Source organism: Barbus barbus (assembly GCF_936440315.1).
Source record: "Barbus barbus genome assembly, chromosome: 22".
Lineage (NCBI taxonomy): Eukaryota > Metazoa > Chordata > Actinopteri > Cypriniformes > Cyprinidae > Barbus > Barbus barbus.
In genome coordinates, this window is record NC_136750.1 from 6,851,253 (window position 1) to 6,993,819 (window position 142,567).

At 38.7% G+C, this 142,567-nt stretch overlaps 5 protein-coding genes and 1 pseudogene across 8 annotated transcripts; 4 read left to right on the forward strand and 2 right to left on the reverse strand.

Moving 5' to 3' along the window:
• The first annotated feature begins 4,014 nt into the window (after window positions 1–4,014).
• Window positions 4,015–41,795, forward strand: LOC306888468 (uncharacterized protein). Of its 3 annotated transcripts, none has more exons than XM_079446796.1 (14): window positions 4,015–4,458; window positions 24,596–24,767; window positions 27,446–27,626; window positions 28,149–28,209; window positions 30,082–30,149; window positions 30,554–30,795; window positions 31,280–31,449; window positions 33,466–33,523; window positions 33,893–33,920; window positions 34,010–34,049; window positions 34,248–34,304; window positions 36,296–36,365; window positions 40,164–40,221; window positions 40,309–41,795. In XM_079446796.1, exons 1-14 carry the CDS (start codon window positions 4,454–4,456, stop codon window positions 40,344–40,346), a joined length of 1,248 nt encoding a protein of 415 aa, XP_079302922.1. In that variant the 5' UTR covers window positions 4,015–4,453; the 3' UTR covers window positions 40,347–41,795. The 3 variants fall into 3 exon arrangements, with proteins under 3 accessions (XP_079302922.1, XP_079302924.1, XP_079302923.1); XM_079446797.1 differs by having other exon boundaries at window positions 4,053–4,458; window positions 30,557–30,795; XM_079446798.1 differs by lacking the exon at window positions 34,248–34,304.
• A 7,307-nt stretch (window positions 41,796–49,102) lies between these two features.
• On the forward strand, window positions 49,103–67,195 carry LOC306888072 (RAC-beta serine/threonine-protein kinase). Its single transcript, XM_079446200.1, has 14 exons — window positions 49,103–49,481; window positions 55,547–55,694; window positions 55,857–55,985; window positions 58,237–58,348; window positions 58,726–58,873; window positions 59,652–59,783; window positions 59,882–59,947; window positions 60,037–60,105; window positions 60,208–60,330; window positions 60,524–60,652; window positions 63,154–63,368; window positions 63,448–63,535; window positions 63,826–63,928; window positions 65,819–67,195. The coding sequence occupies exons 2-14, from the start codon at window positions 55,649–55,651 to the stop codon at window positions 65,896–65,898; spliced, it is 1,440 nt and encodes a 479-aa protein (XP_079302326.1). The 5' UTR covers window positions 49,103–49,481; window positions 55,547–55,648; the 3' UTR covers window positions 65,899–67,195.
• A 2,278-nt stretch (window positions 67,196–69,473) lies between these two features.
• LOC306887989 (cyclin-P-like) lies at window positions 69,474–76,721 on the forward strand (the record flags this gene model as incomplete). The annotated part of the gene is made up of 9 exons (XM_079446072.1): window positions 69,474–69,524; window positions 70,293–70,421; window positions 70,572–70,647; window positions 71,260–71,429; window positions 71,504–71,602; window positions 74,906–75,061; window positions 75,146–75,304; window positions 76,094–76,272; window positions 76,544–76,721. 9 exons carry the CDS (start codon window positions 69,474–69,476, stop codon window positions 76,719–76,721), a joined length of 1,197 nt encoding a protein of 398 aa, XP_079302198.1.
• Window positions 76,722–79,023: 2,302 nt separating this feature from the next.
• LOC306888766 (CLOCK-interacting pacemaker) lies at window positions 79,024–93,670 on the forward strand. The gene is made up of 4 exons (XM_079447206.1): window positions 79,024–79,230; window positions 81,647–81,847; window positions 88,153–88,334; window positions 90,336–93,670. Exons 2-4 carry the CDS (start codon window positions 81,655–81,657, stop codon window positions 91,533–91,535), a joined length of 1,575 nt encoding a protein of 524 aa, XP_079303332.1. The 5' UTR covers window positions 79,024–79,230; window positions 81,647–81,654; the 3' UTR covers window positions 91,536–93,670.
• A 611-nt stretch (window positions 93,671–94,281) lies between these two features.
• Window positions 94,282–105,412, reverse strand: LOC306888255 (sodium- and chloride-dependent GABA transporter 2-like; annotated as a pseudogene). The gene is made up of 14 exons: window positions 105,274–105,412; window positions 104,365–104,499; window positions 103,893–104,030; window positions 103,694–103,778; window positions 103,447–103,578; window positions 103,107–103,241; window positions 98,849–98,952; window positions 98,620–98,744; window positions 98,017–98,129; window positions 97,057–97,177; window positions 95,460–95,554; window positions 95,251–95,355; window positions 94,572–94,741; window positions 94,282–94,386 (listed from the first exon to the last, which is right to left on the reverse strand). The product of its transcript is annotated as a sodium- and chloride-dependent GABA transporter 2-like (transcript).
• A 943-nt stretch (window positions 105,413–106,355) lies between these two features.
• LOC306888256 (sodium- and chloride-dependent GABA transporter 2-like) lies at window positions 106,356–118,969 on the reverse strand (the record flags this gene model as incomplete). The annotated part of the gene is made up of 14 exons (XM_079446453.1): window positions 106,356–106,484; window positions 106,637–106,807; window positions 106,990–107,090; window positions 107,634–107,736; window positions 108,076–108,213; window positions 108,299–108,411; window positions 108,504–108,628; window positions 108,863–108,966; window positions 109,492–109,626; window positions 109,877–110,009; window positions 110,158–110,245; window positions 110,364–110,504; window positions 118,563–118,697; window positions 118,831–118,969. The coding sequence occupies 14 exons, from the start codon at window positions 118,967–118,969 to the stop codon at window positions 106,356–106,358; spliced, it is 1,755 nt and encodes a 584-aa protein (XP_079302579.1).
• Window positions 118,970–142,567: the final 23,598 nt, after the last annotated feature.

Sequence of the window (142,567 nt, forward strand, 5' to 3'; positions counted from 1 at the left end):
TGTGATATTAGCCACTAAAAATATTACACACACACAAATGGTGTAGAAACAAATCTCTAGTGATTTTCACAAATAATTATTAAAAATCAGTAACACGTTGAATTAAACATGATTTTCTTTTGTTGTAAAACTTAAATACTCCAATAGGCTGATCTTTGTTTTATTTAGCACTTCGAAAAGCGCCCTCCCCCCATACAGTGTACCAATTATTTTTAGTATTATAATAACTAATATCTGGGCGAACCTACCTTGCTATTTTGTAAAATGCAGACGTCCAATCATTGATGGATCATGTCATATGCGTTTCTCTAAATGTTTCACAGAAAACACGTTGTAAATTCCCATTAATAATCCACCTGACAAAGCACGAAACAAACACCTGATGGAAATTATGGAAACATTTTCATGACATTGTTATAATGAATAAAGAACATATTTCTTAAAATCTGCTATATGGTTTTATAGAAATAATACTTGAAGTTACAACACAAGCATGCTCATTTTAATTTTAAGTTTGAACGGTGCGTGCTTTATGTCAGGATTTATCCTGTTTTCCCATTTCATCTTTCTCAGCTTTTTCTATTTTCCCAGAAAGTGTGGAATGAACTTGAATAAGTTTGCTCGGGGTGACTGCTCTTGGCAGGAAAGCGTATGTTTTATTCAGCAAGTTGAGGCGATAAGAGGGGAAGTGTGATTATGATAGCGATCGGTCACGCGTCGATACCCAGTCTCCCCCGCGCGCGCAACGCGATACTGTCGCCCGGCGCACGGGGCTCTCACATCAGCCATCGATCGCGCCCGTGGTAACTCGAGACGCCGCAGTTTGTTTCCAAGCAGCTCCGCAGCCGCGAGATCAGGTGCGCACTGGGCAGCCAAAGGGTGACAGGACAGTCATGATGCACAAACTGCGCTTGAACTGTGCGCTCACCCTTTGGCTTCTCAATGCAACCTGGTGCGCGCCTGATGTCTCCCAGTCTGTTTGCGCGCACAACAGTTAGTGACCTGACTATTCCTATTACATTTTAAACTCTGAAATGTCAAAATAAACGTATTTGTTTTCAGGGTTATTATAGATAGGCTAACTAAAACCATAAATAAATGCTGAAATAAAATAGACTAATTGAAATAAAATAAAATAAAATGTTCATTTAGTTCATTTTGATGTAGGTTACTAAAATAACTCTAACTAAAACTGACATAAAAAATTATAAAAACTATATAGGCATATTTAAAAAAAAATATATATGACAATTCACTTAATTTTTAAAATTATTATTTACTTGATCATTTTAAGGCAAGGGATTTCCTCAATTTTTTTAAGTTAAGTCAACTTTTTACAATGTAGCAAGAAAGAAAGAAAGAAAGAAAGAAAGAAAGAAAGAAAGAAAGAAAGAAAGAAAGAAAAAGAAAAAAGATAATAAATTCCTTTTTTTTTGAGCAGGGACATGGCTTGTTGCTCAAACTGAAGTATTTATTTAATTATTATAAATGCATTTTAATGTGATAATATTAAGCAAACCAATCCTTAAAATGTTTGATATTTGTTTAACATTTTATCCAGTATATTAAAATATATGGGGACAAATATCATAATAAAGCAAACAGACCTTATAAAATACGTTAATAAGTTAAGTAAAAAAAAAAAAAAAAAAAAAATTTATATATATAAATATTAGAAGCTGAACCACGTTATTTGAATTATGAGTTGAATCTGGGTGAAGAAGCTCTTGTCTTGTTACAATAAATGATAGGACTGTCACTGTCTAATCACAGCACATTTTAATATAACAACTGGTTTAAACTTTTAACTGTGTTTCTTCACATATCTTTCTTTACATCAGTTTCTTCATTTTGTTTTAAATATTTAATGTCTCATATAAGCTACACATTCAACAATACTCAACTTGCAGACAGTGAATAGTGCAGAGACACTAAAGATATGACCAGAACATAACTGGATATAACAGATAAAACAGAGAAATTTACAAAGATATTTTACTTTTCTGGGTCATTTTAGTGGCATTTTTCCACGAGCCCAAGTTAATTTCTTGGCTTCGGTGATGATATCTCTGGGTAAAGACAATACTCCATTTTTGAACCCTAAAAAAAATCTATCATGTGTCTGTATCCTGTTATATATGTACTTACATCCCCATCTAGTGGTAAACATGATAAATAGCTTACTGTTAATGTACAGCCAAAAATTGACCACTAGGTGACGTAATATAACTATCATTTAAATTGGTCATGGATTTGAAAATGACTTAGTAAATTATTTTTGTAAGAAGAATAAAACAGACTGATTTTCTGTTTGATCTACACATGTCAAGAGATTGCAGATTGCTCATATTTGTTAGTGTTAGTGCAGGGCTGTCCAAACTCTGTCCTGGAGGGCCGGTGTCCTGCAGAGTTTAGCTCCAACCCTAATCAAACACACCTGAAGCAGCCAATCAAGCTCTTACTAGGCATACTAGAAGCTTCCATGCAAGTGTGTTGAGGCAAGTTGGAGCTAAACTCTGCAGGACACCGGCCCTCCAGGACCGAGTTTGGACACCCCTGTGTTAGTGTATTTCCAGCTGTCAGCCTGTGACAAACAGACTCACAGTATGCACATGCACAATATTCTCCTGATGGTGTTTTATTCTTTAATGCATCACTCCGTTTGTTCTGGAAGTGTGTAAAGAATGTTATAGGCCACAGAGTCCGAAGCGCTATCCTGTGAAACTGTGCCATGCAAGCAGAGCCAGAATGGGAACTTGTAAAAGTGGCTCAATGGAGGAGGGGTGAGCCTAAAATTACAACTCACTAGTTTCCTTTTAGATAAGACGCTTAATCAAAGCAGTCAGATGCGTATAATTCAAATTACACATGCACAAACACACACTACAAAAGGTCTTTTGATAGGTGCATCAGTGAATGTTTGAACCTTTTTTAATAGTTGTGTTCGAGTCCCTCAATTGTCCTCGGTGTGAAAAGATGGATCTCAAAATCATACAGTCACTGCTCGAAAGCGTTCAAATATGCAAAAGATGCTGGAAAACTGAAGAATCAGCAGGACATAGAGGATTTTTCTTTTTTTTTGTCTTGTGGAAAATGTATATAATATCTTTTATGTAAAATATCTTACTCAGGACAGTACTAAATAAAAAAATAACATGCATTTTGTATGATCTCTTATTTTGTTAAAATTATTCACAGATTCTGCAAGGGGTTCACAAACTTTTGCATGCCATATAGATAAGAGTTCCTCAAATCTTTCCCTGGAGGGCCAATCTGCTGCAGAGTTTAGCTCCAGCCCTGATCAAACTCACCTAGCTGTGATTTTCTGATGATCTTGAAGACTCTGATTAGCAGCTCAGGTGTGTTTGATTAGGGTTAGAGCTAAACTCTGCAGGAATGGGCCAGATTTGAGGATCCCTGGCCTAGATAGCTCACTTACAAAATAGCCAAGAATTTATAAATAGCTATTAAAAGTATTTTGTCTAAATAAAATAAAATACTAAAAACTCCCATGACCTCATAGGATAAGCGGTTTTATATAATAAAGGGATGGAGGCTAAAAATAAAAATAAATAATCGTTTTAAATGCACAATTGAAGATTACATTTATCAGTGTATTAAATTATTAGTTTTTTGAAAGATAAACCTGACCTTTGACATCACCTTCAACTTATTTACAGTAATTATATACACTTAAAAAAGGGGATTTTTTAAAATACATTAAAAAGTATTACTATGGAATAGACTAAAACTGTATGGCATTACCTTTTTGAAAAAGAGCACACAGCATACTCAACACACTCTATACAATAAACATGTCACGTGGGCATAGGCTATACATAACACATACAAAGATGGGAGATTATAGGCTATTAAAAACTTTTCAGTCAGAAGTATAATTCATCGTGTCATCAGCATAGTTTAATTTGTAAGAGGAATTATGGAGCTCGGCCGCTAGAGAGTGGATGAGCACATTTCTCTGCCGGTTTTTCAGCTCGGGAGGGGGAGGCAGACAGGAATGAAAGCTTTTCCTCAGAGTTGAGGAGCAGGTTGGGCTTTCGGTCGCGAATGAACGATAACAGACCGACCGGCGACCGAGAGGAGTTTGTCTTAAACCGCTTCCATACTTCAGCCGCGCAGACGGAGACGAGGGCATGAGGCGGAATATGTGTAGACTTTGCTCGGAGCGAGGCATGAGTCTAGGATACTGATTAGAGTTGACACTAGCCCAGCTCCAGTAGCAACTCTATCCACGCTTCACCTCCAACCCCCTCCTTCACTCCTCAACCAGGAAATCATCGTGCTGTGCTGCTTATCCTTGTTCCCGCAGATTAAACAAAAACACCAAACCCCTCCGTGGGTTCATCCATGAGGATCTCGTCGGTTTCTCTTGTGTTTTCGCCTCAGGAAGTTCGGCTTTACGTCTGAAGAGGATCCGCGCTGTCGGCGAACAATGAGGTAAAGCGCGTCAAAGCGCATTTGTTGCAGTCGCTTAGTTTAGCGCGCTACAATGTAACACAGTATTGATCATGACTGAGGCCGCGTGTATGAGTCCGGTCTGTTACTCGCTCCTGTTGGAGGTGGAGGAGCAAGTGAGTCCTTTCTGAGTGTTTACACACTCCAGCTCGATCGGTTTGTCTGGCTTTGACAGCCAGAGAGTTATCGTGTTACTCTGCTAGCGGTTAAATGAAGATTTTGCACTGATTTTTCATGGAATACTTTGAGTTGAAATGAAACGAACCACCAAAACGAGTGTCTCGAGGTGATTTAAAGCGTCCTGTCAAACGAATGATGTCTAAATTTTGCCATATAAAGCTAAATGATTTTTAAATAAGTACTTGATGATATTGGTATCCTTTTACAAAGTGTTTCTGGTCATTGTTAGCCATTACTAGCCTTGTTCTCTACTTCTATAAGAGAATACCATCCTGAGATTTCTTGAAATATTAAATTTTCAATGATTTATCGTTCACTGTACAAGCAGGGTTGACATTTTAAGAGATCTTATACAATAAAAGTATGTATATTTTATTATTAATTGTACTTTTTTAAATTTGGGAAAAATAATAATAGCCTAGTATTATTATTATTATTTTTTCAATTTTGAAAATACGTTTTTGGGAAATATATCGGGGAACTAATTTTCCCCACAACTTGGAAATGTTTTGTGCAGACGTTATTTTTTGAATAAAATTAAGAACTTTTGTTTTACAAAATACACAATTTAACAAACTAGTGTCGATAACTGTATCCCCAGGCGGTGCACACGAAGTTGGTTATTGTGCATGTTGAAAATGCAGCTGTCACACGGTAAATTGGCTCTTTGTAACACGTAGCCAGTCCGCTTTTGTGAGCCCTCCCGGTTCTTTCTGTTCTGGGAGTCGGCCGCGGCGCACAAATCCTACTGTGGGGAAGGCTTGGCTCATGAATATTAATTAGGTCACTGGACGTTCACCCAGTAGCGAACGTCAGACATTCTTATTAATATGTATAAGCAAAGCCTTTATTATAGTAGGATTGTTAATTTGGCGGTCAGGGCTGTACCCGGAACTAACCTACATTTGCGCCATGCATGGAGCTCTGAAGCCTGATAATATCCTGCTGCGGCCTGTGCACTTTCACAATTAGACAGTTCAAGGCCACTTTTTGTTTACTTTAAATTATATATATATATATATAAAAATATATTTAAATTAAAACAAGTGGACATATTAAATACTGAAAGGATGATCCTTATGATCATGTTCTCCAGCATGATTTGAAATGTTTCAGAGTATCTTGTGCTTGAACGGATGCAAGAAAATCGGACCATCTGTACAAAGGAGTTAATGGTCTTTACATAATGCCACACATTTGTGTTTGAAAAGTGTAGTCGTGTGTAGGTCAGAATCTTAAATGTGTTCTTAGAACATAGGGTGTTATTTGGTTTATGTAAAATTCTACAAAGTGGACATAGACACTGTGTGCAACAATCCAGTTTTGTTTAAAGGAAGGGAAGCACCAACGCATTTTGAGAATTTAAAACATTCATTTTGCTATGTAAATAACAACAGCAACCTGCGTGACGGGTTTTCGTCAATGCATCTCTTAGATCTGTCTCGCACCAAAATAAAAATACGTTTAAAACCTCAGCCATGCATTTCCATGCACATTTTAGTTCAGCGACATTATTAGACAACATGGGTTATATGTTGCTGTTGTGACACACAGGTAATTTGGCTCAGGAAAGCATACTTGGTCCAAGCATAGGGCACCGGGGTTGGTGCCGACCACACGTACAACCATGAGCTTACTGTCTTGGGTCAGCTTGCATAATAGGTGAAGAATTGACTGTTGTCGCATTTACAAGTTTATTGTCCTGTCAGGTTGTGGAACGTCAATATCAGAATGCACTGGAGCTGTTAGCGCCTTGTTTTGAATTTCACCAGGCTATCCAATGCAACAATGGCCCCTCAAACTGATCTTGTCATTTGGGAAGCCCAGTATTGAATTCATGGGAACCCAGGCTAAGTCATTGACCTCCAGTCCCTGGGTTAAAATTACAAAGGCAAACAATCAAAGTTCTAGTGATATTCAATCACTATACACAGTTCTCTCTTTTTTTAAAAAGCAAAGTATGCCATTTACTAGAATGGTTCAAACAGTATGTGGCCCAAGATTTACTTAACTGAATTAAAGACATTTCTCCAGCAAATTTATTGAAATATTTCTGGATTAATAATAAAATTGTGTGATATTCCTTAAAAAAATAATGTTTTAATAAACTTTATTATTATTATATTACTTTGAGAAATACATTCTACAATAGTGTGTTTCATAATTTCCTTGTGGTTTAATATTCACAGACACTGGTTTATAGGGCCCTGACTATTGCTTTACCATTTATGCCGTGGGATATGTATTTGCACGACTATTAGTGGTGCGGACAGCTTTATGATATTTACACATTAAGTGACGCAGAAACATTGAGTAATGGGAAAATATAAAGCAGGACATGTCCCAAACAAATCAAGATGAGGAAGAACCTGTTATTTTAGGGGTTGAGTGTAGTTGTTATGGCGTGAGTTTGGGGCAGGACTGTCTGTTTTGTCTGAGCAATGAAAGACACACTTTTGAAATGGAAAACATCTTTTTTTTTATTTTTATTTTTTATTCTCAGTTGTGTTTGGTGCCCCTAGTGGAACCGAAATGACACCGTTCAACTTTAAATGCAAACACAAGCGCACAGGTGGTTCGCATGCAGCTGGCTTTCCACACTTGCTGTGTAATAAGTCCAGTTTGTTCCTGAGTGTATTTCTGTCACTGAGACACAACCTGTCGTCCTGGAAGTGCATGTCTGATTAATGGCAGCACTGTGATTCACTGCGGTTATCAGACTGATGACTGTGAGGGACTCGCCCAGCATGTCTTTATCTAAATGACTTCCACTCAAGTGCTTCTCCAGGCTAAAAGGCTTTAGGGTGGCACTGGTGGCTTCGCGACCCATGCCAGATGCTGCAGTGCGGTCCTTCTGCTGCTAGTATTTAATTTCTTATGATCCTGGGTGGTTACAGACCATTAGATATCGAAATGATAGAGGAGAACAAAAGCATCAATTAAAATGGGTTTTTGAATGGCTGATAAAGATATTTAGAGAGCAGAGTGACTGATGGGTGATATGATATATATTTGTGAATAACACATTTTTATGTATGAAAGATCTGAAATATAGCGTAGGGCACAGACTGGGCTACTGTGGGAAAAGTGTACAATTCAAGTTCCCCTGCATAAGAATACTGCTTTTTATATCAAGTACTTCAAATAAAAGCATATAGGCCCGGGTTCACAGACTTAAACCAGGACTAGGCATTAGTTAAATTAGGATATTTAAGCAGTTTTTATAAAAATACCTTAGACATAAAAATTACTGATGTGCATCTTGAGGCAAAACAATACGTTAGAGTTTGAATTTGATAAAATGTGCCACTGATATACTGCGTTATAAATGGTACAGCAGAATCTTTACCAGTCGAGACTTGATTAAACTAACATTTTTGACCAGAATATTGGCACATAAATTATTTATCACTAGAGAACCACAATGTAATAAGTCATGTTGTCAGCTGTATGGATATGTCAGCTGTGGGGATGGTGTGCCCTCTGGGTCTTCACATTATTGATTGAACGGTGTTGAATGCATTGATAAACTCTGAGCAGATGTTATGCCCTAAGCTCACTGGATGGACCTGTAGCCTGCTACTTCTTGGCAGGTTACTTCATCACCCAGTGTGACTTACAAGAAGGTGCATTTGTTGTTTGTTATGAATACCTCAGCTCAGGGTACAATTCGATTAATGCAAAACCTTAATGCTTATAAGAACACAGTAATGAACTAGTGTTGGATAAAAGCAGAGCATGAAGATGAAGGGTGAGATAGAAATGTAAAATGGCAATAGAATATTGTATTGCTACATTATATTGATGAGGGAGGGTTGTACGGAAAAATAAATGGATCATGGATTTTTGGATTGTAAGGCTCACGCAATTGGCCCAAGGAAGGTATCCAATGGTGGCTGAAGGTTTCTTGCGTGCTCAAAGATATTATTTCGGCCGTTAGCATATCTTACGGTCACATTCTCATCAGTCTTGGTGATTAGACAGAGGTAATCGGCTAATACTTAAAACGGCCGCTCCTATGCTTGCTCATTCTAAAAGTACTTTTGTTTAGCCCCCTTAGATCTGTACACACTTGAATAAAGCATCAATATCTCTAGTCAGAGGTAACGACCACTACTATAGATATAAGCTGACCACCATTGCTTTCCCTGATATTAGCTTTGGTATGGTTTCTCCATGTATACTTGGCTAGAATAATATTACAATATACAGAGGTTAGGCTCACCCTGTTTAGGATGGTCAAACAACATCTAGTTGACCTAAACAGAAATTCCCATATAAGCCCTTACAATCTAAGTACACTTGAACTAATACCAAGTGTTAGCCGGATCTATGAAGATACAGTTGGTGTGCCCTATGCGCCATCTCAACTGAATTTGAATCCGTTACTAACCTGACACAGGAAATGCGGTAACAAGGATACAACGTAATTTACTAGAGTCAATAATTACAGAGTAAATCAGAATAAAATCAAATGTAACAATTTCTTATCAGTCAGGTGAATATGTATTATAAATATGTACATGGCCAATTCAAAGATATCACATCAATACAAGACATCAAATTCTCAAAGATGAATCTAAGGGTAAGATGCACACCTGACTTTTAAAGAAATACATGGTATGAAGTGTGTGGACACTTTAAACAATGGGCTCATTCTGGCTCCAGAGTCGCACCGAGCCTCTTGCAACATTTCCTTAAGTACCCATAGAAACCCTATAGTTACCAAATGGTATTGTTTGTTCATTGCAGGGGTTTTAGCATATCTTTTTTGGGGGTTTCAAGTGAATAACTGATTTCTGGGAGGCTGTATTTCATTTACATACAGGAGGTAGTTTGTGTGAAAGACCTGGGAGTAGTCTGTTTTCAGTTTTCATGGCTATCTGTTCTATTGTTAAAAGAATGAGACCCTTTTACCAGACACACAGAGACCTTCAAACATGAGTTGTTTCATTGACCAGTGGTTTCGGTGACCTCTGCAGTGTCCTGTGTTTAGATGGAAATAAGGGAAAGGGGGGGGGGGGGGGGGGGGGGGGTGAGTAAAGAGGCGGAGGACCATGCATAAGGTGTGGAGCTTTTGTCTCTCTCAGTTGGGTGTGTTGTCTTGAGTGAAGATTTTAGGCTTGTGAGACAAAGTTCAGGTGTCGGTTCTCGTAAGAGTTCTTTATCTTCTCAGGCTGTAGCCCTCCTCTGGTCCAGAAAAATGTTACATCAATTACTTACAGGATAAACAACAAGAAAGAAACCAGTGATGCCTAACAATGGTATTCATTCCGTTTTTGGCTGGAAAAAATTGGGTTGGGCAAAATGAAAATTTTCTGAAACTTTACAGGCTATCCCATGTGTAGATGAGTGTGGTTCTTCATCAGAACAGATTTGGAGAAGTTAAGCATTGCATTACTTGCTCACCAGTGGATCCTCTGCAGTGAATGGGTGCCGTCAGAATAAATCCAAACATCAGAAAAATAATCCACAAATAATTGACTCCAGTCCATTGATTAATGTCTTGTGAAGTGTAAAGCTTTGTGTTTGCAATAAACAAATTAATCATTTATTTCAAATCTTTGCTTCCGGCTAAATCATCCAGTCCTCCATGTATAATATTGCTGTGGTCAATTAAGAAGTTATCTTGTATCAGGACAGAAATATACACAGATCAAGCACAGTTTAAGAAAAACAGTTCTAAACAAATATGTTGGTAGATTTTGATGTGAGAAGACAACAGGGCATTGACTTTTTCTGTAGAGGAAGCGTTACTAAGGAGTATGGACTGGTATTTCGGCCAGAAGCAATGGTTAATGGCGGATTTGTTTATTATAAACGCACAGCTTTTCACTTCAAAAGACATTTTGTGGCTTATTGTGATGTTTTTGTCAGCTGTTTTGACTCTCATTCTGACGGCACCCATTCACTGCAGAGGATCCATTGGTGAGAAAGCGATGAAGAAACGCATTCATTTTTGGGTGAGCTATTCCTTTAATGGAAAAAAAACAGTTTAATTGGTAAACTCCATCTGATGACGGATAATATGCAGACAAAAATGACCTCCCGTTTAAAGTTGTTCTCTCCTCACAGCTATGGCTTGTGGGAAGGGGTCAGCTTAAGGTCAAATACTGCATATCGCTTGGTCTTCATCAACCCTAAGTGGTCATCACTGAATGTAAATCTTTGCTGAAGTACATTTACAGGAAATAGTCGCTGCCAAGAAAGACCATCAAAGGGAACATGGAACTCAGTATAAGCAAAAAGACGTACACCACGATGATGTTGAATACTAGTTTCTGATTAACTTACAGACTGACTTAAGCTGAATAATGACACACTTGTCTTCTGTAGAGCTGTTTTTATAGCTGAAATTGAAATAGTTTCATAATGATGAACATTAACACTTATTTTCCTCTTTATCACTGGGATGCTGCTAAGACACAATCTGTTTTGTATATAGCGCTGTATAAATAGATGTGCCTTTGCTTGACAGACATTGAGGTGTTGATTACTTCATAGTTGCAGTTGTACATGGTTGAAGAATAGTTGTGAACTGCATTACAAATCTTTCATATCACTTTGCCAAATTAAGATCCTACCACAGAAGAACCTGAAATGACGAAAGCGTGTTTCCGCTACTTGCAGTTCTGACTTTTTTCTTACAGAGAAATTCTCTGCAGTTGCGACAACTTTTTTTCTCAGAATTGCAACTTTATACGTATATCACACAATTCTGATTTAATAACACTTGCAATTCTGAAAAAAGTCTGATTTGTGAGATGTAAACTTATAATTTGCAAAGAAAAAAGTCTGATTTGTGATGTGTATATAAAAAAAAATTACAATTACATTTGTAATTTTTTTTATCCAGTAGCAGAAACAGCCTTCCATAAATGACTATTTTGATATTTATATGAAATTAGTAAAGAAACAAGTTTCTGTTTCTTACTTTCCCAGAAACTCTCACAATTAGTTTCTTCTCTGAAAATCTACATCAGATTTCTCAGTAGTGAGGTAACTTGCTATTTTTGAAATCGTTGGTAACTCAAATAGCCTTGCTATTTGTAGAGACTCTACTGCCTAGTACTGCTGAGAGCGTAATGCACAGTGTGGATTAATTTTCAATAATTCAATGGACTGTCATTAATTATTCTGTACGTAGAGGACATCCCATCCTACACCACTTGTGTATCATCATACAGTCTTGTGTTATGACTGAGACCAAAGATGGCTGTTTGATTTCAAGTGTTGTTCGTCATAAACCAGACTCGGTTGTATAATTACAGCCTTTCTTGCCTCAACATGTCCTGATTCTCTTTGGCCTTTTTTTTGGTGCTGGCCCATCGTAAATCTTTGGAATTGCAGCCCTTATGTTAGCCATGAATCACCCTGAAAGCTCAAATGCGTATTGATCTTAACTGAGCTTTTATGTATTCAGATGGCTTAAAATATATGAAGAATAACTGCCTTAAAACATATCCATTACAGTCTTGCATGCAGCGCTGTACTTTGACATACAAATCTCATTGCTCATAGCAAATCACAGCATGTTTAGAAGGAAATCTGAACAATTAAGACCGCATAATGAGTTTTTCTGTATGGCTACGTTACAGTAAAGCAGCTTGTAACAACTGAGATGGTTATATAGTCCTGAGGGGTAAAAAAATCCCATTCCTTTCCTCAACAGAGGAATTGATTTTAGCAATAACATTAACAAATCTAGATCCCTCTTAAATGGTTTAAACAACATACAGATTTACATCAAGTTGTATATTTTATACTTCTACTACTACCACTAATACTACTACTACTAATAATTTATTTGAAAATAATAATAAAATAGTTTTTTTTACCATTATTTCTGTTTTGATATTGTCATTTAAAGGTGACACATCATGAAAATCTGACTTTTCCAGGTTTTAAGTGCTATAATCAGGTCCTCAGTGCATGTACCAACCAAAGAAACGTGAAAAAGATTAACCTAGTAACTTTTCTGCAAGCTTCTGAAAAAATGAGCGCATCTGATTTCTGCCTTTGGCTGCACAGATGAGCACAGAACACTATTTAGTCCCAGCCTCAGAGGAGACCAGTGAATTTATTGAATTATTTACTGTATGCTGCTGCCACACAGATCTAAACTAAACATGCGATTTATTTCCCAGCTGTTTACCTTCACAGACATAACTGACTGTTTTTGTAATTTGTGTGTTTTTAACGTAAACTTGTGTGTGAATGTCTCAAAGTCTTGTGCTGTTTTGGTTTTGTTGGCTGGTTTTGTTTATGGTTATATATATATATATATATATATATATATATATATATATATATATATATATTTTTTTTTTAATCTCTATGAAAAATATTTCTGTAACTAAGGTTTTTTTGCACTTTTACAGTAACAGTGGAGAACCCGTTTTGGATTTGTGCAATTGTGGAATCCCTTGAAAGACTTCCCCCATTTGCACCACTGATATAATAATAATATTACTTTCTCTTTCTGTATTTAGATGTCTCAGAGATCTCTTTAACATGTTAGATCAGTAGTGGAGGTCGCCGTGCACCCTGTGGCATGTGTATTTGCTCGCGGTCGTTGGCCTCTGTTCTGTTATGAGCCTGGCGCTCGGCCAGAGTCACACCGCTTAGCTTGGCCTCCTTACAAAGCCTCGGTCACGCCCTCGCCACTTGCTGATTGGTTCATTATCCAACTCGATTGCTTTTGAATGGCTGGTGAAACAGCCCTTAGACAACATTAGGTGTTGCTTACAGAATCCTCTAGCGTTAAATGCTGGCAATATCCATCAGTTTTTTGTTAAATGTTTGTGGGTGTTCAAGTCAGAATAACCACATTGCTCGTTTTGTCATGTGAATTGACTCTATTCTACAATAACCATGTTTATCAGGACTGAATTCTCTTTAAACAATAATTTGCTGACTTTGAAAGATATTCTACTAAAATAATTTAAATATGGTAAAATGTGTTAAATAGAACTGGCAGTACGTACTATCAAGTTAGTCAAACATTTTTTGGGGCAGGCGAACTTTGTCATTAACAGTAGTTCCATTTTCAGCAGAAATCGCACACCATCTTTCTAAACTTGTAATGAGAAGTGCTTATAAACTTGCTGTTATCAGCAAAAAGGGAAGCTTTAAGGGCTTCCTTATGGTGGCTTTGAGGATCACAAGAAATATTAGTATTGTTAAATATAATAATAACAATCATAATAAAAATATAAATTATATTAGAGAATTTATATACAGTGGTGGCCAAAATTATTAGAACACTAGTATTTTCACCAGCTAGAAATGGTTTTAAGTCAGTTATTTCTGTCTTTTGCTGTTGTGTGTCTTTAAGAAACTGGAACAAATATCAGGCCTTTAATCAGACAAGTACAATACTAAACAGTCGGTGAAGATAGATATGTTTGAGAAAAGAAATGCAGCTTTTTGTGAAATACAAATGCGTGTAACCCAAACCCCTCATGTTAAGGAAATGTTGCTCTGGGACTAACAAAAAAACGTCTGAGCCAGATTTACATAGAAACATCCAGGAAACCAACCGAATCCTAATCTATTGAACAGCTGAACATGAAAGCTGATGCCTCATGGTGCCAACAAAGCTCCTGATTGAAACAGTGAAATGTATTCACTGGGGACTGGTGTGGCTTGTGTCGATTCGTTCTTTAACAGCAGGAAGTTGTTGTAGGCCTCAAGCGTTTTTTCACGCATAACAGTAACCTTTAAACTGTGACGTATTCTGTTTTACCGATCATAGTACACTTATTTGTTTGAAGACTGTTTCTTTCAGCATATGTGTCCAGATAACACAACACTGAGACCCATGTGCACAGGCGGTGATGTCATAACGACCAGCTGTTCTGCAGAGAACAATGGTTTTTAACACTCTCTGTATATTCCGAGAGCGAGACACTGAGTGTAATGGGGTTTAATGGACCTGGTGGTAAAGGAGTCCATGATTTAGTCTTTATTAGCACAGATCTCATGTCTCTGAGTACGTCTAGACAGATGCAAAGAAATTCAATAGCACTGTATTGGCAAGAAAAAAAAACTTTTGAAGATTTGTCTGGCATCGCTTCCGTAGACAAGGCTTACCTGGATGTGGAAACATAGACATCATATTTTAAATGTTAAAATTGTGATTTCCAGGTCTGGAAAAGTCCATTTGACTCGTTGGTTGATAAAATGGTTTAACAAAAAGCAAATAATAATTATTAGTCCCAAATTTATTTACTACTACTACAAAAAAAAATACAAAAATAATAATAAAAAAGATGAGTGAGACTGATTCAAACTCATGAGTTTTGAATTTAAAGGGATAGGCCACACAAAAATGAACATTCTGTCATGATTTAGTCCCCATGTTGTTCCAAACCGATATGAATTTCTTTTCTCTGCTAAACACAACAGAAGATATTTTGAAAAATGTGGGTAACCAAACCGTTTCTGGTACCGATGGACCTCCATAGTGTTTTTTTTTTTTTTTTTTTTTTTTTTTTTAAAGTATGGATGTCATTGTCAAATTTTCTTTTTTTCTGTTTTTCTGAAATTCAATTTTTTCAAAAATATTATTTTGTTCAATAGAACAAAAAAAAAAAACTCCTACAGCTTTGGACTTGAGGGTGAGAAAATGATGACAGAATTTTCTTTTTTGGGTGAATTATTCCTTAAAAATATTAGAGAACAGTATTCATTTAAATTATTTGCAACATTGAGAATGTTTTTTTCCCCTATAAAACTATTAAAAATATATATTTTTCAAAATATTTCTTAAATTTAATTTTTTTACCACATACTATTCTTGGCTGCGTTTCTCAAAAGCATTGTACGCCTAAGTTGATCATATAGCTTCATTGATGATAATAGTTCTGTGATCTTTTTGGAAACACAGCCCTGACTAGCAGTAGCTAGCAGTAGCAAGGCCATTGGCTTTTCTTATTTTAGCTATTTTAGGTATTGTGTAAAAGCTGTAGTTATTGACTCCTACAGCAGATACTGCTTTATTTTCTTTTCCCTAGTTTGCCTCTTAGTCAAATTAGAATGAATACAATACAGGTGTCCTTGTTTGAGGTTGCTGTTGGTTTCTAAGGTTAAGTGCCGCAGTCATATGGACAGCCTGAGATCAATTGTTCTGGTGTCCTGAGATGTCTGGAGTCTGACCCCAGCGTTGGCCATGACTCTCACTGTTCTGTTGCAGACCAGACGATTCATCCCTAACAGATCTCCAGTAATGAATCGCATTTACTGCATTATTAACTCCAGGAATTTTATATTAAATTTTGTCTTTCTTGTTCTTTAACTCAGTCCACTTGATATTAACTGCAAGCGCCCCTGGAGTTTTACTGATGAGCGTGTTGAGACAACAGGAGCGGAATGATTGGCTACCTCTTCTCGACTTCCTGTTCCCTGTGAAGGGGGGTTCTCCCAGGAAAAATATCTGTCAGGGGGGAGACATGCTCCAACCTGTAAAAGGAATTAAGAGCAAAAACCTACTGCCGTGTTTGATCGGCCAAATATGGCCATGTGGAGTGCCAGCCAGGGACGTGAAGGAGGAGGAATGTGTTTGTTCTGTCGCTGCTTCAAAGAGCTTTCACTGAATGCTGAGGAAGCAGTGTCTTAAAGGGCTAGATCACTCAATAGTGAAAATTCTGCCTCATATCACTCCAAACCTCTTTGATGTTCTTTCTTCTGTGGAACACAAAAGGTACATTTTTCAGGATTGTCCTGGCCTTTGTTTTCCATACAATGGAAGTGAATAATGTCTGATGTTCAAATCAAAGTTGATTAGTGCCACATCTAATGGTTCAAAATTTAATTTGATGACAAAAAGTTAACTTGAAATATGGTTAACAAGTCAAAAATAAGTTTTATGGAGTATGACAGCCCATTCACTTTCATTAGATCAAAATACAGTAGTGATAGAAAGCTTGTGAACCTTTAAAGGTATAGTTCACCTAAAAATGTAAATTGTGCCATCATTTTCTGACCCTCATGTTGTTAAAAAAATGGTATGACTTTTTTTCGTCTGTGATTTATATGAATATATTTGGAAGAACGTGGTTTCCAAGCAATGCTAGACCCCAGTAAGCTTCAATATGTAGACATAAAACACTTTTTTAAAGATGTTTTCCACAGAAGAAAGTAAGTCATACAGGATCGGAATGACATGAAATGTATGTAAATGATGGCAAAATTGTCCTTTTAAAGACTTTTGCATACGTTTGCATACATTTAACAAGCAGTTGAGATCTTAGTCCAAGTCATCATCTTCAACACAGAATCAAATTAAACTGTGTATTTTACTTAAAATTACCCAAGAATGAATGTCTGGAAAAACCTAAACCAACCAAACGTTTATCTGTGGAATAAGTGCTTGTGGGCTTTCTTGGATGAACTGCTCTCTTCAAGTCCGTCCCCTTTCCAAAACATGACATTCTTCTATTTCAACCACCTTCAATACTTTCCCATTATTTCCAACTAAATGCAGTGACTTGCTCCTTGCTTTCCTGCCATGGAATGCTGAACGCTAACCTTAGCCAATGCTGGAGAGACCTATAGATTTTTAAATGTTACTGTGGAGTTCTTTGTGACCACCTTCACTATTATACATCTTGCTCTTGGAGTGTTTTTGTTGGACGACCACTCCTAGATAGAGTAACAGTAGTGTTGAATGTTTTCCATTTGTAGATGGCGGACCTCAAACTCTTTTCCAGCTTGGTAGAGCCTCATCAGAAATGTCTTTTGACCGAGATATGGCAAATCTTGCCCTGTTTCCACCTGATATTAAGATGCATTTCTGTCAATCCAATCACAAATTGATAACACTAAATACAGGCATAAACGGGGCCTAAAATGTTTTGAGCTTGTCCACAGTTGATCACTTCACAAATGGGACATGTTGTGAAAAAGCACACAAAAACAAGTGATCCAAACTTCACAGAACACACAGTTTATGGTTGAAATTGATTTGCACAATTTTCCCTTAAGGGATGAAAAAGCCACTTGAAATTGTGCTTGGGATTTGTTTTTGATTAAATTTTTTTCACAGAGGAGGATGATTCAGTATTTCTTACAGAGACTCTAAAAGCTGTAGCCCAAGCTGAGACTTGAGAGACGAGAGACAAGCAAGTAAGCAAAACAAGGAGCAAAGCAAGTAAGCGCTTTAGCTTGGGTTTGCCACTGTCATTGACAGGCATCACAGGCTTTCCTTCAGCTTTGAATGACCAATTGAACTCTTTAATCTTGATTGAAATTGGTTTTGGATTTATTTGTTTTGGTCCCGACAAAGTAATGAATCATGGTACTTTCAAAAAAAAAAAAAAAAAAAATTTCTTTTAGCAAGCTCCAGATGTTTAGTTCACCCAAAAATGAAAATTCTGTCATTAATAACTTGGGGGGGGTCATGTCGTTCCAAATCATGAGACCTCCATTCATCTTCGGAAAACACAAATTAAGATATTTTTGATTGAATCTGATAGCTCTCAGACTCTCCAAAAACGTAGCAAGGAGATCGGTAAAATAATCCATGTGACATCAGGGGTTCAACCATAATTTTACGAAGCTACGAGAATACTTTTTGTGCGCAAAAGAAAAAAAAAACGACTTTATTCAAATTTGTCTCTTTTTGGAGAATATCCACTGAACGCAAACGGCATATGCTCTTCTGTGTCAGCCGTGCCACACGGATACGTTTTCTACGTTGTTCGTACACTTTGATTTGAGCAAAAACAATGTATCCGGGTGACGCGGAGACTAATTTGAATTAAAGTCATTTTTTTTTCTTTTGCGCACAAAGTATTCTCATATAGCTTCGTAAAATTACAGTTTAACCCCTGATGTCACTTGGATTATTTTTACCGATCTCCTTGCTACGTTTCTGGACCTGGATCGTGTAAGGACCGTTGTTGTCTATGGAGGGTCTGAGAGCTCTCAGATTCCATCAAAAATATCTTAATTTGTGTTCCGAAGATTAACGGAGGTCTTATGAGTTTGGAACAACATGAGGGCGAGTAATTAATGACAGCATTTTATTTTTGGGTGAACTTTCCCTTTAAGATGTTTTAAATGCAACAGTATGTAATGATGCCATCGTGCTTACCAGCTTAGACATTCTGATTCCAGTAACACTTTAGAATAGGGAACACATACTCACTAATAATTAATAGTTTTCCCTGAACAAACTTCGAAATTGCTGCTTATATATATTTAACAAGGTAATTAAGTTTAGGAATGGGGTAGGGTTAATCTAAAATATGTCCATGCAGAGTAAGGCATTAATATGTGCTTTATGTACTAATAAACAGCCAATATGCTAGCAATATTCATGCTAATAAGCAACTATTTAATAAATTGGTCCTTAAAATAAAGTGTAAACCTGATCCTAACATCAAAAAGTTCCATGTTACTACCATGTTTTTTTTAAGCCATAGTAATACTATGTTCATTTGGATGTTTATCATGCAGTTATCATATATACCATGGCTCTTATCTGTGCCATTATAGTTTAGTTGTCTTGCTCAACAAGTGATAGTTCTTCCAGTACTGAGCTTGAACCATTGACCTTTGTATTTTCCAGTCTTAAACCACTAAGCCACCTCACACACATTTAAGAAAAGTTTTATTTCGCTGCTGCATAATGCTGCTCAGTCTTTTAGTTAATATGGAAATGTGGTTAATGAAAAACATAGTGGTTGTAATGTTACACTAAATGTTGGACGTCTGTGTGCCATAACAGTGTAATAATGTAGCAGATTCTCTCAAAATAACTGACCAGTAGAGATGAAAATAAAATATTTGGATTAGAAACAAACAAAAATAATTTTGGCATTCTGGTAGGCACATGTGGTGTAAGATTTGTTTTTATGTCATTTCCAGTAGCCTGTCATTTTTAACATTATAGCTTCTCAGAACACATTAGAAATCACTTACATGAGTGGAAAAGCAGATCTAGAATTTCACCCATGGAAATATGCTCTTTTCTCCAGTTCTAATTATAAATAGCCACAAGTGTCCAAAAATTTGAGTACTTGGAAAGGACAGCAGTGATGGGTCATGAAAAAACGTCAAAATATTTCACACCAGTCGAAATTTAGTTTGTCCTCTTCATCCTTGAGTACTTGACTGAAATGTATTTATGATTAATTTATTTCTTTGGCCATCAATTTCTCTGAAGACTTTGGCAGTAGGTCATTTTCACACCTCCTCTTATAAATCTAATTATAACCAAAAGTTAAAACGGCTGTCAATTCTATTTATACCTTTCAATAATTGCTTAACCAGAGGACCTGTTGAGTGTGAGCATTTATTGAAATTGACTTAAAACCCATACAGAGTTAAAACTGTGTAAGCAAGACTTGACAGCTGATCTAAACGGCTGTAAAGCATGACACATTCTGCTGAGAGAGACCGTTCGTGTCCCACAAGTCCCATGAGTTCACATTCTTTTCTTCTTTTGTTCAAACACTTATCTGCCAGTCTGCGTATCTTATCCTCAGTGAGTCTCTTGTAATTACACTGTGACCATTCAGCCCTTAACTTCCCCCTTTGAGGTGTTGTTCAGGTGAACGAAGGGGAACGGAACATATTTGAGACGATGAAGGAGAGTTTCAGACCGATTAGTGGGCTTGACTCTACTTGTTAGTGTTCAAGGGCAGCTGTCTGCACAGCCTTATACAGACATTTCTTCAGCCACGCTCTGCAGTTTCCTGTTAACTCCTTCATTCCTAGGAAACTGGCGATTTGTGGTTCTGTAGTAGAGTGTCATGTATATTTAAAGTAATTAAATTCTATAATTTCTAGACAGCGTACTTAAACTTTGCACAAAGCGGCTTACTGAAAGCACATCTAAAACTTATATACTGATATTGATATACTGATTTGTCACTACTTTGAGTGTATATAGAGCGTGTGTTTGCCATGGGACTGTTTCCGAGACAAAGTCCAGCTTGTTTTTAAATGATTTAACCAATAAAAACTAAATGCCCGTTTTTGCCTTGGGTCAGAGGGTTTAATGCTGTTCATGTTGTGAATATATTAGATCTGTTTTATATGTATGAATTTAGTTACTGTCATGAACGCTTCATACAGCGTGTATTTGCTTGTTATCTGTCCATGAAGGCAAATGTTTATGTACAGTATGTGTGTGTGTGCGTGCCTTTCTCTTCATTAATAATTCACTGCACACACTCAGTTTCGTCCCTAGTTCCAGCTCAGCCTTCCTATATTAAAAATGTATTAATTTCTCATAACAGTATGGCTGATTCTAAGCCAAGCTCAGCCTGATCTCCCTCCTCCTTCACTTATCCTCTGTTCATTCTGTGATTGCTGTTATCCCGTCTTTCCTTCCATCTGGTTTACCTAAGCTCCCCTCCAATAGCAATCAACATCTGGGCATGAGGAGTGTGTGTGCAAACCACTCGACCGGCCATAGAGTCAGGCCTTATTCGGCATTTCTTGGAGCAGGAAGTGAGCTGTGGCCTCTGTGTGATGTCACAAGAAGAGGAGATTGTATCACAGTTTGCAAAACATAAGGGAGAAAATGATGAAAACTTTTAAATACAAGTGACTTTGTTCACTTATGTCACAGGCCTTTTCATTTCATTTTTATATTTATAATACTGTTTATTTTATGAATTTTTATTTTACTTTTCAGTGCCTTTTATGATTTGAAAATCTATTTGACATATATTTAGTCATTTAAAATGTATGACAATATAAATAAATATATTGTAATATATTTATATTTTATTTGAAGTATTTCATTTAAAAAAATATATATATATTTTATTAATAACTGTCCCTTTGTTGTGGTGTTTTGCCCCTGATAAGCTTTTATCAAATGTTAGTGTAGTTTGCTACCATTTCAACACAACTGTCTAATTTTTTTGTCATTTCCATCCAAGCTGTATTTGTCAAATTATGCAGTGAAACTAACAGATTTTAAGATTTTGTTCCCTAAATCATAAATATTGAATTTCCACCACAAAATGCTATTAAACACAACACATATGAGATAATGAAAATTAAATTGTAGTAGGAGCAAAAAAATATTACAATAACACATTTCTGTTGTGATGCATGCATGTCCGCTGTTGATAGAAGACAAATGAAATAATCTGAGAGTTTAAAGTGTATTAGGTTTATTCTCTGTTCACTGGACCAAAAGTGTCTGTAGTTAATGACATCGCTATAAACGTCTATTCATTGTCTTCTTTCTCTATACAGAAGGCTCCAGAAATCTGCCTTTAGTTGAGTAATTGTGAGTGTAGGTCAAAGGATTTAATTTAATAAACATGGAAGAATGTGATCAAGGAGCCAGCGCAGCAGCAGCATTTGAGTTTGAAGATGATTTGTTTGTGTCCGATCTATTTCTTAGAGACATTATAAACAGTCCAGGCACAAATGAGCCGCCACATGCGCACACCACAAGCAAGATGATGTCAGTATGAAATCACAGCCCTTGCTTGACGGTATCCTTGTCCTTGTTTGCATATGTTTGTGACAGACAAATCCAGCAGTGTTTCCATTCACTATCAGTGGATTTCTGATTCGTTCAGCCAAAAATTCAAACTACATTTTTTTTTATTTTTTTTTTTTTTTTCACTCACCCTTAGTGGTTGACGGATATATCGCCATGGTCATTATTTAACATTTTCAACTAATAAGCTTTTCTGTTTGGCCGGTTTGAATTGGATTTTTTGTATGAAGGATGTTTAATTTGGAGATGATGTATAATCATTTTTAAATTGTTTTCTAATTATTTTAGTAAATATTATGTAAAATAAACATTTAATTTTAGAAATTGCTGCTTGTGTGGTGGTCAAGAATTACCTTTTTATCTTGTAAAATGAATGTGCTAGGCTATATTTTAGTTTCATGTTTTTTGTTATATTTTGTATTTCTAGAGGATTTTTATGATACAAAATTATATTTATAGCAGAGAAATGGTACCCCTCTCAGAAAGCGTCCAAATAAAGATACTTTTAGATGTTTCATTATTATTTGGAGCACTGGGATCGCTAGACGAGGGCTTAATGAACTCATTTTTGTGAATCTCAAATTCGACCAAAATCAATTTTTTACTTTTATTAATTTTTTTTGCCCGTAGCTCAAAATTAGCCTGTGCGCGTTCCGACTCATTTAGCCAGCACGGGTCACAAATTTGAGGTTAATCAAAAAATTCAATAAGAGCTTTCAGTAAGATTTTGTTTGGGCGCAGTACCAAATGTTTCCACTAAATGAGAATTTCAGTGCGGCCATTTTTGACCACGAACTATACTATTGTGGCTCTTTTTTCAGGACCATTTAACCTATTTGAATTAGTTTTGTACCATTTTGATGTACAAATTCTAAAAACAATAACAAACTAAAAAAACGAGATGCTGCATTTTTCAGTAAATTAAAGTGTGATATCACAGTGGTTCCTAAACCTGTCCAGGAGGCCCCCCTGCCCTGCACCTTTTGTATGTCTCCCATATCTAATACACCTGATTCCACTCATCAGCTCATTAGTAGAGACTGCAAGAACTAAGGCCCCGTCCACACGAAGACTGGTTTGTCTGTATACGCATACATTTTTTACCGTCTAGGCGTTTCGTCCACACGAAACCGGCGTTTTTGAAGAGTGAAACCGATCATTTTTTAAACCGGGTCCCAGGGTGGATAAATTTGAAAACGCCGTTTTCATGTTTTCTTGTGGACGGCGAATCCATTGGGTGTGTCTGAAGTCTGATTAGGGAGACATACAACATGTGCAAGGGCAGGGGGTCCTCCAGGACAGGTTTGGGAACCACTGTGATATCATAGGCCTGTACTGGCTTTATATATCGGTCATCGACCATCTTGCTTTCCATGATATCTCCATCAACCATCAAACAATCCAAACCGGCCAACCTCTACTTACCCTCATGTTGTCCGAAATCGTTATTCTGAAAGTGCCATACTTCTACATCAAAACATGTAAATAACAGAATTTCCATTCAAACAGTTCCTTTAAGAACTGGCTCTGTTTGTACATTTATGTGTGGTAATGTGATACATGGCCAATATGTTTCTATAACCTGCTTTCTCTCCCGAGTATCGGAATGTTGAGCACTTCCTGTCTTTGTCTGCCCCCATTGCTGGTACTTGCTGGGCTTGTTTCGATCAGACAGACGACTTCTCCTCCTACCTCACACATTTCTAACCACACTTGTCTCTTTGTTCATTATATCTCAGTCTCTCTTCCCCCTTTGTTTGTCATCCTTTTCCCAGTATCCAATGCCTGTTTCTCTTTCTTCGCTTTTCTCTCCTATCTTGCAGTTTTAAAAAGCAGGTATATTTATACACCGTAAAAGTATTTACTGTATTGACCCGAATATAAGACAACCCCCCTTTTTTTCACATGTACCTTTTGGAAAAAAGGCTTTTTGACGTTTCTTAAATTTTCATATTGCATATTTGATATTTGCCTATTTAAATTTTTGTTTTGAAAGTATGGTAAACACTGGTAAAATGTACCAATCACATTTAAAAATAACGAGTAGCCCATCTGAATTATATAACATTTAGGCTATCCATCTCATAGTAGCCTACCAAAATTTTATTCAGAGTAGAAGTGAAATTTTATTGTAGTCTTCAAATCTGGGTACTGTTTTAAAATCGTTTACAGAGGAAGTTTGGTCCCATCAGGCTAACATCACAGTCACGACAGGCTGCTGTAAGCTTTTCTTTTTCTTCTGTTTTCACTTGTGATCTTTACAACACACATTAAATTACGTATTTCATGACACACTCATTTTACGCGTATTTGGCGCCACCTATTGTTCTGGGTGTATTATTGATGTGTCAAAGTCTAGACCCTGAGTAGAAGACGACAGCGTTTTTTTTCAGATGTATTTCCAAGAAAAAAAACCTCGTCAATACGCGTAATATCATCTCTCTCTTTCTTTCTTATGCACAGCGAGTCAAGTATCTGTCAGGCACGGGCCACTGTGATGATCTACAATGATGCCGATAAGAAGTGGGTTCCGGCAGGCACGGGGCCCCAAGCTTTCAGCAGGGTCCAAATCTACCACAACCCCAGCAGTAACGCCTTCAGAGTGGTGGGACGAAAGATGCAGACCGACCAGCAGGTAAACAAACTACAGTCAGCCAGATGTAGCGTGGGGTTGCAGACAAACAAACCATTTTTCTTTGAAGGTATCACTGCAGAGGGCTGACACATTCAGGGTAACGTGAAAAAGGTCTTTTCAAACTTTGCCTCAAGCTCACACTTTAAATAGTCTTTTAGAAAAAATCTCTTTACTTGGCAAAGGGGTAGTTCACCCCAAAATTAAAATAATTCATTTATTGACCCTCATGTCATTCCAGACCTATATTATTTTTTCCCTCAAGATTACAAAAAGCTATAATGCTTTTCCCATGTTGCAAAAGCGAGTGCATACTGAGATGTCAAGCATCTAAGACAAAAAAAAAAGATAAATGTACAAACAAAGGTGGTCCATAACAGAATTGATATGCATATTCAAGTGACCCCATCAAAACCTTTGAACTGATGTAATTCCACCAGAAGTGCATTTAATTAATTACAATTCATATCCATGATTTTCTGATTTTCTTCCATCCAAGTCACTGAACAGAAATTAAAAAAAAATATATATATTTTTTTAGAAATAAGAAAGTCATATATACCTTTCAATGGCAACACAGTGCAACAAAGTACTTAAAAATTTTTTTTTTAATACTTTTATTCAGAAAGGATACATTAATTTGATAAAGTGTTCTGTTTCAAATAAACATTTCATGAAAAAAGCCGCTCAAATGTTTTCAACATTTATAATAATTTTTTATTTTTATAAGAAATATTGCTTTAACTGCTAGAATATAATTTCTGAGTTTACAGTCCATCCATCTCCTGCATCCCTCTATCTTGAGTTCTCTCTTCCCCTCCCAGCACTGTCGCCCTCTATACGCACAGACACGAATGCTCCCCAGAGATGACTACTAAAATAGATGTTGTTTCCTGTAAGATAGCCAAACCATTTCCTGTGCCAATTAGGCCCTCCTCCCCCATTCCCATGACTCTACCTCTCCACACTCCATCTGTCTGATCCACAAACTCATTTCTCTTTGTCTGAATGACTTTTGTCTCTTTCTGTACGGCTCTTTCTGTGTAGCGTCTGCTGTTCTGTATTTTCTGTGTTTTTGAAGGCAGTGTATCTTTGTTGCTGTCATGTTGGACTTTTTCTTCTTCTCTCTCTTCCCTTTCTCTCCTCCGCTCTACTTTGTGGAATTCATGATTGTAATACAAACAGAGAAACGAGGTGTCAGCACATTCACTAAAGGCGAACGCTCACACACAGTCGATCTCTCACACACTCACTCATGCGTTCTGCAGAGGTGGAGCCACCTCCTGGATGATCTGTTAAACAAACTTTTATTTCTGTTGCAATATGCAAAAAGTTTACAAATCTGTTTGAGCTTTGGGGTTGAAGTTTAAGGATGGGTTGGAGAAAGCCTTTTGGCACATTCAAATATATGTTAATCTAAGTGTGTGCCAAGTTCATAGACGAGTTGTTCTAGGATTGATTTAAAAAAATGTAAATAACTGTAAATCACACATTTGCTGAGAAAATCACCATGATGTAGATCATTTAATACCTTATTTATGATGGCAGAGCAAATTCTTAAATAGAAAAGTGAATTTAAAGATAAATAGTTTATATATTTCATATGGCTGAACATATGTTTGTCACTGACCTGTTTGCACTTACATTAATTTTTTAATGAACCTTGAGAACCCTGCATTTTTGTCTTTCAGTTAAAATTTTGAACACAAGAATGCATCTTGAATTTGACCTTTTTTTCAAATCTTGTATTCTTAAAATATAATTACTACTTTGTAAGTAAATAAATAAATGCGTCCCAGCAGCTAATTATATTTATTGCCATAACAAGCCCCACAAGAGATAAAGTAAATAAATCCATAAACTGAACATATATTCATTTCAAAAGTATTAGTCTCTTATGTATTGCATTTTTAAAAATAAATAAATATTAAAGTGCCCCTATTATGGGTAATGAAAGGTTAATATTTTGGTTTTGGAAGTCCCCAACAACAGGTTGACAAGCATGCAAGGTCAAAAAACACTTTCATTGTCTTAAAACATGCATTTATTTTTTACCGTACTTGCTCAATGACTCCCAAACGATTCATTTTTCCAAACCCCTCTTTGTGTGACGCTATAATCTGCGGTGATTGGTCCGATTGGTCTAATTTCCATTCCATCATGCCTGTAATGCCTGATAAAGCTGCATTTGAGGCAGTACTGCTTTGTGTACAGCATTACCGGGAAAACCTCAATTTTTACCCCTCCAAAAGCAGCACCTAGTGGCAAATAATTAATTTGCATTTTCATTCAGACCAACACTAAAAGACCAACAAATGGGTGGGTAATATGCTAATGTTTCATGTTGACATCAACATAAAACTGCTTGGGATTCGTTTTAAAAACGACTTATTCCAATGATTCAGATTTGACTCATTCTTTTGAGAGACAATAACTTTATACATGCTGCACTTTCAGATTTAAAACGTTGCAGGATGTTTTCATTCACTTACACACTGCATGAAAGGTCATTTTCAAAAATCCATAATAGGGGCTCTTTAATACAACTGGACACCAAAATGAGTGTCAAAGAATAATTAACTTATTATTTTATAATTAACTTCTCGAATTAACTAACAGAAAAGAGAAACTATTTGTGTTTTTTGACTTACATTTTGGCATTTGTGTCTTCTCCTGTACAGGTTGTGATAAACTGTCCAATTGTAAAGGGATTAAAATATAATCAGGCCACACCAAACTTTCACCAGTGGCGGGACGTTCGGCAGGTGTGGGGACTAAATTTTGGCACCAAGGAAGATGCAGTGCTGTTTGCCAATGGCATGATGCATGCGCTCGATGTACTCACCTCCTTGCCTGATGGAGGTAATGCACATGCACATTTTCACACCATTGATACAAAGCATATGTTTTAAAGGGGTAGTTCAGCCAAAAGTGAAAATTCTGTCATTAATTACTCACCCTAATGTCATTCAAACCCCGTTCATTCATCATCTTAACACAAATTAAGTTATTTTTTTATGAAATCCGAGAGCTTTCTGACCCTACATAGACAGCAACACAAATACCACGTTCAAGGTAATCATTCAAATAATTCATGTAACGTCAGCTGTTCTTTTTTTGTACAAAGAGAACAAAAATAAAGACTCGTAGCTTCATAAAATTTAAAGTTAAGGTCCTTATTACCTTTCTGGGCCTTGAACGTGGTAGTTATGTTGCTGTCTATGCAAGGTCAGAAAGCTCTTGGACTTCATCAATAATATCTTAATTTGTGTTCCGAAGATGAATGAAGGTCTTACGGGTTTTGAACAACATGAGGCTGAGTAATTAATGACCGTATAATGAAAAAAAAATCAACGCAACCTTTTACAACTCCATTGTGTTTAGGTTTCCCCACACGACCCTTGTCCAATGGACCATCCCCAGAAGAGCTGGAACAACAGAAAAGGTACAAACCAGAGATTATTTGTAGTGGTGTGTGTAACAAAACGGTTTTATGTGAAGTTTTTGTTCACTTCCTGTGGCATCGTGTGAATTGCCTGAAGTCATGGTTTCCTTGGTCAGTCCTTGACCTCATTTACAGATGCGCACACATGCACACACTCTCAAGGGATTACTGGTATTAACGCTCAATTATTTAGCTTTCCGTGAGCCCCTGAAGTGATGGGGCAGAAGTCTGGGGCAGGCCTTCTGACACTTAAATCCTCTTCTTCCCTGCCTCATTCTCCTCCTCTTTCACTCTTGCTGGCAAAAAAAGAAAGAAAAAGAAACACTGGTGTCTTTTCAAACTTAAAATCTTATTTTATCGTATTTTTGTACTTTTTTGGCAGCTTAATAAAGCAGATATTTATTTAAATAATTGCATTGCATCAATTATGTGATGTATGTAGCAAAGCTCACACAGAAGACTCTTTCAAACCAGTCAGTTTTCTGTTGGCGTGACCAACTTTAACTATTGGTTTAAAACAAGCTATAAAAATTATGGCACTGCCGAAAATTAGTGTGCCACTAATAGCATAAAAATGCCCTTGCAATATTATGAATGCAATTTCATGCTTCTGCACATGAATGCATTCAGTACGAGTAGGAACATAATTACTCACCTTGGGCACCTTATAACCCTGACGATTTTCAAGCGACAGCTGAAAACTCATTTGTTTCGACACTACTTGACTTCATCCAAAAAACAAAAAAAAGTCTTTCTCTTTATGTATTCCTTCCCTTTCTAGCTTGTATTTATTTCAACAATGCCTGAAACTTGGTATTACGTGCACTTCTTGTCTGTTTGCTTCTTTGAGAAGAATCACTTTATGTATTCCCCAATTGTAAGTCGCTCTGTATAAAAGCATCTGCAAAATGAATAAATGTAATTTAATTTACCATCTGTTTATTAGCATTAATAATAATGTTTAAGAATATTAATATAAGAAAAGGCAGCAGTGGAAAACTGAAATTATTTTCCAAATCTCTGGAATGAGACTAATTCCAGAACATTCTGCACTCGTCTCTCACGCTCTCTCGCTCTCTCGCTCTCTCTCTCTCTCGCTCTCTCTCTCTCTCTGCCTGTCTAGTTGTTTTGGTTACCTTGATAAAGACTTTACATGGAGCTGGTTGACTCATGCCTTGACTTGACTGAAATGTTTTGAATGGCTCTCAGAGAGGCTTGACTTAACATGAAACTTGACATTGCAGTCTTGTAAGTGTTGCTATAGAGAGTATTCAATGTTTTTCTATGTTTACATGCATGTTTCAAGTTTGAAGTCATGTTTTATGTGTACTGATCATTTGAGGGGTCTCTGATTGATTAAAAATATGTAAATCCACCAAATAATCGCCATCTCATCCCACATCTACTGGAAACTTAAGTTAAGTGACAAAGACTAGGGTCACTCCTATTGAATTTACTGATTTGGACTTCAACTCAAGAGTCCAGAAGCCTGTGTGAGCTCATTTTATATGACAACAATGAATTATTTTTTTTTTAATGTCCATCTATTTAACTTTTTTTTGACCTTGTAATTTTTAATAAGACTCATAAATGGATCAGACTTTTATAGTCCATTTAACCCCCCTATTATTTTATTAACTTATTTACTTGAAGTAACGCCTTTAAGTTAATTTTTCAGTAATTTATCAACAAATTCCAAGTTTATAATTCTTTGATGTCGGTCACATGACATGCAGATAAACAAAATAATATTTAGTGTTTTACTTTACAATTTATTTAAATTTTACAATTTGTGTGATTTTAATTATTAGCTTATCAACTCACATCTCAAACATCAAAATAATTGCAATGCCTAAATGTGTTTTACTGCAGATTGGAACAACAGAGGATGGAGCAGCTAGAGCGAGAGAGACAAGAGAAAGAGCGACAAGCAGCTCCAGGTGAGTAGAAAGTGTTTAACCTCAACAAACAAGATATTTTGTTGTTGGATTATGAGATCATTGCGGTCCAACCACAATGTATTATTTTTTTTTTTTTATTTTTTTTTTTTATAATACAATTGTTTAAGCATCTGATAACCAAAAAGCAGATTCATTCATGGCTCAGAATTTTTACAGAAGATTTTTTTGAAATCCCTATTAAAGAAGTTAATCTTTTTTTTTTTTTTTTTTTTTACAATCACATCTAATTGCATTCTTAAGTAGAACATTATTAATAGCATAATTAATGTGTATTAACATGATTTGCAAGAATGCAATTGGTTAAACCGATTTCTACCTTTTGTTTCTGAGAACTATTTTAATAATTTACTTTCTGTTTTGAAAATGGTGCTTTTGTTCTACAGTAGTCATTCCTCCTGCACCACCTTTGGCCCCTGGAGGTCCTCCGGCTCCCCCTGGACCTCCACCTCCTCCTGGGCCCCCTCCATCTGGACCTCCCCCACCACCTGGACCTCCTCCCTTAGGAGGAGGAGGAGCTCCACCTCCACCTGCTCCTCCTCTGCCCCCTTCTGGAGGAGGTGGAGGCGAGGGTGGCGGTGGTCTCGCTTCTGCCCTGGCAGGTGCCAAACTCCGTAAAGTGCCCAAGGTGAGACAATGAGTGACAAGAGAATCACAGTGAGAGAATATCCAGATGTCAAAACAATGAGTCACTTCCTGGTAACATTATTCTTTTTAGAGGCAGAGCAAGTTATTACATTTTGATGACACGTTTTTTAATGTGGAATAACGTTTCCTTATGAATCATGCACAATCGAAAAAACAGAAATGTGTTTTAAGTAAGAAATATGATAAAATCAATGGTTCATGTTGGAGAATGCAGCGAATGAAACACTGGAAAATCTAAAACTTGTATACCAAACGTTTACAATTTTTAACATTTATTATTAAATACTTAATACTTTATGTAAAAAAAAAACAGGCTAAGAAATCCATTCACAAAGATGAAATTTCATATAAATGTAACTATTTCGCTTGATCAGTAGTTAAACTGTGTAGCCTGCTCTCCCATGATGTTTTGCGCACACATTCGTTCCTGGCTGCTGTTATTGACTCAGAGCTTCCTCCTGCAGGATGATGTTGGTAGTGGCGGAGGAGGAGGTGGCAATAATGGCGGCAGTGCTGCAGCCAGTGTGGCAGCAGCTCCTAAAGCAGACAGCAGCCGCAGCAGTGTGTCTATGCCCAGCGGAGGAGGAGGAGGAGGAGGCCTGATGGGAGAGATGAGCGCAATTCTAGCACGGCGGTCAGTAGAAAAAAATCCAAAACCATGCAGTAAATGTATACACAGAGCACCGGAACTTCTCAATTTAAAGGAGTCAGTTACCAAAATTAAAAAAAGGCAGGAATGGAGCAGTAAAACTAAAATATTCACTCAGAGAGGAATATATCGACCTCTGCTGCTCTACTGTTGAAGAAACATGAAGGTCAACTTGATCACGTGTGCCTTGATAACCAAACATTATAGCTTTGACATGATTGAGTTGCACTCAGACTTGTGTGTAAAGTGCTTTTTGCAGATACTGCTAAATGAACAAGAAATGAGGTAAACAATCCTACCTGTTGCAAAGTTGTCAGTGATACACTTATAAAACTTTTTTTTCTTTGTGAAGTCAAATTAAAGGTTTAATGGCAAACATGTTGAAGAATAGACGAAAGCCTGTTGATTTCTTCAGATTATTCAGCCTACTGAAGTCTTTCCTCCATTTGACATCCATAAAAAAAGAGAGAGGTTTTCTCTGCAGTTTAATACTTTCCACTGATTTCTTATCATTGTCACCGCAAAATCCCACAAGTAGGTGCGTAAGAATAAACAGCAAGTTAATAAAATATATGGATTCTGGATACTGCAGAATATTGTGTACAATACAAAAAAACAATATACATACAGTTTTTAATTTCTTCAACCAGCTCATAAGAGTTGTTTGAATTGGGCTGAATTCTTCACACTTTGTGTTTGATTGACTAAAAAGAACCGGACTGATTCATTGGAGAATGGTTGCATTTTGTTGCGTCACCACTGAGTAGTAGTTCTGCATTTGCAGAAGAATGGATGTTCAAGAACTGAAATTCATTTGGTTTGGGTAGTTTTTCATTTAAAGGTGGAACCGGTTCTAAATAAGAATGATTCTCAGTTTCTAACCCTAGATCTGAAATAATTTCACATGCATAATATGACCACAAAATGTAATACTGGATTAGATTATAATTTCAGTCTTGTAAATTAGTTTTATAAATGTCCCTGTTTTCTCTGTTGAACCTGAAAGCAGATGTACTTGCATGACTAGAAAATAACAGCCTGAGGGGTTACTGTTGATTGAACAACTTCGGTAATAACCTTGTAATGTCAAGGCTTTAATAGCAGCGATGTATAGCACTTACATGCATTCCTCCTTAAATTAATTCCTCATTACAAAAATTCCTCATTTGTTACTTGAGCTGTGAAGAAGTGTGACTAGGTGGATGAACTTCTGGTTCTGCGTTACTGACATAATTCCTGTAACTGCAGTTATGCAGAACTCTATTCTATAGTGTTTTATAACTTCCTGGTTTATATGTTTGCATATGTTGCATGCTTGTGAATAACTCTAGATTAAATTGCCAAATGTGTGCCACCGTAAAGGGATAGTTAACCCAATGAAAGTTCTTACTGATCTTCATGTTTTTCCAAACCCATAAGACTTTCATTCATCTTTCAGACACATTTAAATATTTTAATGAAATGTTTAGCCTATGATTGAAAGTCCATTCCACTAAAACTTCAGAAAGACATTATACATATGCGTCGTCTTAAGAGACGCGGCCTCTTTATAAAAGGAAAATATTTAATTTAGGCTTTTGTTCACATATAAACATTGATTAATAAATAAGTAGATCACATCAAAAATGTAAACAGAATTTCAAACATGCTTATTCATGACACTTGAACAACGTTCACTAGTTGTTGCAGAAGCTCAAATGTACTTGCGTAATGTGAGAACAAACCTAATTGCCTCTTGCGCAACAAGCAAGCACATATTTGGTGTGCTCTATGTATGTATGTGGACCGTTCTTTTTAATCCATCAATGTTTGGGTGTAATGAACTTTCAGTGGAGGGACAAAATTATTATTTAACTGACGTTATGCTACTGATACTGTTTTAGACTTTGAGTAGTAAATAACCCATAATATTCCATGAACTCTTTGACTTGTGTGTAAAAATGTGCTGTAAATGACTGATGTTTTTAGAACTTGCTGTTGTCATTGTGTCTGTTGATACAGGAGAAAAGCAGCAGATAAAGGGGAGAAGGCACCCCCCAAAGCCGAGGAGCCCAGTAATGTATGAACACCTTCAATCTTTTAAGGCTCATGGAATTTTTTTGAAAGTCTAAAATTTGCTTAAAAACAAAATTGAGCACTGAAATTGGCTGCGGGTGGTATTTGTTTGTGGGGAAAATCCTTCAAGAATTTCCTATAACATTCCTGTATATCCTGTAACTTTCCTGTAAATCGACCATTTAAAGTGCATGCAAAAGTCTTAAGATATTTAAAGGCGTTGTCTATAGACTTGAGATGGAATATAGCCTCTATTACTGTAAATGTAAAATTGAGTTAGACTTGAAAAGCCAGCACTAATACTGGACGCTGAGGAAACACTCTTTCATTCTCCTCTTGGTCTGTTTCTTTTCCTTTGCCTGATGATCTTTAGGATGATTCCGACACTCAAGGCCCAGGCGGTAAGAACAAAATGCATTTGTGATCGAGATTTGTGACTATTAGGTATTTATTGATTGTTTTCTCATTATCTGTGATTTTTCATTAACAGAATTTAGGAGACCATGGGAAAAATCGGCCACCATGCCCAGGTAAACACTCATTTACAGACACTAGATGCTTATTAGTTATACATAGAACTGACAACTTTGTATCAAGTACCAGCACTGTCTCCATTAGTCTGATGTCTGAAGAACTCCAGCTGTTGAGTGTGACAGTCCATAGGGCCCTGTAGTTTAAATTTAAAGTGAAGTGTGTGTATATATATATACAGTACATGTCTCAAACAGGATTAACTCAGCACCCAGAGGTCTGGAGTCACCCTCTTCCTCTAGCATATTTACCAGGTATTTTTACTACAGTATGCTCTCATGTGGTTGTGGGCTAACACTGCTGGCACCCCCCGATTTCCCTGCTTTCATACACACGTTTACCTAAACATGCAATAAGATAGTAAACCACTCAAGTCCATGGATTACACTGATTTCACATAGTTTAAAAGAGTTTTTAACATAGCACTTTGCATCATGGCCAAGAACACCCTTTAATCTTGTGAAAATCATGTAACGCATGACCCCTTGGCTTGTACATTATAGCACACACACTACTGTTCAAAAGTTTCCATTTATCACAAGTACAGTAAAAATATTAATTCTTGTGAAGTATTACTATGGTTTAAAATAACAGTTTTCTATTTCAAAATATTTAAATAATTGAATACTGAACTTTTAGCAGCCGTTATTCCCGTCTTCAGTGCATCATGATCCTTCAGGAAGTACCCTAGTGTGCTGATTTGGTGCTTAAGAAGCATTATTAATCATATTTTTATAATGTTGCTATGCTGCTTAATATTTTTATTTAAACTGTGATACATTTTTTTCAGCATGCTTTAAATAGAATGCTCAAAAGAAACATTTATTTGAAATAGAAATGTTTTGCAACATTGTAAACGTCTTTACTGTCACTTGATCAATTTGCATCCTTGCTTATTAAAAACGTTATATAAACATTATAAAACATCTATATAAACCATGCTCTGTAGGCTACCATGGTGTTTCTGAATACTTGAACACTCTGAATACTTCTGATTGGCTGGAAGGTGTGCATTAAAACCATGAAATTACAGTTCTATACTGAAGCACACACAGAAGCACAGAAACATGTCAAAACTGCCCTGTGACTTTTATTAATAAAATACCATCAATACTGAATTTTTTTTCAGCAATGATGTGGTAGCATCACTGATTTTTAAGTAATAAAACTGTCCGTTTGAGGCCCTGGTAATGGTGCCATGCAGGACAACGATTGTGCTATCAGCCAAAACGGTGGTTTGATTCTGTACAGGATTCAGACAATCTTTTCTACTGGAGGGTGTTTCCATAAGATCAGCTATTGACACAACATCGAATGAACATAATGAAAGGAAAATGTTACTTTATGGGGCACTTTTATCTTTGAGGACATTCTCAGAATTAGTCAGATTTAGCTAACATGTCATTTCTAAGCAGATCGTCAGCAGTTTGTGTGTGTATACTAAATATAGTATACACACAAACACAGAGTTGGTTCGGGCAGACTGTACTTAACTTGACCCATCATGTGACTGGAGTGGATCTAAGTTTCTGAGCTTGTTTGGCTTCAACTTGTGGGCTTTGGAAAACTCTTTGGCTTTCTGTAGTGTTTGTAGATCTGTGCAGCACTGTCACAGTATTACATGCTTTGTTTGAGGGTGCTTGCAGTTGCCTTCAGGCTTGGATTTATTTGATTCTGCTGCTGTGCTCTTATCGTCCACTGGGGGCTCTCTATTACTGACTATATCTTTTGTTCCCATATCTGTGTAGGAACCCATATTAAAGCTGTCTCCACATCCATGACTTTAAACCGCAGTATCACTTTTTGTCCAAATTCATATTAACCCTTCTAAATAGTGTGCAAGATTAGAAGTAGCACCCAAAATTGTTCTTTAAAATATGAAGCTAGAGGTGCACAGACGATGGGCATTTTTCAAAATGCATATCCTTGCAAATTTGTCCACTTGAAATTTGCATGCATGCCCTTGTCAATTGAAAGAGGAATTTCTGCTTTTTCAGATAAAGGAAATGCATAAATATAGAAATGAACTGCGCTCATAGAAGCCTTTTTGCAATGGCATTCCAGTTGAAGCCATGGAAGTGGATGAGACTTTGATGTTGGTCTTTCTTTGGAATTCTTTAGACTGATTTATTGTATTTTGGGATGGTGTACAGACCATTGCATTTGCCTTCCCTTTTTGTTCTTATTTTTCCTATTCTTTTTTCCTATTTCTATTTCATGAATGCTTGTCTTCCTGTATTTTCAGAATGAAACCCAGTAGCCAATTATTAGAGCCTGAGAGTGAAGGAGAGTCAGAGATGGAACGAATTAAACAGGTCAGAACTGAAGTCTATAAACGAATAGCTAACCATATAGGTCAAAAGTATCAGAGTGCCAGTGCTTTGATACAAAGTTGATAGGATAAAGTATTTTTTTTTTTTAGATAGATATGTGTGTGTATAGTCATGGCCAAAAATATCGGCACCCTTGTTAAATGTGATCAAAGAAGGCTGTGAAAATGAATCTGCCTTAATACTTTTGATCTTTTTATTTAAAAAACAAAAATCTAACCTTTCATTGGATAATAAGAATTTAAAATGGGGGAAAATATCATTATGAAATAAATGTTTTTCTCTAATACACATTGGCCACAATTAACGGCACCCTTTTATTCAATACTTTTTGAAACCTCTATTTGCCAGTTTAACAGCTCTAAATCTTCTCCTATAATGCCTGATGAGGTTAGAGAACACCTGACAAGAAATCAGAGACCATTCCTTCATCCAGAATCATTCCAGATCCTTCAGGTTCACAGCTCCATGTTGGTGCTTCTTCTCTTCAGTTCACCTCACTCATTTTCTACAGAGTTCAGGTCAGAGGACTGGAATGGCCATAGCAGAAGCTTGGTTTTGTGCTCAGTGACCCATTTTTGTGTTGTTTTTGAGGTTTGTGTTTGGATTATTGTACGGTTGGAAGATCCAAGCATGGCCCATTATAAGATTTCTAACAGAGTCAGTCACTTATTGATTTTTTTATCTGTTGGTATTTGATAGAATCCATGATGCCATGTGTCTAAACAAGATGTCCAGGACCTCCAGCAGAGATATAGGCCCACAACATCAAATACAGCAGTATATTTCATTGTGCACATGGGGTACTTTTTATCCCTGTGTTCACCAAACCCATCTTGAGTGTTTGCTGCTAAAAAGCTCATTTTTTAGTTTCATCTGACCATAGAATACAGTCCCATTTGAAGTTGCAGTCATGTCTGACAACTGAATATGCTGGAGATTGTTTTTGGATGAGCGAGGATAATTTTTCTTGAAACCCTCCCAAACAACATGTGGTGATGTAGGTGTTGTTTGGCTCTTTTCCTTTTTTTTTTTTTTTTAAAGATTTTCTGACCCCGACACTCAACTATTTTCTGCAATTCTCCAGCTGTGGTCCTTGGAGAGTCTTTAGCTACTCAAACTCTCCTTCTCACCGTCCATTAGGACGATATAGACACACGTTCTCTTCCAGGCAGTTTCGTAACATTTTGTGTTGATTGGAAATTCTTAATTATTGCCCTGATGGTGGAAATGGGAATTTTCACTGCTCTAGCTCTTTTCTTAAAGCCACTTCACTAATTTGTGAAGCTCAATTATCTTTTGCTGCACATCAGAAATATATTCTTTGTTTTTTTTCATTGTGATGGATGATTAAAGGAATTTGGATTTTGTTTTCCCTCCTATTTATATTTCTGTGAAACAGGAAGCCATGGCTGGATCATTTCATGTTTATAATCACCCTGGTGTGCTCACAATTGTGAATATGAATAGGAATATAATTCAGAGATATTTTACTCATAAGAATTTCTAGGGGTGCCAATAATTGTGTCCAACGTGTATTTGAGAAAAACATTTGGTTAGATTTTTGTGAATTTTTTAAATAAAAGATCAAAAGGATTAACAATGCAGATTAATTTTCTTTGATCATACCAAGGGTGCCGATATTTTTGGCCATGACTTTATATATAATATATGGGTGCTACAGGCAATTTTGGCTCTCCAAAATTGGAAAAAAAAAACAACCCCTGTGAATTTTAATTTTAACAATCGGAGTCTGTGTATAAAGACATCAACAAAATTGCATGGAGTTAAGATTTTAATCTGGAACGTTTATTTTTTTTAGGTTTTTCAACTCTTCTTCTTACAAAATGTCCTTATTGCAACGTTACAATAACATTCATTATATACTATTTTCTTTTTTTATTTCTATAAAAATTTCATATTTTAATAGCTTTTTCCAATTTTGTGCAGTTTTGTAAATACTGATATTAAAAAATATACAAAATAGGGGATTTCATGGTTTTCTCTGCCATGTAAAATTTAGATCGTAGTCTTAGATGCCAATTGTTTCCATACACACTAAAGATAGCATATTTAGCTTTTTATGACAGATGTTGCAATTTCAATGTGTAAATCATCTCAACTTAAGTGTAAAAACATTTTTTTGCAAATAAAAATATGAATAAATAAATAAAGCAGAGCTGCGGTAACATCTTGTGTCGTTAAGGACACAATGTTAAAGTGCTATGAAATCAAAAACAGGCTGCTGTAGAGAACAACAGTAAAAGAAACCGAAAACATATAGACTGAATATTTGTCATTTAATATACAGTACACCTTGAACTTGTCTCTACTGCAACACAAGGTCTTTACCGCAACACCCAAATTTGCTGCGGTAAAGACATGTTACGGAAATGAAATTTTTGCTAATATTGCAGCTAACTGGCAGCTAGCAAGGTCTACTACATAAGTTTTGACTCTTAGCATCTTAATATACATGAATTAAACCATAATATACATTTATTTTTAAAATGTAGTTCAGAGTACAGAATTACTAAGCTGTATGGTAAGGACACAATAAATACTGACACAGAAAAGATGATATTTACCTTATAATTTTGGGATCTTGTGAGTCAGGTGGCCCAATTTGTCAGCAATGTGCACATTTGCTAATTTCTGTTTCCATAGAAACTAGACTTGTATGTCTTTGATAATGTCATTATAAAAGCCTTTTTTCATTGTTGCGGTAAGGACTCAAAACTGTGGCACAGGCACATTTAGTTAAAAAAAAAAAAAAAAGTGCAAAAATTATCAGTAAATAATACAAAAATATTAAGATGCTGTAAATTAGTTTGTATATATATTAAACAATTCTATTTGAAATGATGTCAAATTGAAATTCAATTTGTTTATTTTACGTATCTCAACACTGTGACCAGAGTTGTGGGACATTAACAAAAATGGTGTTTGGACCTATAAATGCTTCATAATTTAATATTAAATCACATTAATCATTAATAATTTTTTTGTCAAGGTGTGTAATGACATTGTGAATATATTTATATATATTCACAGTGTCATTATATATTATATCACACTGTGTGTATATTAGTGCTGTCCAAGGATTAATCGCGATTAATCGAATCCAAAATAAAAGTATTTGTTTACATAATGTGTATACTGTGTATATTTATTATGTATATATAAGTAATAAATACACACACATGCGCATATATATTTAAGAAAAATGTTAATATATTAAATATATTTATGATATAATTTATTTGTATATAAATGTATACACATAAATACATGTAAATGTTTTCTAAATATATGCTGCATGTGTGTCTTTATATATACATTATAAATATACACAGTACACACACATTATTTAAACAAAAACTTTTAATTTGGATGCGATTTAATCGCGATCTGACAGCACTAAAATATATATATATATATGTATGTATATATATATATATGTGTATATGTATATGTATATATATGTATGTATGTATATGTATGTATGTATGTATGTGTATATATATATATATATATATATATATATATATATATATATATATATATATATATATATATATATATATATATATATATATATACATATATATACATATATACATACATATATATATACATATACATACATACATATAATATACATGCGTTACTTCTTCAGTAGTTTTTTTTTTTTTTTTTTTTTTAGAAGAAGAAATAAACAACCCAATAGATATTATAAAGCAGTCTACATGAATTTGTTTTTGTGTCCATCTGATTGTTTAGGAACTGCTAGAGGAGGTGAGAAAAGAGCTTCAGAAAGTTAAGAATGAAATCATTGGAGGTGAGAATAAATGTTTCCTCTGCATTTCTCTTCCTTTTTCAAATGATTATTTGCTGTATTCATTTATTCATGTGTGTTCTTTCACAGCCTTTATTCAGGAGTTACAGAAACGAGGATCTACATAGTCCCACAGAAATGGATGGGAAGGGATCACTCAGTCCTGAGAACCCAGGGATACACACACACTCTCTCACACACACACACACACACACACACACACACAAGCAAGCACCCAGGGACTTAACACTTAATCATTACCATTCAGCCCAAGATGAGCTTTCTTCTACCTTTACCTGCCACTGTTTTCTTTCACATTTATCCATTTCCTTTCTCTCCATGTTTAGTTTTACATATTTTATTTTCCACTTAATGTTTTACATACTGTAAACAGTCTCCCTCACGCTTGATTCGTGTAATACAGTGCATAAATCCTCACCCATAAACTCAATACTTGCCTAAAGTTATTGTATTCAGGGAATATAGCATATCAACTATCCCAGTGACTGTAACGGCCATATACAGACCCGCAGAGCTGTGAGGAGGCAAAAACGATGGATCTTGGAGAAAAAGACCCGCAGTGCACACACTATCTACCACACACACACACACACCTCATGACCAGATCGTCATGTCAGGTCCCAGTCTTGTGCTTTTAGTTGGGATATTTTCACATCAGACCTGGTTTAGGCAAAACAAACGCATATTTTTCAATTTAATTTGAAGCTCAGCGCTTTGTGTTTCATGTGTGTGGATGCATGTTTGTGTTTACGGACGTATGGCTGCACTTGCCTCTATTTATCAGTGCCATCTTGTACGCGGTCACCTGACCGCCACTATCCGGTGGTGCGAAACAACTGTTGTCATAGCTTCAGCCCTCATTTGAGATGTTTTTAAACTGTGTTGAGATGAAATAATATGGCCATGATCATTTTTGTCTGTTGGCCATGCCAAACTGCCTTGGAAAATACATATAAATATAAATATATATAAGGTATATATATTTGTTTTGAGGGGGAAAGATAGAAAACTTGAGAATGTTTCTATTTTAATTGAAATGATTGGTGAATGGGGACTTATTGTGATTAGAATGTTTTCTTTTCAGAGATTGTTATTTTTGGATTTCTGTTAAACTTGTTTCTATTTTTTTCGATAGAATATAGGCTTTTTACACTGAAATATATAAAAAAAAATTGCGTAGAGACACTGGATTAGATGCTTTTATAGTCAAATACAGCTGCTTCTTCTACTGCACTTGTGTCTGCCTGTTTTTTTTTTTATTTATTTTTTTATCATCATACACATCACAAGAAAAACATATTTTATGGCCTTTCCACAAACACATTTGACTTATTAGATTTTATTTTGTTGATTTAACTGTTAGATGTGTTTCAGATACAAAAATGGATATGACAGTACAGGTTAACCTAGCATGGTTACATAGGACGAGAAATACTGAAGTGAAACCTGAAATCAACATTTTTTCAATCTCACTCTTGAGCGATGGAAACATGTTTGCAGCACATGTATTGTCATCCACACATACTGGGCATAATAAAAACAGCCTTATGAAATCCAATTTCTTTGACTATATACATGTTTATTTAGCCGTGGCTGAGAGAGCAACAGCAGAAGGATAATGAGCTGTTGTTTCCTGTTATGAATGGACCCAAGCAGCTACTACTATCTCACTCTGCTTTTAGTAGCCAACCCTGATAAACACATTTGATTTCAGAATAGAGGATTAGAATAACCTCAACAACAGACCAAACCGAGTGCAATAACAATACACAAATGTTACAATTCTTCAGATAATATCTGTTCTTTAGAACTAGTTTTCAGTGTTTTCTTTGTCACGCATGTTTTGCACTTTCCGCTGGCCATGTCATATGGAAATAAACAGTCATAAAAAGAACCACAAACATATATCGTGTTACCGTACACAGTCAGACTGCGATAAAGTTGCTTTTGTGGACCAGTTCAATAAATAATATTTTTGACTAAATTTAACCTCACTTCATAATTATAGCTGCTATAGTCAGTGCTGTGTAGGAACTGATTACATGTAATCTGGATTACATAATCAGATTCCAAAAATCAAGTACCTGTAATTAGAGTATTACATTTTATAATCATTACTTTTATGGATTACATATTCATGCAGTGGCAGTAAATCATAATTTATTGATTCTTCCTAATTCTTCTTTTTCTTTCTTTTAAAATTTAAAAACGAATAAAGCACCTCTTAAGCAATTGCCATGTATGAAATAATTACTAAAACACTTTTCAAACATTTTTCAAACCTGACAGACTTTGGGCATGTAATGGAGTTGTTTTCATGTTCATAAATGTTTGTTCATGAAATGCAGGGATTCCCAAACTTAGTAGTGGTGCTTCTTTGTGAATGAATAAATTGCTCTGTTGGCTGTGGAGTCAAGACATTTGCAAATATGATTAAAAGATGAATATGAGACAAAACTACAGAATGTCACATTTTATTATTAGCCATTTCAACACATACATGTTTTACCGAATAAAAAGAACAGCATGTGTTTGTATGTGTTGAATCACCCAATAATAAAATGTGACATTCTGTAGTTTTGCCTCATATTCATCTTTTAATCATATTTGTAAATATCTTGACTCCACAGCCAACAGAGCAATTTTGTCTTTACTGTTCCAATACTTTTGGAGGGCACTGTATATATCAGAATCAGAATGAGCTTTATTGCTAGGTATGTTTGCACATATGAGGAATTTGTTTTAGTGACAGTAGCTCCACAGTGCGACAGAATGACAGTGACAGGACAGGACACAGATAATAATAATAATGAAAAAAAAATAATAATGTACAAATATACAAAATGGGCAATATCACAAACACAATATACAAAATAGACAGTTCAGTATGTACAGGTATGTTAGGTGCAAATTTGAAATGTAATAAATATGTGTGTTAAATAAAAAATAAAAAGTATGATAGTGTTATATGTTTCATGTTTATTGTTAAGAGTTCAAGAGTTCATGAGATGGATTGCCTGAGGGAAGAAACTGTTCCTGTGTCTGGTCGTTCTGGTGCACAGAGCTCTGTAGCGTCGACCAGATGGTAACAGTTCAAAGAGGTTGTGTGCTGGATGTGAGGGGTCCAGAGTGATTTTGCCAGCCCTTTTGCTCACTCTGGATAAGTACAGTTCTTGGAGAGTGGGGAGGGTTGTACCAATGATTCGCTCAGAAGTCCGGACTACTCTCTGTAGTCTTCTGAGGTCAGATTTGGTAACTGAGCTGAACCAGACAGTTAATGAAGTGCAGAGGACGGATTCAATGATGGCAGAGTAGACCTGTTTCCGCAGATGCTGCGGCAGGTTGAACTTCCTCAGCTGGCAAAGGAAGTACAACCTCTGCTGGGCCTTTTTGACAATAGAGTCAATGTGATTGTCCCACTTCAGGTCCTGAGAGATGGTGGTGCCCAGGAATCTGAATGACTCCACTGCAGTCACAGTGCTGTTCATGATGGTGAGTGGGGGGAGTGCAGGGGGGTTTCTCCTGGAGTTCACGATCACCTCCACAGTTTTGAGCGTGTTAAGCTCCAGGGCCCGTATTCATGAAAAATCTTAGTGCTAAGAGTTGCTCCTAGTAACACAATTCTAAGAAAATTCTTAGAAATGTGGGTGTTTCCTCTTAAGGTTAAAGAAAAGATCATAGTAAAGAAAAAAATTATTCAGAAAGCATCTTAACCCTTAAAAGAGGTTTTAAGGTCCAACATTGTTAGGAGTACGGACGAGGACTTTTAAGAGGTTTAAGAGTTTCTTTAGCAGCGGAGAAAATTAACAAAACATGAAGAGGGAGAAGAAATGTGTTGCACACAATGCATGGCAGTAAGTTAATAAGATGCTACACATTAGATGGTGCAGGGATCATGTTTGTGACCGATCTTTTAGAGACAAGCTAACATCTCTGACACTGCGCAGAAATGCCATAGCGCCAGAAATGGAAGTAATCACCACATTAACATATTTGGCAACTGGAAAAATGCAACTATGCAGCAGTGATGATTTGGGTCTGTTACAGCACTTATTAGGCTATGTCTCTGTTAATTTCCTATAAAACACGATAAGTATGACAGCATGGTAAATAAAAAATAAAGAATATATATACATATATAATGTGTGTGTGTGTGAGAAAGAGAGCGAGCGCGAGTATGGTAAAACAGGAACAATTACGCCTGTAATTTCAAAGTGAAGGCTTATAATATACCCTACTCTTAAAAGCGATCTTTTATTTCCTTCTTGACAACCAACCAATCACAGTCTTCAAAAGACTGTCATAGCTAGCAACGGGGTCAGCTCCGCCTCCTCACTAAAATAAAACTTTTTATCTTTTCCTCGCTCTCAGATTGGTCCTGAATCACTTTTAAGCTAAGACTCCTAGTAAGACATTTTTAAGCTAAATTAGGAGCTCTCTAAAAGTATTCTTAGAATCTTTAAGAATACGGGCCCAGGTTGTTAAGACTGCACAAGAGAGCCAGCTCCATAATCTCCTGTCTGTAATCAGACTCGTCACCGTCCTGGATGAGGCCGATCCGTGTGGTGTCATCTGCAAACTTCAGGAGCTTGACAGAGGGGTCTTTAGATGTGCAGTCATTGGTGTACAGAGAGAAGAGCAGTGGGGAGAGAACACAGCCCTGAGGAGCTCCAGTGCTGATCGTACGGGTGCTGGATGTGTATTTTCCCAGCCTCACCAGCTGCTGCCTGACCGTCAGGAAGCTGTTGATCCACTGACAGACAGAGGTGGGGACGGAGAGCTGACTTAGTTTGGGCAGGAAGAGGTTTGGAATGATAGTGTTAAAAGCGGAGCTGAGGTCCACAAACAGGATCCTCACATAAGTCCCTGGTCTGTCCAGGTGTTGCAGTGTGTAATGCAGTCCCATGTTGACTGCATCATCCACAGACCTGTTTGCTCTGTAGACAAACTGCAGGGGGACCAGTAAGGGTCCAGTGATGTCCTTCAGATAAGCCAAAACCAGTCTTTCAGATGACTTCATGACCACAGATGTTAGAGCCACAGGTCTGTAGTCGTCAAGTCCTGTTATCTTGGGTTTCTTTGGGACGGAGATGATGGTGGAGCGTTTGAAGCATGAGGGGACTTCACACAACTCCAGTGATCTGTTGAAGATCTGTGTGAAGATGGGGCCAGCTGGTCAGCACAGATTTTTAGGCAGGCTGGCGACACACCGTCTGGACCTGGTGCTTTCCTTCTTTTGTTCTTTCTGAAGACCTGGCGCACGTCATCTTCACTGATCTGAATTGTAGGTGTGGGGGAGAGGGGGGTTGCTGGAGGTGTTAAGGCAAGGCAAGGCAAGGCAAGTTTATTTATATAGCACATTTCATACACAGTGGTAATTCAAAGTGCTTTACATAAAAGAAAGTGAAATAGACAAAAAAAATACTCATAAAATAGAAATAAATAAAAACATGGAAATAAAAATAATAAAAACAAGGAATTTTAAAATGATATAGAAATTGATTTAAAATAAATTTAAAGAAAATGATTATACTTAAAATTCATTGCAGTCAGTTCGGACATATAGCACAGTGCTCATTCAACAAATGCACAGTTAAACAGATGAGTTTTGAGTCTTGATTTAAATGTGGCTAATGTTTTAGCACATCTGATCTCTTCTGGAAGCTGGTTCCAACTGCGGGCTGCATAATAGCTAAAAGCAGACTCCCCTTGTTTTGTGTGAACCCTTGGTATTTCTAACTGACTCGATCCTAATGATCTGAGTGGTCTGTTCGGTTTATATTCAGTGAGTATATCAGCAATATATTTAGGTCCTAGGCCATTGAGTGACTTATAAACGCGTAAAAAGTACTTTAAAATCAATCCTAAATATAACTGGAAGCCAGTGTAAGGACCTGAGGACTGGTGTGATATGCTCTGATTTTCTGGTTCTAGTCAGAATCCTGGCTGCAGCGTTCTGGATGAGCTGCAGTTGTCTAATGGTCTTCTTGGGAAGGCCGGTGAGGAGACCATTACAGTAATCCACCCTGCTGGTGATAAAGGCATGAACAAGTTTCTCCAAGTCTTGACTGGAAACAAAACATCTAATTCTTGCAATGTTTTTGGGATGATAGTATGCTGATTTAGTTACTGCTTTGACATGACTACTGAAACTAAGGTCTGTCTCCAGAATCACCCTAAGATTTCTGACTTGATTTTTAGTTAATGGTTGTGTGGAGAGGTGTTCCGGGCGGGTGTGGGGTGATTTTTCAAACCTGCAGTAGAACTCATTCAGATCATCTGCCAGTTGTTGATTCTCCATAGTGCTGGGGGATGGTGTCTTGTAATTGGGGATGTCTTTCAGTCCTTTCCACACTGAAGCCGTGTCACTGGAAGAGAATTGGATCCTTAGCTTATCAGAATAATTCCTCTTTGCTACTCTGATCTCCTTTTCCAGTGTGTATTTGGCCTGTTTATACAAGACTCTGTTCCCATTCCTGTAAGAATCTTCTTTGGCCTGGCGGAGCTATCTGAGTTTTGCAGTGAACCATGGTTTGTCATTGTTGTAAGTTAGATGAGTCTTGGTAGGAATGCACATATCCTCATAGAAACTGATATAAGATGTTACAGTCTCTGTGAGCTCATCCAGATTGTTTGCAGCAGCTTCAAAAACACTCCAATCAGTGAGGTCGAAACAGGCTTGTAAAACCTGCTCTGTCTCATTACTGCTCTGTCATCTCTTTACAGTCCTTAATACAGGTTTAGCTGACTTCAGTTTCTGTCTGTAGGACGGAATAAGATGAACCAAACAGTGATCAGAGAGTTCTAAAGCTGCTCGTGGGACAGAGTGATATGCGTCCTTTATCGCTGTGTAACAGTGATCCAATATATTACTGTCTCTGGTGGGACATGTAACATGCTGTCTGTATTTTAGCAGTTCAGGGGAGAGATTTGCTATATTAAAGTCCCCTAGAATGATTAAAACAGAGTCTGGGTGTTGTTGTTCTGTGTCTGTGATCTGATTAGCAAGTTTCTGTAAAGCTGTGCTCACGTGCGCTTGCGGTGGAATGTAGACACTCAGGAGAATGAACGAGCAGAACTCCCGCGACGAATAGAAAGGTTTACAGTTGATGAAAAGCGTTTCTGAACAGCACATCTTTTTTAACACAGTTACATCTGTACACCACCTTTCATTGATGTAGAAGCATGTCCCGCCGCCGCATGATTTCCCCGTTGATTCCGCGTCGCGATCTGCTCTGATCAGCTTTCTGTGAAACACAGAGCAGCAGAGTTTGAAAAGTCCTTGTTTAACCGGGAAAGCAGAAGGAGTTCGTCCATTTTGTTGGATAGAGAGCGGAGATTCGCCAGATGGATACTGGGTAGCGACACTACTATGTTCAGAAAAACATCCGAATAATCGAAAACCGGTTGGAGATTTTGTGGTGTGTTCTGCCGAATGTTCAGCAGCTCTTCCTTGGTGAAACTGATCGTGTTTGACAAACAAAAATCAGGAAAAACTTACAAAAACACTAAAACAACTAGAGAGCCTAGCACTATATATATATATATATATATTGTATATTCTATGTAGTAGCCTATGAATGAAATCAGGATGCACTAGATTCATCATGGAGTCATTATCATGAAGTGACCAACTAGTTGCATGCTTTGCTGCAGTAGTAGGTAATCTGGACATAATTATTAATATATCCCCACTAATTTGTGAATACTATGAATTCTTACATACTATCTTTTCTTGTTTTCCCCCTACTATATTTGGACTCAAGGGGTCACTTTTATTTTGCTTCTCAACTAACCAATTAGTGGAGTGAAAGATTAAATGACTAACTCAAAAGGTCAGTCTTTTGTTGCCACCTAACAATGTAACTTGCAGAAAAAAGGAATTGATATATTCTATTCTATTCTGTTCTGTTCTGTCCTTACACACACGCGCGTACATACAGTCCTTGTGAAGCTCTCCCAAGTGTTTGAATCAGCTTTGCTTGACAGTATTCTCAAGCTTGTGGTCATCCCTGTTGCTTGTGCACCTTTTCCTACCCAAATTCTTCCTTCCAGTCAACTTTGCATTTAATATACTTTGATACAGCACTCTGTAAACAGCCACACCTTTCAGTAATGACCCTCTGTGACATACCCTCTTTATGGAGGGCATCAATGTCTTCTAGATCATTGCCAAGTCAGCAGTCTTCTCCATTATTGTGGTTTCAAAGAACAAGAGATACCTGGAATTTATACTTTAGGGATGGTCATTAATTGAAACTAAAATGTAAATATTCTAATATTTTGAGATACTGATTTTTGACTTTCATCAGCTGTAAGCTCTAATCATCAAAATTAAAATAAAAAAACTTTTGGAAATGTTTTACTTCACATGTTATGAATCTAGAATATATGAAAGTTTCACGTTTTGAAATAAGTAAAACAAAAAGAAAATCCTTAGAAATGTGGGTGTTTCCTCTTAAGATTCTTAAAAGAAACTTTTTTCACGATATTCTATTTTTTTAGATGCACCTGTACACACAGACACGCGCTCGCGCACACATAATTGACACAATGCAATTCAAAAATAGCAGGTAGTACCTTTTTTGATGATTATTCTATTTATAAAAATAACCACAATACATGCTCAAATTGTTGTATAGAAATATTCTCTTTTAACAGCAGGCCTTTAAAATAAACAGCAGAGGAACTGATAACCAGTAGAGGGAGCTTAAATACAGTAAATGTAAGTGTTACAATATTGAAAAAGCAACCGACGAAACATCCGGAAATTTATGATTTTATTATAAAATCATAACCTCGCTATCACACGAACAGCAAAAAACGGACCTTTTTAAATTTCGTGACGTCGCGCCGAGCGTGCGCTGAGGTCATTTCCTGTTTGTGCTCCAGTTGAGAAGCTAGACGGAGGCCTATCCGCGATACCACCGCTCACAGACCTACAGGACGAGCTTTCCAAAACCCTTAAACGCGTCAAATAAGCGTTGTGGGATGAGTTTGGGCGACCGGGTTCGAGTTTCGGGCCACTGAGGGGTGGTTTGTGAGGATATTCGGCCGGTTGGGTGTTGTTATTTTTGGGGCAGCTGAGTGGTCATTGGCAGAGCTCAATACACAGCAGCTCGAGAGAGGAATAAACATATATTTCACGTCTCTAAACACCCTTGTTTCACTCCACTTACATGGGCTTTTGAGGATTTTTACATTTCAGTTAACCAACACCTCGCAGGAGAATAAAAGTGGAGGTAAGGGACTAAAACGTGCATCGATGATTGATGGCTAGCGTGATGTTTAGCCTAGCGCGAGTCTCTATATTTAAATTGCTCTTAAATGTTATGTTTTGTTACGCTTTGGGATACATTCCCAGAAATATCTGTTTATTAATATGCGTTTCTCAGCTTTACCGTACAGATAAACCGCATCTCCCGTCGTAACACATGTTTGTCACTCCGTGTTTCTTTACAAAGCAGTTTATTAAATACAAACACGCTTATAGATTAATTTAAACCCATTTGCCGCTTTCGAGGGGTCCTTGCTGGCTGATCTATTGGAAGTGCATCATTGTTTCTTGACGGAGATCTTAAAAAAGCACAGCAGATTTAGTGAAAATGAGAGTATATTATCGATCAGGCTGTACAGATGCATGATAGATGTGGGATGCTGTATGATCGATCAAACTGATGCCACTTCGCCTTTGGTTTTATTAATAGAGTTGCCATGGTCTTCCACGTGGAGTTCAATGCAGTTCTGTAGGCATGTTTAAAATATGGAAACTTTATTTAAGGTAAAAGTAGTCAGATATTTGACATGTATGAAATAATGCATCTGTCAGGTTTGTGCATAAGGCCTGAAGGTTATTGAGGTTGAGAGGGGTCAGATTCAGGACATCTGTCTGGAATTATTTTGCTCTGTACAGAAAGTGTGTAATCATTAGTTTGTTGAAGTGGTCCACTGCTCTTGTTTGTCTTTCTACTCTGGACTTCAAAGTGCGTGTGTGTGCAAGAGAGTTGTTGAAAAAGAGGAACAGGCAGACCACTGACCGACTGATACATGCACACTAGATGCATGTATATATGCCAGCAATAGAGACGGACGGTCAGTGTGTTTTTAATGTCAGTGCATGTGTTAAGCAGTTGTGTAATGGACTAGCAGGGGCATCACAAGGTGGGGATTTTATTTTGCAGGGATAATCCAGTGTTGTGCCCATGGTGATAGGACAACATGCCAGATCTGTGCCAGAGGCGCTGCTATGCCAGGAAACTCCTCTGGCACAGACTGATCGTATACTCACAACAACCAAAAAAACAAACAGCTTTTTTTGTGCAGTTTGCAAAAGCAAGAATCTCTTTCTATTGTATAGGTTTAGTGATTTAAACAAACACTTAACACTGAATGTGTAACAATGACATGCATTTTGTCCAGCACTGTTTGTACTACATATTTGAAAGATGCTACTTCAAATCGTGTTCCTTGTTAAGGAGAGGTGTGTTAATATTTATTAAGAGATCAGAGATAGAAAATGAGCTGAAAATCCCACAGATTAACATTAAAGAAAAGACCAGAGCCATATCAAGGCGCCAGAAGTTGAAACAGGGCTTTTTGGACTTGGGCCACTCTACAAAAAAATGAACAAACAAAAATCTTAAAACATTTTCTGGTCACAAAAAAAAAAAGTTTCAATATTCTGTGATGAACTGAAATTTTCTTATTAGGCTAAGAAGTTTTTTTTTCCCTTTAGAATATATTTTTTCTTTAGAATATATGTTTATACAATATGCAAAATTTATTTTTCTTGCCACTTGTTTCTTTTTTCTTTTAAGCTTAAATGTAACAATTTTGTAAGATTTATCCTTAAAACAATTTACAAATGTTCAATGCAGTAAGAAAAATAAATTCATTTTGGCACTGACAATAACTCTTTTCATCTTTAATATTTTACACCAGGGGTGAATGAAGAAAGAAATTAAGCTTTGATTTTATTTTTTATTAAATTGACACTCACTACTGTACTGTGTATACACTTGTACATTTATGACAGTTCTATTCTTGTATCATCTCTGCTTTATTTTTTATGAGCACTTTATGACACAGATAAGTTGCATTGGTGTACAAGTCAATTGATGTATAAGAAACATTTGATCATTTCATTCATAAATTATGTAAAAATAAATGTCTGTATTTTAACAAATATTAGAAACATGTATTTATATTCCCTTCACTCCACAAAAAATCCTGTAAATTTAACAGTGTTAAGAACAGAAAAAGCACTGAAGTAAAAAAACAAACAAATTAGTGGCATTCACTATAAACATTTATTATAAACGCCCAGCCTAAATATTTAAAGCAAAACTGAAACTAGCGGTGTGGTTGCTGGAAAATGTGCAATACAAATTCACTTGCCTTTCTCATTCATCGCCAATCCAAATGTGCGTGCTTTGCGCTTGACCTGATTGTTTTAAATAAGTCGCCTTGGAAATTGCAGCACGTTTCAGATGATAAAAAAATGTGATTTTTAATCCTGAAAATAACTATATCGATTTTCATAAAAATATGTGTGGAAAATGTAATCGTTGCAAGATGAAACCAAAAATTATTTCCATGTTTTTCTCACGAAATTACAGTGCTTGTGACAGGAGGATAAACTGGCATTTGTTCTCCTACTGGAAAGTCAACAAAGCATTTTAAGCATTTTTAAAACGGTAGGCTACCAATACAAGGCATTTTTAAAATGACTAGTATTTACAATTGTGCTAGTTTTGCGCAGGGTGTATTTTTAGATTTTTTATTTTGTGTTTGAGATGTGTTGCTTGGCCGCGGCATCCGTCAAAAATAGACTAGGTGCCTACCTTTAATGAAGCGGCGCAGAGAGCCGCATCTTGGATGCTTCTAAAACCTGCCCCAATGTGCGGCTGGTGTAAACACAAGCCTTGACTAGAGCGGCCGCGATCAGCTCCGGTGGCTGCCCACTGCTCCAGGTGTGTGTTCACTGTGTGTGCGCACTTTGGATGGGTTAAATGCAGAGCACGAATTCCGAGTATGGGTCACCATACTTGGCCCTATGTCACGTCACTTTCACTAAACACGGGATGCCTGGACTTTGCTGACAATAATCGCTCATTTGGAACGCCCTGCAATGTCATGAAAGATTACGATATAACATTAATAAATATTGTAATTTATTTTACTTTAAAATTTAAACACATACAATTATGCATCTAATAAATATAGTCAAAATGTTTGGCTGTTACAGATTGTAGTGGTTTCATCTCGTGCGCTTTCTTTCCCACAGGCAGCCTCATTAACTCTCCTGAGGAAAAGAAACATTGACAGAGCCTCAGCTGTTTCTCGCCGGCTTTACTTAGTTTCACCTATTCATACAATACAATATGCAAATATTAGGGATGCATCGATCTGATACTTAGGATCGGTATCGGCTCCGATACAATCATTTTCTGCGGATCAGGTATCGGTCAGAAGAGACTGATCCAAATCCGATATTGTGCGTATACTATTCTGTGTTATTGTTGAGCCCCACGAAAGGCACAAAAAGCACCATAAAGTTTTCGTACACTATATTTCATGTGTTCTGAAGCTGTTCCATAGTTTAATCTGAGGTACAGATGAATATTTAAGTCGTTAAATGCAAGTTCAGGTAAACTCTTCTCTCTGCTGCGGCTGTCTGTCATCCTCCATTCAGCGTTCAAACTGCGTGTCGCGTTTACTACAGTCAAACTCAAACAGTAACTGAGGTTTAAAACTGTTACAAGAAAAGGATCAATAAACTAAGGCACACGCATCAATATCTCTTCCCTTTGTACTTTGAGCATTTCTGTGCGGACTCGGAAGGCTGCGCATAAGCGCTTTGTGCCGCTCTGTATTGGAGCCTTTCGTATTATAATACTTTTGCGCAATGAAAGATTATTAGTATTTCTTGTTCTGTCCTATCTATCATATGTTGCTGCCTTCATTAAACTAAGGCACACTTCATTAAATCAGTCACATTGATCTTTGTATTGTTGTAAAATACATTCATGAAAAAACAAGCAAATACATTTATAAATAAATATATAGATTTAAAAGAAATGTATTTTATACTATATATTTATTTATAAATGTATTTGCTTGTTTTTTCATGAATGTATTTTACAACAATACAAAGATCAATGTGTACCATTTTACCAGATTTAGTCCTGCACTTATTCACTTTTATTTATAAATAAAAATGTTTCACTAGGTTTTATAAAATGATTGTGCACCCATGATTTTTCTAGAGTATCTTTTGCTGCTGAATTATCCACTAACCTAGTTATAATAGTATTTTTGTCATAGATTGATTATACATTTTTAAATTTTTCATTAAAATGAAGTTATCTATATTTAGTAGATTGTTTAACACAAAAGAGTGATGATCAGGTCAACACAGAGAAGTATAGAAATTCTACTTTTTATTTTTTAATTATTTTTTAACTAGTCCTTTAAATAATTTAAGTTATGAATATATCATTTTATATTAATATTATATTTATAATGAATTGCAATGCCTTAAGAAATTCCCATAAATGTCTTGGCAACCACCCACAACATCAGCTGATACATGTGCAAACTATGCTCATATTTTCTTCAGGTGGATGAACAATTCTATCCCCTAGTTATCAAGCATTGTTGTTGTTTTTTTACTGCAAAGCTTGTGCTTTCTAATGTTGCTTTTGAAAACAGCAGGTGTCTTGTCTTGTTCGCCCGACAAAGTGGCACATTCACCTGTGGCTCAGACTGGCTTTACTGCAGTATAATTGGCATCTCCATGGTGAAAGAACAGTGCTCTCTCATTTCCTGTCAAAAATGGTTTAAACACACTTTTCTGTAAAAGAGGCTCACCCTTGTCCCATGTTCATTAAGTGTGTGTTATTCTCTTCACACGTGTTGTGATTTTAAACCCCCCAGCATTTACATTATATGTATATTATCACAGTAAAAGCCATGCAAATAAGGACTGGGAATGCAGGATTCATGGTTATTTTGGTGATTTAACTTTTTGCACACACTTTATTTATCTAAGCACAATGCATTAATTAAACATGTTTGTAAATTCAAAATAAGTTCCACAGGAACATAGAGAAGAAAAGTTGTATTTGTTCCTTTTTGTAACTGATGTCAGTCTAATCACATGCAAATCAATTGAGGTAAATGGATTTAGAACAAATACACCATAAACATATTCATAATCATCATAAAGGTAATACATGTAATTATATTAAACTCGTAATGAGTCTAATTTTATCGAAAAAATTATATTTTGATTTCAGTATGGACACAATAAATTATTAATCAAAGAATGAGGCATCTTTAAAAGATAATGTGATGTATCTGTCTTGTCTTTTTGGACTGGTTGTGCTTTCCGACTCTCACGACAGACATTAGATTAATATTTGCATTGTTCACATAAGCCATTTTATAATAAAAGTTGTGGTCCACTCACAGACTGCACATAGATAACATCATCTCAAAGATGTCCAAGACAAAAAAAATGAACATGGATTATATGCATCAGCATCCACCCGGATCAAGACCCTGATCCTTCATCAGCACTTTTATCCCACATATAAAGATACTTGTTTGTGAATAATGACTCGGCACTTTGGATTCATTCATGCAGTGTATCATACCGCTGCAATTTTCCACAGCACATCTTGCTCTCACCTCTTTGTCATGATCTGTTCATTCATTGCTTTCCTCCTGCCCCCAGTTAGAGCTCAATATTGGATCATGCATGGGACTCTGTTTTATTCAGTAAGATGATAACATGAATTTCAGCTGTCCTTCATCTGTTAAATGTGAAATTGAGGCTTATCTGTTGCAGAGTGCTGAATGCTGAATTTATGTCAAGTTTACATTACAAACATTTCTAAACAGGTGGCATTCCTGCAGCTTTAGTCAGGTGACCATTTGTGCAAAATCTTTCAGTTGTTGTGTTCAGATATTGGATGCAGTAATGATAATAATAAATTCACATGCACAATGTTTCTATTAAAGAACTCATTTACCCGAATATGAATATTTTGTCATTTATTCACCCTCTGTTCCAAACCTTTTTTTTTTTTCCTTTAGTCTGTGGAATACTAAAAAATATTATGAAAAATTCCTCTTTTTGCCATACATTGAATGCCAGTGAGGGTCTAATGTTGGCATTGTTCTTGTTTTGTTCATAAACACTGCTAAAAATGAGCAACAGAAATGTAAAACTCCTTAGTTTGTGGTGCTTCCTGTGTTATACTTTATTGTGGTTAACCTTGGTTTATTTGCATGATCCCAGGTGAGTCTGGCTCTGTGGTACTGAACGTCTGCCTGACCCGAGACTCGACGCTCCCCCTTCCCCAACCTCCCTGCCCTACGCCCCACACACCCCTAACCCAGCATGAACGAGGTCAGCATCGTCAGAGAGGGCTGGCTCCATAAGAGAGGTGAGAATTGCTTACTCGCTCATTCTTTGTAACAGGCCATATCATATTTTTGGATTGTAAACACTGAGTTGTTTTCTTCCTTGTCTCTGCCTTTTTGTTTTTTCCCTGCTTTCTTCCCCCTGCCATCTACTTCCTTGTATCTCTTCCTCCTCCTGTCTGCAGGTGAATACATTAAGACTTGGAGGCCCCGATATTTCATCCTAAAGAGTGACGGCTCTTTCATTGGCTACAAGGAGAAGCCAGAGACATCAGACCACAATCAGCCCCCTCTCAATAACTTCTCTGTTGCAGGTCTTTCACACTTTACGGCCTCTCTCCACACACACCAGATTGTGTTTAGTATTCTAACATATGGGTTCCCTTTAGATAGTATAGTTTAGATAGTTCCCTTTTTGAGCTATGGGTTATTTAATTTCTTACCAATTATCATTTACAGAAACTTAAGGCTGGAATACACTATACGACTTTTAAAATCTGAACAGATTTTTAAAACATTAGGCATCATACACTTACTGACTTTGTAAATAGTGACAAAGGAAAACTGGGCATAATACACTACATGACTGAAGATCATACACTACCAGACTTTAAAGTTGTTCCGATCACAACAAGCTCACGCAGAAACGTGCGCCCTGTTGCTAGGAGATGCATGACAAATGAAAACATATGCGTTCTAAAATCGGCTGAAAATATCAAACGTTTGATATCCTCCAACTGGATAGAATCAAAGTCTGAAGTTAAAAAAGTCTGTGACCATTATACACTACGCGATTTTCTGTGGAATCTATCAGCTGTAATTTGCAGACTAGCTCTGACTTTCCTCAACTAGCGTCAACTTGTTCAGACTGTAAAATCGGTGGGAAATCGGAGCAAAAATCGCGTAGTGTATTCCAGGCTTAAGGTAAGCAATGCATGATCAAGGTAATTGCCCCAAATAGAAAAGTGGACAATATCAACAGGGTTTTTTTTGTTTATTTTTATACATTGATTCATATTTGCCAACATTGAGTTTTTCATTGTTTTTGCTCTTTTTGAGAGTTTAAGGACCACTTTTCCCATCTAAGCACCTAAAGTTGTAGTGGTAAATTATAGCAAAAACTTTTTTCTGACCATTGGAATATTTGTAGTGTTTAAAGCCCTATTCGCATGGGATTAGTATTACCTGGTGACCTCCAGTCATTTGTAATAATTGCGGAGGTTCTCTGTGATCTTAATCCCGTGGGAATCGGCCATGTCTGTAATTTGTAATTCGCAAATGACCTACCATATTTCTGGAACACCGAGGTCCTGTGATAATAGTAGTCCCGTGCGAATCGGCATCTCTGTGATTTGGCCAGCATTTGGCGGGTCGTATATAATTTTTCAAGGTTTTTGTTTCCTGTGCGCCTTTTTATACATCTTTCGCAAAGAATGGAGCTGCGTTGGAGTGTTTGATAGTATTTTGGGTGCTGTCATATCGCTTCACCATACAATTTGCAGAAAGAGAAAGCGGAAAAGGTTTAATGTGTTACAAATAAATCAAGCATAAAGCTTGAGATATTATTTTAACCTGGTGAAATGTAAATGACACGGGGCACAAAACTATATTAGTTTCTTTTCTTTTAAATCCATGTAATTGGACCATAGAATGGGACTCTCAAAGCCTTGACATCCGGGTATCCTGGAGATAAGTCAGTAATTTTGAGTAAAACCACAGGCTTCGCTTATCGAAATTCAGATGTGTGTGTTGGGGGTAATTTCAAAATCGCACATGGTCCCAGATAATACTAATCCAATTAAGAATGGCCAATTTAAGGTTATTGCACACTGAGTCTGAAATTTTTGTATGCGTTTTTTCGTATTCGTGATCCTAAAAATTTGTCACACACAGAAACCTTACACACTGAGTCCGATGCGTTTGAATTAATCCGTTGCGAAAAAATTTGCAAAACAGTAGCCTACTGAAAGAAATCTACAAGCATTGAGGATGATTTTGTTGTCTTCTCGCTTCTTAAAAAAAGGAAAAAGAAATCAAATATTGGGTCCATCCAATCCTGAGATATAGAGAGGACGAGCAGCGGGATTATCACGGGCGATTCAAAGTTTACTTCAGGATGTTAGTGGGTCAGTTTGATGCTTTGCTAGCGATACTAGAGCCACATATTAAAAAGAAGACCACTATTTTCTGTGAACACCGTGTGCAAGGATCTTTACAGTGCCATTCTGGAATTTGGCGTTCGCTTGTACGGTGGCTGTCAAAACACCTCTCAAAATGCTTGCTATGGATGCGAAAAACGCAAAAAATCGAACCCGACCCGAAATTTTTTATGACGGACGAACATTTAGGAGGCAGTGTGTAAACGTGATTGACATAACGTGAGGTCGTATTTATTTTTTAATGTGCGAAAATTTCGGACTCCGTGTGCAATGACCTTAAGAAAGCAAGAAGCCATCTAATGAACATTAAATAGCAGTTGACTTTTAATATATAAGATTAAGAAATGTATATTCAATACATTTAAATCCAAAATACAAATTTTCAGAACTTTACTATCCTTCACAGAGTGTCAGCTGATGAAGACTGAACGACCTCGGCCAAACACGTTTGTCATCCGCTGCTTGCAGTGGACCACTGTTATTGAGCGGACCTTCCATGTGGATAGCACTGCTGAAAGGTGAGGAGATGAAGTTCTACTGGAATCAGTGTCCTCGTTATGAATAAATGAGTGGAAGAGAGAGTTTAAGAAGCAGATGCTGAATGGTATTTACTGGAAAAGCAGATTTAGTTGTATTAGCCAGATTTTTGCCAACCAAAACAGGTTATTACTCATTGCCTGTTTTTTAAATTGAAGCGTAAAGGAGTTGAAAAACATTTCAGTGGAAACGGGACTTGTGTTTAGGTCATTATATGACTAAAAAGCCCAATTCTTCAGAACGTGATCAGCGTAAGATCATAGAAAATAACAAGAGGAACTGTAACTTGCTGTATAATTTAATGTTTTTCTTGGATTTAATTAATTACTAATATGATTTCATCTTGATGTCAATGCAGAGAGGAGTGGATACGTGCAATCCAGGCTGTGGCCAATGGGCTCAAGTCCCGGGAAGAGGAGGAGCCAATGGACATCAACTTTGGCTCCCCTGGAGACAACAGCCTGGAGGGAATGGAAGCTGCCATTGCAAAGTCCCGCACCAAAGTGGTAAGTACCTTAACTTCAAGTATAGCCACGATCTGGATGTTTGGATAACATGCTTCACTTCTCTATAAGAAACTACCCCAGTTGTCTATTGTCCCAAGGAACAGTTTCCTACACAGCTTTTAATTTCATGTCTCTTGTATCACCTTGCACTCTCTGTCTTCATATCTTCTCTGAAAAATTTTATCAGCTGATTAGACTCTCATTCTGATGGCACACATTTACTGCTGAGGATCCATTGGTGAGGAGGAGACGTAATGATACATTTCTCCAAATCTATTCTGATAAAGAAACAAATCCGTCTGCATCTGGGATGCCCTGAGGATGAGAGGATTTTCAGCAGAATTTCATTTTTGGGTGTACTGTTCCTTTAAGTAGGCATGTAATAAACAAGATCATTCAGAATCAGCATGTCAAAATAATACCCTTCAGCATTATATGAGACTCCTCCACTCTGTTTTGGAGTCCCGGTCACCCTGTTGTGGTTTATTTTGAGATACTGACAGGCTGACTGTACATTTATCCATTACTTGTCATAACTGTAGGTGATATTGTACAAAACAGTTAAATTGTGAGTTCGCAGGTATGTGACAGCCAGTTTGTTGTTAATGTTTGTGTGACTAAAATGTGTTTTGTCTCTTTCTATTAATAAAATAAATATGAAATTTTAAGTTGTAGGTTTATTTATAAAAGCCTTTTTTTAAATATTGAGATTTACTGACTAAGCAGATCTGTTTTTTATACGGAAAACTTTGACTCATTATTATTATTTTTTCCTTAGACAATGAGTGACTTTGACTACTTAAAGCTGCTGGGTAAAGGCACTTTTGGAAAGGTGATTCTAGTGAGGGAAAAAGCTACTGGCATGTACTATGCCATGAAGATCCTCCGCAAAGAGGTCATCATTGCTAAGGTGGGCAGCACATGAATCAGAACTTTAAAATGCTCCTGAATTATTTGTTTGAGATTCATGACACGGTTGTGTTTTTTTTATTTTTTTGTCTATTTCAGGACGAGGTTGCACACACAATCACAGAAAGCAGAGTGTTGCAGAACACACGGCACCCCTTCCTTACGGTACATTCATTTCCATCGGGTTTTTTATTATTGCACAATTATCTTGGTTCTAGATTTGTTCATTCACATTGTTTTCAATCTCTCTACAGACACTAAAATACGCCTTCCAGACACGAGATCGATTGTGTTTTGTAATGGAATACGCAAACGGAGGAGAGGTTTGTCACATCCTGTCGCTCCGTACAAAAACAAACTAGAAAAGCCTACACCATTCTGTCTCTTTTAAAATTCTGTTTTGTCTCCTTTTTATGTGTTTCCAGCTGTTCTTCCACTTGTCTCGAGAGCGTGTGTTTACGGAGGATAGAGCTCGCTTCTATGGGGCTGAAATTGTTTCAGCATTGGAATATCTGCACTCTAAAGATGTCGTCTACAGGGACCTAAAGGTTCTCTGTGTTCTCAGTGTTTAATGTTTTATATGTAATTATTGTAAAAATATATATATATTTTTTTATTGTGAGAATTGTTTTTTGAAAATTGTGTCATACACCAGAAAGACATGAAGTCTGTGTTCCTTTTTTACCACAAATGACAAAACGCTATTTCCTAATTCTCTTTCTATTGCGTTTCCCTCCTCAGCTGGAGAATCTAATGCTGGATAAAGATGGTCACATTAAAATCACAGACTTTGGCCTGTGTAAAGAGGGCATTACTAATGAGGCCACCATGAAGACATTCTGTGGGACCCCAGAGTACCTTGCTCCTGAGGTACTGCGAACTCACTCCATGAACTTGTTTTTTCAGTCGATTTTTGGATCATAGTTTGATAGATTAAAAAGTAGAAAAATGCTGTGAATCAGGCCCAGCTCTGATTTGCTCATTTTCTGACCTATTATAATGGAATCCACAGTGTTTTAAAGCAGGAAACCGTCTTGTTGTTTGTTTTGAACCACATTGAAAGGAGAGCAGAAGCTAAAAGCATCTTCGCAATATTACACAATACATGTCAGGAAGTACTAGATGAAGGTTTAAGAAAATATTTTCTTTAAGAGCTGCCACTGCTGAACATGATGCAGATCTGACATGCATAGTATTTTCTCTCAAATCTCTTTAACTTTCTGACACACTTCAGTTCTCAGTGGTGGTGTGTAATCGGGTGTGTTAGATGAGGGAGACAGTGAAGCTCCAGGACAGTTTTGAAAACCATTTCAGAGACATGTTCTTAAATGTGACTCATATATAATATATTACATGCATGCACAGTTTTAAGGCAGCTTTAATTGCCTTTTTGGTAACTTCATGACTTAACTGGCCACGACATTGCATGCACGCAGTTTCATTCGCGCTTTGATATGAAATGATACAGGGTACAGCGCGTGCCGGCGGCTTTGTGCATGCAATTGAAGAGCAGGAGCTACGAGCACAGTAATGTTTCCGCACTCATTTGAGTCGCGCCTGGTGCTGAAGTGAAGTTGGAGTGCCTGTCTGAAACGTCTCCCGTTTGATGTGGTCATAAAGATGTTCAGCAACTGAATAAATGCACTTCTTGTCCAGAAAAAAGGGGCAGAAACAGCAGTTGTGTGTGAGGTGGCCAACCCTAGCTCCCCACTGTGTTAATTGCGTTAAATATTTTTAATTCGTTAAACTGAAAAATATATGGAGGAGAAAAAAATAATCGCCTGCATTAACGTGCTAATTTTGACAGGACTAATAACATTTCTAACAATTTCAAATAAGGTTTTACCATTGGGATACGTGGGGTAGGGGTGGGCGATATACCGGTAGACACAATTAACCAGTAGAAATTTGTCAACTGGTAGAGATTTTCGACTATCATCTCTATCGTGGTTACACGCTCACGTGACATTGCTGTACAACTTGGTCACAAAAATGTGTAGTTTGCATGTGATTTTATGCATTGCAACAAGTAATTTTAAGCTGTTGAAAAGTAATCAGCAGCAAAAGAGAACTCATTTCACTATATGCACACGCCGTCTGAGAGACTGTTTCTGAGTGCCATCAGAGAGGTGTGTGCACGTGAAGACGGTGCTTATAGAGCGTGGGAGGATTGAACAGTTATTTTTGCCATTTTATAGGCCTTAAACAGTTAAATACACATGTATTCGTTAAAATTCCTGTCTTTGTTAGTATAATCGTAAACACAATAATTTAGGTCTTAATGAATGATGAATGATGCATTTATATAGCGCTTTATTGTGTATAGCCGTACACCCAAAGTGGTTTTACAATCATGAGGGGGGGGGTCTCTCCTCAACCACCACCTGTGTGCAGCATCCACTTGGATGATGCGACTGCAGCCGCAGGACAATGATCTGCTTGTGACATGTCACGATTCTTTGTGTGTGGTGCGCTCACCACACACCAGCTACAGGTGGAGAGGAGAGAGGGTCATAGAGCTAATCAAGTGTATGGGGATTATTAGGAGGCCGTGATTGACAAGGGCCAGTGGAGGGAATTACACCCCTACACTTTACGAGAAGTGCCATGGAATTTTTAATGACCACAGAGTCAGGACCTCGGTTTAACTTCTCATCCGAAAGACGGTGCTTTTTGACAGTATAGTGTCCCCGTGACTATACCGGGGCGTTAGGACCCACACAGACCACAGGGTGAGCACCCCCTGCTGGCCTCACTAACACCTCTTCCAACAGCAACCTAGTTTTCCCAGGAGGTCTCCCATCCAGGTACTGACCAATCAACCCTGCTTAGCTTCAGTGGGGAACCAGTCTTGGGCTGCAGGGTGATATGGCTGTGGATATGGCTTAAGTGAAAGCAAACAGCTGAGAAAGAAAACGTGTAATAGTATATTGTATCCGGGTAGCTCTTAAAGTGACAGCAGTCTACAATTTCTGCTGTCTGTCATTCATGTTAACCAAAGAAACCAGAAAAGATACCAGAGAAAATAATCATAAATATATATATATATATATATATATATATATATATATATATATCTCGTTACTGTGAAATAAAATTACTCGTATTGTGATGGTACACAAAAAGGTGAACCTGGTAATTTTTTTTTTCTTCTCACATTTAATGTTGTCACTCAGGATTATGCTACATTATCAAAGTAAAATGGTTTACAAAAGCAGTTTCTTGATGTTTTTAAGCACTGCATGATCCTTGATGTACCTTCCCAGAATTAAAGGATGTCTTATTTAAGCTTCTTGTTTTCTCTTTTTTTTTTTTTGCCATCTCTAAACAGACTACTTCATTTTTCATCATCTCCTCGTTCTTTTCTGTAGGTATTAGAAGACAACGATTATGGCCGTGCAGTGGATTGGTGGGGTCTGGGAGTGGTCATGTATGAAATGATGTGTGGTCGGCTGCCGTTCTATAACCAGGACCATGAACGTCTGTTTGAGCTCATTTTAATGGAGGAGATTCGCTTCCCCAGAAACCTCTCGCCTGAGGCAAAGGCCTTGCTGGCTGGCCTGCTCAAGAAAGACCCCAAACAGAGGTAAGAAGAGTGTCTGTTTCCTCTTTTGTTATGAAAGAGGATCTTGTGTGTTTTAATAATGTGCTTTGGTGTTTTTAAGGCTTGGAGGAGGTCCTGAGGATGCCAAAGAAGTGATGACACACAAGTTCTTCAGTTCCATGAACTGGCAAGATGTCCTTCAAAAGAAGGTAAGAGTTTAAAGCAGTGGGAACTGATTCATTGGCTGTAATCCTCACACAAATTACAGAATGCACACTGTTTACTTTCATGTTCCAATATTGTGTCAGTGTGATTGATTGCAGTGTGATTGGAAGACATATCCCCAAACTCAACATGTTTTTTACTTCATTAGACATTTAACAGTAAACAGTCATTTATGCTGATCTCTGCATGTGGTTAATGAGGGATGTGTGAAAACCAAATGTTCTCTAGAGCTTTTTCTCAGACTGATCTCTCACCCTCCTGTTGTTTTCTGCAGCTTATCCCACCTTTCAAGCCGCAAGTGACCTCAGAGACGGACACACGCTACTTTGACGATGAGTTCACTGCACAGACCATTACTGTCACGCCACCTGACCAATGTGAGTACCTCAGTTCTTCCTCCTTGCCTGTCTGCTTGTGACGTCACGATTCTTTGTGTGTCTGAGAAAACAATTAACAAGTGGAAAATGACAGCAAATATTTTAGCCCTCAAAAATGTTTCAAATAAGTTGCACAAAAACGAGTCAAGTAGGTGGTACTGTGCATGTGTCGAACTCATCCATTTTCTCGGTTGAGTATACTTTGAAAGCTGTGCGGATGCGGCTGTGCACGAGACGGAACAGAACGTTGAAAGTCAAGTATACACAGGCCTTAAGTTGCACTGGATCAAAAATGCATTGTTGAGAAAAGAAATTGCATTGCTGTATATCTCACTTGGTAAATGATATTACTTTCAGAATGTAAAATATCTGTAAATGAAGTACAAACATAAGCAATATGAAGATTATAGTGGCATTCATTATAAACAACATTTAGGCTATTATAAAGGCCAAACCTACTTCCCCTTAGCTGTCACCGTCCCGGGACACCTAACTTTACTTCAATACATTACTATTAAATCCTTATCTAATAATGACAAACTATATATCGTTGGGAAGGTCCAAGACTCCTAAATAGATATTTGACCACTGTTTGTTGTTAAAAATGAGCAGTAATAGTTTAATTTATGACAAGAGCGCACTTCAAAACATTTATACCATAACAGGAGCTCTGACCTTTGACACAAAAATTATATTCGTTTCCTTTTTTTCCTATCACGTTTTAGTAATCATCATATATTATATATCATTTGAAAGCTTAAAATCTCAAAATTCATCCTCTGAAATCGGTTTTGAAATCGGTTATTGCGTCACCATAGAAATGGTACTTTAAAATCTTTTAGCAGGCTCCTCCACCTTAGTGGGAGTCTTATAGAATCAAAACTTTTTATAATCTTGACAAAATACATATCATCGGAAAGGTCTGAGTCTCAAGATTTTGTGATAGGAGTAACAGCGAGAGAGAAATTGATACATTTGTGAAAGAAAAGTGCATAAAAAAAATTCAATGGGGTTTGAATGGCACCCGGTGGCTGTTTGTGGTATAACGCCTCAACAAAATTGCAAACAAAACCTCAATTTTTTTATATCAACTTTAGACATATGGCTTTAATTTTATGCCAAATTTGGATTAAAACATATTTTGTAAAATATTTATTTTATATAATATATAATAATAATAGTACCGTACATGTTATTTACAGTAAATTTAAACTTTTTTTTTACTTTAATTTTTTTAAATTATTTAATTTCTGCAATAATCTGCTGATTGTCTTCTTTAAAAAGAGACCAACCTTAGGTATGTATTCAAAAGCATTCATGAATTATAACAATTTAACTTTAAATAGTGCACATTCAAGTCTGTTTTCAAAAAGGGGGGGTGGCAGTTAACATTTACATTTACACATTTACATTTATTCATTTAGCTGACGCTTTTATCCAAAGCGACTTACAATTGCTATATATGTCAGAGGTCACACGCCTCTGGAGCAACTAGGGGGTTAAGTGTCTTGCTCAGGGACACATTGGTGTCTCACAGTGGATTCGAACCCGGGTCTCTCACACCAAAGGCATGTGTCTTATCCACTGCGCCATCACCACCCACCAGTTAAGGAGTTAAAGGGATAGTTCACCCAAAAATTAATACTCTGTCATTAATTACTCATAAAACCCGTAACGTTCATCTTCGGAACACAAATTAAGATATTTTTGATTAAATCTGAGAGCTTTCTGACCCAAGACAGCAATGCAACTGACATGTTCAAGGCCCAGAAAGGTAGTAAGGACACTGTTACAATACTCCATGTGACAGAATTTTCATTTTTGGGTGAACTCTTCATTTAAGAGGAATAAATAATTAAATGAGATGATTTGGTTTTCCATTGCTTGCAGATGACAGTCTTGATGCAGAGGACCCAGATACACGCACACACTTCTCGCAGTTCTCCTACTCAGCCAGTGTGCGGGAGTGACCACTCCCCTCCCCACCCTCTCACCCTTACCAGCAGACCGGACGCCCCTCACATACACAAACACAAACTCATACAAGGACACGTGCACCAGCAACCCAAGCCTTCTGAGGAGCGGGTTCTAGGCGGGAGTACGGCATCTGCGAACGATCCTGAACAGGTGGTATCCTTTGGTCAGTCGTGGTTTCCGACTGGGCTTGCATCCAGCCGGTCGTAGCCTGACACTACACACTGCAACACAATCCATCAATGAATCACTGAATAAATCTCAACCAATCAGGTACCATCGAAAACACAGCTCAGCACCAGCTGGTTTCAGGACACGTGCTCACACTCAAAACACTGGACTACGGGACTAAAGCCTCTTGTAAACACAAATATCGAACACACTCTAAATCATCTTGTGGGGACAAGAGAAATCAATTTGGACTTATTTCCCACTGATTGTTACAGTTTTAAAGCCATATTTCTGCTATTGTACAAGTGCTCTTTCTGGAACTAGCTGTTACCAATAGTGTTTTTACAGTGGGAGGACCGACGATTGGGTAACACAGAAAGGAATAGTGCTGTTTCTCTGCCTGGGTAGCGAACCGAATGCTGTGCGTGTGCGTGCGTCGACGGATGCGTGTTCTCAGTCTACATCTTCAACTGTGTGTCTTTTTGTGTTTCCATTTTGTACATGGGCATAACGTTAAGGAGTTGAACGGGGGTGGGGGTTAGGGGTTTGGAGACTCACACACTATAGAAAATGTTTGTGCTTTAAAGGGAAGAGAGAGAGAGGAAGACAGCTCTGTTAACAGAGAGGCTGTGGTTTCCTCCACATCCAGGAACCTTGAAACTGGCTTTCTGGAGAGGCATTTTTCCAGTTTTCATCTGCAGCCCCAGAGGCTTGGTGTTCCAAGGTTAGTGTATCATAGAAACTGTCCATCATGTTGCTTTCATTCTCTCGAACATTTTGCAGGCATTGATGTTAAAATTTAGAGACAAACAACCATAATGAAAAAAAGGATTTGAATGTCCTGTTATTTAACTGCAAGAGCTACTGCATCAGCATGACTGACTGGTTCAAGTAGCAAACAGTGGAAATGTGTACCTGTGTGCAACGCCATTGTTGTCGCAGCCTTTTTTTTTATTAGTGTAGTCAGAAAAAAAAATGGTTAGGATGTTTGAGAGAAAATGTTCAAGTTCATCTCCAGATGTGTAACATAGGTGTGCTTCCCCAGACAGAAGCTGTCAGAACGCACCACTTAGATGTGTGAGGTGTTTTCTTCTTTTGCCTTTTTAAAGATGCTTCATGTGCAAGGAACATCAAACTATTTTGTTTTATTCCTTATTTTATTTGGATCATATTTTTTCTTCATTCGCCCACTCTCTGAAATTAAATTGTCTTGATAAAATATATATATATAAATATATATTACAATAGTAAAGTTTTTTTTTGTTTGTTTCTTTTGTCCATTTTTCCATTTGTGTGAATGTGAGGTTCACTTGTGCATGTGTGGGTGCGTAATAAGGTAGTCACAGTATATATTTGCAAGGGAAAATGAAAAGCTTCCTTTGTTGAGATTAAACATGATATATTACCATCCCTCCTCCTTAAACTTGCTCATACACAAAGGTCCTCAGTGGTACCAACAGCAGGGCCGAACTGAAGTGCTTCTACAGGTCTTAAGTGCATCAAGCCCAAAACTTGCTGTCTGATATAGGCAACTTACTAGGTTTGGAAACAACCCTTATTGCCTTGACTGAGAGACCACCAGATGGCGTCATTTGCCCGTGTCATTAAATAATACATTGCTCCAGACATGACTAACACGTGCACACTCTAGTTCACACCATTAATGATGCTCAATTATAGTTTTCAAAAGAAACTTTTGAGTGGAGACATGAGGAGTGAAGATCTAAAATGGCCTGCTGTAGTGCTTTCACCCATTTTCTTGTGTGTATATACCTACTTGTAGGACAAATCAGCTTTGAAGTGAAATTATTTAGCAAATTTAACCATCGACTGTTCTGTTCTGAATGTGATGAACAATCATGAATGTCATCGTTGATACTCGGTTTGCTTTTTTAGTGCGGGGGATGCAAACGTTGGGGGAAACTTGAAATATTTCAGCAAACTTTTTTTTTTTTTTGGCTACAGAGTGCTGTGGGATATGCTTTGCTATTAGGACATACATGCAAGTAAATTCTTTTACCAAAAACAGTATGATGTCTGCCTCCTTTACTAACCCAACGGTATGTCAAATTAACCAAGTGGACAGTAGATTTTGAGACACAAAGTGTTGTTCGGCTAGGGCTCAAGGGCTAAAACGTTCACAATTTTAGTTTTATTGAAGATGTTTATACTTTAAACATTTAATTGTTAAAATTTATTTGAATAATACATATATATTTATATATAATGGAGTCTTTCAGCAGTCGCCTGGATAATAATGTACAACAGTCATTTTAGCTAAGAATGAGGGTTGAGCTTTGTCATATTTACAGCTGAAGTATCAGAAAAACATATCTCAGACAGTGGAGAGCCATGCAAGTAAAAGATTAAGAACCACTGCTGCTTTGGATTTACAACCAAAGATGTATTTTTTCTTTGGCCATGTCAGTCACAGTGCTGATTGCATGTTCAGTGCAGAACATGGGTGCTTTGCAGTCATTGAAGAAGCGATGAATCCTAAAGCGAATCTAGACATTTAACAGGAGAATGTCAGAACCGCAGATCATGTCTTCAAGCTTTAGATTGGGTTGGGTGATGCAACAACACAATGACCCAAAACAAACAGATAACTCTACTCATGAATGGATGATAAAATATGTTTCCCTGTGTCCTGACCTTAATACAGTTGAGATGCTGTGGCATAAATGGGCCGCGCTATCAAGACAATACTGGAGAACTGTAACAGATTTATGGGGAGGAATTCAAAGCTTGTCAAAAGTCTGTTACAGGAAACATTTGCAAGATGTTTAGCTGTTGAAGGAGGATCTAGAAGCATTCACTTACTTTGCACCGTGAATGGTTACTCCGTGTATTCGATAACAATTGTTTGTCTGATATTAGTTTAGTCAGATTGTGTTATGATTGTTTTATGAGTAATAATTGCAGAAATCCAAAGGATTCATAAACATATTCTTGTCGTGGAAATTAACTTGAAATTAAACAGTGATAAGAATACCTTTAATGAAATATTGCACACTTTTAAACATTAACATGATCAAATCTTTGTAATAGTATTATATAACTTAGATAAATTAAGATTTTTATGCTCAATAAAACTGACTCTTATCTTCACAAGTAGCTCTCTTCAATCAAATGTCAGTTTTTTTATGTAAATTACATTTATATTATTTTATGTGTTCATTTGGGAATAAGACATGTTTGGGAAATATATGGTATTTGGGTCTGTCTTGGGTCTGGGTGACTTGCATGACAAAAGCAAACTTGTGGCACAGGGCGGGGCTTAGTGAAGGGTCAATTAGTAAGCTTTATTAGTGCCTCTGGTGTTAATTAGCTGATGGTACGTGCCAGTGTACAGCTGCAGATTCAGTGTGTGCAGGTAGCTGTAGTGTCCAGGTGAATCATGACTCGAACTGGGTTTTGTGATTCCAGGCAACTGTTGGACCTCCATATGGTGAGAGTGCTTTTAAAATCTCCACTTTAATTGCTAGACCTGCTATGTAAATGGAATAATGGCCAAAATGTGACCAGGAAATCTGTCAACAGGAGAAGTTCACCAGTATATGCTACGTTATTATGGATATCTGAACACACACTCGAGTTGACCAGAATATTCAGATTTCATGTGTTTTTAGTCATGAGATCAGTTTGAATACTGACCTTGAAGGCAAGCTCCCACGGTTTTCTTTCAGCAGGTTTTATCTTGCGTAAACGTGGTCTGTGGTTAACATTACTTGAAGAAACTATTTGTTCGAAATTAAACTACAGAGTTATACCTCAGATGTGAACTTCGAAATGGTTGTGGTGTTTAAAAAAATGCAAGAACTTTAGTTGATTTCAACCCAACATCCAACACTACAACACCACAGACATGAATTTGGAGGACAATTTTTTAATATTTTAACCATTTAATACAATTGTACATGTTAAAATCTATATTCACAAGATAACCACTTTATTTGTGATAATGTTATATAGTTGCAATTACATTCCATGATACCTCTCTGAGGTATGGCGGGAACATGTGTATTTTGTTACAAATGCAGTCTCTCAAACTCTATTTTATTTTTTCAACTTGTAAAGTAGAGGGACACCACTTGCCACCACAAATGCAGAATGACCTATTCCTGCAGGTCTTTTGCATGTATTGAAAACTGCTGCTTAAGTGTTAATGCTTTACAAGCTTATTATGAATAAACGAAACCATTTTGTGCTTCGAAAGACTGATGACAGACTAGTGCCCCTGCGGATGTGGGCAAACTCCTGTGTTCTGAGGGAGCGCAGGGTGTTTGCTGAAGGAGAGGAGGTGGGACACGGGCAGCACTACAAACCTACACAGGAGAGTCGATGGGTAACTGCTGCTCTTATGTCATTAAGTACCAAGGTGTGACTTACCATTTGTAAATGGATAGAAAATCAGTCCATTAGACAGGTGGGTCTTCAAATGTTGTGCTATCACCATTCTGCCATCACAGGATTAGCATTTCTGTTTTTCCTTAAGGTTCGAAGAATTCCCATATCTGCAGTGGATGGGATCATAATGGACTACGCTCCACAGGATGAGTCGGGACCTTCAGGTAACCCGAGATGGCTTGGTTAACATTGCTTTTCTGGGTGGTAGCAGAACCCCACCCCAGGAAAATCTCAAGGGAACCAATGGTAAATTATGCTGCAATCACGTACTATTGGAATAAGAGTTTCATAGTTGGGAATTGGCCATATAAGGTCTCTCTAAGGCCATTCATGTCCAATTTCCGACTAGGAAGCTCATTTAAGAATTCCGATAGGATGTGAATGCAGCATTAGTCGTCCAGGTTTGACGTCAATGCTCCAAGCAATCGACATTCTGGAACCTAAATATTACTTTGATCCCTGCAATTTAGGATTCTTCCCTGATTTAAAAAAATATATATAATTTTGGATGCTCAATTCATGTCTGTAGCACAAACTGTGTTCCTTAATGTTTCATTTCTACTCTGTAAGAAGACATTTTTACCTTCTGTCAGGTACATTATCTGTTGAGTTTACGGATGGTTCCTTTTTAACCCTAAAACACATTATGGAAAATTCCATCACATTACCTGCATTGAGTTTCAAGCAAACTGACATTACCCTAGGTTTTCTGAAATCCAGAAAACATTTTATAGTCTCTCAATTGGACATTTATTATTATTTAGCAACGATGCTAGATGTCTATGAAGAGGAGGCTTTGCTGAAGTATCTGAACAGGTTGCCAGGTCCACCTAGTCTGCGAGAACTGATGCCTGAGCTTCTGCGCAGAGAAGTGGAAGTAGCCATCAGTAAGCTGGGGCTCCTCTATGACGAGACCTACGCATGGGACATCTTTTCAGACATGATGGTAAGGATGACATGCAAAGTACTGTTGATGTTTCGCCATTATTGTGGTCATGTGTTTGTTTCATCTGATTGCAGAGAAGTCAGCTACTATGTACTCTCCCAAACGCTGACCTGCCCAAGCATTTCAGTGACACTACGAGAGCTATCTTGGTGGACTGGCTAATTCAAGTCCATGTAAGTGTAATATTCAGATGTGTGACCTGTTTTTGTTCAGCTGCTATTTTTTTTTTTTTTTTTTTTTTTTTTTTTTTTTTTTTTTTTTGACTTTTCAATCAAATAAATGCTGCCTTGGTGAGCATAACTTAAATTCTAACTTTTGACCAATTATGTATGTATGTGTATGTATGCATGTATTATAAAAACACGCATACAGTGCCCTCCAAAAGTATTGGAACAGTAAGGCCAATTCCTTTATTTTTGCTGTAGACTGTAAACATTTTGGTCTGACATCAAAAGATGAATATGAGATGAGATTAACATTTCAGCTTTTATTTACAGGTATTTTCATCTGGATCTGAAACATAACTTAGAAGATGGCACCTTTTGTTTGAACCCACCCATTTTTCATGTTACCAAAAGTATTGGAACAGATAGAATTAACAGATTAAAGTGAAGGACTTAATATTAAGTTGCAAATCCTTTGCTTTCAATAACTGCATCAAGCCTGTGACCCATTGACATCACCAAACTTTTGCATTCTTCTTTTGTGATGATTTCACTGCAGCCTATTTCCGTTTTGGTGGGTTACTCCCTTCAGTCTCCTCTTTAGAAGGTAAAATGCACACTCTACAGGGTTTAAATGTGGAGATTGACTTGGCCAGTCTAAAACCTTCCACTTCTTGCCCCTGATGAACTCCTTTGTTGTTTTGGGTCATTATCTTGCTGCATGAAGGATCTCTCAATCAGTTTGGTTTCATCTTTCTGTAAATTGTCAGACAAAATATTTCTGTAGACTTCTGAGTTAATTTTGCTGCTGCCATCATGTTACAACATTAATGAGCCTGTCCCAGAAGAAGCTATGAAAGCCCAAACCATTACATTACTTGTGTAATGTGTACTATAATGTACACGGTTTCAGATGAGCTTGTATGTTTGGAATCATGAGCAGATCCTTTCTTTCTCCAAACTTTAGCCTTTCCTTCACTTTGGTCCATAAAATCAGTCCATAAAACCTTGTCCCAGAATTTGAGGCTCGTCTCCTATTCTTCTTGCTAATGAATGGTTTGCATCTTCTGGTGTAGCCTCTGTACTTTTGATCATGAAGTCTTCTGCGAACAGTAGATTGTGATACCTTCACTCCTGCCCTCTGGAGGTTGTTGCTGATGTCACTAACAGTTGTTTTAGCGTCTTTCTTTACAGCTGTCACAATGTTTGTCGTCAACTGCTGATGTCTACCCGTTTGATGTGTGTTACTTAGTACACGAGTGGTTTCTTTCTTCCTCAGGAGATTCCAAATGGTTGTACTTGCTATTGCCAGTTTTTGTGCAATGTTTTTTTTTTTTTTTCCCCCCATCTTCTCTCAGCTTCACTAACTATAAATGCAGTCTGCACGGATCTGAAACTGAGCACAGACATTCAGTGCTATTTATTGTTTGAATAATCATTTACTAGGACACACCAGGGCAACAAAACACCTGTCAGTCACATGTTCCAATACTTTTGGTAACAAAACAAAATGGGTGGGTTCAAACAAAAGGTGATATCCAAGTTGTGTATCAGATCCAGATGAAAATACCTGTAAATAAAAGCTGAAATGTTAATCTCTCATCTCAGTCTTTTGATGTCAAACCCAAATGTTTACAGTCTACAGCAAAAATAAAGGAATTGGCCTTACTGTTCCAATATTTTTGGAGATATTACATACACACACCCACCCACACAGGGAAATAAGTATTCAACACTTGAACTAATTTTTTTTTATTAAACACATTTCCAGTGCAGCAATTGACCAGATGTTGGTATTAACTCAAGAAATCTACACAGAGAAAAAATATTGAATATTACAATCCATAAAAAGTTGTTTAATAAAGTGAAATGACAGGAAAAGAGTTTAACACACTGAGATTATACTTAATACTTGGTGGAAACGCCTTTGTTTGCAATAACAGCTTCAAGACCCTTCCTGTATGAACAAACTAATCATTCACAGTGCGCAGGTGGGATTTTGGTCCATTCTTCTAAACGGACTGTCTTCAAATCTTGAATGTTCCACGGGGCCCTCTTGTGAATCTTGATCTGGATTCCTTCCATAAATTCTCTATTGGGTGGAAGTCTGGTGATTGAGGCCATCCCAACAACTTTATTTTCTTCTTCTGGAACCAATTCCGAGTCTCCTTTTGCAGTAGGTTTTAGATCATTGTCCTGCTGGAATGTCTATCCATGTCTCATCCTCATCCTGGTGGATGGTAACCGATTCACCTCAAGAATTTCCCGGTACATGGCTCCATTCATCTTCCCTTCAATAACATGTATTCTACCAGTACCATGAGAAGAGAAACAGGGGAGAAACCCCATACCATGATGCTTCCACCTCCAAATTTCACTGTAGGTATGGTATTTTTAGGGTCATACACCGAGCCATTTCTCCTCCAAAAATGGCGTGTGGTATTATTGCTAAAGTTCAATTTGTCTCGTCTGACCAGACTACATTCTCCCAGTAATTCACAGGGTTGTCCAAATGTTTTGTAGCAAACATCAAACGAGCTTCAACATGCCTTTTTCTTCAAAATTGGAGCCTTCCGAGGTGAGCGTGCATTGCCTATAGTTTTCTCTGTGACAACTGTACCTGCTGCTTCCAAGTCTCTCTGTAGCTCTTTCCGAGTGGTCCTTGGCTCTTGGATTACTCTTGATTAACCTTCTGACTCTGATCAGAAATCTTTCGAGGAGCTCTTTTGCGTGGCAGGTTGGAGTTTTTCTTTCCACTTGAGTATAATGGACCCAATGGTACTTACAGGAACATTTAGGAGTTGTGAAATCCGTCTGTAACACTACCATTTTTATGCAGCACAACAATCTTGTTGCGACGGTCTTGGGAAGCTCTTTGCCTCTACCCATCATGAGATGTTTGTATACTTGCATTCGGAGGTGGGTAAGGCTTTTTCTAACTGATTAACCTGGCTGATTCTAATTTGCATAAATAGGAGGTTGAACTAATTACTGAAATCAGCTGTTGTCTTGCTTTGTCTTGCCTTGGTGTACTGCTTTTTCTCTGTTCTCTCAATACTTTTTTTTTCTTCACTTCATTAACTTTTTATGGATTGTAATTTTACGATTTCTTTATCTGTGTAGATTTGAGTTAATACCAACATCTGGTCAATTTAATGTGAATTGCTGCACTGGACATGTTTAATAAAAACATTTGTTCAAGTTTTGAATACTTATTTCCCCCACTGTTTTATTTTTTATTTCTTGGTTTGTTTGAATAAGATCTTATTGCAATGTCTTTGAATTTGTGATGGATGCTTGTTTTCACCTCAGGAAGTGTTTCAGTTCTCAGAAGAAACGTTGTATCTGGCAGTTCACCTGTTGAATCGAGCACTAAGGCTCATCAAAGTGTCCATCTCTGGCCTGCAGTTACTGGGTGTGGTTTGTCTTTTTCTGGCTGCTAAAAAAGAGGAATGTCTGTTACCAGAGGTACTTAAGTATTTAAATGTTTAAAATAAACATGACACCGTTAACATGGTACACGTGACATGTTAACATGGTAATGTTTGTCAGGTGTCAGAGCTCTGCTATCTGATGGAAAACGCCTACAATAAGAAACAACTGCTGCGGATGGAGAGGAGGGTTTTAACTGGGCTCAAGTTTGATCTCTATCACTGTCCCCCTCTTCATTTTCTTCTTATCTCTGCTTCCGTTGCGCACTGCAGCGACAAGGTCAGTTAAGTCTGTGTAAAGTACACTTTAGTGCATTTAATTACAGATGTTTAAAAATATATGTACTTAAGTGTGAACTGAAAGTTATTTGCAATTAAATGGAAAAATAGTTTAAATGAAGTAAAATGCAACTAATTTAACTTGTGCATATGTAGTTTAATAGTCTTTTAAAATATGGTTAACGACTGGTTAGAATATGGCTTACTGTCAAACATGGTTTATGAAATGACAAACATTTATGGTAAAGGGACTAATTTGTCAAGACTTGTGCATATTAGTAATTTTCCATTTGTGAAACTTAATATAAAAAATTGTTAAAGGTAAAAGCACTACATTTTAAATTATGTACTATTATATGTAGGATGTTAGGAAATTAAAAATAGAAATTACTTTTTGTTTTTTTTCCTTTGAACAAGTTTTCTTTTCGTCTGTCTTTTTAAAGAGTTGGATGTTTACTTTTTATTTTCATACTATGGAAGTCAATGGCTACCAGCAACTGTTCAGTACCAACATTCTTCATAATATCATCTAGTGTGTTCAACAGAAGGAAGTCAGTCAGTCCTACATGTTTGGAGCAACAGGGAGAGTAAAAGAGTGTAAATTTTTAGGTGAACTATCCCTTTAAGCTGTCTCTTATTTCACTATTACATTATCTGCAAGTACTGGTCTTTTTAATACTTTGAAATGCACTTTTTAAATCAAAGGAAAATGGCCTGTGTATGCTTTCCATTTATATTTGCCTCAGTGTAGTCTTATATTAAAATATGGTCTTAAATTGTGTCTGTTCAGGTGGTCTGGATGGCACGATACCTGTTGGAGCTCTTGTTGTTGGAGGGGCAGTGTGTGGTGTTTCTGCCTGCCCAGCTGGCAGGTGCTGCCCTCCGTCTGGCCCGCAGGATCCTGCAGGAAGCACCCTCTCCTGATGGAGAAATGGCCTGGTGCATTGCCTGTAGTATCCGCTTGGGAAGGTCAGGACAAGTTCTTTAGTACTGCTCTCAAGAACTATTACTGATTTTCCCCAATGATCACTATCAGTCAAGAAGTTCAGATTTTTTTTTTAAAATGCTTTTTGATAAGCCATGACTGCACTTCTTTGATCATGCCGTTAAAAAACAAAACTGTAATCCCCAGAATGATCTCACTTTAAGCTTGTTGAAACTCCACAATTTAAAAAATGTTGAAGTTGATTTGAGAAATGGCTCTATTTTATTATCTTTCTTCCCACTATCTCCGATGCAGTGAAGCAACTCTCCTCAGTATAATGCAGATCATGGCCATGGCGGCAGCGAGAGCACATGCTCGTGAGACCCGTGCCACTTTCATCAAGTTCTCATCTATACAAACCCTTCATGTCAGCCTGCACCCTGCCCTGAAAGCCGCCCCTGGCTTACTGGGCCTTTCGTGCCCTCAGACGTGACGCTCTCTCAACACCAGTGAGGAGGCCAAATGGGGCTTGAAATGTTCAGGTCTGCTGCATAGCGCTGCTTTTCTAGTGAGAGAAAGAAATGCTGAATATGGCCAGTCAGGAGGATTGTTACACTGGACATCAATGAACATCAAAATGCCTCTGTTGGAGAGCTGGTCACTCTTTGTACTGAATTGTTTTCTGTAACTTTTTATGGTAGTCTTAAGTCATTGGATGTAAAAGGATAAAGAAAAAGTGTGTATTTATGCGTTTTGTTGCTTTTAAGAGTTTTTCAATGCTATGGCGAAAAATGAATATGGTGTCTTATGAAATTAAAGCATTTTGAAACTTACTGTTTTTAAGTGTTTTTGCAAATTTGGGCTTTCAAAGTATATTTTAAGATTGTGAAAAACAAAAATGATCTGTATTCACAACCGCAATGGAAATTCTATTCATTTCCACAATGTATTAAGTGTTTTTTTTTTTTTTTTTTTTTTTTTTTTTTCCTTCATGCACGTTTTGCGTGCACTCCACTTTTCACATGACACTCTCTCAGCAGGGACATGTGTAAGGTTGCCAGATCTGCATGCTGTCTGATTAAATGTACTTTTTTTTTTTTTTTTTATTTATGCATTTTATTTCCCAGTTGTCGGCCTATTACATAAGGTACATGACAAAAAACAAGGTTACCCCTACCCCCCCCCCCCCCCCCCCCCCGTCCAAAAAAAAAAATAATTAAATAAAATTGATCAGTTGTAAAAATATGGAAAAAAGGACCAGGTAAGATGAACTCCCTATCGCAAAAAGGGCTTAAATGTTAATAGGCATGTAGCATTAAGTTTGTGCTTGACCTCTATCTGCTGTCAGGTCTCAGTTAGTCTGTAAAGGTTAAATCACTTCATGCATTAAAAAAAAATCATTATTCTACATTGTACAAAATCCCTCAAATCACGAAAAAGTTCCTTAATTACCGCGGAAAAATACGGACTTGGCAACTCCTTTGTTTTTTTTTTTTGTATATATGACGTCACTTGAAAGCAGTTTTTCATTGGGCGTAAGTGCACAGTACCGAACATGTGCGCACGGCTCCTCTGCTTTCCTCCTCACATGTCCGCGCACACCCGCGCTGCCGATTGGCTGACAGGAGCGCGCTGCGTCATTCCGCGCTGCGAGAACCACGTGGCACTGTCGTAGAACAGCTGACCTCGCGAGCGCTGGCACATTTTACAGACGCGTGTGGGAGACCATGCCTGCGTCCCAATGTGCAGGCTATCCACCCTATCTGCTCTAAATAGTACTGAAAATGACACGTCACATAGAATTTAGGATGGATAGTATGCTCACTGGGACGCAGCCCATAAGATTTCACGGAGCGCCTTTATTTCTTATGTAAAAAAAAAAAAAAAAAACTGCCAAGTATGTTTCATACATTGCACTCTTATCATTTTCATTCATTGATTCCATGCCCCACTTGCCCATTTTTAATTGCCAGAATGTTAATTAGTAATCTAAATGCACTCATAAATGATAGTCAATAGAAAAAAATGTAATGATAATGTATTGGTTCTTAACAGCAACAACCAGATAACTATTGCCAGTTGATATGGATATTTATCTCTGCATTAATTGAGTTAAAAGAAAATCTTTGTAGAATTATTGCACTATTATTTTAATTACCCTACGTTGTTCGAATCAGATAAATCTAAAATATTATAATTGTTAACACGTGCAATAAAGATAATTAAACAATGGCAAATAAATAAAATAATATATATATATATATATATATATAATTGTTATGCTGCAAGCAGTGATTTATGTGGCCAAAACCAGCACTTCTGCCCCTTATTAAAAGTACAATGTTGATGGCTTTTCATTTTTGGGGTTCAAACCTAAAACCTTTTGGTGTCCACTCTACTTTTGGTCACATTGCATTGAACTAGCAGCATCCAATCGGACAATCCTTTGTGATTGACTTGACACCAGCATAAACATTAAAGCTGTTATATCACACTTTGCCCTGCAATAATAAATACGTGTTAACTGGTCATATGATTCCTGTCAGTGGTCAGGATTACAAAATAGCTAACACATGGACAGCCAAATGTAGTCACACTAATGCGCCACTCCTCCTCTTGTTATGTTTCGTGTCCTGTCAGACAGTCTCGTTCCTCCTCTCCACGTGCCTGCTCACAGGATTGGCCATGCCACTTATTCCCTTGCGTCACTCGTGTTTGGGGCGGGATTACATGGAATCCCTTTACCGCTATTGGTCCGGCGGTGTGCTAATCACCCAAATGGGCGTGGTCCAAGTATGCGGGGCGGGGCTTACTGCAGGTGGAGTTGTGTCAGTCTGCAATTTTGAAGTAGGGCGTAATGTGTCTCGGTCACGCTGGGTGGTCATCCTTATCAGCGAAATGACGGGAGGTGTAGATTGCCCCTGGACAGGTAGTTAGGAGTGTGTGCTCCTCTGCGAAGAGCCGAATACTCAGGACCAGGATCAGTGTTGTACATTACTGAGGTAGGCAATGCTGGTGTGGGGTTCATATTTTACTTACCCTGCGAGAAAATGCTGTCTTTTGCTCTGTTGGTGCTTATTTTTGCCCGTTTGCACTGATATTGTAAGGTCCATCTTTATTTGCACGTAAAGGTGGTAAAGCTCGTTATTTTGACCGTGTATGTGGTGTGAACAGGAGGAAGTACAGACTGAGCTCGGCTGTTGTTGTAGTATTACATAACAGTCAGGGAAGGGAGGGCTCCGAGCTCCGTGTGTTAGTTTGTGTTTAAATAAATAACCTTCCTCCTGGCAGGATAGTTCATGTCACAGACCTACCAGGAGCTTTGAAATATTTGGTGAGAGTTTTCGTGCTTATGATACTGTATTTTTACATGTAGCCTATTATATAAAGGTGCCAAGAACAGCAGTGTAATAGGCCTATATTCTGTGACAGTTACATGAGACTCGGTAATATAATAATTAAAGCTTCTTTTCGACTTTAAACATTGGGGGAAACTGGACTGTTTCTGGAGAAAAAAAAAAAAAACCGCACTAAAGCAAAACTAAAGGCTAAAATAACTAACGTATGAGATCTTGTTGCTTATTGCTTTTATAACATGGATGGAATAGCATTATGACAAACCATAATAAAATTAATATTAATTAATTAATAAATTAATAATGAGAATCAGAATGAACAATTAGCAACTAATAAGTTCCTACTTCTATATGCAGGAAATGTGGTGCTACACTGATGGCAAAAAAAGTAATGCTTCAGAATCCATGAGTGTTATTCAGCAAATGATGGCAGCATTTATCAGCATTTTATAGCGGCAAGCACAATTAAATACAATCAGAATTTAGAGTTGGATGTAGGCTATCCGATCTGTAGTTAAAGTGTCTTTGACCTTTTATAAAATGCCTTTTATGTGCACTAACATGTTGGTAAAAAGCGTTTTAACTATCATCAAGTACTCCACATGTCTGAAATGTTGGTCAAAGAGAATGCATTTTCTTTGCTCAAGTGTTGAAAAGATGAAAGATGGTTCATTCATACGCGTAACACATGGCACAGGCTTGGGATCACCATAAACAATTGTGTGTATATATATATATATATATATATATATATATATATATATATACACACACATACAAAATGTATGTGCGTACTGCATAGTCCCTTTAATAGTCCCTTAATGTTCAGGCATGTTCTGTGTTCTCTTTGTGGTGTAGTCATTTAGAGAGAGGCTGCATTTTGTACAGTAGACCCTGTGAAGACACTGTAATTGTCATGACAGAAAAGACTTGACTCATTCTGAAAAACTGACACAATGTGTGTCTTGTGTTTTGAATTTTCATTTCCTGTAGAATAAGTGCTCTTATAACCTTTAAGCAGATCACAGAACACAATATAATTTTTTTCCCTTTGATTTGTAAGTAATACTTACCTAATTAAAAAAACAACAACAACTCTCCCCTAATTTCCTAAATTCACCCTTTGTTGTCATAAATGTAGCTTTTTGGAATTAATCTCTTCAGTTTATCATTGCTACTGATCAAACATGTTTGTATGTAAGGACCTTGAGAACAAACTCCATGCCCCATGTTCGGTGTTGGGAAGTAACTGGTTTCATGTAACAGAATTACGCAATTTAATTACAAAATAAAAGTAATTGTAATCAGTTACAGTTATTGAGAAAAAAATGTGTAATTAAATTAGTTACTTATGAAAACGTTAAGGATTACAAAGGGGGTTACATCTGATTTGTTCACACACACACACACACTCCCAGATTTAATTGATTTCTTTGAATTGCAGTGACTGCTCTCAAATATGAAACACCAATGTTTCAGGAGTTTAGAACATGCTTATTCGATAACTCTTTTATTTCCTTTATGGGTTTATGTATAGCTGCTTCATTCTTTTAAGATTAACTGTTTTTTCCAAGGCATTGTTAGATTCCAGACAGTGTTTCCTGTCATAGATATGCAAATATTTGATTTAAAAAACAGTATCATTGCTAATAAAATATTTAATGTTATGACTTTAAATATGCATTTAACCTCAGAATGATCTTGAAGCAAGTCTGATTTTGTGGTGGCTATGCTTCAAAGTGGACATTGGATGCCCATCTTCCACAAGTTGGTATGTTTTGTACCTTGCTCTGTTCACAGCGGCTCGTTTCGGGGCATGTCCCTTTAAATGCTAATGAGCTCTGCTCACTCCGCCCCTCTCTTCCGTGGAAGAGCAAAGGCGATTTGCAAATAATAATAAAAAAATATAAAGTGTGAGACTTGTAACTTGTACCAGGGTAACTTGTAATCTGTAACTTAGTACATTTCCAAAGTAACCTTTCCAACACTGCCCATGTTAGAAATGGATAAAAATATTCTGCATGAGGCCACTGTCTACCCAGCTCTATCGCTCTGCTTTCAGGGCCCGGAATGCCCAAGGAACCAAGAGGAGGTGCCCAAGGGTGTGTAGGGGAGAGGGAACGCATCTCCCGTCCAGCAAGTAAAAATGCTAAGGACAAAAGCAACAGTGCCGCCGTTTTGGCTTCTAGAGCAAGAGCATACACTGAACAGGAAACAAATGGACGTGACTTGCACTGCTCTGAGAAAGACTCTGGTTACTCTGGTGAGTACTGATTGACTGTTAGATTCACCCTCTAAGAGACTCAGTTCACACTATTTTTAGTATTATGACGAGCAATACAGTTTGCTCAAAATTGTATTAAGAACAAGTGTCCCAACATACAATATACAAAAACACAAAGCAATCCTCCCTCAGGTTTCTGTGAATGTCTGAATTTCTGATTTGCAGTACCATTCAATTCAGTATACTGTATAAACTACTTTTTTATTGAATCAATCTTACCTGGTAGTTGAAAGGTGAGCAAAAGTTCTGGCAATTGGAATAACTCCTGTAGCAAATTCCCTGCAAAGAAAATCCACCCAAAAGCAACAAGTATAATTCTACACCAGTGGTGAAAGTAATCCAACAGGGCCTGGGTATAATTCTTTTTCCAAGTTCCACTCCATTTTGCACACAGCCGGGTCCTCACAGCTTTCAAAGTATACTGAAGCGTGGATGGACGAGTTCGACACGTATTCAATACCACCTAGTGGACTCGTCCTGTCTCAACATTCACGTCGCACCTGCACTGTTCGCAGACACATAAAGGCCAAAGTATACTTCGGTCCTTGCACTGTCTGTGTGATATAATTTTCCTTTTTGTTAACAACTGTTTATTGAACTTCACTCTGTGGAACAGCAGCACAAAACCAAACAGCACCAAACCATACAAATCCAGAACCCACCCCAACCCATCCCCCGGTAGACCCCCCCCCCCCCCCCCAAAAAAAAATAAAAAAAAAAAAATAAAAAATAATAATAATAATAATGAAAATATATTAATTAATATCAATAGATAAACAAACAACAACAAAAATAACTTCTACAAAGACTTTAGAAAAGAAGACAACATTAAAAACTGAATGCCACGAATGAACAGTTTTCACGTTAGAGCCATGTATACGAGAAGTAGAGAGCTCCATCGAGATGATGTCCAACAAATACACATTCCAGGTTCGTCTGTCCATTGTGTGAGGAGGATTCCAACGGTTGACCAGCAATTTTTTTGCTGCTGTGAGCGCAGCTAACAGTAAAGATCTTTGTTGGACGGACAAGGTGAAGTCCCAAAAGTCATTCATGAAAAAATGGCGCGGAGTCAAACATATCTCAGTACCCAACAAATATGATAGGTCCTGTTAGAGTCCAAAAAGGTGAGAGAGAGGGGCACTCCCAAAAAAAATGCAAAAACGTGCCTAAAACTCCTTGGGAGCAGAGATTACACTTAGGAGAAGACGACAGATTCATATAAAAACGTTTCATTGGAGTCAAGTAAACCCTATGCAGCAATTTCCAATGAATCATTTGGTGATTAGGGTTTTTAGAAGACAATTTAAACATACCCCATACCTGATCGGAAAATAAAACATGCATATCCTCATTAAGATCCTTAGCCTAAACAGTTGTAATAGATAAAGGTTTGTATGAATGCTCAAGAAGAAAGAGATAGATGACTGAAGCAGAGGAGGGAGATTCCTCAGAAGGAAGGATTAGTTTGCGCAAAGGGTGAACACGGAGTTGAGAGTTCCAAGGCACCCCATATTCCCGTAGGGCCGATCTAATGCGCAAATACATAAAAAAGGAGGTGCCTGGCAGATTATTAGCCACAGCCATATCACCCTGCAGCCAAAGACTGGTTGCCCACTGAAGCTAAGTAGGGTTGAGCCTGGTCAGTACCTGGATGGGAGACAGTGAGGCCAGCAAGGGGTGCTCACCCTGTGGTCTGTGTGGGTCCTAACGCCCTGGGTTAGTGACGGGGACACTATACTGTCAAAAAGCACCGTCTTTCGGATGACATGTTAAACCGAGGTCCTGACTCTCTGTGATCATTAAAAATCCCATGGCACTTCTCGTAAAGAGTAGGGGTGTAACCCTGGTGTCCTGGCCAAATTCCCTCTACTAGCCCTTGTCTATCATGACCTCCTAATAATCCCCATACACTTGATTGGCTCTATGACTCTCTCTCCTCTCCACCTGTAGCTGGTGTGTGGTGAGCGCACTGGCGCCGTTGTAGTGTGGCTGCCGTCGCATCATCCAAGTGGATGCTGCACACTGGTGGTGGTTGAGGAGAGACCCCCCCACATGATTGTAAAGCGCTTTGGGTGTACAGCAATACACAATAAAGCGCTATATAAATGCATCATTCATTCATTCATTCATTCATTATATTGAGTTTTAAGATTCTGGAAGGATTTTAAACCACTATCATCATAGATATCTCCCAGAGTGTTTACTTTATTATGAGTCCATTGCGGGCAATGAAATGGAGTACTGCTTGACAAAAGGTTATTATTGTGGAAAATAGGCGACTGCCTTTGCCATTTTGTAGCTAGTTGTGAACGTCTTTCAACATCCCTCCATGTGGAGAGGAGGTGTGTTACAATAGGACCAAACTGATATTTACACTGCCTAAGCAGAACTCCTGAAAAAAACAAGATGCATCAATTTATACGGATAAACAATAGGTTTCTCAATTGCTCTTCAAGACACAGAAGTGCCAGGATCAAACCAAACTGCTAAAGGGCGGAGGGAAAAGGCTTGAGCATACAGTCTAAAATTAGGGAAAGAAAGACTTCCATGTAATCTACATCGTTGTAAGGTAGTCAGTTTAATACGAGGACATTTCCCATCCCATATATACCGCGAAACACATGCATCTAGTTTGTTCCAGTAGCCAACCGGTGGAGCGAGAGGAATCATGGAAGAAAATAAATTAATACGTTTGAGAACATTCATTTTAATCACTGATATACAGGCCTGAAAAGAAGTAGGAAGACGAGACCAATTTTCCAAATCTGAGGATACTTTGGCTATAATACCATTATAGTTTTTTGAGACGATTTCCTACAGGGAAGGAAAAATATCTATACCCAAATACTTAAAGTTTTGAACCAATGGAATAGATATAGAAAAGACATGGAATCAATTTTAGAATTGAGGGGAAGTAAACATGACTTACTCCAATTAATACCCTGAGATCCAAAATGGTCAAATAAATTCAGCACACGAGGAATAGAATGTGACGGCTTCTCCAAAAACAATAAGATATCATCAGCAAACAAAGAAATATGATGATGAGTATTCCGTATATTTATGGGAGAAATTGTTTCAGATTGTCAGACCGCTTGAGCTAAGGGTTCCAAGGATAGGGCAAATAACAAAGGAGAAAGCGGGCAACCCTGATGAGTACCTCGATGTATAAAGAATGGGTTAGAGTGCACAGCACCTGTGAGAAAAGTGGCTGCTGGATTGGCATACAGAACCTTTATCATATTTATGAAACTCGATCCCAGACCCAGATGCTGTAGAACCGCCCATAAATAGTTCCATTCTAGCTGATCGAAAGCTTTCATCGCATCTAGAGATAATGCTGCGCAAGGGGAGGACAAACTATTCTTTGAATTAATAATATGATATGACCTGCATAAGTTATCCGAAGCTGAGCGAGATTTAATGAATCCTGTTTGGTCATGATGAACTATCCTATTCATAAATTTCTCTAGACGACGAGATAGTACCTTAGCATATAATTTAACATCAGTCCTAAAGAAAGTGGCCGGTAACTAGAACAGGAAGTCGGATCTTTATCTTTTTTTAACAAGAGAGAAATAACAGCTATATTAATGGATGGGTGAAATGAGCCTTGAGTAACTGAAAAATGTATCATATCTAACATGAGGGGGCCTAAATCCGACCAAAAAGTAGTATACAATTCGACTGGAATGCCATCTATGCCTGGGGATTTCCCCTTGTTCATAGATCGAATTGCTGACTCCAGCTCCTGAAGAGAGATCGGTTCAGCCAGGTATTCCGAATCCGAATCTGATAGCCTAGGTATATCAAGGTTGGACAGAAAAGATGCAAAAGAGTCAGGGAAGAAGTATAGAGGTTAGAGTAAAAAGAGTGAAAGGCGATATTAATGTCTTTTGTGTCTGTCATAATGAGCCCAGATTGGGATTTCAAAGCTGAAATATTAGCAAACTTTTCACTGTTGTGTAATCTTAGGGCTAAAAGGTGACTCCCTTGAAAATAGTAATTCTGCCTGGATCTTTGGATCAGGAATTCTGCCCTGGATCTCAGTAATGAATTGAGTTCAGACCTAACCGCCATGATTTTACTGAGTGTATTGTCTAAGAAACAACGCTGATTATCTCTAGTCAGATTCTGAAGCTGTGATTACAGTTCAACTATCTTATTGTGTCGGTTTTTCTGAAGGAAAGAGGCATATGAAATTGAGTTATTCCTTATAAATCCTTTAACTGCATTCCAAAGTGTTCGAGGATCATCCACTGAACCAGCAAATTTATTTCTGAATTGACTTCAAAAGTTCCTGTAACAATTTAGGGTTAAATCGCCATCTAGTGGCACGAGATGGCCGAGGGATAAAAGATAATCTGCACAAATTTCCATCGTGATCTGACCGAGATGAGGAACAGATATCTGCATCACGAACAGCTGAAGATAAAGAAGTAGAAATGAAAATATAGTCAATTCGCGAATAGGATTTATGAGTAGCAGAAAAGAAAGTGAAAGACTTAGCAGAAGGATTTAATAAACGCTAGCTGTCCACCAACGAGGATGAAGTTACACATTGCCGACATTTGTCAGAACACAAAGCTTGAGAATGTGATTCCTTTGGTACAGATCTATCTAGGATATGCAACATTACAAAATTCGTATCTGTACCAATACAATTTCAAAATAGAGAAAAAAGTAGGGTCAGGAGTACAAGGGGCATAAACTGAGAGAAATACAATATTCCTATTTTCCACTATTGTTTTTATATGTGTTATTCTACCATTTGTAACACAACCTGTAACACAAGCCCGTAGGGTCGTCCTTTTCGGAACTTTCAGGCAATCCGACCAGACTTGTTGCTCGAGCGTGGCAACGCGCCTATCGTGATCTGCGATAACTTTCTTTTGTTTTCTCATCTCCCCTGTTAGAAGATCCAGTTTAGAGCATAGCGACTGAGCAACTGACATGTGAGAAGCGAACTCGTTCCGCATCGCCGTCAACTCGGTTCTTAGAATGTCCTCAAAGTGTGTAACAGTGTTCGCCATCTTGTCCATCATATCGCTTGAGTTCGGTGACTTGGATTTCTTCTTAATCGGAGAAGCCGATGGAGACAACTCCTGCTGTTTAAGACTGCATGCCATCAGGTAAAGCACCACCAATGAATAAAACTTAAAACAAAACTAAAAAATCAGCAAAAAGAGGCCAAACGTATGGAGCTCTACTCGAGTGCGACTAGGTTCATGAGCACGTCACGTGACTCCCTGTGTGACATAATTTTCATCATCAGGAGTGTCCGCGAATGTCCCCCTCATGTCGTTCCAAAACCGTAAGATCTTCATACGCCTTCGGAACACAAATTAAGATATTTTTGTTGAAATCCGAGAGCCTTCTGACCCTGCATAGACAGCAACGCAAATGACACGTTCAAGACCCAGAAAGGTAGTAAGGACATCATTAAAATAGTCCATGTGACTAGAGCCCGACCGATATAGGGTTTTGGGGCCGATACCAATATTATGGAGTAAAAAAGTCGATATATCGGCCAATATTCTTTGTGTACAGTGTCTCATAGAAGTGAGTACACCCCTCACATTTTTGTAAATATTTTATTATATCTTTTCATGTGACAACACTGAAGAAATTACACTTTGCTACAATGTAAAGCAGTGAGTGTACAGCTTGTATAACAGTGTAAATTTGCTGTCCCCTCAAAATAACTCAACACACAGCCATTAATGTCTAAACCGCTGGCCACAAAAGTGAGTACACTTTTGACTTTTGACACCCATCCCATTCACACTGTATATAGAATACAGTATATACATCAACAGAATATATATACATAAACAATTCATTAATTAAACATTAATAATTAAAAAAAAATCATGAAATTCTATTAAATGTGCCCCCCCCCCAAATTCTGTGTTGGGTTTTATGGTAATCAACTGAACATGCAGCATTCAAGTTAATCCCAAAGGTGTTTATTAGGTCACATCATATTCAGAAAACACTTTTCCTGGTTGCATTTTATGACAGTGCCACTGAGTTATTTGATATGCCTTATTCAACTGTTTGTATAAGGATATTTATTGGCAATATGTTTGATTTTATCCGTGACAAAACTTCAAGGTTCCGGATGAATGGTCCTTCATTTGACTTGTCATTAGTAGACTGAAACTGCAACCCCTCTTGCTTTTGTATTTCTCTTTCTTTGTTTCCCATCTTTCCTCTTGCCTTTTCCTTCTGTTCCGTCCTATGCCCTTTTTCCTCCTACTGCTCTGTTTCTTTCTCAGACACTGGCTCAGACTCTTTGCAGATTGACGCATACGACCAGCAGAGCAGCGTGAATGAGCCTCAGGTCTGCAAGGGTTTGGGTGGGGCGGAGCAGGGCCCCCTGCAGGGAAGCCACATACTGGTGTCTGGGACACCTGAACTCACCCCTATATTCATCATTAAAAATGTGGTGTTGAAGCAGGTGAGTCAATCTTGAGACAATCAAGTTGAAAGAGTATTGGTGCTTTTCCACTGCATGGTACGGCACGGTTCGGCTCACTTTTGGGGGGTTTTCCACTGTGTACACTACCTGGTACCTGGAGGTTCCAAGCGAGCCATACAGTTATCAATATGTGACATGTAAACCCTGCTGATCACTGATTGGCTGGAGAGAATCGTCACTACGTGTGTCATGAATTTGCCACACAAGTCACCAGACCCGCTATTAAATCCAGCCAGTGAAGGATCGAACGCAACTTTTTTTTTTGGAGCGAACGCAACTGTTTTGAACGAGCGCACCTTTTTTAACAACCAAAAAATGGTTTCAAGGTCAGTTGAGGAAGTACAGACGTTCCTCTCGACGTGGAATGGAATCCATGTGTGTAATCCCGCCCACTCTAAAGCGGTACTAAACTGTAGTGGAAACGCAAACCGTGCTGAGCCGAGCCGTGCAGAGCCGAGTGGTACCACACAGTGGAAAAGCGCCATAAGAGGCTCTGTTTCAAAACACTTATAAGTTTCCTTTTTATTGTATGTAGAAAGTAGACAACAAGGCATCCCATTATATTTTAAACCAAATCCAAAGATAAAATTAATTTGGCAAATGAGAAAGAGTTATAAAGAAAACAGAATGATGTGTTGCATTGAAACACATGGTAAGAGGTGTCCGAAGGTCCTTAGTGCTTGTGATGAACACAAGAGTGGAAGTGAGTCACATAGAAAAGAACACATCCTATACAGTGCTAATTTCGTTGACGAAGACGACGACGAAAAATATTCGTCAACAAACCTTTTTTCTGTGACTAAGACGAGATGTTGACGAGCTAAAACTAATATCTGATGATAAAAACTATGACGAAATTTATGTCGCGTCTCATTAACAAGACGAGACGGGACTAAAATGTTATTTGAGGACTACCGGACATTCAAAATACATCCTATAGGCTAAGTTAACTGTCAAAATGTGCGTCTCTGTCATTGGATAAGGTGCGTTTGCATATCTAGTCTGTCTCAGTATGGCAGCCGCAGTGGACGGATAGGCTACCAAAACGCGAACTAGCGATCTGAAACAATGGCCTCAGCACCCGAAGGGTTAGGGAGTGGGTGACCAGACGTCCCGTTTTTCCCGGGAGTCACAATTCATTGTCGATTAACTTAAAGTCAGTGAAGGTGCGATAGGCGGAAACGCGCTGATAGAAGTGCTCTCTCTCGAGCACACTCCACTTCTTCAGTTCTCATACAGCGCGCGATCAGTTCTCAGTGCTCAAATACACACACACAGCAGTCCAAATGTCTCTCGTGTAGAGTATCTCACGGAAATACAGTCCGTTATGGTTTAAGTGAGCTTAAACAGGTGGGTGAAAACTGAATGTATGTCAGTAGGCTATTACATGCATACCTTCCGTCTTAAATGGACAGCATTCCTAATTATCTGTCATAAATGTTAACCAACAAAAGATGTTAAATAAATGTATACTTGTTAAGTAAACCTACTGTATCTGAAAAATGAGTTTAATTTTATATCTCTACCAAAAAATGAAAATTTATTCCAGTTTTTCCAAATTCAGTCCTTGATTCAAATTTCTCATAACTAAGCTTAATTGATTTGGTCTAAAGAGAGAAGTATTGATGATTATTTTTGTTAGAATACTACATATAAAATAGCTACCAAAATAAATGTTGGTAACTGCAGTTTGACTAAAAGTAATGACTAAAATTTGACAAAAATGCAATGACTTTTCGTCGACTAAAACTAGACTAAAACTATGAAAGACTCAAATGACTAAAATGTGACTAAGACTATTAAGCATTTTCGTCTCAAGATAAAGACTAAGACTAAATCAAAAATGCCTGCCAAAATTAACACTGATCCTATAAAACAAGATTTTGCTGTGAAATGTGCTACATCATTTACTTGTGATTTCTTCATGTAAAACTGCTCTGTACAAGAAGGAATTCTGTCTCTCCTCCTCTTTTTCCCAAGCCTGGGCAGTCTGGTCAGGACCACATCCTTCCTTCATCTCTGTCATGGGATGGAGGTGCTACAAACAGTCAGGGTCCCACCCACGTCCTCTTGCTACAACAGCCTGGCATTAATCAAAGCGCCCCATTGCACATCATCAAACCCCAGCCACAGAGATCCGAAAGCAAGGGTGTAAAGAAGAGCAAAAACACTTACCTCCCCATCTTAAACTCCTACCCTCGAATCGCACCTCACCCGAGTAAGAAGACCCCAGAGAAACCAACGGCCAGTAGAGGAAGTAACACAGAGGAGCACAGCCTGAGTAAGAGAGTATGCACTGAGGAGAAGAGAGATGAGGTCTCCACAACCACGCAAGTGGCCAAGCAGCGTCTGCACAAACAGCCAGAGAACAACTTGCTGTTGCAGTCTCATTCCCTCTCACGTTCACTGTCTGTAGGCCATGAGACACTTTCTGGCTCTTACCAGCACCAGAGCCCATGCCGCCCATCTAGTCCCTCTGCTTCCCTCAACGTGAGCTCTCCGTCCATCTCAAGCACTCAGACGCTTTCCCCACCCTCTTCCAACGACCTCATCCAGGGCAGAAAAGAGCCCCATAAGCATTGCCCAGAACCGAATAGTGACTCTGGCAAAGGGTCAAACAACCTCAAAGGGACAGCACGGCATCGTCGCTTCCTCAACACAGTGGAGATTCTGAGCCAGCTGGGACTACTGGACATCACCTTAAGGACGCAGGATCTGCTGCGGCAAAATGCGGCCACCGAACGAGACATAGCCCAGCTCCGCCAACATGCCCATCTGCTTTTCCAGGCCGTCCAAGCAGGTGCTGATGCTCCGGCTGCCTGTAAGAAGCTCCAACAGGTCATGGCTGAGTCTGGGCACTATCCCAGCCTCAAGTGCCTACCTACAGACAGCAGCAATGAAGGGTCTCAATCAAAGGTAGAAGTCGAGGCAGCCACCAGCACCAAACCTGATACTCCTGTGGTGTACAGATATGGACTTAATGGCACTGAAGATGTGGCGCCCCCGTCTCCTCTTCTAGCTCCAAATCCAGATGCAGAATGGCAGTTGATAGGTCAATATGCTTCTGTCAGTGATAGCACCACCGCTTCTGAGCAGATCAGAGCCCATAGAGGAAGCATGAGTCCACCAGATCATCCCATAATGCCTCCAGACAGCTCTACACATGGAAACCTGCTTTAGACTGCACCCAGAAACCTGCTGAGCACTGGGCCTTTACAGCAGAGAAACAGCAAGGGAGACTTCAAGATACTTTCTCGAACATCTCAAACATGATTTCAGAGGTGTTATCATTTCCCCAATATTCTCCACGGTAACTCAGGGCTGTGCTCAAGGAAAGCGTCTTGACTGCGCTGCATGCCATCTTCCTGTCTCATCTGCATCAGCAATCACCCAAAGTGTCTGATGAGAGCTATACAGAATTTAACGCACATGCTACAGACTGCCACTCATCTATCTCCATCAGCTATCCTGCCCGATCATGGAATCCAGAAGCATCTTCAGGTTTTCAATGGCCATTTGCAAATGTTTTTGATAGCAACACTTCATGCATAGTCGATCACAGAGAAATAAAAAATGACAGCCTGTTTCCTACTTTGTTGATTATATTAGAGACTAGCTGAATAATTTGCAATCGCTGTCAGTTTGTAGCATGCAGCGTTTCTGAAGAACATGACTGGGAATGGTATTTTGCAAAAATGTGGTAATAATTAGTTATGAGTTCCCCTCTGTGAGGCCTTGTCGCTTAAAGAAAAGAAGGATGGTGCATGAAGGTCCTAAAAAGTCCACACATGCAAAGACACTAAGAACTGCGTAAGAATTATTCCCATGGTGATCTTGCTAAAGTCCATGGAGTTTTTGTTCTTCTATGCAGTGCGCACTTCATTAATCTCATTGCATTGAACTGCTTGCTTTACATCTTTGATGATGGACCAAGACGCCCATTACTCAAGCCTTTTGAACTGGGTTCGCGGAGATGAAGGGTCAGATTTGAATGTTTAAATGAGCTGTATTTCTCATTCATTTGATCACAGATCATGACGTCTTTGGGAGCTTTCTTGAGTTAATAGTGTTTTGTGCCAGCCTTAATGTATTCTGCAACATCTTTACATTTCCTCCCCAATTCTCTACTAAAGCACCAAGCTTTTTGGCACATTTTTGATACTCTTTCTTGACATGACATTAATGTATTATTTGTTGTTGTTATGGTATATTTCCTTTTACTTGCTGAGTATTTCTGAGTAACAGAAGTTGTGTATGAATGTGGAGTCACTGATTTGTGTCTAAAGAAGCCATCAGGCTCACACAGAGATTTTGCAGAATTCTGATGTCATTTACAAAATTATGCACATTATCATTGCATATTCATTTATGAAATATTTTGGCTAATTAGATTAGGGTTTCAGCATTTAGTACTTTGTTTTATGTTTCAGTAGAGCAGATTTTCAGTTTTTTTCCCTAAAATAAATACAGAAAATAAGAAAAAATTGTTTAATAACCTTAGAGTTCTTCTTTGTGACTGATTTTTCTTTCTTCATTAGCTCTTTAATTTTCTTTTTATAGATATTAATGGTGTGTTTGTACACAGCAATGATCTTAAGTCTAAATAAATGGCAGTACAGGATGGATGTTCTGAGCCGTGTGTGTTTGATGGCCTGGTGAAGCGAAAAATGAGTTTGTGTTTCAAATGAATGGCATGCTATGACATGATCGATATGTGTGCTGCCCATGTAGCAGCACAAGACGTACAGTATGTGATGCAATTCTAATGCATTTTAAGAATGTTTGTGCAAGCTATATTCTGACATATGTGATATGAAACAGATGATGAAAGTGTGCGTAAGTATATGATACTTTCAGTGTTTCCACACAGTATGTTGCTGAAGTCAGAATCACCGCAAAAGTTACACTATTACACTACATGCAAATGCAAATAAAAAGCTTCATTAAAAGGCCTTTGGTTTGTTTGTACATACATTTAATGCTACATTTGTTGAATATAAATACACTTGGTCATGCTTGGTCCTTTTCCGAACCGAGACGGTGTTGCCTGAGTTTTCAGTATCACATGACTTTGTTCATCAGTTGTTGTGGTCATAGATAAAAAAAAGCACGTTAATACTTTGCATGCAACTTAAATTAATTGTCTAAAGATGTCTTTTCTGCATTAACAGTTACTTAATGTAAGGATTAGACTTTTTGCAAGGGCCTGTGATTTTAAAAGTCATCACTATGGAAAGAGAATGGCAAAATGTTTTGTTTAAAAAATATCTTGTCTTGAAAAAGAAGAATAGCTTGTCTTGTACAGCTTCTCATCAGCTGCTTATCACATCTCTTTTTCTTCAAACACAGTTTGAAATCCTGTGAACTGTTTCTAAGGCAACCCTCAAGGATCCCCATAGTACAGAATATAACAACAGACAGATTTAGCTATAAAGCTTTGGTTATTTTTCTTCATTTACTTACTTTAAAGTATTTTTATGTACAGTGCATCAACCGTACCGTGGTCTCCCCATATTATAAATCATACAGGAGGAAGTTATGCAAACCTGTAGATTAACATTATGTCAGGCAACTGTGAAAGGAAACAACCACACATGCCTCTGAATCGTGTTGGATTAATGGTATTAAATTTATTTGGTGAATGATAATTTTGGAACCTCAAATGATCTACAAAAAGATATATGTTGTCAAATGGTCGGTTCCAACTTAAAATAACATTTGTTATTTTAATTCTATATTCCATGCTGAATTTACAACATAGCCCCACACTCATTTGCTATAGGTGTTTGTAGGGTAAACGAGTGAAAACAGACAAAAATCTAATTCAGGTGAGTCAAATACATAGTACAGATTTTACCAAAAGGGTTGAACGGTTGTATGTTCTCAACACATGAGTATGTTTTGTGATTTCCAGATATGTAATGATTTAGTTTGTGTTGCTCCTGACTAAGTCTTCCACCTCTGTGGTTTTAGCTCGTTGCTTACAGGTGAGAGGGAGGTTTGTGTCAGGAATACACAAGTGGTGCCAACGCTGTCAAGAAACACAGACAAAGAGAAACAACATTAGAATTCAAGGTAGATATATAATTTTGGTTAGTGTTTTAGCTGGTTTAATTGTAAGTAATTCCTCTTGGAATTGCTCTTTCCCTGTTCATTTCCAAGGGCTTTGGACAAATGATGCATTAATGTGATTGATGAATGTATCTTCATCCTCACCTGTTTCAGGCTTCCTTTCCCAGCACACATTCGGCCTAGCGCCCATGCAGGCACCAGCAGAATGGAGGACAGGGCCAGTAACCAGCCTAGGGCATACGCCCAATCCGGGTACACATACCAGCGGTTAAAAGTGAGGGGCTTGTACGCCACCACAGAATAAACAAAAGACACTTGAGAATGAGCAGAGAAGAATTATGATGTGAAGAAAGAATGGGAAAGAAAAGCAAGAGTAAGAACAGAGTGTGAGCTCAAATCAGGCACATCACTTGCCCAACGTGATAAAAAAAAAAATCACCTGTTTTCCTCAACTGTTTTTACACATTGTTCGCAAAACACTCATAATTGTACATAATATATGGAACATTTTAACTGGTTTTATACAAATTAATATTACTAATTTGTATTAAGTCAATGAAAATGTTCAGATAGTATAATTACATAGTGAACATAGATAGTAATGAGAGGCTTGATGAATTGTTTATGAACTTATTGATTTCATAGTGGCACCAAACATGAAACTACAAAACTGAAACATTTAGCTATTAACTAAAATAAGGATCTGCCTTGATGGCCCTGAGAGCACTGACAGAGAATAGTTTAAAATTAGTTGAGAAAAATGGTAAGATGTCTGTTTATTTTTGACTAAGTATAATCATCTGTGAATCCCAAATATAGATACCTACCAGGGACACGAGGGGAGTCAGGTATTTCCAGCACAGCATGAATATGTAGTTGGGCCGTGACCTTGTTATGTCTTCAATGATGTCAAACATCCTCTCAGCCCCTGTGGTATGTAGAGGAGAATTGAACATATACTCTGCAGTCTTTGACAGTTTGTATTTAACTTTTCTTTCTATATTAAACAGTCTCTGTTAAGGTACAACTCACCAAAGATCCAACCCATGACCAGAGACAGATAGGAACAGAATACAAGCTCCATTACAGGCATAGTAGTAAAACAACTGGAATACATACATCCCCCCCTGCAGGTCACAATACAACAATACAAATTTACATACAGCTAGTAGAACATTTGGATAAAGGTTGATATTTTCTGTAATGCTTGCACAGTTCAAAATATGCTTAGTTGAGCAGTTAAGCATTTTGTAATTTTATTGGTAATATCTAGATTGGTTAGTTCTCAGAGTAAAAACACTATAGTTGACTTCACTGATCTATGCAGTGCATGCATAATTATTATGCAAGTTGATATATATCCGATCATATATTTTTTCCAAGCACATTTTACAGATTCTAAAACACATCAATCTTAATAACAACTACTAATTTTGTATATAAGTGATATATAATTGTCCATGAAGACTGAAAGTGAAAAAACGCCTTAAATTCAGGTGTGCATAATTATTTAGTAGGTTTTCTTTTACAGATAAAATGAGCCAAAAAAAAAGATTTAACTTGACTGAAAAGTCAAAAATGATTAAATCCCATGAGAAGGATGCAATCCTAATGCAATACTATTGCAAAGTTAAGGCATGACCATTGGACAGTGAAATGCTCATTGGGTCAGAAAAAAAAAAAACAGGTGGAGAATAAAAGACACGTTAACTGCAAAAGAATTAAGAATTAATGTGAAGGATTAGGTGTGAAACTTTTAGTCTCCAGTGCCACCATTTTCCAGAACTGCAACCTACCTGGAGTCTCCAGATGTGCAAGGTGTCAGACTTTGCTTGGGTAAAAAATCCTAAAAAAATGACCTTCAACTAATAAGAATCACATGCTGAATGTATAAATTACATGAAGACTGAATTATTTTATAGGCTTTATAGACAGATCACCACATCATTTTGTACCACCGTTTGTAGAATTTATCTTCCAGAATATGGCAGTAATTTTTGGGAGTTCATTTTAAGTCCATTTCCTATCCTGAAAAATCTGTCTTGCAGGGATGGACTAAAAATGAACTCCCAAAACTTACTGCCTAAGTTCACTAAGCAGCATCTTTGGTATTAGATTATTGACGCCATGACCCTCTGCAATGAAGCGCTCAGAATAACATCACCTCTAGGAGTTAAGGCCAACTCCATTAGAAGCTGGGGTGCACCCTTGCCTGATGTTTGTGCAGGCTGGATCTCCTCACACACAATGGGTTTTACAGTTGAGGATTCAACACCAGGATCCCAGATCCTTCAGGGTATTTCAGGAGTCTATTTATGGTCTTGATGATGCACTTCACTATATGTCGTCACAGCTCAAGACAATCAGAGATTGATATGTGTACACAAGTGCTTCACACACTGATCGTGTTCCCAAAGCATCAGCGCCATGATGCAGTGTCTCCTTTCCTTCTCAGGGAATTGGGTTACACACATAACCTAAGGTGTTTAGATTTATTAAAATTTGTATATCATAATAGAAAATTTATATTGTAGCTTGGTGATTGTGTTTGTGTTTTGAGCTATGTAATAAAGGTTTATTAAAACTAATTTCTCTCTCTCTCTCTCTCTCACACACACACTCCTCTGACCTCTGTAACCATGATGAGTTGTCCGAAGAAGCAGGAGAAATGTTTCTCGGTGACCAGCTCTGAGCAGCACCATGGGGAACATGTCCATCACTGATGTAATTATAGACTCCATTCCAACAAACTTTGAGGGATGCAGCACAAAAGCATTAGAACAAGGGTTTCCTAACCTGTCCCTAGAGGGCCACTGTCATGCAGTTCTAACCCTAATAAACTTCTAGGCAAGTGTGTAAGAGTTGGTTGGATCTAAAATCTACAGGACGTTGGCTCTCCATTGGAGATTGGATTGGACACCCCTGCATTAGATCTATGAACTGTTTTGATAAACTTAATTGTCTAGAATATATTCACCAAGATCAGTGAAATTAATTTAGTGTTCATTGTGCTAATAACTTAAAAAGGCTGCAAGAAATATAACATGTACTTCACATATTTTGCTAAATGCTAGTCATTTTTCAGTTTCAGTTCAGTTAAATATGTAAGGGATAATTTATAGCTTGTAAGCCATTATCAATATAAATAAATCAGGACCCATGCCACTTACAATGGGATAAATGTTTGGAGTATTCAAAAAGCAGAAATATGAAGATTATGATTTTATTAAAAACTCTTAAATTAATTACTCTGTAAATATGTATTGTCTGAGCTTTAAAATCGTTTAAATCATCATTTTTGTAGTTGTTTTAGGGTCTATGGTGTTGCATTGCAATGTGATGATGACTATCTACATTTTAAGTGTGGCCGAAGTGTCCAAATGCTATATATTTAGGTTTACATGTATAACATTTGAGTCCAAATTACCATTTCAGTTTTACTTTACTGCAACTGTAATTCATCAAAAAAAAAAAAACAACTAAATTGTATATCCACAAATGTTTATTTATGTACATAGTTTTAGTATCATAAATTACAATTTAATATTCACCCCAAAGCTCTAATTGAATATGTGTGTATGTAACTCACCTGTGTATCTAGGCCCAGCAAAATAATTATGATGAAGAAACAAACAGCCCACAACTGAGGTAGACGCATCTTAGCTACTGCCTGTGGATAAGCTATGAACGCTAGTCCTGGACCTAACACAGAAAGAGTGACATAATTTTATTTGCATTTAGCTCTTTTAACATTTATTTCATTTTGTCTTCACTCGCCTTCTAATGCCTTCGGGAAGTCGTGGCCTAATGGTTAGAGAGTCGGACTCGTAATCGAAAGGTTGCGGGTTCGAGTCCCCGGCCGGCAGGGATTGTAGGTGGGGGGAGTGAATGTCCAGCGCTCTCTCCACCCTCAATACCACGACTGAGGTGCCCTTGAGCAAGGCACCGAACCCCCAACTGCTCCCCGGGCGCTGCAGCATGGCTGCCCACTGCTCCGGGTGTGTGTTCACGGTGTGTGTGTGTGTGTGTGTGTGTGTGCATTTGTTCACTACTCACTGCTGTGTGTGTGCACTTGGATGGGTTAAACGCAGAGCACCAATTTCGAGTATGGGTCACCATACTTGACAATACGTCACGACTTTACTTTTTTTTTTTTTTTTTTTTTTCTATGTTTTATGAAGTGCTGCAATACCTGATTCTGCTACCTACTCAATGGGGACGCCCTGGGCATTAGCCATGAAGCCCAGGATTGAGAACACAGCAAAACCAGCCACTAAACTGGTGGCACTGTTCAGAAGGCAAAGCCTCAAACAGTCCCTGATAGACATGGGGTTTATCGTGTTGCAAACACACAAACACAACAGATTTAGCTATTCATTTATGCATTTTTTTTAGATTCATTTTATAGTACCAATACTGACCTGTAGCAGTTGTTGTAGTATTGATTATAACTTCCTAGTGCAATAAGAGAGCCAAAACACACACTGTAGGAGAAACATATTTGAGTTCCTGCCTCCATCCAAACCTAAACACACACAAAGCACCCCAATTTGTATATGCTGTCAGTTCCAATTTCGGCTCTGTATGGCACCAGAATAGGATTAAAACAAAACTATCAAGATGAAACTGAAGTGCAGACTAACACTTTAATTAAAAAATGTAACATAAAATCAGGGGTGGCGTTTCCGTATGGCAGAGTAAGGCCGTCGCCATACCCTAGCTCTGTCAGGTGTGCTGTGGAAAATTATCCGAACTCTATTATATTTTATTATTATTTTAAATCACTGCTATTGGTCTTCATTACATGAAAAGCATTCAAAAGAGCTTGTCACTAAACTTTGTAATGCTATTGGATCCTCAAACTGTCAGCGAAAACTTGTAACTTCACCCCGCTTCCACTTAGAATGAAATTGTTCGCAATGCAAGGGTAAAAAAAGAACTGATGTTTGATCAAGTACAGCGTTTTCTTTACTCAAACACTATGTCTATAAAGTACCAGAATCTGTATCTGTATCCTAGTAGCAGTGGATCGCTTCTGAAAAGCCTGTAAATTTATTCCCCTCCGAGTTTGCACAGAATTCCCTCCGACAGAACTCCACCGGGCTCACGCCCTTTCAGTGCATGCTTGGCTACCAGCCACCACTCTTCCTGTGGAAGGGAGAGCCTTCAGAGGTTCCAGCTGTCGACCACTGGTTCCGAGCGAGAGAGTGTGGGACTCAGCTCACATCCATCTCCGTCAGGCAGTGCGGAGGTATAAGAGCTTCGCAGCTCCTGCAGAAAGCGGAGTCCCCGCTACATTGGTCCCCCATCCAGAGGCAGATCAATGAGGTCACCTACCAGCTCCAACTACCACCCAAATATCAAATTCACCCCACGTTTCACGTTTCCCTTCTAAAGCCCTTTTCTCCTTCCACTCCAGAACACCCCGAGCCGGACGACCCTCCTTCTCCAGAGATCCTGGAACAACCCTCCATGTACCAAGTCAAGGACATCATGGACTCGTGGCGACGGGGCGGCCGGCTCGAGTACCTGGTCAACTGGGAGGGTTATGGACCAGAGGAAAGATCCTGGGTGGCCCGGGACGACATCCTAGATCCCATGTTACTGATCGAATTTCACCAAGTCCACCCTGAGCGTCCCGCACCCATAGGCCGTGGTCGCCACATGAGGGCGTCGGGAGCCGCCCCTGGAGGAGGGGGAAGTGTCAGGGATTCACAGTCACAGCCACAGCCACCTCAATCACCGGCCACAACAATCACCAGATCACAATCACCTGCCTTTTGATCACCCGCACCTGCAGTCACTCATCCCCTTTAAATACACGCTTCCCACAAACTCTCACCGTCCGGTCTACCGTTCATGACCTTGAACAGTCACCAGACCCAGCTATACTTACCTGTGCTACTCACCTTCCAGATTCTCCTGCGATCCTCCTGCGTTTCCCCGTCTTAGTTCCTGTTTTGATCCTGATTCCCGCTCTCCGTTGTTCCTGCAAAGAAAGGACTCTGATCAGTTTACAGCTAAGACCCATTTGAAATGTTTCTCTCTCTGGATTCCTTACCTGCCAGTCTCTCCACTCGATCAACATCCTCTGCTCAATAAATCACCCTGTTGTTTCACTCACCTGTTGTTTCCTCCTCCTGTTTGTGACAGCCACATACCAACTCTGACAATGCAGTTTTTAATTATTAAACACCCCCTCCCCACTGCCATACCCTATGGTTTTGTGAAGCGCCGCCACTGCATAAAATGCTTAGGAGTTACCACCATTTTTATTCACAGTCCCCCCATTTTTAGTATGTAATTAATATACATAAATGTATATATAAATAAATATAATCACAAATAAAATGTTAATTTTTTATATTTTGTTGAGAATCCTTTGCAGGCAATGACTGCCTTAAGTCTGGAACTCATGGACAATCAACTTTGCTCCATTTGACTGAATCTGGCAGACAGTATATCCCTGTATACTTCAGAATTCTTCCGGCTGCTTCTTTCTTCTGTCACGTCATCACTAAACACCAGTAACCCAGTGCCACTGGAAGCCATGCATGCTCATGCCATCACACTGCTTCACCATGTTTCACATATGATGTTGTATGCTTTGGATCATGAGCTGTTCCAAGCCTTCTACATACTTTTTTCTTCCTGTCATTCTTGTACAGGTTGATCTTAATTTCAGCTATTTTATCTGTCTTATTTTTATAAAACAAAAACACACACACTTGACCCTCAATTGCATATTTATTCTCTAACTGCTAGTTTTTCTTGAAAAACTAACACTAGCTTTCTTTTTTCTATTCTATCTACTTGTTTCTTTAAAAAAAGGTTTATTTTTTCTATTCTATCTACTCCTTTTCTTAAAAAAACAAATGAAAAAAAACCCTACGTGTACTTCGTTAGGCTAACCGAGACTTGTCATAGCACTTGTATGTTGTTGCTCTTTTGTTGGTTTTGATTGCTTCTATTGTCCTCATTTGTAAGTCACTTTGGATAAAAGAGTCTGCTAAATGACTAAATGTGAATGTAAATGCAAATCAACTCCAGGGCCCGTATTCTTAAAGATTCTAAGAATCTTCAAAGAGAGCTCCTAATTTACCTTAAAAATGTCTAACTAGGAGTCTTAGCTTAAAAGTGATTCAGGACCAATCTGAGAGCAACTCTCAGCGAGGAAAAGACGAAAACTTTTATCTTAGTAAGGAGGCGAGGCTATTGCCATTGACCCCATTGCTAGCTATGACACAGACTTTTGAAGACTGTGATTGGTTGGGTGTCCAAGAAGGAAATAAAAGGTCTATTATAAGCCTTCACTTTGAAATTACAGGCATCATTTTTCCTGTTTCACCATACTCACACACATACACACACACACACACACACACACACACACACTGCCCTCCAAAAGTTTGGAAACGCCCTAGAAAAGTGGGGTTTTGGACAATATTGGTATGAATCCTTTTTAATTTGTGATAATTTTGCACTGATAAGGGACAACACAAACTATGAAAACATATTTTATTACATAAACAATTTATACATAGAAAAAACTAAAATTTTTGATTCATCAAAATATCCACGATTAGCAGCTATTACAGCTCTGCATAATCTGGGCATCCGAGCTGTCAGTTTATTCAAACATTGACTTTGAATTTGCAATCAATTGTTGAAGCTATTAAAGTGTGCTGACCCAAAAATCTTTAAAAGAAAACTGGGCCAAGTTTAAACCAGTAACCAGGCATCACAGCTGGCAAAGGGGCATGTCTGACTTTGACATGTATATATTGCCATTATTATGTTTTATTGCTGGTCTTCAATAATGTCAAGTTACTTTAATGTATTTGCAGCACCAAAAATGATAAGGATTTATGCTGATATCGTCCAATACAACACTTTGCCAGGGGTGTTTCCAAACTTTTGGAGGGCAGTGTATATATATATATATATATATTCTTTATCTTTTATTTAACATGCTGTCATACATAACATATTTTATAGAAAATGAACAGCAACACAATAAGGTTCTGAAAGTGCTGTAATGTTTTGTGTGATCACTTTGCTTATAGAAGGTTGTGACAGACTCATCACTGCTGCATAGTTGCATTTTTCCAGTTGCCAAATATGCTAATTCAGTTAATGTAGTGATTTCTTCCATTTCTGGCGCTATGGCATTTCTGCGCAGTGTCGGAGATGTTAGCATGTCTCTAAAAGATCGGTCACAAACATGATCCCATCTAATGTGTAGCATCTTATCTTAACTCACTGCCATGCATTGTGTGCAACACATTTCTTCTCTCTCTTCATGTTTCGTCCATTTTATCCACTGCTAAACAAACTCTTAAGCCTCTTAAAAGTCCTTCTCTGTACTAACAATTTCGGAGCTTAAGACCTCTTTTAAGGGTTTAAGTTGCTTTATGAGTTACTTTTTTCTTTACTAGGATATTTTCTTTAATTTTAAGAGGAAACACCCACATTTCTAAGAAGTTTCTCAGAATTTTGTAACTAAGAGCAATTCTTAGCACTAAGATTTTTCATGAATACGGGCCCGGACCTTTTACCGGTTAATTAATGTACAGTAGAAATAACGAAAAAATTGTCTTTTTGGTTTGTTTTTGGTCTAACCTTGCACTCATTTGGTTATAAGGTGTCGTAAAAGTAGAGGGCAGATGGTGGGGTTACCTGTGGGTCAGAGAGATGGGCTGGATCAGGGTACAAGTAAAACACAACACCCTTCAGAGCTCCAGGAAGAGTCAAGCCATGAATCAGCAACACCAGCATCATCACATAAGGAAATGTAGCTGTGAAATACACCACCTACAAGCACAATACAATAATATAATAAAACTGACAGTGAGAGCAGTATAAAACATGAATGCATCTTGAAAAGACAAAAGAATTCTACAACTTCAACTAAATAAAAAATATTTTTCAAAATAGCAATAGTTTATTAGATGTTATGCCCAACGTATATATAAACAGGTATTATAGACAACATTCTCTGAAATTTATTCTTGCTTACCTTGCCTGTAGATTAGACTCCTTTCCAGATGCAGAAATAGCATGTGATCCACACTGCAATGAGATACAGAAGATCTCCCAGTTGATCTTACCGATCTCCTCAATACCTCCAGAGAGAGACAGCACTCTGGGTCTGTACAATGTGATTAGAAAGAAACCATTCTTTTTTATATATACAAATTATTATTATTATTATTACAGCTTATTGCTAATATTCTTTGAAAATCCATTATCACGTGTTTATTTACTCCCAGAACTCAATAGCTGCAGGTGTAGAATGGATCAGAGTTGTCTGGTTGAGGGTCAGGTTTTGTTCAGAAAGATTTACACAGTCTCTATGACAGAGAGAGAAAAAAATACTGTTTTGTTTAATAGCATATTCAGCATATTATAAGCAAATACTATTTTTTTAAAAATTTAATGTTTATTTATTTAGCTAATTATCACCTGTGTTCCAGGTGTTGTCACAGCTGGTCCATGGAAGTTGGGAATCGAAAGAGAAAATAAGGTAGAAAAGTGCCCAGGCCAGAATGATATTATACATGCAGTTGTAAAGCAATATCAATTGTCGTGCATAGCCAATACCTGACAAAAACAGAAACACTGATTGAAAGATAATCAAAAGGTGTTTTATCAGCACTCATTGACCCAGGACAAATGCAAATTTGAAAGGGCCAAATATGAACTAAATTACATATTTTACATATACAACCAAGGGGAAGCAGCCAAGAGGCCCAACCAGTATTACCATGCCACAGTATGCATAAAGGCAAATACAGTTTTGGCTATGTAAAAGTCAGAATTTTGAATGTAAGATTTGCATAAAAAACACGAGTATTTAATAGTTTCATCATTTTAAGAATTAATAATTTATTCATAAATAAATTAAGTTTTATGTATTAATTTTTATGACTCTCACCCTCAGCCAGTGGACAGAGCCTATGCCAACATGTAATGGGACCTTCCTGTGTGTACTGTCCCATAGCCGTCTCCAGAATGAACAGTGGCACCCCACACGTAACCACAAACACCAGGTAGGGTATCAGGAACGCCCCTGAGAACACACCAGTGCTATACATTTTCTAAAGGGGTCATGCATTGTATTAAAACATTTTTTTTATATAATGTTCTCTGAGGTTCACTTTAAACTGTTGGTGAGATTTTTAAATGAAAGAAGTCAGAATATAGAAATAAATGGTCTTTTCTACCCTGTTTTGACCCTCTGGTTTAAACACGCTCTTTTAATGATCTAATCATAATGGTAAGTATAGACACAATATAAATATGAGATTCATTATGCAATGTAGACCGTTTCAATGATTATAAGGAGAGTTTTCTTGTGCCAAACTGAAGTAACTGACAGCTGATTAAAAAGTGAGCATTGCGTTTTTGGATCTCTTTCTGTATATTATTTATTAGCCATGATTTGAATAGGTGGCTCTTTAGATCGCACTGTACAAAAGGAAGGTATTTTATCACAAGGTTTGAGTCACATCTGAGCCTTTGTGTGTGGAGTTTGTATGTCCTCGCTGTGATGGTGTGCCTGGCTTCCCTCACAATCCACATACATGCATTTTGAGGATGTGTGCCTGTGTGTTAGATAGGTTACCTGTAACCTTACATAAAACAAATGGTCTGAAGAGGCAAAACAATCATTTATCACAGATCAGAGAATTAACACAAATTTGGAAAACTTAGCAGGCATCTAAATCAATTTTTTTAGAATCGCTTTTTGCAAGTGATTCTATTTTAGGATCTCTCCCTTGACTATCATGCACCAGTTATGTTCAGCAATGCGCAGATAATCAATATTTAAGCTGTACCATACCTCCTCCATTCCTGTAGCAGAGGTAAGGAAATCTCCACACGTTACCCAGACCAACCACATTCCCTGCCAAAGCCAGAAGAAACTCTGCTTTACTGCCCCAGTACCCTCGTTCCTCTATTTGCCCTTCTATTCTGTTCATTTATTTTCTCAGTTTTCAGTACTTCTCTCTGATCCTGCTGTCTTGACTAGTCTATAGACAACATTTATTTTTCAATATGATGCTTGGCAAGCCTCAGGTGAAATATGTAAAGCAAAATCATTCATTTCAAGAACATTTAACTATGTAAAACAGCCTATGGAATATGTTCACTCAGTCAGCTGCTGCCACTACATGTCAACAGTTTTTAACTAAGTAAGGTTTTGCTTAGTTACAACTTACACCTACACATTATTATTATTATTATTAATAGTAGTAGTAGTTGGTTTTCATATGTCGTGGCTTTTCGTTAGAGATACAGCAGCCATGCTTTTAGGCAAAGTGAACAAAACAGGTTCAAACCAGAAACTATGCTTTTCAATTAGACTAACATAAAAATGCACTTCAGATAAATGACATGATTGCATTTTACTAAGGTCATTTATAACTTTTCACCAATCAAAGAACACTGCTTAACACTGTTCACATGTAATGGCCAATTAAACATAATTAAACATATCAGACCATTCATGTAAACTGGGTCACAGAGAGAATAAGTAAAAAAATATATATATATATTGATATAAGATTTTGCTCAAGTTTTCTCAATAGGCCTATATTTATTATTCTACTATTCATGTCAACACCTTAATCATGTCAGAATCAAAATACCTGTGTGTAAAATACTTATAAATGCTGAGACACAGGCAGCTGTAAAAAGTCAAGCGATCAAAGAAACATTACTTATACACACACAGAAAGACGTACATATACAAGTGAAAGCACAATAGCACAATGACATTGCAATAACCTACGAACAGCTGATTATATTACAAAAATTACTACAAACAAATGAAATAAACAGCAAGAGCGAGCACCTCACATAATAGTGAAAAGAATGTTTTTCAGTACATGAACATATTTTACAATTTATTCTCCATATCTCTTATGTTTCTTTAGTTTGTGTAGCTCTTAAGCTTTCCATCTCTGCGATGAGGGTCTCTTCTTGTATTTCAGTTTTTTGCTTACAGGTGAGAGGGAGGTTTGTGTCAGGACTACACAGGTGACGCCAACGCTGTCAGGAAACAGACAGTGAAACAACATTAACCTTTTAGGTTATCTACTCTTGGTTTGTTATGTAGTTTAGCATTGGTAAAGTAGCTAAACACACACATCCCTGCCTTCATGATATCTCAGTGGCTTGTAGGTGAATATGTTTAATCTCACCTGTTTTAAGCTTCCCTTCTCAACAATTAGTTTTCCAAGTGCCCATGCAGGCACCAGTAGAATGGAGGACAGGGCCAGTAACCAGCCTAGCACATACGCCCAGTCTGGGTACACATACGAGCGGTTAAATGTAAGGGGTTTGTACTTCACAAGAGAACAGACAAAAGACACCTGAGAAGGAGAAAGTTGCAAAGGATAGATAGGAAAGAAAAAGGAGAATGAGACAAATGTGAGAACTAGTTTTAGCCAGCTATATAAGCCTACAACTAAATAATGACCATTAAGACATTAGTAGGCTTTTTGTAAAAAAATCTGTGAAGATTGAACAGATGAATGAATGCAGAGACACTGACCAGAGACACGAGAGGAGTCAGGTATTTCCAGCACAGCATGAATATGTAATTGGGTCGTGAGTTGGTCATGTCTTCAATGACATCAAACATTCTCTCAGCCCCTGTGGTTTAGAGGAGAACTCAGCATCATTTTTTAATAGAAAAATAATTAAAAAGTAAGAATGGTAAAACGAATGATTTTGCTTCATTTGATCATTTAAAAAAATTATAATGTTAATGTTAGAAGTAAATGCAGAGGTGTAGGTGCTACACACGTTTGACAGACTTCACAACATGGTGTTTAGAATAATAGTACATATCTTCTTTTGTCCTAATTACAGTACGTCAACATGACTAGGCAGACCAAGTTTCCGATTACACAAAGGTGTCATTGACATGTAAGTGTGGGCAGTCCTGTTTAGATGTACTAATCTGGCTGACATCAAAATTGACATTGGTAGCTTAGGTTTAATAAATGGTCTTTGAAACTAGAAAGGATGTTCTGGCTACCCACATGCTACTAACATTATGCATTCATATTACAATTCTTTTATTCTTTAATCTCTACAATTCCTTCCTTCTTTTGCATCACTTTTATCTCAACACATCTGGGAAATGTTATTCTTCATTTTAAGGTCAGTTTTTGTAGCTTGTGTGCTACTCACCAAAGACCCAACCCATGACCAGAGACTCAAACACACAGAGGAAAAGAAGACAGGCTCCGCTGCAGGCATAGTAGTCAAACAACTGGAATACATACATCCCTCCCTGCAGGTCACAATACAACATTACAACTCAACAGAACAAAATGTGTCATCACAAATGGTATGTTTGGAAAGTATATTGCCGTATACAGACTTCTATTTTAAAAAGTAATAGCTTGTATGAGTATACAGCATACAAGTGTTAAAGGCTAGGTATTATGAAACAATGCTGATACAATTATGATACAATGTTGTTACATATCGTCAATGCATTGCACTCCTCAATTTTGAAAATATATTGAAAGGCAGCTCATATTTTTACTTTTAATTAAAAATGGAAGTTTTTTATTTGTTAAAACTAATTTTGTACATTTTAGTGTCTTTTTCTCTCATACACACACACCTCTGTAACCATGACAAGTTGGCTGAAGAAGCAAAAAAGACAGAAAAGCAGGAGGAATATTTCTCGACGTCCAGCTTTGCGCAGCACCATGGGGTACAGGTCCATCACTGATGTCATGAAAACTTCCATCGCAACAAACTTTGAGGGATACAGAACACAAGAGCATTAGAGCAGTGAAACACTTTTGAGTCATCTCTGTGTCCAGGTTTGAGTTTGAGTTCACCTGTGTATCTAGCCCCAGCAAAATAATCATAGTGAAGAAACAAGCAGCCCACAATTGTGGACAAGGCATCATAGCTACTGCCTGTGGATACGCTATGAATGCTAGTCCTGGACCTGAAAGAAAGAAAGAAAGAAAGAAATTGGTTTAGTTTCATAATTATTTAGTGTTATAAATATTTACCTTTTTTTAAAGAATGTTGCAGTACCTGATTCTGCCACCTCATCAATGGGGACACCCTGCTTTTGAGCCATGAAGCCCAAAACTGAGAACACAGCAAAACCTGCTACCACACTGGTACCACTGTTCAGAAGGCAAAGCCATAAGCTGTCTCTGATAGGGAAAACATAGATTATTGCAATACATAAATACATATGTATATGTGGTGCAAAAATCACTGTATCTGTGCCTAAATATTATGCTGTATAGAAGAGAAAAGAAGAGGGCCAAACACTGAACCCTGAGGTACATTGATTAGTCAATGTGATTGACATTCCTATGCCCCCAAATATATACTGAAGATCAACCTTTGAGTTAGATACCAAAAAATAATAATACTGAACTAACCTGTAGCAATTGTTGTTATATTTATTGTAGCTGCCTAATACAGTAAGAGAGGCTGTACCCAAAGCATAGGAGAAAAAGATCTGAGCTCCTGCTTCCATCCAAACCTAAATGCACAAGACAAGTGAGTAAGTACTTGGGAAGGGGCTCAGGAAATTGTAATATGTTAAAGCTATTTTTATAACAGCACATTTTGAATTGAATTTTCTTTTGCTACTTACAGAGAAAGCATACTTTTTATTGGGTGTGAATGCAGTTTAAATGAGTCATCATTTAACATCATGGAAATGTGTATAAATAGTATGCCAAATAAAAACGAAAACTTGTGGTCCTGATACGCAAAAATGGACTTTGAACGAACGTGTTTGGCGTGCATATAAAACGCAGTTTTCCCGTACATATGATACGCATCTATCCCACAACCCTAATCCTACCCATCGCATAGCAAATAGTCCATTTTGGCGCATCAATACCACAAGTTTTCTTTTTTTTTGGCGTACTATTTATACGCACTTTCATGAGGTCGGGTTGGTTTAAATAGAACCAAACATTTCTTTATACTATTAGCTGATCTAGTCCTTGTATAGAGGTTATTAAGTCACATGTCAGGAAAGGGCAGATGGTGGGGTTACCTGCGGGTCAAAGAGACGAGCCGGTTCAGGGTACAGGTAAAACACAACCCCCTCCAGAGCTCCAGGAAGAGTCAACCCACGAATTAACAACACCAGCAGCATCACATAAGGAAATGTAGCTGTGAAATACACCACCTACAAGCACAATAAGAAAGTGCAAAATAATGCATCTGTCGCCTCAAAACATATCTTATAATTTTCATATAAGAAGCAAAATACTGTAACATTCAGAATGTAAATAATAACAAATTAAATCATAATTTCTTGTTTAAAAGCTGTCAGTGACCAAAGACCAAAACAATCAAAGTGTGAAAATGTGAATTTTGACGTAAAATGTTTAAGCAGAGTATTAGACTATATTCTCTTCAAAGATAATCTTGCTCACCTTTCCTGTGGACTTGACTCCTTTCCAGACGCAGAAATAACATATGATCCACATTACAATAAGACACAGTACAATCTCCCAATTCATCTTACCGACCTGTTCAATACCATCAGAAAGAATCAGCACTCGGTTTCTATAAAATTTGACAAGAGAGAGAACAACAAACTTTAGTTTTATTACCTATATATGTATGTGTGTATATCTGTGTTTTTTTAATTGTTAATGCAATGTTTTTGCAAGGATTGATTTCATTGTAATATAATTTATGCTTTTTTATTTACCTCCAGAACTCAGTAACTGAAGAAGTTGAATTAATCAGCATTGTCCGGTTGAGGGTCAGATTGTTTGCAGCAAGATTCACACAGTCATCTAAGATAGAGACGACGAAAACTTTTTTGCAAACCACTGGTCCAGCATATTCATATACTGTATGATATTCAGTAGATATTACGGAGTTCTTTCTGTGAGGTTTGTTTCAAATGTTCACCTGTGTTCCAGGTATTGTCACAACTGGCCCACGGCAGTTGGGAGCTAAAAGAGAAGATGAAGTAGAAAAGGGCCCAGGCCAGAATGATGATGTAATACATGCAGCTGTACAAAATAATCAGTTGTCCTGCATAGCCAATACCTGACAAAAGCAAACAGAAGCATTGATCAGCAGGGACAGTCAACTAATTTCACAGAGACCCATGGGAATAGCTGCAATGCAAAGTTTCATTTGCCACCAGGACTGTTAAGGCACTCAACACAATTAGGTAACACTTTAGAATACTGTTACTTTATTGGAATAAGGAATATAAGGAATTATTGAAGAACTCACAGGTAATTATTCATGAACACTTAGCTCACTACTGTTAACTACTAAGGAAGATGGGTTAATTAATAAGTATGTAATACAATTTTATGACTGTGTTAAGTAACAGTTAGCTAATCAATAACTAATGTATTCTGTATTACCTCCTGAAGAACTACAATTAATTATCTACTATTTAAGGTTCAAGAAAAATAACTATGAAAAACTACTACTGAACAGTTATATGCAAATAATAAAAAAATAAATATGCATTTTGTTTGCTGCACACTCAAAAGGACTCATTACTATAATTGTACATAACAAGGGGTGAGAACCAGAAGGGCGTAAGAGACATTTTGGGTGAAATGGATATATATCTAAAAAGAAAGCTCATGATGAGCACTTTCTACTGACAAAAGTATACTGTCATCCATGAGTGTACAAATGTTTATTATAAACGATTGAAATCAGTGCACAAAGTCAGATCAACCAATGGTACATTTTTGTTTTGGCCCTCCTGTAAAGTTGGTGAAATGTCACTTACGCATTTCTGGTTCTCACCCCTTATGCTTTTGTTTGTATCTTAAATAATTGCATTGTTCTGTAGGAAATCTGCTTCGGAAAGGAAACAACTCCACTGTCTGGTGATGGTGCAGTGGATAAGACACATGCCTTTGGTGTGAGAGACCCGGGTTCGAATCCACTGTGAGACACCAATGTGTCCCTGGGCAAGGCACTTAACCCCCTAGTTGCTCCAGTGCGACCTCTGACATATATAGCAATTGTAAGTGAAGTGACATTCAGCCAAGTATGGTGACCCATACTCGGAATTCGTGCTCTGCATTTAACCCATCCAACGTGCACACACACAGCAGTGAACACACACACACCGTGAACATACACCCGGAGCAGTGGGCAGCACAATTCCTGCCGGCCGGGGACTCGAACCCGCAACCTTTGGATTACAAGTCCGACTCTCTAACCATTAGGCCACGACTTCCCCAAGTCGCTTTGGATAAAAGCGTCAGCTAAATGAATAAATGTAAATGTGTCTTGCCATAACTATCCAACTTAAAGGTTTCACTATATTTTCACTTTAGAAGGCCTACTGTTTCAGGTTCAAAATAAGTCCTGCAGAATTATTTGATAATTCTTTATTAATTACTAATGGGTTACCTCTATTTTCATTTTCCCTCAGTCCTTGCCTTACATACAGGAACTGAATTAATGGTAATGTGGTATATGGTGAGGAGGCACACATACAATGCTGTATATAAAATATAAAAACTAAGGTAAGTTATCGCATTGCACTGGAGTGGTGGTGGGTTTCCTATCGGAAGCTCACAAAACAATTCACTACACAGGCAAAACCTCTATACAATTTATTGCATTTATTAATATTGCATTTTCATACTGCTACTACTACCGCTGCTAATAACATTTATATGAGAGGGTCACAACTCAATTTAATTGTGTATGTTCATTAGTAGTTACTTCATAGTTATTTTTCTTGAACCTTAACTAGTAGATAATTAATTGTAGTTCTTAAGGAGGTATTAAAGAATACATTAGTTATTGAGTAGCTAACTGTTACTTAACACAATCATAAAATTGTATTACTGATTAGTTAACACATATTCCTTAGTAGTTGATAGTAGTGAGTTAAGTGTTAATTAATAATTAGCTGTTAGTTCTTCAATAATTCCTTACAGTAGAAACAGTATTCTAAATTGTTACCCACAATTAGTATGCCAAATTTCACTAACTTTTACCATACAGTTCTAGGTGCTGATATGGATTTCTATACGGATGAATATTGCCCTGATTAATACACTGTCTCACATTTACTTTTGTTATGAGCCTAAGTCATTTGTTTGTTGTTTCCATTATGCCCTCTTGGCGCTCTCTCTGTGTATGTTTGTGTTTCAGATGGGCGGTTCCCTGAGATAATTTGCTGGAGGCTGCGATTGGTTCTCCTCCTCACCTGACCCAGATATAAGGACTGCCTCAAACACTCAATCTTGGCCTTGATATTTTAAGTCTTGGAGTCGTCGTCATTTGTTTAAGACTTTGAGTGCCTTCCAGAGAGATAGTGTGTGGGTGGTTAAGATTGTGAGTGTGATTGTAATTCTGTGATAGTGGTGTTTCTTTTTGTTTGTTTCCATTTTGTGATATTCCTTGTTAACTTGACCCATGCCTGATTGACTACGATTTTGGATTTCGATTGTGAATTGTTTGCTGTTAACTTGTATATATCTTCTGTAAATATTTTGTAAGTTAGTTTTGGTAAGTTAAGGGTTGTAGGGGGTTAGACGCCATTTCTTTTGAAACATCTTTTCTCAATGTTTTTGGTTAAGGAAGTCAGGTAATTTGAAACTGCATTTTTGTTTACTTTATTTTGGTTTAGGAAGTATAGCGTTTTAACAAAAATATATTTTTGTTTGTTATTTTGGCCTTGTCTGCCCCTGAAGCTAAACCCTTATTTATAAATAAATTCTTGTAATTCAACATCTCTCTGGTATTGAGACTCTTCCTTTTTCCTGTTACGGCTGACCCCTAGCGGTTGTAACAACTTTAGAAAATGCAAGTGGTGGTTGCCTGTGTTATGAATGCAGCCAGACAACAAGGGTAAGTAAAACAATGTGATCTTTATTTCTAGGTGCGGGTGCAGGAGATCGTGGTAATAGGTGAGTGGCTTCCAAGTGGGCAGTGCGGTAGTGTCCGATATTCGTGGTGACTTTGTCTTCTGGCTTTACAGGCTCGAGACTCGGGACAGAGGATGAGGTCCGGAAGCCGAGGATGCCGGTAACAGACGAGGCAGGTCTGGAGACAGGGGAGACAACGAGACGGAGAACAGGAGGTAAGTCTACGAGGAAAATGTAGATAGAGAGTACTTATCGATTCTTGGGATGCGGGAGTAGAGTCCACGTTGTATAAACGAGATCGGACACTGGCGTGAAGGTGGTGAGTGGTTTTATAGTGTTCTTGATGCGGGTGGTGACGAGGTGCAGGTGCGTCTGATTAGTAATCAGGTGAGGTTGATCGAGGGAGCTGACTGGCGGGAGAGCCTGGCCGTGTTGTTACAGTACCCCCCTCTCCACGGCCTGCTCCTGAAGGCCGACCCCGGCGTCGTGGTGGTCTGCCCCGACCCCGTGGGGCTGGAAGTTCCGGATGACTAGCGTGGAAGTCCTCTAAGAGCATCGGGTCAAGAACATCCTCTCTGGGGACCCAGGAGCGTTCCTCGGGGCCATAACCCTCCCAGTCGACGAGGTACTCCAATTTACCACCACGGCGTCGGGCATGTACGATCTCCCGGACCCTGTAGACGGCACCTTCGTCAATGATGAGCGGGAGAGGGGGTTCCTCGACCGGACCAGGCTCTGGGGAAACAGAAGGGAGATATGGTTTAAGTAGTGATACGTGAAAGGTGGGATGAATTCGGTATTGTGGGGGTAGTCGGAGTTTGTAGGTGACAGGATTGATCTGCTCGAGGATGGTAAAGGGGCCAACGAATCTGGGACTTAGCTTACGGCTGGGCAGGCGTAGACGAATGTCCCGGGTGGACAGCCACACCTTCTGTCCGGGCTGGTAGGTGGGAGCGACAGAACGACGGACATCGGCAGAGATCTTTTGTCTGCGCACTGCCCGTTGTAATTGATGATGGGCAGCGTCCCAGACTCTCTCGCTCTCCCGGAACCAGTAATCCACTGCGGGGACTTCGGAAGGTACTCCCGACCAAGGGAAGAGCGGGGGCTGGTAGCCGAGTACGCATTGAAAGGGCGTGAGTCCAGTGGCGGCTTGGCGCAGGGAGTTCTGCGCGTACTCGGCCCAGCCCAGGAACTGGTTCCAGGAGTTCTGGCGGCTATGGCAGAAGGTTCGTAGGAAACGGCTGATGTCTTGAATCTTGCGTTCTGTTTGTCCGTTGGATTGAGGGTGGTAGCCGGAGGTTAGGCTTACGGTCACACCTAGGAGGGAGAGGAAAGCCTTCCAGACCCGTGAGATGAACTGGGGTCCTCTATCAGATACTATGTCCTCCGGGATGCCATAGTACCTGAAGATGTGGTTGAAGAGTAATTCGGCTGTTTGTAATGCTGTGGGTAGACCGGTGAGGGGGATTAGGCGGCAGAATTTGGAGAAACGGTCTACTATGACAAGGATGCAGGTGAATTTGTCGGAAGCAGGTAGGTCAGTGATGAAGTCCACCCCTAGGTGTGACCATGGACGATTGGGTATGGGTAATGGGAGGAGTTTACCAGCCGGGAGATGACGGGAGCTTTTTGAAACGGCACAATCCGGGCAACCCTGAACGAACCTTCGCACGTCCCTGGCCATGTTGGGCCACCAGAAGCGTTCGTGTAGCAGCGAGAGAGTCGCGTTGGCCCCTGGGTGGCCAGTGCCGAGGGATGTATGAGTGGAGAATATGAGCGGAGTCCGTTGGGTTCTGGGTACGTATTGTCGATCTGGGGGACAGCCCGGCGGATTGGCTGGGGGATTATCTGAGGCAATGGATGGAGAGGACCATTGGATGGGACTTGCGATAACCTTCGTGGATAAGATACCCTCTGGTTCTTCCAAACCTTCCTCCGGGGCATGGACCCGAGACAGGGCATCAGCCTTCAGGTTGCGCGGTCCAGGGCGATAAGAGATCTGGAAGTCAAAACGGGTGAAGAATAAAGCCCATCTGGCCTGGCGTGGGTTAAGACGTTTAGCGTCCCGGAGGTACTGGAGGTTCTTATGATCGGTAAGAACCACGAAAGGATGGGCTGCCCCCTCCAACCAATGCCTCCATTCCTCTAGTGCGAGCTTGATGGCCAGAAGTTCTCGATTGCCGATGTCATAGTTCCTTTCCGCCGGGCTGAGTTTACGGGAATAGAAGGCGCATGGATGGAGTTTGGGAGGTGTCCCCTGCTGCTGAGATAGCACAGCTCCTACGCCAGTGGTAGAGGCGTCCACTTCCACGACAAAAGGCAAATCTGGGTTTGGGTGGACTAGAAGAGGTGCGGTGGTGAAAGCTTGTTTAAGGTGGTGGAAGGCAGTAGAGGCTTGGTCGTTCCACTTCAAGGTTTTAGAGCCGCCCTTTAATAGATCTGTGAGAGGACTGGAGATTGTGCTATAGTGGGCGATGAATCGGCGATAAAAATTAGCGAACCCAAGGAAGCGTTGAAGCTCCTTGATGGTGCTGGGCTGTGGCCAAGAAGCGATCGCCTCCACCTTCCTCCTGTCCATGCGGACACCACCACTGTCGATGACATATCCGAGAAAGTGAACGCTGTGTTGATGGAATGTACATTTTTCCGCCTTGAGGAAGAGATGATATTTCCGAAGTTGTTGGAGGACCTCCGCAACGTGCTGGCGATGTTCGGCCAGGCTCCGGGAGTAAATTAGAATGTCGTCGATGTAGACAATGACAAATCGGTGGAGGTACTCCCGGAGCACCTCATTCATGAAACCTTGAAAGACTGAGGGGGCGTTGACTAGCCCATAGGGCATAACCCTATATTCATAATGGCCTGTGGGCGTGATGAAGGCAGTCTTCCATTCGTCTCCCTTTCGGATTCGAATGAGATTATAGGCGCTGCGGAGGTCCAGTTTAGTGAATATGGTGGCGCCGCGCAGTTGTTCTAAGGCTGCAGGGACAAGAGGAAGGGGATATCGATATTTAACAGTGATGTTATTGAGCTTACGATAATCGATGCAGGGACGGAGGCCACCGTCCTTCTTGGCCACGAAGAAGAAGCTGGAAGCAGCAGGGGAGGTGGATGGTGTGATATATCCTTGATTGAGTGCTTCCTCAATGTACTCCTCCATGGCCTTCTGTTCAGGGAGAGAGAGAGGATAAATCCTACCCCTTGGCACTGACTCACCCGGGAGCAGATCAATGGCACAGTCCCATGGCCGGTGTGGTGGTAATTGAGAGGCCCTCCTGGGGCAGAAAACGTCGCTAAAGTGTTGATACTCTGAGGGGATATCGATTGACTGTAGTGCGGCAGGGCTCTCGATAGTGGTGGTACACAGTGGAAGGGAATATTGGGCTTTAGGCAAGGGCTGTGGTAATTGTGGGAAGCAGCGCGGGAAGCAGCAGTTACCCCATTTTGTAACCTCACCGGTGCTCCAAGACAGGTTTGGGTCATGCTGCACGAGCCAGGGGAGACCCAGAATGATGTCAACACCAGATTCTTCCAATATTAAAAGGTGAATCTCCTCTTGGTGGAGTAAGCCTATGCGTAGTTGCAGGGGACCCGCACAGCGATTGATATGGCGGCGTGAGAGGGATTTACCTGTTATGGATTGGATTTGAAAAGTGGTTTCTGTGGCGGTGGTCTGGAGCCGGAGCTGTTTGCAAAGGTACCCCGCGATGAAGTTCCCCGCTGAGCCGGAGTCGATGAGGATGGTAACTGGCAGAGAACGGATACCAATGATCAGTTGAGCTTTAGTGGTGAAGGGTTTCATTTTAGGAAAAGTGGGTCTCAGCCCACTTACCGTCAGACGGGCAGGCCGGATGGGACAGTCGTGGATCAGATGCGCTCTGTCTCCGCAATACAGGCATAAGCCCCGCTGCAAACGCCGTTGCCTCTCTGCAGGTGTGAGGTGGTAGGAGTCAGTGAGCATCGGTTCAGGTTGCTCCGTGCTCGCAGCTTGGGTAGAAGATGGCATGCTGGCTGTATTGGGCTCTGGGCTGCAGGCTTGCATGCGGTTCGAGCAGCGGACGGCCAGCTGGATAAACTTCTCTAAGCCGAAGCTATCATCGTACGCCGCGAGTTGAAGGCGTAAAGCAGGGTTTAAACCCTGACGAAAAGCGGTCAGCAGAGAGGGCTCGTTCCAACCACTCGCCGCCGCGAGGGTACGAAATTTGAGAGAATATTCATGAGTAGTAGACGAGCCCTGCCGCAGTCGGTAAAGCTGTTCGCCCACGTTGGAATCCCCTGGCGACGAACTGAACACCTCACGAAAGTGGGTAATAAATTGGGCATATGAGTGTGTAGCGGGACCTGCTTGGGTCATAATGGTTTCTGCCCACTTCAATGCGGGACCTGTGAGGGAGGTGATTACAAATGCGATCTTCGCCTGCTCGGTGGTGAACATCTGGGGGTGTAGATCAATGGTGAGCGAACACTGCATAATGAACCCGTTGCACTCCCCTGGTTCGCCAGAGTAGGGCGCTGGTCGGGCCATGGGACTGGCGAAAAGCACAGGTGAAGAAGAACTGACGGTAGTTGGGTTAGGTGGAGCCGGTGGTGGTGTGGAAGGCATCGAACGGGCTAGGAGCCTCTTGAAGGTGTCCACTAGCTCCTGGAAAGGATCCGGTGTGCTCATGGTGCCTACAGTCTTGTGGTCCGATCTTCTGTTATGAATGCAGCCAGACAACAAGGGTAAGTAAAACAATGTGATCTTTATTTCTAGGTGCGGGTGCAGGAGATCGTGGTAATAGGTGAGTGGCTTCCAAGTGGGCAGTGCGGTAGTGTCCGATATTCGTGGTGACTTTGTCTTCTGGCTTTACAGGCTCGAGACTCGGGACAGAGGATGAGGTCCGGAAGCCGAGGATGCCGGTAACAGACGAGGCAGGTCTGGAGACAGGGGAGACAACGAGACGGAGAACAGGAGGTAAGTCTACGAGGAAAATGTAGATAGAGAGTACTTATCGATTCTTGGGATGCGGGAGTAGAGTCCACGTTGTATAAACGAGATCGGACACTGGCGTGAAGGTGGTGAGTGGTTTTATAGTGTTCTTGATGCGGGTGGTGACGAGGTGCAGGTGCGTCTGATTAGTAATCAGGTGAGGTTGATCGAGGGAGCTGACTGGCGGGAGAGCCTGGCCGTGTTGTTACAGCCTGTACCCTAACAATGAATGCAGATAAAAAAAATGCATTAATTAATTTAAATCTAGTGACTCACCCTCAGCCAGTGGACAAAGCCGACGCCAACAAGTAATGCCCCCTTCCTGTGTGTACTGTCCCATAGCCGTCTCCAGCAGGAACAAAGGCACCCCACAGGTAATCACAAACACCAGGTAGGGTATCAGGAACGCCCCTGAAAACACACCAGTGCAATAATACATTATTAAAATGCCACAGAAACCTAAGGTATAGTATTTATTTTTGTTGCCAGTAAAATAATGAAATCTCCCACAAACAAATATTTGTGTCTTTAGTCCGCTTCATACCTCCTCCATTCTTGTAGCAGAGGTAGGGAAATCTCCACACGTTACCCAGACCAATCACAATCCCTGCCACAGCTAAAATAAACTCTGTTTTACTCCCCCAGTATCCTCTCTCCTCTATTTGTCCTTTGATTTGTTTCATATCGTCACACCGTTTTGATCCTGCTGTTCAGACTGCTGTAAGTTCACAGTGAGTTTGTTCTGAATTCTGCTTGGCTGCACACTTATAAAAGTGTATCAAGCTATTCATTGACTGATCCTCTCCAAATGAAATGACAGTCGTTTCATACAGTATGAAATAGGTAATGGGGCAGGTCTAAAGCATATGCAGATCAGGTTGCTACTATGTTATATGATATACTTCAAGTAAAATTTGTATTTCATATTTTTAGTTTCAAAAACATTGTTAGCAGCATATATGTACAACCTACAGTCTATGGCAAGCCGTTTTAACATTTAATCTATAAGCCGTATTAGTATCTATTTTCATGCTACTAGTACTTATTTTTTAGATACTAGTATCTTTCCCATTAAGTACTAGTACTTATTCATTAGCTACTAGTGCTTATTCTTTAGCTACTAGTGTTTATTCCTTAGGTACTAGTGTCTTTTTTAAAGTTACTAGTACTTATTCATTAGATACTAGTTCTTATTTATTAGATACTAGTACTTATTCCAATAGTGACTAGTATTTACGTATACTCTTCTTGTTGAGACAAAATAGAACTAGTTCTTATTTTTCAGTTACTAGTAACTTTTTAGACCAGAGATATCCTGAACTTAATAGATACTAGTACTTTTAAAATTAGCATTTCTGCCCAGTATGCTAATCGTATGTTGAATATTAATGAACCAGCAACATATAGGAGAGAGATTAGACAAGAAACGGAAAGGAGATGAATGTACTTTTTGTGGAAACCACATAGAAAAGAAACAATTATTTGTACACAAGCACATAGAAAACCTATTTTGTCAGTTTTGTAAACACTGTAATTACGTAAACATAGTAGTCTAATGTGTTTGTTGGTCATCAAGTGACCTCTAGTGGCAGGATGGAGATAAGACACCAATTTTATTATTTCCTCCAGTAAAAACAATAAATATCATATCAGGGCTGTACGTTAATGTTTTTGCATATAACACTGGTGCTACAGACACTGAATGTTTTTACATGAATATTCTGTGCCCTGTCTGTTGCGCTCGCGTCTCTTGCAGTGTCTCGTGCATGAAATGGCTTTCTAAAAATGTGGCGCTCTAGTTATTAAAAGATGTTTAACTCCAATCTTCTTGCATTTTTTCCTATTCCACTGCCCGCGTCGCATCTTTGTCAACACAAAAGCACATATTCTGTGTGAATGGCATAGAGAGCATCACAAGAGAGCGGTTAATCATGTGCGCTGACATGTGGTTGGATCGTTCTTCTCTCTTTACTGTTATTGTCAGTAGCATGTAAATAGATACTAGTACGGTTTATAGATTAAATGCTAAAACGGCTTGCCATATACAGTCTCCTAGTTCCTAGAAAATGCATCAGCTGTTACAATATAAAAGTCATTTTGGGTAAAAACATCTTCCAGATGTGTAAATTTAAGTGTATTTAATTATATAAAGCACACTGAAGGTATAGCAGCTGTGGGTGAGATACAGGTAGGCCTATAAATGTATAACAGTTTCCACAGAATATGATTGAATGAGTAATTAATACCTTTAATGATAAAAAAAATGGATTGTTTCATTATTGTTTCATTTTGGAAAAATGTAAATATTAATACTGTAAAAGTATAGATCATTATGCAGCCCTTCTGTTCACTGCTGTTAGTAACATGATTATTTGTCCTTTATAAGTAGGTTTCAGATTGAATTCAACTGTATCAAACAAGTATAAGATTTTCTGGCATTTTCTCATGTCTAAGATTAATTGTAATACTTTTCCAATAGCATGCTAAAAATATGCTTCTTTATAAGTCTTCTGCTTATTAATTATCCTGTTGGAAAGTTTAATCCTGAAAAGTTAGCATTAGTCAATGTTTGCACCTTTTGTTACAGTTGGCATAAGTCCGCCTCTATGCATGATAGCTTCCACATTTAGCCTCAGTGGCCACTGCAACTTCTGATGCAGCAGACTGTATGGAAATTATGAGAAAATATGAATCATAAAAAGTTCCAAAAATTAAGATGATGTTGGAAAACCAAACAATGTGCAGGACCTGTAAGATTTTTTTCCAGATGAACAATGGGAATGAGGGACTAATATTAAACAGTCATTGGTGATCCAGTGGGTATTGGTGGGGGGTATTGGGAATTTCCAGTTTACAAACTTCAGTCAGTCACACAAAAGGGAAAAGGTGCTGGTCAGTTATCAGATAATAGGTTCAAACAAGCAATCAAGTACAGCCCCTTAAGGTTATGAAATGTATCTAAGACCTACCAATAAATGAAATTAAATTAAAGGATTGTTTATTATTAGAAAATAACTCATAAAATAGTTATCTGAATTTAAATCGAGATTTACCATGGACTGACAGCTCAATAGCTCAACCATTAGCTCCTTTTAGGGGTGAAAGTTAAAAGGGTATTAAACAAGTCAGCACATAAACATAATGTGATCTGTAGTTGGCTGAGCAATGTCAACTTTCATTGTTAATTTTTATGTCATATCATAACCTTCCACACATGCAAGCAACAGATCTAAAACTGCACACAGGAATCCAGAAATTCTTTATTACAGATGCGAGCAGCTGCAGAAAAAAAAGGGTGATTTTCAGCATTTTCTACCACTGTCACACTACTAGATAATGATTTCTGAGATTTTGTGTTACTGTTGTGCTTTTTTTAAAAAAAATATCTAACCTGTAAATTATAATTTAAAGGAATGTACAGAGCGCAGTGTCCTAATTTCACCAGGGAAATATTAACTAGATTACAGGTGACACAAGTTTGCTCTATCAGTGAGAGGTGTGAGATCTGAATCAAATGACAAAAATCAAATGAACTTAATAACCAAATAAATTATAAGTCCTGTCAAACTTGACTGTGGAAACTGTGGAGTTACACTTATGCCACAATTCTGTGAACACAAGATTATATGTTGAGTGTGGAAAAGGCATTTTGCAAAACATATATATATATATATATATATATATATATATATATTTTTTTTTTTCAATTGTAATTTAAACGTCTGCACTTGATTGCTTGTTTGACCCTATTATCTGATAACTGACCAGCACCTTTTCCCTTTTGTGTGACTGACTGAAGGTTGTAAACTGGAAATTCCCAACCCCCCCCCCCCCCCCCCCCGTGGCAACAGACACAGAGTTGGGGCAGTACAGCTGTGGAAATATTGCTCTCTCATTTCTTCCTTTTGACAGATTTATTCCATATCAAAATTAGCTCAACCATATGGTAGAGAATAGAGATGTCAGTTAAAGGAATACTGTAGTTCCAAAAATGTCACTAGTCAACACATTTACTTTCTCAAGCTTATTGTTACTTGGCGAGTGTTCATTTTTGACCCTAAGGATGTTTACTGTCTTTTAGATTGGGCAAATGACAAAAATGCCCTAACCACAATTTATCTAATTTACTTTTACCAAACATAGTTTCAGTAAAAATACCGCAGCTACCACAGTTATCATTGCCACTTTGATCCAACCATAGGAGACAAAGGCATTCATCTAGACCAGAAATATTCTTTACAATATTCTCCAGTTAAAAACCAAAGGCTTCCTTCTTAATGTGTGTTGTTAACTGGATCACCAATGACTGTTTAATATTAGTCCCTCATTCCCATTGTTCATCTGGAAAAAAATCTTACAGGTCCTGCACATTGTTTGGTTTTCCAACATCATCTTAGTTTTTGAAACTTTTTATGATTCATATTTTCTCATAATTTCCATACAGTGTGCTGCATCAGAAGTTGCAGTGGCCACTGAGGCTAAATGTGGAAGCTATCATACATAGAGGTGGACTTATGCCAACTGTAAAAGGTGCAAACATTGACTAATGCTAACTCTTCAGGATTAAACTTTCCAACATGATAATAAGCAGAAGATAAATAAGAAGCATATTTTTAGCATGCTATTGGAAAAGTATTATAATTAATCTTAGACATGAGAAAATGCCAGAAAATCTTATACTTGTTTGATACAGTTGAATTCAATCTGAAACCTACTTATAAAGGACAAATAATCATGTTACTAACTGCAGTGAACAGAAGGGCTGCATAATGATCTATACTTTTACAGTATTAATATTTACATTTTTCCAAAATGAAACAATAGATCTATTTGTTTTTATCATTAAAGGTATTAATTACTCATTCAATCATATTCTGTGGAACCTGTTATACATTTATACATTTATAGGCCTACCTGTATCTCAACCACAGCTTCAGTGAGCTTTATATAATTAAATACACTTAAATTTACACATCTGGAAGATGTTTTTACACAAAGTGACTTTTATATTGTAACAGCTGATGCATTTTCTAGGAACTGAACCTGTGACTTTAGCATTGATAGAGCCTCATACTCTTGATAGAGACTGTAGGTTTTACATATATGCTGCTAACAATGTTTTTGAAACTAAAAATTTGAAATACAAATTTTACCTGAAGTATATCATATAACATAGTAGCAACCTGATCTGCATATGCTTTAGACCTGCCCCATTACCTATTTCATACTCTGGTGTGTATGAAATGACTGCCATTTCATTTGGAGAGGATCAGTCAATGAATAGCTTGATACACTCTTATAAGCGTGCAGCCAAGCAGAATTCAGAACAAACTCACTGTGAATTTATGTCTAACTTAAGCACTTATTGGCTTACAATGATTGACGCAACAAATGATAGATGGAATCAGCCAGAATTACAACATTCAAGTGAGAAAATGTAAACAAGTAACATGTTGTTGGACTATATGAAAATTTAATAGTTGACATTTTTTATTTTGTCCTATATCAAGATTGATATTGCCAATTGTTACCTATAAGGCCATATATAATTTTCATGTATTATCTGGGTAGATGAAAATGTTAGTTTCTAATCCTCAAAGTAAATTTTTGTTCATACTGTATATCAATAATAATAAAATGTACATATGTTAATAATATCATAATTTTATGTAGCGATCACATATCAACAATGGGTTACACTTTATTTTGATAGTCCACTTTAGACATTACTAACTACAAGTAACTTTGCAACTACATGTCAACTAATTCTCATTCATTTGCAATTACATGTCTACTAACTCTCAGAGTAGACTTTTAGGTTAGGTTTAGGGTTAGTAGAATAAGTTGATATATACTTGCAAAGTTTCTCATAGGCTGTATGTTGTGGACCTATCAAAATAAAGTGTTAGAAGATATTAAGCAGACAATCTAATACTCTAATGGCTGCTAGTTAACATGCAGTTGAAAAGTTACTTTATTTTGATAGTCCACTTTAGGCATTCTACTAACAGTGTTACCCAACAATTATTTTTATACTGTATATGCAACTTCATTAAAGCAATATATTGTTTATATATACACACACACACACACACACACACACATACATACATATAGTGGATATATATATATATATATATAAACACACATATATATACGTACATATATTATGTATATATGTGTGTGCGTGGTTTGTTTAGCCGTCCTTGGCTCGGTTGGAAGAGGTGGGCCAGAGTGCGGTTCAGTAGGGCTCGGGCACGGTGCGCATGTAGTGTGAGCGCTAACCACACCAGAGCGCAGAACTGAAAAAAAATATGAAACTCTCAACGGAAAAGAAAATAACTGAAGTAAAGAAGGAAAGAAAGAAGGTGACAAGACTAGATGGTTTATACTGTAGAGCAGTGGTTCCCAAACCTGTCCTCGAGGCCCCCATGTCCTGTGCATTTTGTATGTCTCCCTAATCAGACTTACCCAATTTAGTTCTTACAGTCTCTACTAACGAGCTGATGTGTGGATTCCAGAGCAGTGGCAAAAGGCAATGGCAAAAGAAGCAGCAAAAATCATGGTAAAAAGCAAAATTTGTTGGTGTCCTGAGTTTTTAAACTCGGCTGTTGGACACATCCCAAATGGGGCCTTGACCAATTAGACATTGTCTTAGCTCAGGGTGATACTATGTTTCCCCTTCCAATACATAAATCAACATGTTATCTTATTAGACACATGGTCTGATTTTCCTGCTCTTGCAGAGTATAATTTGGAGAAAGGTTTCTATAACAAGCATCTGATACATTATAGAAAGAATTGGTTGGTTGAAAGCATTTTCAAACTCACACATACCAAAAATGTCTATACTGTAAACCTCTAAATTATTCAATAGTTATTCAAGAGACATACACAATGAGTGATTAGGACATGATAGTCAAATGTGAGGGTTACATACATAGTATGGAGTTATGTATAGAAAGGATTAGTTGCTCATAAATCTTTTTAGCATCATTTAGGTGCATATATACATGTAAAGGCAGTCTCTGTGTCGTTCTGTGAACATGAGGACGTGTTCTGTCTAGAAAAAAGGTCAAAGGGTTTAGAAGGAATGTCAATCTGGTTCTTGTCTGCTAGGTGGGGAAAGTCAATCTGAAGAAGTCTTTAACTCGTGATTTCTATCATGAATTTACATGTGATGGTCAAGCTGTGTGGGGTCTCTCTGACCATTAATCTTGGTTCTTGCCCCCAAATTAACAATCTCCTCCCTGATTTGGGATTATCAATAAGTGTTCTTTTGTGTACTTCAGGCTAGCTGGCGCTAGGATCTGATTTACGATCATTCATGTTGTCTTGGGCCTCTTTGTGGAATGCCACTTGTGTTTCAACAATGTTCTGATCGAATTTAAAATTTTCTGATACGCTACACATGCATTCTCTGTTTTCTCATAGACAGTTTGAGTACTGTCCTTATTCATTTGTACATGTACTATGTTCATCTGTACCTACAGCATTGTTTGGGGTAAAAGCCCCCATTTCAGCACCGTCAGGTGGGCCTCAGGTAAAATCTTTGCCAAGTAATTTGTTTCAATAATGAAATTTAAAATTCATGTAAAACTTACAGCTTTAAGGCTGGGAACCAGGGCTGGACTGGGACAAAAAAAAAATCGGCCCTGGCATTTTGGCCCAGACCGGCCCACTACATACGATCAAAATACTACCCATCTTTGCACGCCCTTGATTATGTATACCAGCTCCTATTCCATAAAAAGCACTAAAGCCATATAATAATAGGTAGGAAAGAGTGAGAGTTGACACATTAAAAACTTCTAAAAAGTGTAATTTATTAATATAATAAAACTATAATCCACACTGATGAATCCTAAAACTATAGGCCTATATAGATATGACATCCATCTTGTGTGTGCCTGTGAGTTTGAGGGAGAAAGGGAAGAGACATGATAAATTGCTTGATCAGATGATCACTGTTTCCCACAGTATAGCATACAATAAACTGTAAACTTATCTTCTAAAGTCTTAAAGTATATGATATTGATTGTACTTAAGTACGAAAAGTATTTAAAAAAATCTTAAACGTACTTAATTATTGAAAGTAAAAGTACAAGTAAATGCAAAATGCAAAAGTAGCAAATAACTATATATATATATAAAAAAATATTCATACAGCTTTAGTAGCAAGATTGTGTTCAGTTTTAACTCTTTCTTCCATTTTGTATTTTTGGGTAAGAATAAGAAGCACTTCATCCGGTACTTAGTGTCTTTCATTCCAACATAAGAAAACATTTAGATGTATTTACACAGTTTAATGTATTTCAGAGGGGACATGGATGCATTTAAACTGCAGTTACAGATGCATAAATAGGCCTAATGTTGTGTTTTTAACATAAAACGTTGAATACTGATATATGAAATAATTTAAAACATGAAAAAAATAGTCAAAATTTGAAATTAAAACCGCTAGTAGGTGACAGCAAAGACTTTGGTGACAAAGTGACCATTAATGAGTGAGTCATTGAGATTCAACCGATTCATTCAAACGACTGATTCATTCAGAAACAAAGCATTTGACTGTGTTAATGAGTGAATCACTGAATCATTTATTCAACCGATTCGTTCAAAAAGCTGATTCATTCAATAAGTACACCGTCCATTGCTCAGAGACGCAAAACAGTGCTCTGATCTTTGTTTGGAACTATTTTCGTTGGCAAAATTTAGCAAAAACAAGCAATAAATCTAAAATGTAAGTCACTTATTGTTTTACTGAACTTGTATAAAATTATTATTAAATGTTCATGCTGATATCTGCAGAAAAACGATACTCGTTGTGTGATATAGATATAGAAGTTAACTATATTATATAAATATAAAAAGCATACAGAAACATTTTTGCCGTCTACAATTTAGAATGCCTGGAATTTTAAGTTTTAATACATTAATAAATCAATGTGCGTGCACTTTGTGTGTGATTTGATGATATAGCCTATTTGATAATGTCAGATCGCACATCATTACAACAACACTTACCCTATTATTGCAGAAGATATACTGTATATCGCACACCCCAGACTCGACTGGGGAGTTGTTTAAAGATGTGATTGGGTCAGCCCAATGTCAATTAAGAAAATAATCAGTGGGCTGCTGATTAAATGTCTCATGGGCCGGTCTGTCTGGGGGAAAAAAATCCTAAACCGACTTTTTTGGGCCGATCAGACAAATATTGGCATGAGAAGATGTATAGGCCCGGCCCAAAAAGTACGTCGGCCCAGCGGGAACACATTCTTTTTATGCCAACTGTCTTCTTGGAGGGTGGCCTATGCAAACTGCATTATCTGCATATAAGGAACATATAAGGTACTGCATCACAGTGCTTCAAACACCGTTTAGGTTCACAAAATTCATAGTGTTTATTCTAACTGAAATATTTGTAATTAGAATATAGTATAATATTACATAAGTATAATATACAGTAAGTAACCTATAATATGTAAGTATAGTTTATCAAATCTAAGGCAATGATTTAATGATACTTGTCACTAATATGTCTCTTGATAAAGACACTGGGTCTTATGTCCATTCTTTTATGTAAGTTTTTCAAAGGATATATGGTCCCCTATCCTAGATAGCTTTCCCTTATATAGGGAATTGCTATCTCCAACCCATTTGTTCATAATGGCTTTCCTTGCCAGCATCAACAAAGGATGAATCATGTATTTATGTTCCTGCAGAGAAGGAGGCAAGATGGCAAGTAAATACACAATGGGTGAGGCTTTAACTGTTACTTTGCATATCTGAAAGTGCCTAACAAATTAAAAGGCAAAAATGTTTCACCTTGATTAGAATCAAACAGACGGGTTTATTGTACTGATGTTAATTAATAGGGGAAGCAGGTGAGTAATGCCAGATGTAAAGTCTTTAACTAGAATGGTGATGAATGGAGATATTCTCTGTTACCAGGTCTTGAGAGATCGTGGGATGACGGAGTGTGTTTCCAGGAGCTGGTATCGGGGATCGGATGCAGGTAGGTAAACATAGCAGACACACAGGAACACAAAGAGCAGACAAAGGAGATTGGGAAACTTGGAGCAAGAATTCAGGTAAGTAGCTTGACATACGAGTTGAGTCCTTTTCCACAATGGAGACCAGACAATGTGCTGTGTGAACTGTGTGCTGCTTATACTGTGGTGCTGGGGATTAGTGAATGGTGGTCAGGTGCGTGTGATCAGAACTCCGGTGATTGGGATTGCTGATTGGTGGAAGAACCTGGTGTATCTGTGACAGAACCCCACTCCTAAGGGCCAAAAACCCTGACGTCGTGGAGGGCGACCTCAAACACGTGGCGCTGGATCTTGGGGATGAGAAGAGTGGAACTCTGCCGGGAGATTGGGATCGAGTATGTCATCTCTTGGGACCCATGGTCTTTCCTCGGGGCCATACCCCTCCCAGTCAACCAGATATTCCAGTTTACCCCATGACATCGGGAACTCAGGATCTTCTTTACCAAGTAGATCGTTCCATCCTCCAGCACTATCGGGAGAGGGGGTTCGTCTACGGGACCAGGCTCTGTGGAGACAGGAGAAACTGGTGAGTGATAGGGCTTGAGCAGAGAGACATGGAATGTGGGGTGAATTCTGTACTGTGAAGGGAACTTGAGTTCATGCGTGACTGGATTCACTTGACGGATGATGGGGAAGGGACCAATGAATCTGGGACTCAGCTTTTTGCAGGGAAGTCTTAGTCGGATGTCCCTGGTGAAGAGCCATACCTTCTGTCCTGGGTGGAATGTGGGCGTGGAGGCTCTCCGGACATCCGCATGATGTTTGTGATGTTGTACTGCATGCTGGAGATGTTGATGTGCTGAGTCCCAGACCCTCTCACTCTCCAGGAACCAATGAGTTACAGATGGTACGTCCGAAGGTTCCCCCATACAGGGGAACAGAGGTGGCTGATAGCCGAGTACGCACTGGAAGAGTACGCACTGGCCAGTTTGCTTTCTCTCTCACTTGGAGTGTTGTTCTTAAACCGCACCTAATTTTAAAGTATAAAAAAAGGGTTTCTTTCAGAAACAGTGGAAGCTCAGCCGTGGGATAAGCGCATCGCCCGGCATTCTTGAACAAGTGTTGGTCTTCTACTGTGACTGAAATGGGCTCCCCAGTCTTTTGATGCGTGAAGATGATGGCACAGTTCTGAGGTTGTATATTTGTTATAATACTTTGCTTGGGGTTTAGTTTTAGTGTATGCTCAAATTTGTGTATTATTCATTCATGATTATTATCTTTTATCCAAAAATCCCTGGCACCTAAAGGATTAAAGGAGGTCCTTTGGCTGTGAGGGACATATGTGTGGGTCGGGGGACACCCCGGCGGAGTAGGATCAGAGAGACTGGCAGCCGCGATGTCCTCATGCAGGGACCATTGTATCGGGCTGACAATCAGACTGAATGGGAGGACACATTCAGGGCTTTCTGACAGATCATCTGGAGCATGGAGTCTTGAGAGAGCACCCGCTTTAGTGTTCTTGGTCCCTGGACGATAGGAGATGGTGAAATGGAATTGGGTAAAGAGGGCCCACCTGGCTTGTCTGGGATTTAACCTCTTAGCCTCCTGGAAATACTTAAGGTTTCGATGGTCGGTGTGTACCACAAACGAGTGGTGGTCCCCCTCCAGCCAGTGTCTCCATTCCTCAAGAGCGAGCTTGATAGCAAGAAGTTCTCTATTCCCAATATCATAGTTTTGCTCCGCCGAGGATAATTTCCGGGAGAAAAAGGCACATGGATGGAGTCGAGGAGGATTCCCTTGCTGCAGGGATAGGATGCCTCCAACTCCAGATGTTGAGGCATCCACTTCGACTATGAAGGGCTTCTATGGGTCAGGATGGACCAGGAGTGGAGCCGACATAAAGGCCTTTTGTAGGGTCTTCATGGCTGAGGTGGCTTTGGGTGTCCAGGACAGAGACTTGGGCTTGCCCTTCAGAAGATTTGTCAATGGTGCAGCGATGGAGCTGTAGTTTTGAATGAAGTGTCTGTAGAAATTCGAAAAACCTACAAATCGTTGGAGTTCTTTGATGGTAGTGGGTTTAGGCCAGGTCTTGATGGCTTCAACCTTCCCCTCTTCCATCTTGATACCTTGGAAGCTGATCTGATAACCGAGGAAGTGGAATGAAGTCTGGTGGAATGTGCACTTCTCAGCTTTTAGATATAGCTGGTGTTCTCGGAGGCGTTGGAGGACCTCAGAAACGTGCAGGCGATGTTCAGCCTCATTCCGGGAGTACAAAAGGATGTTGTCAATGTAAACCAGCATGAAGCGATGTAGGTACTCCCGGAATACCTCATTCATAGAAACCTGGAATATGGAGGGGGCATTGACCAATCCATACAGCATGAGATATTCATATTGACCAGGAGGTGTCACAAAAGCAGTCTTCCACTCGTCCCCCTCACGTATCTGAATGAGGTTATATGCACTTCTGAGGTCCAGCTTAGTGAAGTTCCTGGCTCCGCCTAGCTGTTATAGTGTCGATGGGACAAGGGGAGTGGATACCTGTATTTGACTGTGATCTTGTTTAGAGCCCGGTAATATATGCAAGGCCGCAAGCCTCCGTCCTTCTTGGCCACGAAGAAAAAGCTAGAAGCAGCAGGGGAAGTAGATGGACGGATGTTGCCTTGCTGTAACGCCTCCTCGATGTACTCCTCCATGGCCTTCTGTTCGGGGATGGAAAGGGAGTATATTTCACCTCTGGGCACTGGTTCATCGGGTAGGAGATCGATGGCACAGTCCCATGGTCTGTGAGGTGGTAACTTGGAGGCTCATTTCGGGCAGAAAACATCACTGAAGTGGGCATATTCCTTCGGAATATCGATGGAACAATTCTCAAGGGGGCTCTCTATGGATGTGGAGTTGACTGGGATCATTGGAACCGACAAGATGGGTCTTGGAGGGTTAAGGAAACATCTAGGAAAACATTCATTGCCCCACTTCAGGACTTCTCCAGTTGACCACGAGATGGAGGGATTGTGGGAAACGAGCCCTAGGACGATCCCAGGGGTGGATTCCTCCAGAACCAACAGACAAATGTTTTCCATGTGTAACTGGCCGACCTGCAGCTGAATGGGACCCACGCAGTGTCGGACCTGTCCTCGGCCAAGGTGACTTCCAGTTATTGATTGGATCTTATATGGGATTTCCTTGAGTCTTTTCTTGAGCTGGAGTTGATGGCATAGGTAAGCGGAGATGAAGTTGCCGGCTGACCCAGAGTCGAGGAGGGCATGGACTGAAATACAGCGGAGAGGAGTAGTGAGCTGCACAATTGTGGTGTGGTGGTGGTGATGGCGCAGTGGATAAGACACATGCCTTTGGTGTGAGAGACCCGGGTTCGAATCCACTGTGAGACACCAATGTGTCCCTGAGCAAGACACTTAACCCCTAGTTGCTCCAGAGGCGTGCGACCTCTGACATATATAGCAATTGTAAGTCGCTTTGGATAAAAGCGTCAGCTAAATGAATAAATGTAAAATGTAAATGTAATTGTAGTCAGTGGATGTACATTAACGGAGGTGGAGGAAACTACACTCAACGCAGGTTGTTGGGGACGGACGGGACATTACATGTCCATCTTGGCCACAGTATAGACATAATATCTGGGTCAGCCGACGTAGATGTTTGGCCGAGGACAGCCGGGTGTTGTCGACTTGCATGGGTTCATACTGTGGTTCTGGAGGGCTGGGAAACTCTGGTTGGCGGGCCAAAATGGGTGGATTTTGGCATCGATTTACCTCCATACAGCCGTGAATCCGATTTGCTACCCAGATGGAGAATTGGATAAAGCGCTCGAGCCCCATGGTGTCATCATAGGCGGAGAGATGCAACCGCAGAGAGGGCTCTAGTCCTTGGTGGTAGGTTGTTAACAGGGAGCGCTCGTTCCAACCACTTGAGGCTGCTAGAGTACGGAAACGGAGAGCATAATCTTGCACAGAGGTTTTGCATTGTTTCAGATTATATAATTGGGGTGGCACGGTACATGTATTCGTACCGAACCATCATGGTACGGACATCTCGGTTCGGTGCATGAGGCCTTACGATGAATAAAGGCAATTCACCCCCAATCCAGAAGGAGGCGCCCTCAGTAATGCAATGCTGTTTGATAACTGCCAGCAGAAGAACAGCAAATGCCATGTAGCGCCATCCTTATTCCTTCTAGCCTTAGAGTTGAGCACTTGAAAACAAAGCCCACTAGACAATGACCATGTGCTGATTCTGAACGTGTCTCTCACATAGACTGACAAAAGAGTATACTTTAAAGGCTTGTGCACTCAACTGTTTGCGAAATAGGGCTTTGTGCTCGTGTATCCTGCCTCTCTCATTCATCACAAATCTAAATATTCCATAATATTTCCATATTTGCGATGTAATGCATCTGAATGCTAAACTATTATTTATTATGAAAATTACAGGCCTTGTGCTTCATTCGCATTCCAATGGGGACACAGAGGCGGGTGTGCTGATGTTCGGCTCACTGTATTTTATTTTGATAAAGTACCAACTGCGCTGTCAAGTTAGCAATGATGGAACAGATGTGTGTATTTTTATTTTTTTTGTGTGTGCGCGCGCTCCAGCGCGATCACTTCAACTGTTTCCTTGAACAGAATCAACTTTAAACACTTATTGTCTTATTAATAATCACTGTATAAAGGTCTGCTTTTATTTGTGTACACTCACAATGAAAACAAAACATATTTTGTATATATCATGCAATAATATTTAGTATTTTCAAAAATTTGTATTTTAAATAAAAAATGTTTTTAGTATTTAAAAAAATTGTAATTCGCACTACTGTCTGTTCAAAATAAATGAAAAGAAACTGAGCATAGTAGATTATTTTTTTCCCCTGTTATACCGAAATCGTATCGAACCGTGACATCTGTGTACCGTGCCACCCCTAATTGCTCACCCACTGAAGCATCTCCTACTGGCCGACTGAAGACTTCACGGAAGTGAGTGGTAAAGGCATTCAAGGATTGAGAGACCAGACAAAGACCTTGGCATCTGGAAAGGCTCCAGCACAGACCCTCCCTGATCTCCTGACCATTAGCACATGTAATTCAATGATTGCATCAACCAGGAGAGACTTTTTTTGGATGAGACTGGGCGTTGAGGTCTCACAGATACATGCCCAACGGGACACTCGTGACCCTGGACAGCTCCCCCTTTGGTCTTCCCTGCATTCCAAAGGAATGCGTTTTTTTTTCTTGTGCAAAGAACACCCACACTTTTATTGACTCTCTGCCCACAGATATTCCTTTATTCCTATTGCTATTAAAACAATATATACAATATATATATATATATATATAGACAATATATATTAAGGTTGTATTTCATGTCATTTATAAGCTTGCTGTGTATTATCTGTGACATAACTTTTTCCTGTGTTTAGTATCACATACTTGGTGTGATTATTTAGAATTTAGGATCGTTTAAAATATGCCTTAACTGCGTAATAGATAAAACTGATATATGTACTTTTGGTATGCAAAATACTTAGTGTTTGATTTCGAATGAAAGCTAGTTGCGTCAGCAATAATTTGGTGTGGATGAAAATGTACCTTTCTCATCATAATGTATGATTAAAACACTTATAGGAATCTGCTAGGATATGCTCTTCATGTTATGGAATAATTCAGCAAAGGATTCATGCACGGAAAACTGAGCTGTGCCGGGTGGGGCTCCGCCCTACAGAAACACTTGTGATTGGATCAAACAGCAAAAGGGGCAGACTGAAATCAGCCCAATAAAGACAGACTTTGGTGCGTGTCCCTCTTTGATTGCTCGCGCGCTGACCTGGTGAAACTTCGGCTCCTCATCGAGTCGCGCCAAAGCGCTCCCAGCCATTAACATCTGGCTGAGCCTTGAACAACTATCAAGACTTAGCCAAACTTCTAAAGAAACTTTAACATCTGAAGCTGTAAGAACTGAAACAGACTTCCTAAGAGCGTCATCAACTCACAGAGAAACCAACTGATCGCAAGAGGGCATTGCCAGTGACATCACGCAACAGCGATTTCAGCAGCCAATCCGCACCCGGGGGTTCCCTCGACCAGGAAAGGAACGGAAACTCAACTTAAAGCAAGTAATATCAAACAAATCTCCTTAATTCTGCTGGAAACTGGTTGCATTCATCTTTAAGAGTAAAGATAGTAAAGTTCCTTGCTTGTGACTCCCTCAGGTTGAAGTTAGCTTGCTGGACAAATCGTTAATGAGGTATCGTTAACAAGGTATAAGTTGGACGTTTTGATTAATATCGATTAATCATGTAAATATCAATATCGAATCTTAAGAATAGATTCCCTAAAAGCTAAATTATAATAAGGTCTAATCCTTTACAGTGGTAAGATCTGGTCTTCTGTAATGTGTAGTCAGACTCAAGACACAGACAGATTAGAATCAATGCAGGTAGGTAAACATAGCAGACACACAGGAACACAAGGAGCATCTGGAAACTTGGAGCAGGAATTCAGGTAAGTAGCTTGACATACAAATTTAGTCCTTTTCCACAATGGAGACCAGACAATGTTTCATTGAAATGAAAAAATAGTACCAAAATAATTTTTATACTTCATAAAGTTAGGTGACACCTGTTTGCTAATTTGCTACATAATATATGGTGACATTAAAGCTTGATGCAAATGTAATGTAAATGTAAAACTGCATTTCTCATAAATGGTAACTGGCAGTTTAATAATGTTTTTCCATGAAACAGAATCAATATCATATCCAATGTTTTACTCCAAGTTTTCTGAAGATCACTAAACTTATTCTGCCTTATGCTCATATAGCACTGTGTAACATTTGGACCAATCAGACACACACCTATTTGTTATATTTAACAAATAATCTTTTATGCCCTCACCTAACCCAAAAGGTCAACTATGAGTGTCTGTGGACCCTTCCCCCGAAATGCCTCTAACACCTAAGAAAGGCAGAACGGCAGAACAGGCCTCTGGTTCCATGGCAACCCATCTGATAACACTTGTTTTATTGCTCAAAGGAATGCGGGCAGAGCAACTCACTTCATTTCCCCTTAGAAAAGAGACATTAGGCCATAAAAATGGACTCTCCTCTAATTAATTCATATTTTCAGTTCATTGTGTATATTATTACTGTTCTTGTATATGTTTTTGTGTATTGTATCCTGTTTTATGCATGCTTATGATAAAACACTAGTTAATATTACCTCATGTATATCATGTTTGGTCTCTATCAATTTGTCTTCATATTATCTAATTGAGAGTGTATATTATATGTCGATACCTATGCAACATAAGTGTTCTAAGAATCTTTAATAGTTTGTATATCAACTTCCAGTCCAGTTCATATGCAAATTACCATGCATGGAGACAAAGAGTCGTAAACTTTCCCTCCAAAAGTTCAAGTCACCATAGGCTCTTTGACTCCCCAGAGGTGTGACCTCTATAGCAGATAAAGCTCTTACATCATGTGACGCCGCAGCAGTCTGCGGTCCTTTTAGATCCTAGTAGTATGAGGAGTATGTGAGCTAGAACTCTTCTGGACCCTTAAGTTTTTGTGCCAGGCCTTGACTTTCCATTCAACAAAGGATCCTCGGATCTCAGCAGATCTCTTTCTTAGCTCTTTTTCTCTTTCTGCCTGGGAAGAAACTCCCAATTACCACTGAGCCAGAATAACATCTTTTGGAGTTCATCACCCTTCAAACCTGGAAGAACTTGAAGAACTCCAACACCACCAAACCTTCCAACCATCAGAACTTTCATCCAGGACTGCATCCGGACACTCGTTCAATGACCAATGGCATTGCAAGTATTGTACATTTAACTAAACGAAACAGAGGTTTAGTATAAGCTATAGACCCTGTTATAAATGGCGCTGATGGTTTTATTCAGGTGGTTAACTGACTCTTTTCATAGTTTCATTCTCTGGTTTCATCCATCAACTCTCATTTGCCCTTTCCCCATGTATGAGTGATTGTATGTATGTTTGTTTGTTTGTTAGAATAGTTTGCGTTAGTGTTTAGTTAATAAAAGTTGTGTGTACATTTTACATGAGTTTCTGATTCTGCTTTGCAAATTAATGTCCCTTTACGATTTTTGATCCTTACTACATGCTCTCTTGTATTAATACTTAGGAAAGTACTTTCTGTGGACAAGAAAATATCCTTTCTTAGAGTTGATATGAACTTACACTGAATGTTCGCTGGACGAACAGATTAGTTGTTCGCAATTTATTTCTGCTACAGTTATTACTGTCAGCCGATATAAATAAATGTAATTAATCATAATTAATTGTAATTATTTATATACAATTCCCTTTTGAGCTTATAAATGGTTACAACTGAGTAACATTTATCTAAACTTAGTGTCTGCACTACAAAGAAAAAAAAAATCTCAAGAAGGTTAGAATTTCCAATGGAGAGTCAATCATTCCTAGTACTAACATAATATCTAACTTGTAAATATTTATAGAAATCTATTTGTGCAATATGAAAATGAGACTTGATCTCATTAAATGTCATGAATTCCCCTTTGTAGAAGAGATCATATATTTGATTTTTACCAGCTTGTTTCCATGAGACAAAATATGCTCTTATTTTAGGACACATGACCAGAACGTTCTACCAGCGAGGAGAGAATAGATAAGGTTCCCCTTCAGGAACTCGAGCTGCGTCGAAAAGCTATGGGAACGTCTTCAGCGTGACCTTGCTCTGATTCATGTGTGTAATCAGTCCAATGGATGTCACAGGCGGGGTGATGTAGAGACCAGGAAGCTTAAAAGCATGTGCTGTGGATACAGCAGCAGCTTTCTGTCATTCAGCAAGCGCTCAGTGTGTCAGTCTTATTTATTGTTGTGTGTGTCAGTCTTATTTATTGTTGTCTGTCCTAAGCACTCACATTATCTTCCAAAGCGAGTCAGAAAAGTAGATGATATGGGCATGCTTCAAGGAGTGTGTCCGTGTTTGTGATCTTGCGGTCCCGGTCCCGCTGCTGCTGAGGCATGGTGGCAATTGAGATCACGGGGATCGCACATGGATCTAGTGGATGGGTTGGAGATGGGCGGTCTCTTCCCCCTCTGAGTGAGAGCTCGCTGCTGCAGCTATCTTTCTCCAAGGAGACTGATGTTGTTTGTATATGCATTTTAGCTTGCTCGTTCTCCCTGCCCTCACTGAAATAAGGGGTGGGGATGCACATGATTTATGTGTGGTTTGTTTTGGAGTAGAGCACGCAGTCAGCTCTAGAGGGGGCTGGCTGTGTTCATGCTAAAACATCCTAGTGCAATTGAAAGCAAGTGTGCATTACCGCAGATGTTTACCTCTGCTCCTGCTGGCATTTCTTCTCGATGGATGTAATGTAGAATCGGGTGGCCGGAAACCTAGCAGTACTGGGAGGCTTGCCACCTCTTCAGAGGTTTCTCGAGCAGCTAGATCAGCAACTCTCTGCTGGTCCTCTGATTCAGGGCACCGAGCTAGCAGTTTTAGGTACACTATAGAGACTGATTCCCTTACTAGACTATTTGGCAGTGTGGAAACAATGTGACAAGAAAGACAGCGTGTCTCAATGGGTCCTGCACACTGTGGAAAGAGGCAAACGAATCCAGTTCGTTTCTCCTCCGCCTTGTTTTAACGGGGTCATTTCTACTCTGATGGGTTCCGAGCAGGCTCTGGTAATGGAAAAAGAAGTAAACCCTCTCTTGAGGAATGAGGCCATCGAGCTGGTCCCTCCTCTCGACAGAGAGTCTGGGTTCTACAGCTGGTACTTCATCGTTCCAAAGAAGGATGGAGGGTTGCGTCCCAATTTAGGTCTGTGTCTATTGAACTGCTCAGTCATGCGACTGAAGTTCAGTATGCTCACAATCAAATAGGTTGTGTCTCAGATCAGGTCCGAGGACTGGTTTGTCATGATAGATCTAAAAGACGCATACTTTCATGTCTCCATCCTTCCCCAGCACAGGAAGTTCCTGAGATTTGCTTTTGGGGGTGAAGCTTACCAATATCGGGTTCTTCCATTTGGCCTTGCACGCTCACCTCACACTTTCATGAAATGTGTGGATGCTGCTCTGGCTCCTCTGCGACTCCAGGGCATCCGCATACTGAATTATATCAACAATCTGTTGATATTAGCTCAATTGGAGCAGGTGGCAGTTCAGCATTGAGATGTCGTTCTCGCCCACATGAAGGAGCTGGGGTTAGGACGAAACGGCAGAAAAGTGTGCTTTCTCCACTACAGAGAACCACTTATTTAGGCATAGTGTGGGATTCGACCATGATGCAGGCACGTCTGTCTCCTGCTCGGATCGAGTCGATCCTCACTGCAGTCACGAGAGTCCGGGAAGACCGGTCTCTCACTGTAAAGCAGTATGAGAAACTGCTGGGTCTGATGGCAGCTGCATCCAACGTGATACCCTTTGGCCTGCTGTACATGACACCCCTAAAGTGGTGGCTCAAGATCAAGTGGTTTTTCCCCCGAGGGGATACCCGCTTTGCATGATCAAGGTCACGCGGTGATGCCTACGTGCCTTAGACATGTGGAGAAAACCTTGGTTCTTGTCTCAGGGCCTGGTGCTGGGAGCTCCTTGTCATCGCATAACGCTAACGATGGACGTGTCCCTCGCCCGTTGGGGTGCGGTCATGAGTGGCCGCCCTGCCCTCAGCCTGTGGAGCGGTCGCCATCTCTCGTGGCACATCTACTGCCTGGAGATACTGGCCATGTTTCGAGCACTGAAACACTTCCTCCCAGACCTAAGAGGCCGCCATGTGTTGGTGCGCACCGATAACACAGCAGTGGTCTCTTACATTAAACACCAGAGAGGGCTGCGTTTGCAGGCTGGCGTACCAGATCCTTGTGTGGGCCCAAGGGAAACTCCTCTCGCTGAGAGCAGTTTACATCCCGGGGCATCTCAATCAGGGAGCAGATGTCCTGTCGAGGCAGGGGCCGAGGCCGGGGAATAGAGACTCCACCCAGATGTGGTGGTTCAGATTTAGAGAGTGTTTGGCCAGGCTCAGGTAGATCTGTTGCGACTAGGAGACATCGCACTGTCCCCTCTGGTTCTTTCTGACTCATCCAGCTCCTCTGGACTGAACGCCATGGTACAGACTTGGCCGAGGCTTCGTCTGTATGCCTTTCCCCCGATTGTTCTGCTCCCGGGAGTTCTGGAGAGAGTGCGCCAGGACGGGGTCCATCTACCGAGTATGTTTCGAGTATGGTTCTCGAACTTGATGTCCCTTCTAGACGGCTCTCCATGGGAGATTCCCGTCAGGAGGGATCTCCTCTCACGGGCATTGGGTACTGTCGTCCACCCCCCCGGAGTTGTGGAAGCTGTGGGACACAACTCATAGCCTGCAGTCTCTCAACTGAGGTTTTTGAGACTATCCTCCAATCCAGAGCTCTCTCTATGAGGAAACTTTATACTTAGAAGTGGAAACTTTTCACTTCTTTGTGTGGAGACCGCCAGCTTAACCCAGTCAACTGCCCGGTTGGTTCAGTGCTGGAGTTCCTGCAGGCGAGATTCTCTGCAGGGTTGACCCACTCCACCTTGAGGGTCTACATGGCGGCCATTGCGGCCTACCACGCCCCTCTCGGTGGTCAGTCTGTGGCCAAGAACCCCCTGGTTTCATGTTTCCTCCGCGATGTGCCGAGGCCTCCGGCCAGGATAAGCTTATGCTATTGGTGGATTGGGATGCTATTCCATACACATGAGTCTTCTGATCTCCCCTTTTCTTGGGGGTCAAGGCTTATTCGACCTGAAGCGTGGCGGCCTTCCTGTCGGGTGACTCTATGCTGGACATTTGTAATGCTGCGGGTTGGTCCACGCCGCTCACGTTTGTGAGGTTCTTTACCTTGATATGCATGCCACTCCCATCTCCTCTGTTCTCTCGCCTTAGTTGTGCTCTTCCACACTAGGCAGGGATTTGAAAGTCTGGAGGCATGGGCTTTCAAATTTCCATAGCATTTCGACATAGCTCGAGTTCCTGAAGGGGAATGTCTCCAGGTTACGCATGCAACCATGGTTCCCCCGAGACGCTGCATCTCCCTGCCATACTTCCGGCATCCCTGTGAGCGTTTACTTTCCCAGAAGCTGCCACTGTATCTGCCACATGTGCTTTTAAGCTTCCTGGTCTCTACGTCACCCCGCTGTGACGTCTCGCCCATCCATTGGACTGATTACACAAGTGATTCAGAGCGTGGTCACACTGAAGGCGTTCCCATAGCGTTTCAATGCAGTGTCTTGTTCCCTCGGGGAACCATAGTTACATGCGTAACCTGGAGACGGTTGTTTATAATGAATAAATCTTTTGTTAGGACCAAGTTTGCAAAGTTGAAAATATAAGAGAAATATTCTTCAATTCAGAAGGAACTGGAACCTTTTCATCTAAGATATTTTCTAATTCAGAGGTACCACATAATCCACTTCTATTCTAACCTAGGAAGCATCAGGAGGTCAGTGTAAATCCAAACCATAATTATTCTCGCTCCAAAACATAAAGTTTAAGATTAGGCACTGCCCATCCACCTTTACCTGTTGGTTGTTGTAGAACATCCTTCTTGAATTTAGGCTTCCTCTCTGCTCATATAAATTTAGATATCGGTTAATTTATTACTTTAAGATAATTTGAAGACAAGTGAAGAAAAGACATAAAAAGAAGGTAAAAGAAAAGAAAGTAAAGTGTGCTGGTATCAGCCTCATGCTGTGGGGCTGTTTTTCAGCAGCAGGGACTGAGGGACTCATCAGAGTAGAAGAAAAGCTCATTGCACCAAAATATTGAGATAGCCTTAATGAAAACCCAGTCCAGAGCATTCAGAAGCTCATATATGAATTATCTTTAGATGAATAAAGTGCAAAAATAAAACTGTCTAAAGACATTGTTGATTTCAATACATCTTCTCCCCTCTCTATCTCACCGCTGAAATATACTTTTTACCTGGTCTGTTCTTTATAAGTTTAGCCAACAAACGATTTATTTCCCATCTCAAGCAAGCATTGTCTAGCAAAAAGAACATCTATCTCAGCCTATGTCATTAAGCCATTTAATAATGTCCTAGAGTGCTTTATTTGGGTAAGTATATCTTCTGATTGTGAAATACTTAATATTTCACATAATATATATATATATATATATATTTTATTTATATATTTTTTATCTTTTGCTTACGTAGGAAATTATCATACCTCTAATATAAGCATTGTAGGCATCCCATAGCACTCTTAAATTAGTCTCTTCTAAATTGATTTTTTTTACATTACATTTACATTTAGCAGACGCTTTTATCCAAAGTGACTTACATTGCATTTAAGTTACAGTTTTAAATTTGATCAGCTCTTATTTTATTAATTTTATTATTTCTTTTTTTTTAATCATTACAAAATAAATAATAATGCTCTCTTAAATATTCCACAAACTGATAATCCATCAAATAATAAGGCTTTAGTTTGGACTACCTACTAAGTGCATAGAAAAAGAAACCGAGTGTGGTCAGAGATGGTAATGGCACCAATATTTGCTTGGTTGACCTGATGAGCCATTTTACATTAAATAAATATATAATCAATATGAGAAGCAGTTTGATGTGGATGAGAAAAAATGAACTCTTTAGAAGTGGGATTGTAGAACCTCCATATCAAGAAGATTTTGTTCATAACAAGCATCGCGTATCCAGCTGAAAATTTGTGGAGCAAAAGTAACTGATGGTAATTTATTCATGGTAGGATTAAGAAAGCAATTAAAGTCGCTGCCCAAAATAACATTATTACAGTCTAGATTTGCCAATTTACTGAATACTCGTGCTAAAAATCTCATTAAGATTGCTAGGGCCATATATACATCCAATAACAATTTACTGATACCGTAAAATTAATCCTTTATTAGGGATGGGCTCAAAAGTCTGCAGAATTATGCCCTCTAGGACTGGAAGCACCCTGAAGACAATATATTTATAATATTCAACTGCTGGATCCATCACAGGTTTAGGTCTTCTGTAAAGAAATGAGTCTTAGATATCAAGTGTGATATCTAAGTGCAGCATTTTCACCATTGCGCGCAGGTTCAAGATTTCACATCTGAAAGAGAGGCATACGCTCATTCTATGAATCACATGTACGCATATTTGAGAGATGATCGTAAGATCAAATTTAGGATGGTTTCTGCACTACATTTTATAAATGAGGCCCCACAAGTGTACAAGAAACTGAGGAACAAGACACAAGGTAAGAGTTAAGACTAAGATCAAGAACTAAGACCAACAAACTAGCTCCAAATGG

Excerpts from the sequence above, each read along its gene's own strand:
- LOC306888468 (XM_079446796.1), top strand. Across the intron at positions 27,627-28,148 it reads CACCTCCTTGCCTGATGGAG|GTTTCCCCACACGACCCTTG; the intron begins GTAATGCACATG and ends CATTGTGTTTAG. Across the intron at positions 31,450-33,465 it reads AGCGCAATTCTAGCACGGCG|GAGAAAAGCAGCAGATAAAG; the intron begins GTCAGTAGAAAA and ends CTGTTGATACAG.
- LOC306888072 (XM_079446200.1), top strand. The coding sequence starts at position 55,649 with ATGAACGAGGTCAGCATCGTCAGAGAGGGCTGGCTCCATAAGAGAG. Across the intron at positions 58,874-59,651 it reads CAAAGTCCCGCACCAAAGTG|ACAATGAGTGACTTTGACTA; the intron begins GTAAGTACCTTA and ends TTTTTTCCTTAG. Across the intron at positions 63,929-65,818 it reads TGTCACGCCACCTGACCAAT|ATGACAGTCTTGATGCAGAG; the intron begins GTGAGTACCTCA and ends CATTGCTTGCAG.
- LOC306888766 (XM_079447206.1), top strand. The coding sequence starts at position 81,655 with ATGCCCAAGGAACCAAGAGGAGGTGCCCAAGGGTGTGTAGGGGAGAGG. Across the intron at positions 81,848-88,152 it reads GAAAGACTCTGGTTACTCTG|ACACTGGCTCAGACTCTTTG; the intron begins GTGAGTACTGAT and ends TTTCTTTCTCAG. Across the intron at positions 88,335-90,335 it reads AAAATGTGGTGTTGAAGCAG|CCTGGGCAGTCTGGTCAGGA; the intron begins GTGAGTCAATCT and ends CTTTTTCCCAAG.